The 123,676-nt window shown below is 38.4% G+C and overlaps 1 protein-coding gene across 5 annotated transcripts; it reads left to right on the top strand.

Moving 5' to 3' along the window:
- The first annotated feature begins 7,635 nt into the window (after nt 1-7,635).
- On the top strand, nt 7,636-108,384 carry Dbp21E2 (putative ATP-dependent RNA helicase Dbp21E2). Of its 5 annotated transcripts, none has more exons than XM_067154047.2 (13): nt 7,636-7,705; nt 7,946-8,019; nt 8,920-9,024; nt 22,614-22,760; nt 35,521-35,631; nt 55,200-55,397; nt 67,385-67,535; nt 74,395-74,501; nt 74,594-74,707; nt 77,964-78,121; nt 89,727-89,910; nt 92,744-92,896; nt 108,134-108,383. In XM_067154047.2, exons 2-13 carry the CDS (start codon nt 7,969-7,971, stop codon nt 108,230-108,232), a joined length of 1,578 nt encoding a protein of 525 aa, XP_067010148.2. In that variant the 5' UTR covers nt 7,636-7,705; nt 7,946-7,968; the 3' UTR covers nt 108,233-108,383. The 5 variants fall into 5 exon arrangements, with proteins under 5 accessions (XP_067010148.2, XP_067010151.2, XP_067010150.2 ...); XM_067154050.2 differs by having other exon boundaries at nt 7,659-7,705; nt 8,906-9,024; XM_067154049.2 differs by having other exon boundaries at nt 7,664-7,701; nt 108,134-108,384.
- The last annotated feature ends 15,292 nt before the right edge of the window (nt 108,385-123,676 follow it).

Genomic DNA, 123,676 nt, shown 5'->3' with positions numbered 1-123,676 from the left:
TTGAAGCCTCTTAAATTCCTATATTTGAACCCCAGGATTTTTGTTGCTTTGTGCCTTGCTTCTTCACACTGTACAGTACCGGTAAATTCCATTTTAAACTGCCACAGATAGTTATTCCAAATAGTTTTAAAATAGTGCGCTGACTGCCGAATGATAATGTTCACTAGTTTATAAATGTTCATGGGATTTCTGTACCTACTCATTCTCATCTATTTACACTTATTTACACCACATCAACAGATTGTCCATATCCTTTGTAGAGCAAGCGTGTCTTCCTTATTTTTTATATACCTGTATGCACAGTGCCGTTGGAATATTGGGCCATTGATAATGAGACACAACCTAGGAGATAGAGCACATTGACAGTGAAGAGTAGAGGTCTGATCATAGAACCTTGTATTACTCCAGAATTTACTGAAACAGTTGGTGATCAAGCACCTCCGTACACCACACACTGGATCCAACCATACAGGAAAGGGGCCCAATAAATTGCCTCCTAAGTTGAGCTGCTGTATTTTCAACAAGTCATTTGTTACCCCTTCTCTCTCATATTCACATTTCTTGAAACGTTTGCTTCCAGTTTCATGTTATCCTTGGTGCATTGAAAATAATGTCAATAAGATTAAAAGAAATGTTAAATGTAAATCACTTTCTTGTGGGATAAATTAGAAACCTATAGGAAGTGTGATGAAAGTACTGTTGTTAATCACAAACAAGTGACTGATTATCAAAAAATAAGCTTCCTCGAAAGAAACCATAATTTGATTTCATCGATTACAAATGTTAAAAACATTTAAGCTCTTCAGGCTTTTTCAATTGTGAAATTATCAGCATTTTGCCCCAGTGTAGCAGTGGGCTCATCAGTTGGATTGCTACACCTTCCCAAGATGCTGGCGGCTAGTGCGCCGTTGAGACACCACTGCAAGCCTCCTATGTAGGACAATGCAGTGACGGTGCATAAGAGGCTTGCAGTGGTGTCTCAACGGCGCACTAGTCGCCAGCGTCCTGGAAAGGTGTAGCAATCCAACTGATGAGCCCATTGCTACACTGGGGCAAAACGCTGGTAATTTCACAATTGAAAAAGCCTAAAGAGCTTAAATGTTTTTAAGTCACTGATTCATTAGACATCGTTAGCATTAAGAACAATAATAAATCGTGATTCAGTCATTACAACTGTGTCATTTGGATGATGCAGCAGAGGCAAATAAAATGAGGGCAACATGAGGATTTGGATAAGATAGCTTCATCAGCCCCGGATCTCAACAATAGTTGGTATATATGTTAAACTGTATGTACAGTTGGTTCTCTTCTGCTTAGTACATGCCTAACATGCGATCTCTTGAAGAGTGTTTTTTCTGGAATTTAACTGTATGAAGACCTGGCTGAAGTAAGAGGCACCTTGAGGATGTTGGGGAAGTTAATCAGCTACAACAGCATTGTGAGGAGAGGAAAGAACAGGATCACTGAGAAAGGGCAGCTACTAGTCAGATATAATTTACCACACTGCATTAGCTGTCATAATTTAGTGGCACGAATTAAGTGTTGTACGTCAAGGTAAAGTTTGTAAGCACGTGACGTTTACGTGAGTAGTACCGGTACAAAGCCGTAAACTGGTGAATCCCCAGAATTTATCAAATGGTAATACTAATGAAATCACATACTTTGACATTCCTAGTCAGGTCAATCATTGTCAAAACAATAGTTATCCCATATTATAAATCAGTGGCAGTTCTCCTGTGAAGCACTTGAATAAATGTGTTTAAAGGAATTTGTAAGATTATATTTCATGGAATACTAAGAAAGCTATAACTGTTACGCATATCTCTGGAAATATTTTTACTTAAAATTAGAATGAATATTTAAAATTTGGCACAATTCAATGCGCTTCCAGAAGGCATTAAAATTGGTAGCTCCACATTATATTTCGGTAGTATGTTTACAGACTGGTAATTTTCCCCAGTTGTATCCCCCTACCCAATGTCTCACACTCCAGGACACTGCCCTTGAGGCGGTAGAGGTGGGATCCCTCGCTGAGTCCAAGGGAAAATCCAACCCTGGAGGGTAAACAGATTAAGAAAGAAAGAAGTATGTTTACAGTTTAAAAAAAAAAAATGAAATGGCATATGGCTTTTAGTGCCAGAAGTGTCCGAGGACAAGTTCGGTTCTCCAGATGCAGGTCTTTTGATTTGATATCCGTAGGCGACCTGCGCGTCGTGATAAGGACGAAATGATGATGAAGACTCATATACCCAGCCCCCGTGCCAGCAAAATTAACCAATTATGTTTAAAATTCCCGATCATGCCGGGAATCGAACCCGGGACCCCTGTGACCAAAGGCCAGCATGCTTTGGAACTGGACGTGTTTACGGTGTAGGATTTGAATGCACGCTCTCTTGCTCAAAAGTATGAGGTAGCAAATACAGTAGAGACAACACGCGACACTGAGCAAGACATCAAGGGACAGCTATTGGAGCTCCCTCTAGCGAGTAGACCTGAAAACTACTGATTCTGTCATAAGAGCACGTGTATTTTTGTGTGAAATTTTGGTGTTATTTATGCGTTTTCAGTGAGTTGACATAATTAAATAGTAGCGTGTGTCATTCCTTGATATCTCCTCTTAACATGAGGGGAAAGGTATGTGCTGTGTTTGGCTGTAGTTACTATGAAGTAGAGAAGAATGCGCGGTCGTTCTTCAGGTCCCCTCGTGACAAGAAAATGTAAGTAATATTGTGTTTGCATATATATTCTTCCAGTGACAGAGATCTTTATAGTACTTCATAATCTTCTGACCTGCTCGACCCATATTTTAACTGGCTTAAAATGTAATACGCATATTTTATTGTATAGTGCAGCAATTAACCTTCGATACCGATGTGTTGTTGTAGGTGTGATCTGTGGGTTTTGAAATATCACATAAGTGATTTGGATAAGGTGTACAAGAAAGAAGGGACATTACGCTTATATAAGAATTATAAGATCTGTTCAGATCATTTCCAGGCCAGCGACTTTAAAAATCCTCGACTATACAGCCAAGGGTATGTTACATTTTTACTCTAATTGTACGTAAATATTCCCCAAAGCATCACTATCGACAACATTGTCATACTTTTCTTTCTTTTATCCCTCTTCTCAGATTAAAGCCGGGATTTTATAGATTTTCTTTCTGTTAGTAGGCTTCATGTTAATTGGAAAACTGTCCAGCTATTAAATGTTAATTCATTGCATCATATGTGTAAGGAATGTGCTGATATTTTTATTGACAAGTGCCTTAATGTGATGATATAATATTTGTAAATGAGAAAAAAGACAAATCCAACCGTAAGAGTTCAGGCAGGAATGCTAAAGCTAGAAAAGTAATGCATAAATGAAAGATCAAGCCATTTCACAGCAGTCCATTTCACATCTTCTTTATTTATCTAATTTCAGTCTTTGAATAATAACCTTTTAAATAATTCTTCATTCATTTATCCAGAATTGCTTTAGCAACTTCGAAGTTAATATCTCAATAACACTTTCTTTCTAGACGTAATTTATTTATACATTTCCATTGATATTTGAATTTAGCGCGGTTTTTTCAGGTCAAGTCACTAGGAACGCCACCGTCGAATTGTCTCCCATTGTAGCAAGGCTAAATCCGTAAGTGTCGCGTAGTGGTGGGCAAAACTCTCGTTCGAGATATTCGAGACTGACGTCACCACTCTCGATGCATCTTCGAGGTCTACGTAGGGATGGGCATAACTCTCGAATGAGTTACTCGAGCCTGACGTCATTATCTCGATGCATCTCGAGGCACGCTCCAATTGGACCTCAGCCAGGACGAATATGGTAGAAACAGAAATGATTAGCAAACATTGAACTCGAGCTATTAGTATGGCTCAGTTGGCTAAATAACATCGTTGGGTATTATCCTCCGCTACGTTTTGTGGTGGTTCGAATCTTCTCTTCAATTTTTTTTTTATTTTGCAATCGGAGTTTCGGCTACCAAACACACGCCTGTTCGTGCAGAAACAACCAAATCGCTAATAGAAGTAATTGTAACGTTACTGAACATACAAAATAACCAATATATAATAAAATCTCTTCCACTTGAGCACATGCAATATACACCAATCATAATGTAAACAAACCTGATTACCTCGTGGCCATGTCATCAGATCAGTTAGCTTTGTATCTGTATTGCACTGAAAATAGTACTCATAATAATGTTATTTGTTTTACGTCCGTCCTAAATGCTAGTTCTTGACAGATGCCGGGGTGTGGGAATTATGTCCCGCAGGAGTTCTTTAACGTGCCGGAAGCCAACGACATGGAATTGTTACCTTTAAAACAGTACACTGACAGAAAATATTGAACACACTGTGATAAAAGTGTACGTGTTTCTATAGAGGGTTATTCCATTACTGTGTTTTGTGTTGTGCGTTTTGGTTATTACATATTACAGGCTTTGTTACTCTGGGTTTTGTGTTGTACGTTTTGGTTATTGAATATTGCAGGCCTTTTCTCTGTTGTGAAGATATTTCCACAGAAATAAGGTTGTTTGTGGTAATAAATCCGAAAAAATCATGATTTAATTACCGGTTCTACTCTATAACGAGCCACCGGAGACTACGGGTACCTTCTACCAATATACACAGAAGGTTTCCCTCAACAGTTTCCGAAAGTTTGTCGACGGAATTCGGCTTCATCCTGTGTATGTGCCTTCAGGTTGGATAATATTGTGGCTGGTCTTGAATGATCCTTTTCATGGAAACGATCAATTTGTTACCATACTTATATAAAAATATCGATAGTCCAGAATGAGACTTAACCCGAGAACGAGTCCCTTTTCAGATACATGCACACATACACCAGTATCTTTATGCCATTACCGGTATATTTTCCGTTCTGTTAAAATTATTACACAACTCGATGCGTCGTAAAAGAAATTGTTTCAATAAAATGTTAAAAATATGTCACACTCTTCATTACTATTTATTTCACAAACCCAGTCCCCGAACCATAGGAACTAATCAATGAAGAATAAAATGTTTTACCTAGCCGAGAATTGAACCAGGAAGTACTTGGACCAAGCGCCAGCACGCTAACCATTTCGCCGTGGAAACGGACAGTGCGTAAGTAAAATACAGGAAGTACAGGTATTAAGTTGACTGCGAGTTGATTAAAAAGAACTGGGCGTATCGTCATTAATTGTTATAATGATGCTATTTGCTTTACGTCCCACTAACTACTTATTAAGATTTTCGGAGACGTCGTTAGTTGATCAGCAGGCGTAGTATAGCGAGGAATAACATGCGCATGATGTCCCGATTCAAACTTCGAGATAGGATTACCGGTACTAGTCATGGACTGCATCACTTGCTCGAAATGCATCGAGAGCTCTCGATACGTTTCCCAGCACTGCCTCGAGACAAAGAGCTCATGCGCCTGACGTCACTATACAGCATCGAGACAGCATCATGAGGCACGTACTGTATCGCTTGCTCAGAATGCATCGGGAGCTTTGCATCACGCGACCCATCACTAGTGTCGCGTATTGTCTCTACAAGGCCTTGAAATGCACTCGTGGAAACGGGTTGCTTCCTAGTTCACCATTCAGCCGCTAGGATCGCGGTCTTGCTCCCTTGTATTCGCATGGCCGTATATGTCAATAAGTAAAGTATATCCTAAATAAAAAGAACTGAATGTTTTTGCGAGTATTGACAGTACTTTATTTATAGAGCGGTGCTGCATTGGCTTGGATATGTCACTGAAGTTTCAAAACTTTTCTTCTGAGGGGCTTCTTATCAAGTTTCAAAACTTTCTCTCTTCTACTTGAGTGGCTCAAAGTAATGTTGTCTAACAGAGGTCTCTGAAATTTTCATAGTAGAAAAAGAGGTGGTTTGTCGCCTTTACACTTTCCACCCTTAATTTCACTGTTGAACATGTCTTTCGAAAAAATAAACGTACACCTTTTAGTAGGTAACTCTCTTCGGGACAAGTACTGCGTAGCGGAAGTGACAAATTCCGTCGCTCACTGCAGAAGTGCCACAGACGATTTTCGGTATCTGAGGGCTCCTCGATCTTGAAAACGAATAAGACACAATGTTGGACTTTGAGTAGCTGGAGAAATATGTTCTAAACAGCCTTTACAGTCTGTTTTTTCTTTTGCCACACGAACCATAATGTCATTGTATTCCGCTTGGCGTCTTAGGTAGCTGAAGAAGAGCTCGATGTCATAGCTCGTTAGGTTCCTCATCAATGCATAATGTAAATGTATACTTATGAAGTATTTTATGCAGGCCACAGTGGACTGGGTAGTCAAGATCTATGCCTGATACATTTCTCTCATGATTCTATTTTACTTTCTCTGAATGCATTTTAAGTTTCTTAATACCGTATATGACAGGAAATCATTAATTAACCAACTGAGGAGTTCATCTTCAGTACTAAAAAAGATGCTTTTATTTTTTTTTTTGCTAGTGACTTTACATCGCACCGACACAAGTAGGTATTATGGCGACGATAGGATAGGAAAGGCCTAGGAGTTGTAAGGAAGCGGCCGAAGGTACAGCCCCAGCATTTGCCTGGTGTCAAAATGGGAAACCACGGAAAACCATCTTCAGGGCTGCCAACAGTGGGATTCGAACCCACTATCACTCGGATACAAGCTCACAGCCGTGCGCCCCTAACCGTACGACCAACTCGCCCGGTTAAAAGATGCTCGTTTGTTCTCGTTCCTGAATATGTCCCATGTGAGGTGTTGCAGACGTTATGCGCATTAAACAATATTTAATAAAATGCTCCATAAAACAAATGGCTTATTTTAAACTGTATTTTATGCTCTCGGGACAAAACCACCTCCATACTTTACAAAACCGGTGATTGTTTCAGCGTAAAATACAATATTTTTAGCTCTTGCTACATTCATTTTCGTGAAATTTGTTGGGCAAATTATTTTCCTCGTTGGTTTCCTAATTTAAGATTTCTGAGTTTGAAGATGCCTCTCAAATGATTGCCGGTCACGGAGCATAGTTTAAAAAAAGCCCAGTGACAAATTTTGGGATCGCCCGATTCTTATGGCGTAACTCGGATCAAAACTTAGGAACAGAGGCCTACTTCGATCAGCTTGAAGTCGTATCTCATGCGTAATACTTCCTCTGTATAATGTTTCGAACATTGAACATTCACTGAAAACTTGTGAAACGAAATTCCACTACCTTTAATTTCTCGTGAATAAACCATGACTGGAACTGCGAATGCTTAACATCAGACAAATACATAATACATTTACAACCAACTCAGTTAATGACCACGTTTAAAGGTGCGAGCCTGGTAAGACAGGGGGGCAAGATAGCGATCCTAGCGGCCCGGCATTGAACTTCAGTGTAACCACTTCTATAGCGTTTTACGGGCTCTATTTCCAGGCCTAGGTTGTTAAAGGCAACCAACATAAGAATATATATTCCTTTGTCCCTAATACAATTTAAGATGGAAATATATTTTGTGGAGTTTTATACAGTAATAGTAAAAAGTCAAATTATTATAAAACTGACCTAACATTTACGTGGTTAATGGGACACTTAACCTCATAAGATCTTAAATAATATTAGCGTATGAAAAGTCACAGTCGTTTGCGGATGTTGGTAAAGCACAATTTATATCAAAATGACGATCGATAAATATGGATCATGCTTCGTAGTTCTGTGGTCGTGAATTGAGAATGTGGGTATGTGTAAATATTGAATTACAGTTGCCTAATTTTGTGAGTGTTATTGTTATATGTTTGTTTTATGGACATACGATGAAGGATTTAGATTGATTTAGATCTCACTGGTTATCTGTTCGCACTTCAAAGTGTAGTCACCGGTACCGGTAATTTGTATTGAGGTTATGTCGTTTGTGTTTTCTTTTTATTCAAGAAATCTGCATATAAATATATGACGACTTGTAATTTTCTAAATTTCAGTGTTGAAGTGAATTAACGAGAACATGCGACTTGTATGGCAACGCAAGTGGCACGAATTAAGTGTTGTACACAAGGTAAAGTTTGTACCTGCATGGCATTTATGTGAGTAGTACAAAGCTGTAAACCGGCGACTCCCCAAAATTATGTTTACCGTAACTAGCCATGGTATCGGTACCACAAAAGTAACCCCAGAGAACAATCTCATATACTATGAGCAAATATTAATTTGTGTTAAACTTGATTATTTAAAAAAAATCATTATATAGTTTCTTTCTAACATATTGGATGTGATAATATTCATCCTAAATTTTCATATTTGTAGATCTTTAAATGTTTTGTCTATCTGTTAGCTTGTGTTGAGTACATATGGTGCATGCCAAAGAAGTATTAACTATAGAGCAGAAATGGTTAGCTGAACACCAGTGGGTCCTGAACTCATAGCCTTCAGTTTTTCCATTCAGTGCTCTACTGATTGAGTTATAGTAGCTTTGCCATTTCTGCTCTGTTGGGTTGGATCTTAGCTACCACTGCCAGCACAACGGTAGGTGTGCTTGTTGCCCTCTGTATGACTATTCTGATTGGAACATTTAGCTTTCATGGCCATATTTTACTTCAAATAGGTTTTTGGCTATTTGATCGCGTTGAGTAATATAGTTCTTGCAAAAGAGTTGTTAAGTACAGAGGAAAAATTACCAACTGCGCTGGCAGATTTCACATCCAATGTTACACCTTTTGAACTTAATATCCAAGTTATAGACTAAGGCATTTATTGGTTAAGGTGAAGCAGAATAAGTATTTATTCTGTGGAGCACTGTCAAATACCAGTATAGGCCCTAATTATTCTGGAACTTTTTTAAAATTAATTGTTATTCATCAATGCCAGTTAATTTTTATTGATAAATTCCCTGTATTATTGTTATTATTGTTAATGTTGTTGTTATTTGTATCCTTATCAATTAGGTACTCCTCTCTAGGTTACAGTACAAGAATATGCCTTCAGAACAGCAGGAAATGGCTTTTCCACTAAAGCAAAAGCAAAAAAGCAGCCATCTCATGAAGAAAAAGCACCACATGATAAGGTATTGTCATCATTTATAGAAATACCCCAAGTGAGTAGAGTTGAAGTTCCCTGTTCTTCAAAATAAATATTTTAACTGGTCATTATCCTCCTCAAGTCTGTCAGGTAATAACTCTGAATTTATTTATATTCTGGTTAAATACTCTTCGTAGACTCTACATATGTTCTTATCTTGAAAAATTTACAATTTCATTCTTCTTATTCTATCTTCCAGGCTACTTTCAGCTATTTTTCCCTTCCTCTCTGTAGTTGAGTTGCTCTAGCTGCATTGTTTCCAGATATGTGAGAAAAATATTGTGTTATTACCTACCGGTAATATCATATAATTTATTCTTACCTGTATATATTATTTGTAATCCACTATGGTATTTTGAAACACATTGTAACTTCCAGAAAGGCACAAGATGATGGTAGAATATTCTGTACATTATAATCTATGTATTAGGAACTCTAAAATTTTTGAGAAGGTATTTTTTTGTAATGTAGCTTTCTAGAAGCCTGGCCAGGCACATATATAAGGAAGACAAGTTATTGGTTAGTAGAGTTATGGTGAAGCAAGAATATACTTGTGACCTCGTTACATGCAGAGGTTGCAGTCTCCATATTGAAGTGACAGGCAGTTGTTTTAAAATGGCAGCTTTGTTGATGTTCTCAGAGTGAAGTGTTTTGTTTGAGATACTGTGATTAAGGTTATTTGTGTGTTAATCTGTAAATAGATGTGAATAAATAACTGTACCAACTGACAGCATTTCATGAGCATCTTTGTGGATACGTTAGCCCATGTTGCCTTACAGAGTTCGAGCCAGTGACATTCGCTCTCCACAGAGACGTCTGGTTATGTCCCATTGGGAGATGAAGTGGCAGGCCACCCCTCTCCCACATAAGCTGAGAGCAATAAAAGGAACTTCCGTTTGGGCTTCTCGGAGAGAAGCAGTGGTATTATGTTGCCTTCGGATTGACCACGGCATAGTAACGCACTCCTACCTACTGAAGGATGAACACACACACACCCCCGCTGTGTACTTGCGGCGGTCATCTAACTGTGGTACATATCCTTACCAAGTGCATGAACCTGTCCGTAGGCTAAACTTCCGAGTGCCATTTCCCTCATCCTGCAGGATGACCAGGAGTCAGCAGACCTCGGCATGCATTTTATGAGGGATAGTGGCCTTTTTTATCATGTGTAATAATGTCCATTGAATTAGTGTATTTTTTTAAACTATGCTTTTATCCCATTGACTAATTTAGTTCGTGTTTGCGTATTTTAATATGTTATTTGAACTTCTAACTTGAATGATATATATCTCTGTACTTCAAGGCAGTGCCTTATTCCATTCGAACCTATACTTTCTATAATTTTATTAGAATATAAGGCATTGCAAAATAGTTGCAAAATGGTTCATACTGGACAGTTGACAACACCACAACCATCTCCAGGTCCTCTCCTTAGCTGCTGTGATACAGTACATGTATGGATTGATATAAAGCACACCTGACTTTGGCTTCTTATCTATTCATTTCTGGCCTTCTGACCCCAACTTGGCAGGTTCGATCCTGGCTCAGTCCGGTGGTATTTGAAGGTGCTCAAATACGTCAGCCTCGTGTTGGTAGATTTACTGGCACGTAAAAGAACTCCTGGGGGACTAAATTCCGGCACCTCAGCGTCTCCGAAAACCGTAAAAGAGTAGTTAGTGGGACGTAAAACAAATAACATTATTATTATTATTATTATTATTATTATTATTATTATTATTCATTTCTGACACTGAATAACTAAGTATAATCATAGGTAGTATGAATGAATAATTAATAATTTAAAAAAATATTCTCTGAAATCTGTACAATGTCCCAGGACCATTTCATTCAATGTTTCTAACTAAAGCCATTGATGGTCCCGCCAGTGTATACCAATCATGCAGTACTTCTGTGATGACCATGACTTATTCAAGAGTACTTTCGTGGATAGTTTTCCTTACCTTGGAAGTGTAATCTCCAGTGATAATTTGACCAGAAAGGAAATTACAAACAGAGTGCAAAAGAAATCAGAATTCTACCAACAAGTAAGAACAATTTTATGGGATGACATGGTTCCAAAACTGGCCTAACTGATGATGTTTAACAGCTATTTCATACCAACATTGACCTACGGGATTGAAGCGTGCACCCTCACAGAAAGAGATTCATCAAGACTGCAAGCATCAGAGATGAAATTTCTTAGATCCACCATGCAGAAGACCAAGATGAACAAGTTAAGAAATAAGGAGGTGAGGAAAGAAACCAGAATAAAGATATTGCTATTAGACCGAATCGTTACATCCAGACTGTGGTGGTATAGGCATGTAATGAGGATGGATCCTACAAGCACAGCCAGAATAAATTAGGAAAGACAGGTGGAGGAGAAAAGACCTGGAGGAAGACCTAAAACCCGATGGATAGACATGATCAAGGTTGATCAAGTTACCAGAGGATGGACAGTGGATGATGTTCTCCATGACAAGTTGTATATAGACAGGAAGAAGTGGAAGAGGCTCATTAACAGTACCCGGGAAACTGGAACTGTACAATGATAATGATGATCGTATCATCATCATCATCTTAGAACCCCTCCAGTTTGCCAAGGAGGGTGGTATTGAACAAGTCTTTGCCATCGTTTTTTGTCCAGAAATGCCTAGCTTCTCTTACCACTGACTCCTAATTCCCTCCTCTTCTCTCCGCATCCTCTCCCCCTCCTGTGGTTGGGGGGCACAGACGAAGAATACACCCATGATATCCCCTGCCTGCCATAAGGGGGCGACGTAGGCGCAGAATTAGATTGAGGCTTTGGTACCATGAATCGTATCCCTGTGGGTGGGAGGGGGCTGAATACATTCACAGGTAATCCCTTCCTGCTGCAGAAGGCAACTGAAAGTGTCATGTGGTCATCGGTTCCCTCTTTTTTCCCTTTGTTTTTGTAATGAGGGTTGGCTGTAGACCGAATCAAGATTTGATATGCATGCTGCTTTGGGAGGGACCTCGTACATGTGCGACTATGGTTAAAAGCCCAGACTGTAACCCCAGCCTGTTGAGTAGGAGCGCCATGTACTCAGCAGTACTATCCACTTGACAATCCAGGTCCCCGCACAGCCAAATGCCAGAAGAATGTTTTATAATTTTTTTAAAACTATAGTTATCACTCTGCATATGCTATGGGATACGTACTGGTGCGGGTAATTTTTAGGAAGGGAGTCCTATTACTCATTGCCTCAGTCAGCCCATATTAGGCATCGTGCAACATCGGACCTCAGGCAGTACCTGCTACGGCCAGTTGGGCATTGCCTTGGCTGCTTGGTTCGACTTCAGAGGCCCCTGCTCAGAGTGGGTGGCATTCAGGGAGGATTTTTCGGTCATGGCTGGAAATAAATGTTCTAAGCCTGCCTAGGTTGGTCCTTCACCCAAGTCTTTAACATTTGATTCTTTCAGGAGGACAATGCCCTGGGAACAAGCACAACATAAAAGTATGTGATCCAGCTTCCCTTCATTCCTGCTGGCTACCAGAACTGATGGGCAAGATTTCAAGCTTGTTATAAATACATTATTTTTAGGTGGCAGATTGAAGATGTGTACGACAAACTCCAGGATCTAAAGAAAAGACGCAATGGTTGTTTGCTCCTCAAGACTCACACTGCACCTGAAGCTGATCGGTTGCTCAAGTGCGACCACTTTGGTGAAATCCCCATCAAAGTGGAAGAGCACAAATCCTTTAATCTGGTTCATGGAATCATCTTTCACCGCGACCTCATCTTAAACACTGATGGTGAGTTGATTGAAGATATAAAGAACCATGGCTTGACAGACGTCTGGCGTATTATGCGCAAAGTCAGTGGTGAAGACATTTTCACCGGTGTCTTCATAGTCTCTTTCAAGTTGTCAGTGCTACCAGAGAAAGTCAAGGTAACAACCTATAGTTGCGATGTGAGGCCATACATCCCGTCTCCCGTGCGGTGCTATTAACATCAAAGGTTCATACACATGGTATCTCATTGTTTGAATTGGTCTGTATGTGGTACATGTGGGAGAGAAGCTCACAGCGCGGAAGAGTGCACACTTCCGAACAGGTGTACTGTCTGCCCTGGTATTCATTCTCCTGGAGATAGAAACTGTCCAGTCTATCTCAGCAAGAAGATCAAAGAGATTAAGACACTGGATGGTCTTTCGTACCAGGAAGTGCACTGTCAGTTTAATTCTTTGAATGCACCTGCCAAGACACTAGATTCCAGTGTAATAGCACAGAATCTAGCAAGTTTGTCATTTATTCAAGCAACACCTGTGAAGATCACTGTGCTTAAGGAGGCAGTTGCTCCTGTGAGCAGCGCAGCAAAGAGTAAAAGTTCGAAGGAGGGTTCATCCCAGCCTTTGACCACAAATAATTCTGTGCCAGCTAAGAAACCTAAGCTGGCACATCAGGGTAAGAAGACAAAGTCCTCTTACCCTCAAGAAGTCAGCAAAAGCCATGCCCAAGCAGACAAAGGCGGCATCGTTGATTGGGACTGGAAATTTGCCTCCCAGCCTGTCTAAACAAGAAACAAAGGCGGAGAAGGAGGACATCCTTACCAGGCGTTCTCCCACCCCTCCTGCAAATGGGGACACATGCCCTGCATTCAGAGGGTGTGTGTCAGCATCAGCAGATACTCCTGCTGGAAAATCTGCACGCTTCCCTTGCAGAAAAAGGTCGAAGAAGTTCAAGGTATACATCACCTGGTGATAAGGTTAATGTTATTGTTTTAGCCAACTTATAATGCTTTAGTTCAGGGATGGCGAACCTTTTGAAACTAGTGTGCCATTTTAAGTCTGGTTTATTATTCTTACATGTTGACTGTGCCATTTGTTTTAAATTAAGGGATGTCTGCAACCTACAACCCAAACCCCCTCCCTGAGACTTCGTTTCCAAATTCCCGATTATGTCTCATAATATGTTATTTATTTATTTATTTATTTATTTATTTATTTATTTATTTATTTATTATACATATATCTTGTAAATACATTTGATTGCATGGCTGTACCTCAATTATGGACACAACGGTTTCCTTCCCACTCATAAGCCTATCCCATCGTCGCCACAAGTCCTATCTGTGTCGGTGCGACGTAAAACAAATTGTAAAAAAAAAAAATAGATATAAAAATCAAAAGTACTAATATTCAGAATGGACTTCAATTCCTCCATTAGCTTCATTATCTTCCCATGTTGTAGTTTGTACGCTCAACAATTAAAGTAATTCCTCCCTCATCACATTTCTATAAGGAAATCTTAAAAAAAAAGAAACAGCTATCCTTGTTTGTAAGGTCCCATTCATTCTTTCATCAAAACATACTGCATACATGTGGGAGTTATCCAAATTAGCTTTCAACTGCTCTCTTCTTCACTCATTTTTATTATTCTGTCCTTGACAGCAGTTCAGTTGGCTGCCATTCCTTTAATTCTGTTTGTTAGGGAAGTTTTCAAATAACGTGTCGGACGTCAATAAGAAACTTTCTTTCAACAACTCACCGTCATGCATGCTGTACTATGCAGCCTCACTGATATTATTCCTAGGGTGGAAATATGATACACAAGAACTGGTTTGTTTTGTGTAATGTTCGATATTTTGTGAAACGAACTCTCTTCTTTCTTCATTTGAAATGGAACAAATATCTGAATGACCAGTCTTGAAATTGCGCTTTACATTAAATGTGGGGGATAGAATTGTTTCCGAACACAGGCAACACATCTTTTTACCAGTCCGAATTGCCTGGCCACAGTTCTTGAAAAATACGGTCATCACCACCTTTGTTAAGTTTCTGTTCTTTTCGGCACCGAAAACGACACTATCTCGCTTGACTTTCGGAGCTATCAATGTAGCAGTGTTGTCATATTGCACGTCCGAATGGAACTAGTATTTAGATTTTCGATATTTATTTCTTACAAGTGAAACACTATAAGATATGTATTGTCTGTAGTACAAGATGTATATATAAAATATTATTATGTTCATGTGGTGTGCCACCGAAATCGTGTCACTAGGTGACACGCGTGGCATAGGTTCGCCATCCCTGCTTTAGTTCATACAAATACTGTTCCATTAAATATAAAACTTGATTGAACTTGTTTCTTTACAGTTGTTAAGATTATTTTTAGAAAGTAACTATGGTGCTCTTCCTTCTGGTACTTCAACACAATAATTTTCACATCTTTATAATTATAATTACTTCATCTGGTTACACAAGAACGGCAAAATTTGAAAATATATTACAAATATATACAGTGAGTTTCTCTCATCAGCTGGTCGGCAGGCACACCCAGCTTATCTGCCTCTTGTTTTACTCATTACTCCTCGCTCCACGGCATAGCAACAAGGACAGCACTTTGCTCACTTTATCCGGACATGATATGTGATAACAATTAAAATTAAGAATTAAGAAAATTAGTAATTACGGATTAAGAAAATAAGCTTTTACCTCATGACAGGAGATGTTGGAAATGTTCTCCTCCTGTATCCACACAGTTCTGGCATCATCTTAGGAAACTCCGATTCAAACGCTTAAGTTCATCTTCCATAATTGAGGCTATTTCTCTCCGGTTATATTCTTTCCCCATAAATAAAAGTCACAAACAATTAAATCTGGGGACCATGACGGCCTCAAGTTCGTACTAATAACATGGTCTTCAGAAATTTCTTCAGTTAAGTTACCTTGTATGGTTTCATTTTGACATTTTTGTAGCCCACCATGCTGAGCTCTTCAAAACCCTGGCTTCTTGCCAAGTCGTCTTAGGGATTTTGTGGGTATATGTTCTAATCTTTCCGCGATTTCATTTGATTTTCCCTCATTAAGTACACGTATTTTAACACCGCTTCATATCGAGTAAAGAACCTGTTCCTCTCAATTTGTTTACGAGTTTCTGCATGGCCTCTCCAGGTGGAGGGCATACACCTGGAAATTGTGTTACAAATCACCTAAAGACTCGGTTTTCACACAATTTCTCATACATAAATACTCTTTCCTGTACCGTGTACATATGTGGAGGCATTATGAGAATTATACCTCGAAGTAACACTTCACAACTCGAGCACAGTGGGAGCGACAGATCAACACTTAATACACATTCTAAGCATGGGCCTGAACTGCGACATGTGGGCATTCCTGTGCTGTTGCTGCGCTGTGTAACAGGAAGTGATGAATCAGTGGAAGGCAGATAAGCTGGGCGTGGCTGCCGGCCAACCGATGAGAAAAACTCAGTGTATATATAGAAAATAATAGCAACACTTTCAGTTATATTTTTCTACTCATTTGCAGTTTATAATCTGAAAACAAAATTATTTTAAAGAAAAATTTGAATGAACTTTGTTTTCTCTGCTCCAATTATGCTGTTTTTTTGGTTTAAATAGAAACTGTGGTACTCCTCCAAGTATTTCACCATATCTTGCAGATCTTTCTTTTTTTCCTTCGTAATTGGCAGGTCATCTGGATACAAAGGAACAAGGTTAAAAATTTAAAGTGTCTCACCAGTTACGACATGTCTTGGTGTCACGACCGAATAATATTGGAATGGTGTTATTATATTGTGCTATTTTCTTACATATACACCACTAGGCTCGTATTCAGTAAATTTTATGCACATCTCCTCTGTGATTTTCAGTTCTTTATTCTTCATGATGCCCCCCTGGTCAATGGTTCAGAACTTTTAGTCATTCCTGTCCATCTCTACAATTTCAATGTACCGAGCTCGATAGCTGCAGTCGCTTAAGTGCGGCCAGTATCCAGTATTCGGGAGATAGTAGGTTCGAACCCCACTGTCGGCAGCCCTGAAAATGGTTTTCTGTGGTTTCCCATTTTCACACCTTAAAAAAGGCCACGGCTGCTTCCTTCCCACTCCTAGCCCTTCCCTGTCCCATCGTTGCCATAAGACCTATCTGTGTCGGTGCGACATAAAGCAACTATTTAACATTAAGAATTTCATTCTTCAGGTTCCGTATTGAATCAAGATTCACAATAGAGAAATGGGAAAGTTAATATCCACCTTTTCAATACAATATATTACGTGAAGGTTTACATTTTAAAATATCACGTTTATTTACATTTGGTACCGGTTTCGACAATGTTTGATGTCATCATCAGCCAGGACAACTATACAAAGATATATTACATTAATCGTGACTCCTACAGTAATATTACATTGATAGTATTGAATATAAACATGAGTATAATTAAAAAGTATATACATATATAAGCTGACAGTCAGTGCGATAAAAGATTGTTTTTATAAGGTGTACGCCTTTAGTTAAAAAAGGAGAAAGTAATGAAAGTGAAGTATAATAATCAGCTTTTAGTGACATATTTGTCTGTTGAACAGTAGGGTTATGTTTATGAAGGCTGTGTAGCCATGTTTAATATTATAAAAGAAGTAAACACATGCTTAGTTATGAATGTTTCTACATAAAAGTATGTACAGTAAAATCTAGAAAGTATTCGAATATGGCTTGAGCTTGGACTTAATAGATTGGATGTCACAGCACGTTGATGTTGGCATATAAGGATGTCCGTTGGTAGATTCTATGTATAAGTTTTTGTACTCTAATTTTGTATGTTTATATCATATTAGTGGGTAGAGCATTTTGGATTAAGTGCAGTTCTATTGTGATGGTATTGAAGAGATTCTTTTGCTCTGAGTTGCGAGTACATAGGTTGTTCAAGAAAGATCTTGAACCAAGATGGAACCTATAAGAAAATATAATCCGCGAATTTAGAATTACGTAAGCCAGGAATGTATATTATTAATAAAAGAATAGAAGACTCACTTCGGATGCCAAGCCAGTATTAGATGTGTCAGTTAGTCCGTTGGTTCTTTTATTAATAATATACATTCCTGGCTTACGTAATTCTAAATTCGTGGATTATATTTTCTTATAGGTTCCGTCTTGGTTCAAGATCTTTCTCGAACAACCTATGTACTTGCAACTCAAAGCAAAAGAATCTCTTCAATACCATCACAATAGAACTGCACTTAATCCAAAATGCTCTATCCACTAATATGATATAAACATACAAAATTAGAGTACAAAAACTTATACATAGAATCTACCAACGGACATCCTTATATGCCAACATCAACGTGCTGTGACATCCAATCTATTAAGTCCAAGCTCAAGCCATATTCGAATACTTTCTAGATTTTACTGTACATACTTTTATGTAGAAACATTCATAACTGAGCATGTGTTTACTTCTTTTATAATGTTAAACATGGCTACACAGCCTTCATAAACATAACCCTACTGTTCAACAGACAAATATGTTACTAAAAGCTGATTATTATACTTCACTTTCATTACTTTCTCCTTTTTTAACTAAAGGCGTACACCTTATAAAAACAATCTTTTATCGCACTGACTGTCAGCTTATATATGTATATACTTTTTAATTATACTCATGTTTATATTCAATACTATCAATGTAATATTACTGTAGGAGTCACGATTAATGTAATATATCTTTGTGTAGTTGTCCTGGCTGATGATGACATCAAATATTGTCGAAACCGGTACCAAATGTAAATAAACGTGATATTTTAAAATGTAAACCTTCACGTAATATATTGTATTGAAAAGGTGGATATTAACTTTCCCATTTCTCTATTATGATAAAGCAACTAGCAAAAAAAACCAATTTCAATGTTTTTTGAAATAAAAGATTCTCCTATCAGATACTTTCATTCCGAAGGAACGTGGACTGTATTTAAAAAATTGTTTTTCAATCAGTGCGAAGTCTCTGTTGCATATGTTCCAAACAGAGAATTTTTTATGAACTTCATCCAAAAAGTCCTGAGATAACAAGTTTTTTGAAGAGTGCAAGATTTAGCCAGTTATTATTTTGCCCTACACATCGATCAGACCACACAATTTTTCAGCTCTGCAAACTGTTAGGTTGAAAGTTTTCAGTGATATGTTTTAATAAATATGATGCCATTTGTGTCGATCCTCTCTTCCCAATTGTTTCATTCCAGAGATTGAAACTTTATTTTGTCCCATGTCATGTATAGCAAAATTGTAGGAAGACAGTGTTGGTAGTACATGGATGGATGGGCGAGTACAGGACAGAACAGAACTTGTTGCAGATCAACACAAAGCACAGTTAAATTTTCATTCCTGTTGGTAATTTCACCATCGTTGTGCTTGACTTTATATGCTTGATTGGCTTTGAAATATTATAGTCTGTATTTTCTTCTGTTCTTCTTCTTTTTGAGCAGCTTGAAGTTTGTTAAATAATAAGTCACAGTAACGTGTTTCTCCGAATCCAAGACAACCCTGAATGCAAGACAACCTCCATTTTTTTCCTTCAGAAAAATTAAATCAGGCTTAAAAGCTGCTTTGGAAAATCATATGAATGCCTTTCTTGTACAGTACGCCTTTCTAGACTATCTTTGTCTTCACAACATTGCCGAACATTGGCTTTAATTATGCTGTACTTTTTTTTTGCGGCTTCACAATTCTTCTTTACTTCCTTGGGTTTAATAACCATTATTTTAAAATTGGCATCATAATATCAAAGAGAACCCATTGAAAATTTGCCAGCAATACCTGTTCCACGTGTCTCTATAGTACGACGATCCATCAGGAAAATATTCCTGCTGTCTATAAAACTGTTAGGTACTTTTACTTAGCATCAGGTACAACTGGCTGCCGCTACACGCTCATCTCGCTTGCCGGGTTCGGCCGACTTCAGTGGCTAGCGATGTATAGGCCTAATAACGGTGCGGCGTTGAAGGTCAACAAACAAGTTTATTGCACTGTGGTATGGCCATTCCGCCCTTGCGTTTTTCGCGCGCGTACCTCACAATTTCATCTTCGGCTTCTTTAAAGTGTCCTTGTGCAGGGCTCTGAATGCATTTTTTAAGCTATCTTTGTCTTCACGCTAACGCCAAATATTGGCTTTAGTTAGGCCTATGCCGTATTTTCTTGCGGCTGCACAATCATACTTCATTTCCGCATGTTTAATAACCATTAACTTAAAATTGGCATCATAATATCGACGAGAACCCATTGAAAATTTGGTGGCAATACCTGTTCCACATATCTTTACAATGTAACGATCTATCACAAAAATATTCCTGTTGTCTATAAAACTTAATTTTACTAAGCGTCAGCATTATAACTCTGCCATTGAGTAGCCATGGCTTTTCTGAGAATTCGAGGGCTCACATGTTTTGATGCCATTCTGCAGATTTGAGAAATGTTTTTGTAGAGGCTGATAGAATATTATTCTCTCTTCACTATTTCCCAAGATCGAATGATATTACACAGAGGCACTGTACAACCGGTTGCCACGGCTAGCGATTTATAATAAAGAGGCGGACGTTGAATGTCAACACGTTTTGTATACGCGTGCACGGGGGGAGGGGGGTGAAAAGAAGCAGCGTGGTTACTGTGGCAGCTGCTAGTGGTGTTCTTTACTGTTAGCTTGCAAATGCAAGACATCCCTTGATTTTTCACATGAGATTCTGAGAAAAAGAAATGTCGTCTTGGATTCAGAAAAAAAAAACGGTATTTACACGTATCACTTCGTTGAGAGCCTATTTTCAGATTAAAAGGTTGGTTGATAGTACATAAGGCTTACTTCAGACTCAGGGTGCTTTGATTTAAAGGCTCTGTGAATTTTATCTAAGGTTAAATCAGGTGACAGGAACTGTTTCCCAGTTTTATGTCGAGAATAATGGTTGGGCTGCCTAGGGAAGCTGTTTATATGTTCTGTAACTGGATTTATGATTTCATCTTTAATAGAGTGAGGACGATTGAATTTGAAATGCTTGCCCCTCTGATCTTTAGGGACACTGACCGAAACTTTCATATTTCTCTGGAGTGTCTGGATACGTCCATTTGAAATTGAAAATGTGTGCATAAGGGTAGTTTTACAAACTTGCAGATAGCCCAATCTGTAACGAAATATGGCCTTTTGCATGTAATAAACTTCATGGTTGGTCTTTATTGAGTGCCTAACGACCATCATTTTAATAAGTGCCAACACCAGATATCTTACAAACATTTCATACTCTTTCTGTACGCTGACCATTCAGCCAACAAGTTGGACGTTAGGCAAATGATCTACACAGTGTTACATTGGGACAGGAATCAGGATCAGCCTAAATATAACATTCTTCTGTCCTGGCAACAAAGTATTAATGTATACAGGGTGTTTCTAAATTCCCATTGCAGAATTTGAGGGCTTGCAGTGGGGACCAAGACGGTTAAATTTATCATAGGAACTTGTGTCTGGAAACGTACCGCCTTCCCGCTATCCGCAAAAAACCACCACAGCACTCTTATGCCAGTAGATGACGTTAATGTTATTATGTGCAACAAAATTATGATCTCGCCTCGTTGAATGCGAGGTATTTTTTTTAAAAACAACCAAGCATACAAAATTTTATCTCACCTGAATCATATTTATACCATAGAAACACCTACTACAGAGCATCCAAGATCAACGTTTGTTAAGATGTCATTCCTCAAACTCAGCGGAAGGCATTCTCTCTCGTGCTTATATGTCCAACCCTTGTCCCGTTTCTCTACGGGGTCGGGTATGAAGTGAGATGAATCTTTGTACGGAGTTTTTACAATTGGATGCCCTTCCTGACTTCAACCTCATCAGATGAGTTAATGAGATGAAATGAATGACGTAATATGTGATAGTAGAAAGCGAGAGGGTGAAACTTGGTGCCAGCATGTTGCCTACTCCTGTCAAATAGTACCAAGGGGTCTGCTCAAGACTTTATGTCTCTGTCGGAAAGTCATCATCAACAGCATCATATGCCTTCACTACATATGAGCACCGCGAAGAGGTTTGGAATTTAATCCAGGCTTTTGGCACGCAATGTAGTTATTAGCAATTGTATACCGCTACCTCCCCTACCTGCCGGCCAACATTCTGATGGTAACATTTTCGTAACAATAATCTTTTATGTAGGATGTTAGTTTGTTATGTCACCTATTCAATACATGAGAATTTTTAATAATTTAGGAATTTATCTTTATTTCCATATGAGATATGTTTCACCCTTCATTGAAGGCATCATCATTCATAGTACTACCTCAAGGCATAAATCAGGTACCTGATTTGTAATTCAATTGTAAATACTAAGATATAATATTAACATATTACAGTAGGGATAGTCAATGAGAAAAACAATGTTCATTGATGATATAGATACCAATATATCAGCCGTTGGCTGTAAATTACCAGTTGTGAAGGATAACAACGTCAAAATGTTAGGGTATGACCCACATTTATCACTTGCAACACTAATCTTTTGTCAGAGGTCACCCAGAACAAGTCAAGTTGCTTTTCTTTGGATTAAAGTACTCTCTCCTTTTCTCTTCTGTCAGTACAACCATTTTTCTTTATGTTTGGCCTCTTTCTGAATTTGCATACAAGAAATACTTACTTCTCCTTCCCTTAACTTTCTTTTGTTCCAGACTGTAGTATTTAATTTGCTCATCACCATTTAAGATTAATTATCCGTTATTTCTAGTTTATTGTTTAATATACAAAATATCTTAATATGTTGTTGTATTGTTTTAGGTTCAAATTATAAGCTGTAAGAGAAAAGATTTCAACCACTATATGGGCCAGACCTACAGCAAATTTGATATTATCCCTTTAGCTTCAAAAGGATGGCACCATAAGAAATCAAGATTAGATCACTTCACCATTAATGCCTTTAAAGAAGTAAGTTACGTACTAATTTGTTAAAGATTTAAGAAAAATATGTCATAAAATTTCTCAGTTTTATTCTGTCAACCCCCGCCCCCTTTAGCACTTGAGCACATAATATTTGCACATATAAAACAAAGTAATAATGTAATAATCCAAAATAACAAACCTGAAGGAACATACATCAGCCGATGATACACCATGAAAAACATTTTAAATTTCAACAACATACACATGGCTAGAAACAAAGATACGCAGGATTACCAACAGGACAACTAGAGAAAGGATATAGGAAGCAGGCCGGGAAACCCTACAGAGGATGTGATCTGACGTGACGTAGGGAAAAAGACGTGAGAGCGTTTACCCTTCATTCAAGTTTACTAATAATTAAGAAAATTTAACAAATGAATATTACAGCAATTAAAAGTATAACATTAACCCCTCAGCGCTGACCTCTATATGTGGTATAGACCCTCTTTTCTTCCGTAGCCGCCGACCTCTATACGTCGTATAGACCCATACATGGTTTCACATTTATGACTATAGTGCGAAGAGTTTTGTAGTTATTGATATGCAAATTGTTTTGTTTCTAAGAAGACATTTTCAGGTTTATCAGTGTTGTAAATAAGAATTGAAAATCGTTATAATGTAGTTGTTTTTGCAAGGTTAATTATTTGTCAAGTAAGTCTGAGCACTAATCTCTGCTTTTTTAAAAGTCTGTTTGCTTCATTCTTTCCCACAGAAGAAAATAAAGAAATGATGATCTGAGAAGTTTGTCTTTTCGCGTGATATTCTTTGCTCTATTTGTACATTGGGAGTGCGGTTTATTTATTATATTTGTCTTTATTTCTCAGCTCGTAATATTTTTGTAACTCCCCACGAGCGCTCTGTGTAGGCATCAGCAAGTGCTGCTTTCTGTCATACGATACGAGAGCCAGTTGTTCATGGTATATATCTCGCTTGAAAGACTATGTCTCGACCTTTCATCTGAAATATGTATCGAGGTGGTTTGTTTCGCATACAGTAAGTGTTATTCCCCTCATTCAGTTTCGTCCTGCTGCTTTCGGTCTCGCTGCAGCTTTATCAGTCCGTGTGATGCGCGGCACTCAGCCGTGGTTTGACTGACAGTAACGTGCTTGGAATATTGTATAATTCAGGTGAACGTTTAGTCAGAAGTAGTAGTGACAGTATTAGCAGCACTGATAATGAAATAGATGATGTGGCAGTGGTAAATGATGAGAGTGACGATGAGGAGGAAACAGTACTCGGAAATTTCGTGTAGGAGACTATAGATAGTTATACAGGTCAAAGGGAAGTTTTCAACAGTGAATTATGATTCCTAAATTCTCTAATAATGTTCACACATGTCACAGAGACAAATATTGAGCAATTAGGGGTACCTTATCGGAGCAGCTGGTGAAGGTTTGTTTACAAACTACGCTCGCTCGGGCGGGGAAAGAAATATTCAAGGCCGGCGCGCATCAGATAATACAGTTCCAAGGTTGCAGAAAATACATTTTATCAGGAAATTAGCACCCAAGAGCGAGAAATCCAAACCTCAGAGACGTATCGTGTGTTAAAAAGCACGACGAAAAGAAGACATCAGTGTACTGCTGCCAGGAGTGTGACTTGGGTCCCTGTCTCGAAGAGTGCTTCGAACTCTATCATACGGAACTAAATTACTAAGGAAATGTGAAACAATTATGTAATTATCTGCACGTACTTAGTTCTGTCATAAGGAATTCCAAATTTTGTGAATATCGGGCTACTCTTATACTTGTAGTAACGTTGTTAGTGAATCAATGTATTTCAGTCGCGCGTAGTTGAAATCTCATCCGGCCGCGGGGTAGGAAGCTCTTTAAATGGCTGCGACGCTGAGGGGTTAACCAGAAAACAAGATGAAATGAAACACAAGATTTCTGTCCATGGTTCTTCAGAAAATCAAGATTGCTATAAAATGTTTTAACTACTTTTAAGGAAGGTAAGCATAGCATGACAATGAATTTCTCAAGGGAAATTTAGCAGGGAATATAAACATAATTACAACCATCTTACAAGGCAAATAGAAAAAGAGTTTACAAATTATTACCAATAGTTTACAAAGAAAATAGCAACGGAATTTGAAACAGAGTAGCAGAGGCCTTTAGAGTAGCTGTCCTCTCGTAATACACATCAGCGAGAGACGCATCACTCCACAGGCTTACCCTAAATTTATGCAGCACTACGGGAGGCAACCCGAATGAAAAAATTAAATTTTACTTTACACAAAAGGTTAATAAAAAGGAATTGCCTCCAAAACAAAGTATATGCCTAGCTGACGAGCTAAGGCATTACAAAACAAAACGGTGAAAACCAGGGTCTAAGGTAAACTCCAAAACAAATGAATTTACATATTAATTTAACATTCAAGAAAAGAAAACATGCCTACCCTGAGGTAACCGGAGCCACTGAGCGGACCACCTAGAAGGCGCATCCGACCGTGAAGACGTACGAAAACCAAAGACGCGGACCAGAGCCCTGTTACAACCGAGTAGCCAAAGGCCGGAAATTGAGAAACACTCAAACAGCCAATCAGGGAAGCTACCTACAATTCGACCCGAAATTTTCACCAATAAAAATGACCGTTATTCCAGCCGATGAAAATACCTTACCTAATATGGTTATGTGGGAAACATATTCTAGAGGTTTCGATTGCGAAACTCAACAATTTCTTGATCGAAGCCTCCACGTGGCAAATACAGGATGATACAAAAGATGGGTTAAAACAAGCATACTACTGGAGATCTCTAATACCAGAATACAGTTTCTTCCAACACTCATAATGATTAAATAAATATTAACTGTCTCTCCTGTGAGTCCTGAAAATTTTTATTAACATTTTAAAATAAAACAAACATTCCATCAACTTCTTCACAAATGTCTTAATTCTTGCGATGGCGATTTTACCACAAATTTACATAAATACAGAACCAAACAAAAAAACAAATATTTAATTGAATTCTTCAAAAATGTCAGAGTGTTCCTTAGTTTTTTCAATGGCTATTTCACGACAAATTTTTTGCATAATGACAAGAATTAAATTATTCCATCCACGTTATGAACTTCTCACCACCGGCGACATATTCAGGTAGTGAAACTTCAGTTATTCTTAGAGAGAACTTAGTATCAGTAACCACCATATAATTTTAAATGTTGAACAAAAATATTTTATTTTAGGTACTTGTAAAAATAATTTGCAAATATTATTAGGGAAAGAATCACACTTGGAACTCACAAAACAAAGAAAGATACTGCAAAAATAATATGGAGGGTTAAACTCCAATACAATATATATATATATATGAGGGTAATCCCAAAAAAAAAAGTCTCCTATATTTTTATAAATACAGAACTCTGTTCGTGTGGCTGTTGGTCACAATATTGTAAAGAGTGTTTCCCACGCTTGCATATCAACCTGCGCACGCCGCGCTGAGGCACTCAGTATTGGCTCGGCAGCCGTTGAGAATAGAGCTCCCGTTGGATGTTACCGCCAAGTGCGAAGTGCGGGCAGTTATTCGGTTTTTGGACGCAAAAGATACTGAATACTAAACCGATTGAGAAATCCATTGCCAATTGCCGGAAGTGTATGGTGAGTCGTGCATGGATGTCAAAAATGTTCGTAAATGGTGTGGAGAGTTTGCAGCCGGTCGGTCTGAAATTCACGATGAACAAAGGAGCAGGAGACTGTCAGTTTCTAGAGACTGTCGTGAAGGTTGAGCAAATCATGCGTGAAGATCGGCGTATCACTCTGAATGATCTCTGCACTTTGGTTCTTGAGGTTTCCCGAAGCGCCTCTCACAGAATTTTAACGGGCAAGTTGAAATACCAGAAGGTGTGCGCAAGATGGCTGCCACGCATGCTGACTGAAGACCACATGCGGCAATGAGTTGATTCTTCCCGCACATTTCTTTTTAACGCTTTGCAGCCGAACAGGACAACAATTTGGACTCAATTGTCATGGATGACGAAACCTGGGTGTTCCACTTTACCCCTGAGACCAAGCAACAATCACGCCAGTGGCGGCATCCCTCTTTGCCAAAGCTGGGGAAATTCAAGTAAACACAGTCTGCCAGTAAAGTCATGACAGCTGTGTTTTGGGATCGAAAAGGGGTATTGTTGGTCGACTTTATGCCCGCTGGGACCACAATTAACGCGGACAGGTACTGTGAGACCCTGAAAAAACTCAGACAGGCAATTCAGAACCAGAGAAGAGGAATGTTGAGCAAGGGCGTAAACATTCTCCATGACAACGCTCGCCTGCACGTCGCCCGGCAACCGTTGCTCTCCTGCAACAGTTTCAGTGGAACATCATCACCCACCCACCCTATAGTCCCGACTTGGCGCCCAGTGACTAGCACTTGTTCCCTAAGTTGAAAGAATATTTGGCTGGAAAGCGATTCAGCACCGACGACAAGGTGAAAGATAATACCAATATGAATGGTCCGTTATTGGACATTATAAATTTTCCAGCTAACACATTCCTGGTTGCCAACGTTTCGCCCTCATGTGCTAGGTTGGGCTCATCAGTTGGTACCTAGCACACCTACCAAGACGCTGGCTAGTGCATACTGTGGAGGCCACTGCGTAGGCTACTGGGAGCCACCGGCAGTGCCAATGCACTATGAGAGACTTTGTCTCTTTACCAAAAATTGATGCCTGCTTGGCTATCAGATGATATAGATGTTAATTCCCATAGGGAATCTGAAATATTTGTCCCTAATGAGTAAATTTTTAATACCAATATAAATGGTCCGTTATTGGACATTATAAATTTTCCAGCCAACTCATTCCTGGTTGCCAGCGTTTCGCCCTCATGTGCTAGGTTGGGCTCATCAGTTCGTACCTAGCACACCTACCACAGTATAGCAGGCATCAATTTTTGGTAAATAGACAAAGTCTCTCATAGTGCATTGACACTGCCGGTGGCTCCAAGCAGCCTACACAGTGGCCTCCACGGTATGCACTAGCCAGCGTCTTGGAGGTGTGCTAGGTACCAACTGATGAGCCCAACCTAGCACATGAGGGCGAAACGCTGGCAACCAGGAATGAGTTAGCTGGAAAATTTATAATGTCCAATAACAGACCATTTATATTGGTATTATAAATTTACTCATTCGGGACAAATATTTCAGATTCCCTATGGGAATCAACATCTATATCAAGGTGAAAGATGACGTTCACAACTTCCTGAACAGCATGGCGGCGAGCTGGTATGACATGGGCATACAAAAACTCTCACAGCATCTACAAAAATGCATCAACCGAAATGGTGATCATGTAGAAAAATAGCTCAATGTTCAAGCTGTAAAATAATATAAACCATTATAGAAATAAATAGGTCTATGTATTTATTAAAAAAATAGGAGACCGTATTTTTGGGATTACCTTTGTATAATAATAAAAACAAATAGGCAAGAAAACAAACTTAGGAGATTACTACAAAATATTTAGCAATCAACTATAAAGATATAATCCTCTAACAGTAATGTTAAAAAATAGAAATAATAAGATGCCTCATAGCAATAGAAAAAATACAGCCATTTTAGCAGAAGCATTTAACAAATTACTAAATTGTGAAGATTCCCCAGAACTTCTTCAAATAAACACAGAAACCCCAATTAAAACACCAGCAAGAAATATAAACCCATCCACAATCCATAACATCTACAAAGCTTTAAAAGAGTTCAAAAACTACAATGCAAGTGGAGAAGATCAAATATTTGTGGAACTTCTGAAATATGTAGCAGAAACAACGAAAATATCATTACATCAATGCATAGTGAATATGTGGAACAATGATGAACATTGGACTACAGCTGCAATACATCCATTACACAAAAAAAGGAGAAAAATAAAATCCAGACAACTATAGAGGAATTTCCCTTTTGAATTGCACATATAAAGTCATGTCTAGAATTCAATACAATCATAAACATCAACTGGAACTGGGAGAATACCAAGTAGAATTTTGGCCCTGGAGAAGCTGCCCGGAACAGATAAACACCTTAAAATTAGTAGTAGATATCTACAAAAGAAGGCCTTTGAAGACTTCAGGAAAGCTTATGATTGTATCCACAGATTGTCAATGATGAAGATACTAAGGAATTCTGGACTGCATCCCAAATTAATAAAAATTATAAAACTAACCCTAACAAACACCAAATCCAAAGTAAAATTCAGAGGAGAAATACCTGAGCCATTTATGATTAAGACAGGGAGATGGTTTATTGTCATTACTTTTCAACTGTGCTTTAGAATACATGATGAAGGAATGGTACTAGGAAAATCCTAAGAACATAAAAATTGGAACCAAGAAAGATCATATAAACTTAAATTGCTTGAGATTCGCAGACGACTTAGCGTTACTAGCTAATAACATTCAAGAAGCCAGAAATCAAATAAGTCTACAAAATATAGCACAAAAAATAGGACTCCATATATCATTCCAAAAGACTAAGATAATGGTAGCTGATTCAATAGTTAGAATCCACATAACAGTAAATAACAGGAGAGTAAATATAGTGAAATAATTTAAATACCTAGGAGAAATTATTACATACAACTTGGATGAGAAACCTGCATGGGAGGAAAGAACTAATAAAATGATAAAAGCTCAAAAATTAACATGGTTTAAATACAATAAAAAATGTCTATTGGTCAAAATAGATTTAAAACCTTACAAGGCGGTGGTTCAACCAGAGGTGACACTCGGAAGTGCAACTCTTTTTAAAGACACTCAGAGAAACAGAATCGACAAAATCTTAAAAGTAGAGAGAAAACTAGCGAGAACATGCATACGGTACATTAAAAAAAATATCAAAAAGATGGACAATGGCAGATAGTGTCAAATGAAGTGGTGTACAGAATTGAGCCCATCACAGATACTATACAGAAGAAGAGGATCTCTATTTTTGGTCAAATTCATGAGGACACCAGAAACCAGATTACCAAGAAAAATTATAGAGAAACTCTGGAACCTGAAGCAACAAGTAAGATGGATTAAGGAAATTAAAGAGGATGTGGAGGAACTAAAAATAACTCTGGACAATTTGCAAAACTAAACAGAAAATTTAAAGAAACCAAAAAACATAAAAATAAGATTTAAACCAAAAACAAACAAATGGCGTACAATGAAAAGGGTATTTACCGATGAGGAATGACAGAAAGGATCAGAACGAATGAAAAGCTACTGGGCAATTGTGAAAGATAACTTATCGAAGAAGATAAGCAGAAAATGATTGGCTGAAGTGGTCCAATGAGGCCATAAAAGAAGTAGGAAAGAAAAATGATGTTATATTTATCCCGGTTGTTTTTTTAGTTTGGCTACATTCACAGTGAAACTGAAATTACAATTTGCATCTTAACCAATATTATGGTAGGAATTTCTCTGTGACTGTTGCTAGTTTCTCTTCAAAATACACGTTTCAAATTCCTGTCTAACATGAGAGATCTCAAGTAATGATTGTAAAATTCAAAATAAATATGTAAAATTGCAAGTGTGCTTGCTTGCTTTTTCACTGACCAGAAAATCAATGGATCTGTTAGAGCAACATTGGATGTCTTGTACAGATTATGAATCCAGGCAAAACTATGCCAGTGATACATTAAATAGGTATAGATGTGCTGTAAATTATTTGGTACATTTTATATTGTCTGAAGTGTTCTTTATCTTGCCTGACATCTACAGGCTGGATTGTTTAAAGTCTGCTGTACTTTAATATACTAGCATTTTTCTGTCCCTTTCCTTGTTGATGTGATATAGTAGTGTATGCTTATATGTGGTGTGGGTACCCTTAGCAACATTAACCAAGTAGCTAGGATATTTTGGATTTGATTCGAGATGTCCTGAGGTGTATATGTAATTTATTTATTTTTCACTTCTTTGAAAGGGAACTCTCTTAATTATTCTTTAGCCGTGCAATCATGGCTCCCCCTTCATTAAAATTCCTAGGATGATAATTTCTCAAATGCTTTTAATTGTTTCTTCTACTTTTCTTGCAATTACTTGGGACCGGTACTTCATATGGATTTGGCCTAGTTTTACGACCAGATGCCTTTCCTAGTGCCAATCCTATGTGGAGGAATGTATTCACTATTGCATGTTTCTTCAGTGGTTTATACTGTGATGTTGTGCATTAAGACAACCCCAACCCAGCGGGTAATCCTACCTGCAACCCTCTGAACTGAAGGCCACTATGCTGCCCATTCAACCTAAGAGCCAGCTAGACCTTTTAATTGTTACCAAGGAATTTTTATTATTTAACCATTTTCTGATAGTTTTCCTGGAGTAATAATAATAATAATCATCATCATCATCGTCACCTCACTTAAAAGGAAGGAAATGAAACTGCACATGCTGAAGGGTCATGTGGCTGTATTGCAATTATTACGTCTGGTCAAACAGATGACAGAATTGTCAGTACAGACATACTGCTGGTCCCGTGTCAGTAGAATACCCTGTGGCTTCCCACCCGATGTGTCTCCCCACAACATTGGCAGGATGTATCCTCTTCCTTCAGTGCTACCATACTTGCACCCGACAGTCACCCATGGTTATACAGAATCAAGATTCATTACTGAACATGATACAATGCCAATGGTCATCAGGCCTTGCCTCCTAGGTATAGTGTCATTCTAAATGCAACTCTCTCTTCTCTGATGTCAACATGAGCCTATGCATGGTGTGGTGAACCTGGTTGTCCAGCTGATGCCAGACATTGAGGCATGCTGCAAAGTGACTCAGGGTGCTGTAGAGAGCTCCCAACAGTGGGATTTGAACCCACTATCTCCCGAATGCAAGCTGACAGCTACGCGACCAAAACCATGCAGCCACTAGTTTGATATAATTGAATCGTGCAGTCGAGTAAGGAACTAAGTCAGATTTTGCTACTTTTCAGGAGAGCAAAAAAACTGATTTTCTTCCCATTATTTTATATAATATTTAGATCAGTGATAGATATGTAACGGAGGTAACAGGAAAATGTTCAAGAAAAATTTATAAATTTTATGACTGTTTGAACTTTTTTGACTTAGTTCCCTTCTCCAATAATACCGAAAAAAATTTGGAGTTTGGGAATAAATCTCTCATACAAACTACACCAACCTTTGTTATATATTAAACATAGCATAATGCAATACATAAGCACTGTTTACAGTTTATCCAACAGAAAAAAACAGGGAAAACAAATACAAATGACCTTGAAGCGCCAAATAACTACAGTATTACAACCGAGACTACTAACCTAAGGCTGCGAAATAATGTCCAAATAAAATGCCAAAGCATCCTCATTCGCAACATATTTCAACAGTTTACGCAAGTCCTTCATCTTCTCAGCTTTTATTGGAACCCACCCTCTGGATATGCTGCCATTGGTTGCAAGGAAAATGTGCAAAAGTTACCTTTCCCAAGATGAAACGTATGTTTCACAATGCTGTTTATGAAGGGAAGTGCTACAATAACTCCTGATTTCTCTGCCCTATATCTGTATTCTTTAAACGAAGAAGGAGAAAATGCAATCTTTCCAGCACGAGGAGTATTCTTTGTCAATGTTTCAGCTGATACAGTCACTTTTTTAAAAAACTCAGGCCACTACTTGTCAAAATTAAATACTGCACTTGAGTCTACTAACTTAACTGTAACATTTGCTTTGCTGTTTACAATAATTGCCATATACTCTTCGATAGTATAAACTCTGTCTATTTTTTAATGTTTTTCTTAAATACCCCAAAGTCCCTGTCGCATGGTAGGAATGAATGACCCCTCTTGGGAAAGTACTGTCTAATCTCCTTAAATCGATTTGAAGCTGCCAGGCCTAGCATTAGTCTTATGACCGTATGGTTCTTATTTTGGCCTGGAGAACCATCAGAGAAAATGTGTAACTGGTCAACATTTTCTGACACAAATTCGTCTATATAATCTTTCAGGAAAGAAGCAAATTCATTCGCACCCTTCTTTCCTTGGCCTTCATGATACATATACACAACACACTTGTCCGTTGCAAGATCATGAATACAAAACACATTCACTCACAACTGTCTCATGTAAAACACTTCTTGCACCGGTATGTGTGGCAGGGGCAGATTTTGCATAAAGTCAAAGGCAAAGCCTATCACTTTGTCATTTGTTCTGCACAGTGTTGCAACTTCTTTCAAAGACCTGTAGAATTTCCTGCTTCTTCTTTTATGAACATCACATTCAGCCTGAGCTGCACGCTTTGCTGATTCACAAATATGTGGACTCCTAAGTTTAGCTGTGAACTCCTCACACTTGCTGCAGACATCGATCTGTGGTCGTCCGAATCGGTAGTTATAATTCTCAACAAAATAAGTCCTGTAGAAGCTGTACTTTACTCCACACTCCGGGTATTTTGTGACAAACATGTTGTGCATTTCTTTAATAGTTAAGCGGGCATCTAAGTAATGCACTTCTTTCCCTCCGTAATGAGTCCGTTTCAGAGGGAATGATTGAATATGATCGGATATCAGTTTAGTGACATCTTCCGGTATCTTTCTGGTATTTGGATTTGGTTCCTCTCTTGTCCCTGGGAATTTCTCCATGAAGAAGAAGCATTGTGATACGGAATACTCTTTTCTGAGTGACGGCATGCATGCTCATAAAAGCTGAACGACATACCTTCTTTCTATTGTTGCCATCCATAACAAAGTAAGTGAAACTTGCTGCTCGCTGCTTTGAATTTTCATTCCTCGGTCTTCTGGTCTTAATTTCATTCTTCTCGATGAGGCGCTGCAAGTGTAAATCTTGTGCATCCTTACTGGGAAGTTGAAGAAACTTGGAAAGAATGGGTGTGAGCCTCTTCGTTGATAATCTCAAAGCACTTCTTTCTGCATCTAGAAGAATAACATATTATTAATACTAAGTATAAATCTGTACCATACGCATTGTTATCTAAAACAAGAGTAGAAAGTTCGGTTGCATGTTAGAATATTATTTACTAAACAATCCCTAGTAATACTTCTCAAGCTCCTTACTTACCTGCAGTCAGAACCGGTTTCTTTGCCTTCCACAACTCTCCCACGTTTATTCACATATGCCAGTCCTCTGAGTCTTGCGTGTTTCAGAACACTATGTTTATGGCCCTGAGGCTGTGCCTTCCTTTTCGGAGTCATATTCTCAAACGTAATACAAAGATCACTTTGTCATACACCGAGATACAAACTGAAATACTGTACACTATAACCCACCATGTACCGTACGATTTCTGTTTCCCTCCAGTATGTTGTCCTTTGTGTTGTACCAACGCCGTAAATTGAAATATCCCCTGTTATACCTACATCGCATGCAACGTGCGGCAAAGAATGGAACTAAGTCATGAATAGCAAGTGGTGAAGAAACGCACTAAGTCATCGACTTAGTGCGTTTCTTCACAATATGCCTGATGTCCATCCACTGTTTCTCCCACAAGGAGAAGGCTGACTTATTTCTTTCCTTTACCAAACGATAGGGCTTGGTTATGTGAGGTAAATGAGGCAATAAAATGAAAATGGCCGATTTTGACTTAGTTCCTTACTCGACTGCACGATTCAATTATTCTCTTCTTATTATGACCACATAGGATCACGTTAGTCAGTCCATCCTTCAGGTCTCTTTGAAGGGATTGTTCGGGCTTTGCGGTCCTCCCAGTACTTCTTCAGACGCTCCGATCTTCATACCCTTTCCTCGGTTGAAAATATGCGTGTTATTGGTTTGTTTCATGTAAGGATAAAGTGGAGGTTTATATTCTTGAGTTTTGTGTTCAACTTTATCTTATTTGTGGTGACTTCTGTTGTAAGGCCTATTTCCTTCAGATCCTCTGTTACTTCTCTGATCCATTTACATCCTGTTGTGGTATTTTTTGAGATGAGATTGTGTTGTAAAAAAACCCATGGCGCAACAGCCCCGAAGGGTCATGGCGTACCAAGCGACCGCCGCTCAGCCCGAAGGCCTGCAGATGACGAGGTGTCGTGTGGTCAGCACGATAGATCCCCTCGGCCATTATTCTTGGCTTTCTAGACGGTGAGATTGTGTTGTACTTATTATTATTATTATTATTATTATTATTATTATTATTATTATTATTATTATTATTATTATTATTATTCTCTTCATATAAAAGGAACAACTTCATCTCTCCCAATCCTCTCTAAAGGATTGTGAAGTGTTTCCACTTCTTTGCTTTTTTGATGCATTTTGCATATTACCATTTGTTAACTATAGCATTCAGATAAGACACGTACAATGAACCAGAGGAGTCATGATCACTGTAATAACTTGTCTCTCTGCCAGTTGGTTAGTTGATCAGCCACATTGATTTCCCCTCCAACTACATCTTTTGCACATCAGAGGGAATGCTCAGACAGACTTGGGAACATTTCACACATGCGAGGTGCTGTGCTGCACTGTGTTCACACTTCATACTGTGCAGCATTTGATCAGCCGTAGTATTTCATTTTCATTTTTCTCGTCTGATTAGAGTTAGGAAGGGATGGTTGTCTGATTGTACTTGCTCATAAAACACAACTCACCACCTCCACTACAACCATCACCAAAATATATATGTTGTTTGATAAGATATGTAATAATACAAAGCTCATAAATGTGATTTCCACCTTGAAAATTTTGCACCCATTGACAAGAATTAGAAACCCTACAAGTTTGGTGAGGAACCGCTGATTATGTCATTCAACTTACCATTTTTTGTTTTTGCTTTTTAGTTATGATTTTGTTTGTTATTTTCAGGCTCCTGCCCTGACGAAAACCAGTGGTGAATCTTTTGCAACCCTTGGAATTCATCAAGATTTGATCGGTGTTCTTAACAAGCAGGGGATTACTGAACCAACGACTGTTCAGGTATTTGCTTAATATAAAAGAATAGAGTGGTGTTTCAAACTCTGTTCATGAATATCTTGTTCTTTATGTCATCATCCAGTGTCCTACCCCGTTTTACAATATCAGTCTTGAACATAAATCAGACTAGCAGGTTCTATGTCTTCCAACCAGGAACTCTGAAAAGTGGTGGCAAAAGGGGCTCTGGTTAAGACACAGCAGGTCGTTATGCTACTTAGGTTCCAGAATGGGTAAAAAAAAAAAGTAAATAAATGCAATGTAAAGTTTAATCTTATACCAGTTGTATAGTATCATTTGAAATAATTCCACATACTGTGTATCAGTTGACTATATTTGTAAGTAGTACAGGAGATATTATAAGTAGAATTTTGTAAACAATATAAATTTATTAAGGATGAGCTGTGTGTTTAATAGAAAAAATTGTTAGTGTAAATTGTATAATATTGTATTATAGGAAAATTTTCTTCTGTTGTTAATTTAATATTTAGTGCTTGACAATAATGTATTTTAGTGTACCATTTGCCACCGAGGTAGACACCTCATTTGCAAATAAAGAGATTTTGATTTGATTTGATTTACCTGTTAACTATTTTCCCAAGTATACTGGGCTGTTCTTATAGGCTCCATACTCATCACACGTCTGAACGCATATGTCTTGGATGTGCTGACTATGTCTGGTAAAGATGTCTTAATCCTAGCATCATGCCTCACCTCCTCATTTCTTATCTTGTCCATCCTAGTCTTTCAGATACTGGACCTCAGGAACTTCATCTCTGATGTCTGCATTCTTGACAAGTACTCTCATCATGAAGATGCATATTTTGATACCACAGCTCAAGATCAGTATAAAGTAGTTGTTGAATGAATATTTAGGGCCGATTGCAGAAACGATGACTAATTTTAAGCCTTAGACATCGTGTACCTAAACAACGTCTAAATCGTTCACAATCTTCCAATGCATAAACAATGTTCAGTCCAAGGCCCCACACCGCTGGCTGCGCAGAAGCATGTGACTGGGGAAGACATCTCCATGCGCGTACCGCCATGTTGCGGGCGCTCCTCAGCTTGACGAGTAAATCGTAGTAATAATAATAATGTTATTTGTTTTACGTCTCACTAACTACTTTTTAAGGTCTTCGGAGACGCCGAGGTGCCGGAATTTAGTCCCGCAGGAGTTCTTTTACGTGCCAGTAAATCTACCGACAAGGGGCTGTCGTATTTGAGCACCTTCAAATACCACCGGACTGAGCCAGGATCGAACCTGCCAAGTTGGGGTTAGAAGGCCAGCGCCTTAACCGTCTGAGCCACTCAGCCCGGCACGAGGAAATCGTATGGAATTCATTCTTTAACTTACATTTCGCACACAGGAAAACATTCGCCTTATAAAATTAATGACAGCCTACACCGACTACCGTGTAAACACGCAATAAATATACATAATAATAATATCAAGACTGTGGTAATATTAAAATATACTTCTGTATAAGAACTGAACAATCTACAAAAATCCTTTGGATAGCCTATGGGTGGCGCACCTAAAAAAAAAAAAAGAAAGAAACCTTTAGCAGACTGAATAAGAAGACTGAAAAATACACAACTACAAAAATACACGAGCGGTACCTTGAAAATGATCATGTCGCTAACTTTAATATAAGGGTCATGTTTATAACTGATGTGTTTGGACATTGTACGTATGGCAAGAAGGCCAGACTCAAAGGACGAGAATCACGTGGTAATCTGTCCCTTCAGAAACCTGGGATCAACAATTATTTAGCTTTATTCGAAATATGAAGACATGTTCAAAAAAGCGGTCTACAACTTAAGTATGATTACATATCGTGAGATAAAAATTACCTATCTCCAAGCAGACTGGAGAAATAAATTACATATTTACAAACTCCTGTACCGATAACAATAATCTTAAAAAAAAAAAAAAAAAAAAAAAAAACCCCAAACCTGTGAAATAAAATCTTTCTGTGAAAGGTACATAGCTTATGATTCCTCTCAGATAAGTCATTACAGCAAATTTTACTCAATCATCTGAACAGATTGTTTAAAAAGTACATGACTGCAGAAATCTTTCTAAAACAATTAGATGCATGTTTTTTCATTTTCTGAATATGAAATGCCGGTTCTGCAGTGTAGGGGTAGCGTGTCTACTTCTTACCCGGAGGCTCCGAGTTCAATCCCTGGCCAGGTCAGAGATTTGTACCTGGATCTGAGTGCTGGTTCGAGGTCCACTCAGCATACGTGATTACAATTGTGGAGCTATCTGACGGTGACATAACGGCCGAGAGGATTCGCCGTGCTGAGCACATGACACCTCGTAATCTGCAGGCCTTCAAGATGAGCAGCGGTCGCTTGGTAGGCCATGGTCTTTCGGGCCTGTTGTGCCATGGGGTTGGGTTTGGTTTGGTTTGGGTATGAAATAACGTAATTGGATGAGTAGAAGTTAAATGATAATGTTTGTGTGATTTGGATTTAGGTAAATGCTGCCTGACATTCATCACACTGGTGCTAGTCTTCTATTGTGTATTTCTTAAAATGAAATTAATGTCTAGAGTTACTTTGAGTTTCTCTGCGTGGTTTAGGCTTAAGTTTTATTTTTTTTACAATTTGTTTTACGTCGCACCGGCACAGATAGGTCTTATGGCGACGATGAGATCGGAAAGGCCTAGGAATGGGAAGGAAGACCCCGTAGCCTTAATTAAAAGTACAGTCCCAGCATTTGCCTGGTGTGAAAAATGGGAAACCACCGAAAACCATCTTCAGGGCTGCCGGCAGTGGGGTTCGAACCCACTATATCCCGGATGCAAGCTTACAGCTGCGCGGTCCTAACCGCACGGTCAACTCGCCCGGTTAAGCTGAAGTAAGAATGTTATCATTTAAGATGTAAAACCCTCCTCATAATATTATCTTCTTAAATATTACTGCTTTTACAAACTCATTCTGAATTAACATTACCTGAGCACATAAAAATTGAAAGTGCGTTCTAATTTTTCTGTAATATGAGCACCATGATTTACACCAGAAAGAAAATAAAATGAAATTGAAAGTAAAGCACTTGCAAACAAAAAAGGTTAATATCATAGTGAAAAGTTAATTTGATTAGCGTTTTCTAATGCAGACTAGGATTAACAAAATTGTAATGAGCTTTGTTTAGACTTTATATTGTCAGATTTTTCTGGAATAGCGTATTAACAATTGTATTCTTTTATTATAAAGCAAGTGGGAACAATTGGAGAAATTAAGACATACGATAGTAATAAATCATTTTTCAGATAATTTAAAGCAATACCTTACCCTAATATTAGAAGGTTTTATCAAGTTGTATCAATCACATCTTACGGATTCTAGGCCCAGGTTTATCAAATTTGTAATACCGCTACACAGTTTGGATGAAAAATATGTAGTCTTTTTCAGAACAGCTTTTTAGTTCTAAACAATTATCCCCGATGAATTGGAAAAAGGCAAACAAGAAAAAGAAGCCTAAATATTCTAAATTTCATGTCCATGCGTTCTCTGACTCAACCACCCTATAACCTGTTTAGTTCTCGATTATGATAAATGGAAGTTATTTTTTAACAGTTCAATTTCTTCTCATATGTGAAAGGAAATACCAGATCCCTTCTGATAGCAGTCTGTACAAATGAAGGCTGCATACGAATTCACCCTTGTGAATATCTTTCCATTCCACAGGTAAGGCCTAATATTGCCGATCAATTTAACTAACTTAATGTATTAGCTCCCACATTCCTTGAAAATATTTGACAATATATTATCACTCAGTCACATATAATACCAAACCAGATCCACTAACAGGCATGACTCATATCGAAAACATGCAAGGGTCTGTAAACATTACCACGTGCTAGCCGTGCATTCGATGCTGAAGCGCCCGCAACATGGCGATGCGCGAAAGTGTTCAATATTCTGCTTAGCATCAACGCGCTCTGTGAGTCTAGATAAGTAATATTAACGTCTTTGGTTCAGTCGATGTTTAACTAGACATCCCTTAAAGTTTCAATTTTGGTTTGAAAATGGAGACAGAAGTATCTTTCATACAACTCTTTGCTTGTTGCAACCAATGAAATTCGTCGGTGCATGCGTCGAACGCCAGTCAGCTGTTTGTCTTCCTACACATTACTCAAATATGGCTCCCTTGCCCACAGAGTATCGCTTTCGGTGGAAATTAAATCTCATAATATTATTGACACTAAAGTGACACGCCACCGTACGGGGAAGTGTAGCTTTCATTATAGCGTTGTTACTGTGAGTGTAATCTACTCATAAATATGGTAGCTTCGACGAAGGGAAGATGAAGTAATAGTTGTGTAACCAAGTGTGTTGTAGATGTAGCTTGCATTCTGGAGATCGTAGGTTCGAAACACATCATCGGCAGCCGTGAAGATTGTTTTGCGTAGTTTCCTTATTTTTATACCAGGCAAATACTAAGGCTGTTATTATGGCCACGGCTCTTTTTTCCCCAGTCCTCTTTAAACGATAATCACCATCACTTGCCTTTTCCTATCTGATAGTTGCCGAAAACTTATACGATTATATAAAAATCCCATATAACCTATTTTTTAGTTTTCACTATTATGTGTGTTTACTTGGCAGTAAATATTAGTGAATCCCTCCCGGTTGATGTATGTGACAGCCCTCAGACGATCGGGACACGTAATTCTGATATGTATGTAGTCGAAGTGACCTATAATTCCATGGAAATTACCCCATGTACATAATAAAATATATCGGTTGCCAAGAATTGTATTCAAGTTGACAGTTACCGGACTGTCACTTTGTCGGTCTCAAGAAACAAGTCTCTCGTAAAGCGAAACCTTATTTTATGATTATCTCCCCGTACATGTCAAACGAATTGCTGCGAATTAGCAGCGGGCGGCCCACAGAGAGGCCGTCGGACTAACCTTTCTTCCCGGAATCGTCTCAACGTGATAAAACAAATTACATATTTCATGGTACATAACCTCTGATTGTGATTCATTCCTCTCATTTGAGGTTAAACAGTGCTCTCGGCAGTGTTTAAACATGACCGGTTGAACATCGGTTTTAGACAGTGTCTAAGTGATAAATATCGTCTCTGCAATGCGGCAGCCATGCTTAGGCATTGTTTAACCATAGACATCGTCTAAATACCGTTTCTGCAATCGGCCCTTAATTCTCATAACCAAATTGTACTGGAAATAAACTTTCATCGTATTAGGTCGTGTTAAGTACATGTAGTACATATTGAAGAGACGTTGAGTACAGAACAAATATGGCCAACCGGACACCAGTGAGATCAGAACACATAACATAACATTTCGCATCAGTTGCTCTATCCAACTGAGCTATGGTGGCCTACGTCATATGTGTTCTGCTGGAGCAGCCGATGTGAAACTGGGTGGCTGTGAATTTGGGTCCCACTGGTGTCCAGTTGGCCATGGCCATCTCTAAATTATGTACTACACATGACCTAATACGTTGAATGTTTATTACAAGTAGCTGTTGAACATTGCTAATTTTACTTTCTTTGGAACTGCATCATCCCAAAGAAAGGGCCTCACTTGTTGGTGATCTCAATTTACAAATACAGTCTGTAATCACGTAATTTTCCTCCTTGTGTAATTTTTCCACCCTTAATTTTGAAAAGAAAATTTGGGAAAAATTCACATAATTTTCCTACCATAATTATGTAAAAGTTTTCTATCATCAACATATTTTTTGCAAAATGTACAATCATGAAAACATTTAAGTTCTGGCTAGACAGTCTTTTTAAACATAATATTTGTCCGTAGAATAACACAAGAAATATGCACATAGTGGTGTGCAGTATGCCATGGCTAGGTTCTGCAGAAGTTAGGGCACAAATAAAGCTGTCCTCAAGATCCCAGCACAGACTAATGTATCCCGGTCCATAACCTCCTGGTAAAGGACGCAACTTTTAGTGGTTACACCTACGTTAAGTAAAGTTATGTTTGATCAACATGGTCGATCCCTAGTTATTCAACATATCCATGCCTTGTTTTTATTTACGTAAGTAAGTATTGGTTAGCATTGGGTAAGGAAAACAGGAGTTACAACACACAGTTTAAATTAACAGTGATCACGTTCGCAAAAACTAATGGTAATTGTGCTGCAACACATGAGTTTTATGTACACTACCTGTGTAAATGAAAAGAACAGTTGTATTGTGCCAAGCAGACTGCCTAATCATTTCAGGGACCAAAATCAGGCTAGTATGCAGAAATTGATCAAGAACTGTTAATAGGCAGGTTCAATGCTGGCTCAGTCCAGTGGTATTTGATGATGCTCAAATACGTCAACCTCATGTCAGTAGATGTACTGTAACAATCGGGGGGGTTGAGGTGCCCACTAAAATATGACAAAACGTGGTGATTGAAATTGGGCGTCGAAACATATAACATAATGCACAATAAATTACTCATACGACGGCATCCTAGCAATCCTATCATCAACATAATAAATATGTACATCTTAATATTATCGAATATGAATTATTTCTATAATAGGATGTCATCAATCAACTTAATTACACACGTAGGGTAGGCATATAACCATTTAAATATCGTATCACAGCTTAGCTCCGGTGAAACATAAGGTCCATATCTCATAAGTAGAGCCCGGATTTCCATGCAAATACATGTTTTTCAGTAAGCTAGCTACACTTCTCAAACTGCAAATATTCGTTTTACGACTTAACAATTCCAAATAACCGTCCTTTTTCCGTGCATGTTTGCATGTTTTGGCCATTTTAGGAGAAAATTCATCCAAAATGCATATTTGGAAGATTTTTGATTTAATAACGAATATTTGGACGTTTAATATTGCATAATACGACTTTTATTCTGACTTTGATGCATATAAATTGTTAACATGCATGATAGTGCCATTTCTGAATGTTAGTGTGCAGAATTTGGGACAATTTTTCCACGTTATAGGCTATAGTATGTCTATTACTGAGAGACGGAAAGAATGTATTCCTGGCATCCTATGTGACAATCAAAGTTAGTAGCCTACATACGGTACAAGTCCTATAATCCAATTAACCGAACACTTTCTTATGTGTTGCTTGAGTAAATAATGACGTATTTTGGAAGTCCCCACGTCGATATGTAATTCTTAGGAATAAGGTGTCCCAGTTTTACAGTTGTACATTGCTATAAATTGAACCGTAAATTGTGCATTAATCATTGATGGCTCATTTTTCGTCTGTTATTAGACGAACAAAAGAAAACTTGTATCGCACTTCTGTGGCGCCGCGTTACTGGGATAGCAACTTACAAACTCTGGTTTTTCATTGAACCCTCTACCGTTGTTATCCTGGAATGTCCTACCCGGATCTCTACCTCGTCACATGTCTTTGTTATCGCAGCAGGCAGTCGTTACCAGTTATTGAGGGCATTCAAATGTGTCTGCAATCATCGCATGGAGAAGTAGCTTCCGCAGCTAGAGATAAGTTGAACAAATTAATTAGTTCAAATCCTGATTTCGAATTCGTCAAGCTTATAGAAGACGTATTGTGGTGAAAATGCAAAAGATGTACAATTTGACCTCATTTTGTCCAAATGTCTTCATTGAAGTATGCATCTATCACTTCCTGTGATGTAAAAAGATCATTTTCTGTGCTTAAGAATGTGTTGACAGATAAACGGTTGGGCTTAAATCAAGACAATTTGGAGAAATTAGGGTAGTTTCTGTACAATGTTTCAAAAGGAACTGAATTTTGATGGTGCATATTTTCCAGTTTATTGTGCATGTTTTGCCGTATGATAGTGCATGAATGCAAGCATTTTTTGAGATTTGATAGTGCTTGGAAATCTGGGCTCTACTCTTAAGGGTAGGTTCTCTCGACAGACATCGCCACTAAATATTAAAATAATACCTGAGACAGGTGTCTTGTGCAATGGTAAAGATTTAATCATAAGTGAAGGGATATGAAAGGATTTCCTACCTACAAATGATAAAATTAAATACGGGATGGCTGGTTTATTTACATATTCTTTCATTGTTGTAGAGGTGCAACATTACATCGTTGAGAAAGAGGTTGGCTCTAATAGCGGCATTAATCTTTAACGATGGCATACATTAAATATGATAACAACATGGCCGTGAAATACAATTGAATTTACAAAATTATCCTAACGTTAGTCCATATGAAAGTTTAAATAAATCTTCACATTAAATTAATGAAACATGACAATCTTAAATTGAATATTTAAAATCTTATAAGAAAGACTTGAAATGCCATCAGAAATCATGGCGTAAATTATTATAAATGTACAATTTGAAACATAATATAAGGGTTGTATGATTTATATGACAGCGAGTTATTATGCCTTCGCCCACGGTTCTAAAGAAAAATCCTCACGTCAGATAGTACTCACCTTCAGATTGTTCGGTAAAACAAAGATAAATAACAATTACATTAATGACAGCAACATACAGACATTCGTTAAAATATGAAAGAGATTTTTCCCTTATATCAAATCACGCAATTCACTGAAATGTAGATATCGTGAAATTGAAAGAATTCATTTTGAAGATATGATATGCAAGTAACATCATCTCAAAATAAGAACAGAATTGAGCACCAACAAGCAAATAGAAATACAATAACGTGGCATCAGCTCATCCTAGAATGGACAAAATACATTCCCAAATATATCTCAGTTGCATAGCCACATAGGATCGATGTTTCTGGATCACTCCCACACGAATGGCTGTAAGAAAATTAACATGCATATGTACAATCTACAATAATGCGCTGGTCACAGAATCTGGTCAGGTTCCTGTAGAATAATAATAATAATAATCGTATGGCCTCAGCTACCATGTGCAGACATTTCGATTTGACGCCATCTGGCTGTCTGCTCGTCAATTTCGACGTTCCGTTTTACTCTAGGTCCGCTAGATGGCAGACAGAGTAAACCGGATCTCTCTTGGGCGTCTATGGCTGAGATTTAATTAATTTTGTTGGGTAAATACCAAATGTATCACCAGAGATCTTTTACATGCCGACATCGTACGACATGGAGTGTCGAATGGACTTTTTTCCGCCCTTCAAAAATCCAACTACCTATGCCAGGTTTGAACCCGCTATCTTGGGATTCGGAGGCCGACACTCTACCACGGATCCACAGAGGCAGCTAGGTTCCTGTAGAAATGTACCTAGAATAAATAATGAGAGCAGAACTAAACATGCGGCTTCTAATACTTATTTGATTCATATCGAAGATCGCTATGTCCATCGTCTTCATTCTAATTTACTACACTGAACGACCTATACATTCTTATGTGTGAAGATCCTACATTCAACAAATTCCTCACAATCTTCATAATAAATACTGTGCCGTTTCACAGTTCTTTATGCGAGCTGGTGGGAACAAATATGGAGTCCCGGAGATTAAGATGTTAATGTGAATGCATTTAACGTCAATACGGATGGAAATGTGGTTATTTTCGTCGGTTGGTTACGGAAAGAACCCTGTCTAGAAGGCGCAGGAAAAGAATGACAAATGGACATTATTTAAACCTATTATTATAAAAAAAAAATTCTCTCATCATTCATTACAGAATCAGACCTTGAAGCAGCAAGAAGCCATCGAACTAGATTGAAAGAATCTACTTATCTGAAGCAAGCAGCGTAATTTAGAAGAAAATATAATTCGCGGCTATACGCATAACATCTATTATCAAGATCTAATCGCTGCGCGAAATTTAAAATACAATAAAAAGGAGATTACCCAGATTATAATAGAGATACGTCACGAATTGACGCAGAGCATATATAAATTTATAGGATACCGCTCAATAGTAAAAAGCATACATACTGATCAGCTGTCGAGTGCACTTGCACTAACAAAAACATAGAGGAGCGAACTTCGTTTTCCAAACAGAATAAACACTTAGCAATTATCCTAGCTGATTTGAAGCTGTCATATTGAACTAAACTGTACCATAACAGAACCTACACAATTTAAGCTTCCCAAGAGATATATTAACTGAAGAATGACTGCAATGAATCACATATTTTGTTGTTGCTCTGTTCCATACATACGAGACTCCACTATGAACCTGTAAAGAAGCAAGGCAACGCTACTTGGACCTTGATGAGGCGATACGATGTTGATCAGCCCAGATGACCAGTAATCAGCTGTGAGGAGCTACGATGAACCCGATCACCCGTGAAAGAACCAGATGACGAGATCATAATCTCAGATGACTGGAGATGAAAAGACATCGAGACCACCTTAAGACAAGCTAAGTCCATTATCTGAGTCGTTTTCGTAAGTAAGAGAACATTACCTTTTTATAATTAAATGTTGATATGTGTACTTCTGTGCGAAGACGGTGCGTAGACAAACGTCTAGGTGAGGTTGTAGGAAGTAGGTACTCATCTATGTGTAACGTCAGATCCATTAGTATTTAAAGATAAAAATTTCATTGTTCCGTATTGAAAGTATTAACGTTAAAAATTAAATAATTGAAAAAGAGGTTCAACCTATTCAATACATAAAAGAAAGGAATGTAGTGATTACATTCTTATTTAATAGTGATTAGAAATGGGACCGGTTTCGAACCTAGTCCAGGTCATCGTCAGCCGTTCAAAACATAAAAAACAAGAAAAACAATGCATATGAAAAAGAATAAGTGAACTCTGGATCGGTATAAGATGAAATATAAATTGATGATGGGGGTAGAAATTGTGAGTCACTTAAAATAAAACAGTACGTAATATTATGAAAGGTAGTACGGCACACGCAATGATAAGTAAAGTCACTCAATGTTTATGAATAGTGGAGAACAGTCAAATGGGTCAGTTTTTACACTCTGTCAGGTACAAAGTCACAACACTATCGAACAACATATGAAGATCCATAAATATTTTGAAGTCGCAGACGAATAGATTTATAGAAGCAAACTGCCAACTCTCGGTGATCAGCGCGGCACATCCAAGGTCGTGCGCTGTGGTCTCGAACGCCAAAGTAGATTGGAGAATATCCTGAAGGTCCAGTATTTGCCTCGGTTGCGGGAAGTTAAGTACGTATATATAGAAATATACAACGCAATTCAGTATAATTGAATGAGTAATTGTGCTCCTGCAGAGTTCTTGGAAAACAGTTGACTTGAAAAAACAACTTCAATATCAGGTACTCTGAACATGTCAACGCCATTAAATACAACAGATTCTCTGCCATAGGACAGCACATACAAGACTCAAAGCATAGTTTCACCAGTATTGAAAATGACATTAAAATACTTAAGATCATTAACAAAGGCCCCCTCTTAAACATAACTGAAAATTGCTTTATCCACCTTGACCAGTACTTCAACCCTAATTTCAATTTAAACGACATTTCTGAAAAACCCAACATCCCTCTCGACTTCCTAATTCTTCTTCTCAAAAATTCCAAATTCCAAAACCCCAATTCTATTTTCCATGCCTTACAAAGTTCCCACCCACATTTTCTACCTCCAACAACCCACCCTCCTAACCCACCCTAAACTACCCCTCTTTCATTTCCCTATCTTATCCTTCTTCAACACTATTTATCTTCAATTTCCTTTATTCTTCTCTTATTTCACTATCACTCTTCCTCTACCGGTATTAATTTATTCTACCTTTTCTATTTAAAAAAAAAACCCACTACCTTCATTTCGGTTCTCCTCATTCAAATTTTAACTCTTGTCTTGCGCCAACTTCGACTACTTCAATCATGAACTAAATTTTTTCAATTTAAAAAATAGCGCACTGTGCATATATGTTTTCATTTGTTTTCCGATATTGCGCTTTTTATTACATTTTTTTTCTCTTTACAATTGTTTTTACAAGTCAACTGTTTTCCAAGAACTCAGCAGGAGCACAATTACTCATTCAATTATACTGAATTGCGTTGTATATTTCTATATATACGTACTTAACTTCCCGCAACCGAGGCAAATACTGGACCTTCAGGATATTCTCCAATCTACTTTGGCGTTCGAGACCACAGCGCATGACCTTGGATGTGCCGCGCTGATCACCTAGAGCTGGCAGTTTGCTTCTATAAATCTATTCGTCTGCGACTTCAAAATATTTATGGATCTTCATATGTTGTTCGATAGTGTTGTGACTTTGTACCTGACAGAGTGTAAAAACTGACCCATTTGACTGTTCTCCACTATTCATAAACATTGAGTGACTTTACTTATCATTGCATGTGCCGTACTACCTTTCATAATATTACGTTCTGTTTTATTTTAAGTGACTCACAATTTCTACCCCCATCATCAATTTATATTTCATCTTATACCGATCCAGAGTTCACTTATTCTTTTTCATATGCATTGTTTATCTTGTTTTTTATGTTTTGAACGGCTGACGATGACCTGGACTAGGTTCGAAACCGGTCCCATTTCTAATCACTATTAAATAAGAATGTAATCACTACATTCCTTTCTTTTATGTATTGAATAGGTTGAACCTCTTTTTCAATTATTTAAGATCCATTAGTAGGCGAGGTCACCAAGTGATATTCCGATCGTAATGTTTCCAATGATGTGAGAGTAAATGATTAGTGTTATTATTATTATCAGCGAAGAGTAAAGTGTGAAGTTGGTATTAATACGAGTGTTTACTAATATAATTAAGGTCACATGGTACGAGATAGTATATAGGAAGTGTTTATGAAGGAATAAGGCATTGTACTGCTCAGAGTTATAATGTTAAATTTGACACTATGACGGTAGGAAGTAAAGTGATATTTTAAGAATGTCGTGGCACATTTTGCGTACAGTTTAGTGAATTGATATGCATATAATATAGTGAGAGGTTTATTATACGTGAAGTAAGAGTGATAATTGACATATTATAGAAATGGTATAAGGATGATAGTGACTTATGATGGTCATATTTATTTATTTTTCTTCGAGTGAATAGTCATAGTTGTCACAGGTGAGATGAAGTGATTTTCAAGTGATGTTTTCTGAGATTGTCATTGAATCTTTGCCAATTCCAAACGGTAGTTCTTAATCTTATGCAGAATCACGTAGTTTAGGATACGATCTAGACGCTGATGGGCAGCGCTATTATCCATGTTGAGATCATCGGAATAATCATGCAGGTAGACATGGTTGTACTTAGGCCTTCACTGAATTATTTCGGATAATTTTGACAACTCTCACAGTTTATAACCTCATTTCGGATAATATTCAAGCTACTAGACAGATCACTGGTGACATATATATTCACACAAGGATTTTTAGTCGAAGATAGTGTCTTCCAACCAACTAGATTTTCCACTGGTAGTATGTTTGATAATAACTTAGTAGGATATGTGTGATGACGTTTCTTACAACCAGATACGCACTTAAATTATTATTTATCCCTGAATTAAGGTCATATTATCTTAAGTCTATAATTTAAATCTTACGATAACATTATTTTGAGGGTGATTACGACTTCTAGTGGACATAGCTTAACTTACGGTGAATAACATAAGGAAATATGAGTGACTAAGAGGCAATTAAGCATATGAGAGTGTACTAGTCAATCCAGGTCATGAGAAGTATTGTGATGATTTTCATTGAGAATTTTAACCTGTATGGATACAAACATTTAGTGTAACTTAAATAACATGTATCATTTTAATGAGTAGGGAGTAGGTATTAATGAACTGAATTTCACATTTATTCGAAGAATAACTGATATCAAGGCAACATAGACTCCAATCCTTATCTGAATACTTACTTGACGATTCCAAATGCGTTCTTTATTTTTCTCAAGAAAGTTTAATCGGAGACATTGTAAATAGTAACTGATATAATTCTTTATTTCTTATTTTAATGGATGCATCCAACACTTTTAAAGTTATTGATTTTAATGTTCATTTCTTGTCAATACCATTCACTCGAATGTTTTAATTTCATTTATATTAATTTAATTCAATATTACCAAACTTATTAGGTGAATTGCATATGAATGAAACCGTTAATTTTATAAATAATTCCCTAATGTTGTACAATACTTTGCTCCTAATATTCTACGGTTTTGAGGGACCAAAGGACTTATAAAATGGAATGATGGAGCCCTAGAATGCGTTTATATTACGGTAACTTCGTAGGTTCAACCATTCTTACCTTTGATATAACGAGGTCCCGACACTGTACTGTGAATTAATGATTCAGTAGAGGTCAGATGGCATGACTTTCTGGAACATTGGTGATGAACACAGACTTTAAGAATAATACAGAGTTATTTACTTCAAGAAATATTCATTCGATTGAATTTACGATGAATTTTCCTTTATTGTCTGACTTAATAATTTAATAAATGTGGGATATTAGAACCTCATTACTCTTTCTATGTCTTCCTAGAAAAAGTGTTAGATGTAAGACCGTACTATCTTAAGTCTACAACGATTTCTCTAATGACTAATATAGATATGGTATCTAACTGGTAACGGGTAAGAGACGTCTTCCAACGTTGGTTAGAATCTGCCATTAACTGACCAGAGCGTTTTTCTCTTACGGAACTCATAACCCATAGATCTTAGGCATCGAATCAATGTTGTACTTAAAGCTAGTCTGGATCTCTTGCGTCCATGCCTGGACGCGGGAACGGCGCAATACGTAGACTCATAATAAACACACGGCTTCACAATGACATGTAGTTCACAAAACTCATAGCTAACACTGTCTTCGCCACTCCTGTAATAAAATTACCACACAATTCTATCATAATCCAGCTACACTACTACACTGAAATAAAATTTCTGTTCTACAGCAGTACAGGTACAATCAAGTAATTCTCCAATAAATATTATCTCGAAGATCCTTATAATATTGACCACTGTAACACCATTAAAATTCATATATGTTGATGAATGACTTCCAGAAATTCAATACTGCGAATTAAGGTACAATTAAATTAATGAAATCACATGGCTTTAAGTTATTAAGTGAAGATTTACATCCCTGGAGATTCTGTTTTGCTCAATGACACGATATCACTTTCATATTTCCAAACCTTCTATATGTTCTGTTCATTATCACAAAAATATATATTCAGCAAATCATGACCTAAAAAAAGAGCACTAACTACAAAGTAATGAAGTAAGGACTTATCTTTTGATGAACCAGCCACCACTGGGGTCTGGTGATGTGTTATAATCCATCCTCTCATTGTCCTGGTGCCTCACATGTTCACTCCATCTTGATGTTGTACACGCAGATTAAGAAAACATTCATATTCACTGCGCACTGCAAGATAACATTACACGTTATCTTGTGAGCCAAACATGTGCAAATTAATTCTTGATTAATATAAGACACACGCGGTCGAAAATTAATTCAGATGTAATATTTGAAGAATCACAGTTAAATAAATTTCTTAATATTAAAATTCAACAATCCGACTGTACGACAGTCGCAACCCGTTCTGTCATATACGCAACGATATGTACTAGGAACACGGCGGTTAAGAATGTAAATATTAAGGCTTATTGTTCATGTCTGATCTCCTTCAACAAATTATTAAACAAATTAATTTAAAACACCACGTAAGAATTCATCGATATGGTCATGAAGTGGACAGCTTCCAATCTGATCTCCTTCACGTCCAAAACAAAAGTTAGAATTAGCAATGATAGGCAGTGTCTTCTTGCTGTGTTTGTACTACTTCGGTCAGGTCGTATCTTGAATTCTGAGTTTCCATAAGCATTTTCTGAAGTATCGATGCAGTGACGTAATAAATTGTGATATAAATTAAGAGATATTATTCCATCTTCCCAAGTTCTGTTATCAATTACTTCATTTTATGAAAATTGTCATGTTGACATCCTGACATGTTGTTGTTACGTCGCATTCAAAGACTGTTATTACTATAAATTGTGTTCTCCCTGACTCAAAGATTATTTATTCAAAATCCATATGAGGAAAATGTCACAGTACTGGCAATAAAAAAACTCCTGTGGGATAAAATTCTGGCATCTCAGCATCCCTGAAAACCATCAAAAGTATTTGGTGTGAACAATAACATTATTATTATTATTATTATTATTATTATTATTATATATATATATATATATATATATTGCGAATGAGCCCATTAGGACTACGCAAAGTACTTAGAGACAGGCATTTGCCTTTCTTTGTGCCCACACTTCCTTCATTCGTTTGCTGTGTGCTTCTTTTCTCTCTTGAGACCATGTTGTTCCGGTCTTCTTCTTTGGTTTTTCTTCTTGGTCAACTTGCCACTTATGAACTTTGGTTCTGAAGATAACCCGGCTTTGGATGTCTTCAGATGTAATTCCTGCCAGTTTGAGATCTGTTTTAATTTCGCCAATCCATTTTATTGTGTCCGTTTTAGCTTTACTTCGGTTTTCATAAAATTCAACTATTTGCTTGGTAAGTCTATCTGGGTTCATCCTTTTTATATGTCCAAAAAATGTTAATCTGCGTTTTCTGATGTCGCTGTGAATGTTAGAAAATTGTTTGATTTCCTGTTTCCCTCTAAGGCGGTACTGTTCATCTACGAGTTTTGGGCCTAAAATTTTTCTAATGATCTTGCGTTCCTTTTTCTGAATATTTTCTAGATCAGTTTTCCTGTTCAAAATTAGTGTCTCTGATCCATAGAGGCATTCTGGTTTTATAACTGTATTATAGTGTCTTAGTTTAGCATGCTTGGAGAGACACTTTTTGTTATAGATATTTTGGGTGAGTCTATACGCAGTTCCCATTTTTTGGCATCTAACTTCATTGGCTTTTGTTTCCATTCCATTCTCCTGAATTATTTCACCGAGATATTTGAATTGCTGGACCCGTTTTATTTTGCCATATTTTGTCTCCATGAATTTAGGGGCTTCTTTGCTGCAGGTCATGTATTCAGTTTTTTCAAACGATATTTGGAGGCCGACTTTTTCCGCTGTTTCTTTCAGGAGTTCGATCTGGTTTATGGCTGTTGAAACGTCACGAGTTAAGATTGCCAGATCGTCCGCAAATGCCAGGCAGTCTACTGCTAATTTGCCCCTACCAAGAGTGATTGGTTGGTCAATCTTGAGGGCAGACTTCTGTTTGCGCCATTCCTGTATTACCTTTTCAAGGACGCAGTTGAAGAGTAGTGGAGAGAGCCCATCTCCCTGTCTTACTCCTGTTTTGATCGGAAAAGGGTCTGAGATTTCCCCCATGAATTTAACCTTAGATTTTGTGTCTGTCAATGTCTCTTTTACAATTGCGAGTGTTTTCCGGTCTAGACCCTGTTCTTTTAATATCTGAAACAGTGATTGACGATCAACTGAATCATAGGCCTTTTTGAAATCAACAAAAGTACAAACTACATTTTTGCTACAAATTCTCTGATGCCTTAGGATTAACTTTAGGTTCAAAATTTGCTCTGGACATGAACGGCCTGGTCTGAAACCTGCTTGATATTCTCCAATTTTTGGTTCTAGTTGCTGTTGGGCTCTATCGAGAAGGCACTGAGATAAAATTTTGTAGGCAACAGATACCAATGAGATTCCTCTGTAGTTATTTACATCTGTTCTGTCTCCTTTCTTATGTAAAGGATGAATTAGTGCACTTTTCCAATCTTCTGGAATTTGTTCTGTTTCCCAAATCTCTTGGATGATACCGGTGAATTCTTTTATAGTATTTGGGCCTGCTGATTTGAGAATTTCTGCTATGATCCCATCCTCACCTGCAGCTTTATTCATTTTAAGTCGTTTTATCTGTCTGGTAATTTCTTCTTCATCTGGTGGTACTGAATTTGGGTTTGTGAAGTCAGGTGAACAATATAGTGGAAGCGGAAAGTGTTTTTTTAAGACTTTATTTGTAAAGTATGATATATTTTATTTGTAATGACCTAACCTGTACTGTGTAATATTTGTAACATATGTATTTGTAAATAGTAGATTTCTATTCTGTACTTACTGGAAGTATCTAGAAAATTGTTGAACAGGGTGTGTGCCTTTGTGGGTTATGTTTTCTAGAAGGAATTTTCTAACTATTCTGGAAATGGAAGATTCGCGAACGTGTGTATTCGAGAATGTTAGTTAAAGTTCGCGACGAGAGTAGGAATTGTGATTGGTGAACCTAGGTAGGATGGGATGGGCGGACTCGTGCTTTCTGATTGGCTACTCCAAGGCCAGAGTTTTCCTATATACTGTATAGTGAGCGAGGCTGCGTTTGCATGAATTCGGTCTTGTCTTGGCCTGATCTGCCTTTAGTCTGTGTTGGTCTGCGTCGTGTGCTGCGCCTCGCTTCCGGGATGGGGCACTCTCGGGTAAGCACTCTTACTTTCCGGTTAAAATTTCCGTAATGTTCGGTTGCTATTTCGTATAGGAGTCTGCCCTAGCCTAACCTAGATTCGTCAAATTAATTATTTACGACGCCTTAGCTTTTCTCCTGGGGTTCCCAGTTTGTTTTTGAGGCATTCCCATTTCTTATTTCACTAAATATGTAGATTGTAATTTAATACATTTACCTTGGGGTTTGCCTCTGGTAGTTCAGTGTCACTTGATGTACGAGTTTAGGAGAATACGTTCACTTCACTGTAAATTGTAATTGCGTTTAACCTACTAACTTGCATTGTACTACTGGATTTGTAACTAGTTGTATAGTTGGTTTGAAGTTTGAAACTCGTAGTGAAGCCCATTATCAAAGAACTTCTAAGATATATGTATCACGGAGCTTATAATTCGTAAGTCGTAATTTGGTGGATTTTGTTCGGAATGTATTTGTAAAATTTCACTTGTAAATAATATTTTTCAAATTTAAGGATCACGGCGATTCATTTCGGAATCTGCAATCTAAGCCATGTCCATACCCTTGGTAGGTCCTGCCTGTTTCCACTTTCCTGGTTTATTATCCACTAGTTGGCCCTACTGATATTTCGTATTATGTTTTTGTTGGCTGAGATCCGTGTAGGCCAGCTGATGTTTCTCTGAGTGTACAGTGTTTTCTGATAGTGTGTAGTTGCTCTTACTTCCCTCCTTTATTGTGCTTATCACATGTTTTGTGTAACCACCGTAGTAAAGGTAACAATTATTATTATTAATACAGTGTATGTAACAGGATTAATAAATAATGACCAGTTTGGTATGAAATATTACAGTTAAAAGTGCCAGAAATACGGGGAAAAAAAGCATTATAGGAATCATGCAGTTTAAAGTTTTGTAAATTCATGAAAAGGAACATTTCCCTTCGTATGAGGACATCTATATGCCAGCGATTGCCGAAAAACCATACTGCAAAAGTTGTGGAATTTCATTGGTATTGTAGATTCATAATTAAATTTGCATAATTTTCCCTCCGCCCTTTCTTGAGGTTAAGAATTGCTAAAAGAAGTCAGGGAAATCATGTGAGTAAATACGGTAGATTGAGTATAATATTTCGAAATCCACCCAGTTTCTGGAAGCAGCAAATGCAACTGTGAAGTAAGTCATTCAGTTCATACACAGAGACTTACTATGGCACAGGTGTAATAGTCTGTTATGAAAATGTTTGTCTCTATTTACAATTAGAAGGGGGGGAAAAAATAGAACTTACCATTTTTCCTTCTTTCTTTTCAGGAATCTGCTATTCCGTCAATCCTGTCAGGCAGGAACACCTTAATTGCTGCAGAGACAGGGTCTGGTAAGACACTTGCTTACCTCCTTCCTTTGATGCAACAGATTCTTTTATGGAAACAAAGCATGAAGGATAATAATTTCAATACTCCACTGGGTCTCATTATATCTCCTGGACGGGAGTTGTCACAACAGATAGCGGTAAGACTTAGTGCCCCTTCTCTCAATTCTGTAGATCAGATATTGTACACTAATGTTCTCAGGATTATCCCAGTCTAGAATGTTGATGAACCATTAATGATAAAAATAAAAACAATAACACTAAATCCACTGTACAAGAATAAAAATGTGCCTGGGCACATTTCAAGATTGAACATAGTTATAGACTATACATACAACATCAAGATTTTAATCGAATGTGTTGTGATTATTGGGATTTGATTATTTGGACTCGGAAGACGGCGATAAATTATGTATGTAAAGGATTTATTCTTTTGTTTGTTTTGGTTTTCCTCAGTATGTGAATTTTGGAATTGTTTAATTTGTTTGAAGTCGATATGATTTTGAAATTATTTGATTGTCATGGTAATTCTGGTGCATCCTGTACCACACGCGCCACATCGGCGTGGGAGATTTCCGGTTTCGTAAAGTTGCACAAATTTCGTAATTTTTCTAGAGGCTTCCTAAATGTTCCTTGTCAGCACTATTTTTTCTGCGCTCCTATTGGAGAAAATAAAAGGAAATGTGATTGGTAGGTGAAGGAAATCATCGTACGCTCATTGGCCGTGGTAATATTTCATAATTTCCGGGGAGAAGCGTTGTCGCTGGAGCCTTGCTCTGCGAGGGCGTCTTTTCTGTTTGACCACTGAAGGGAACGGTCACCTTCCAAGGTACGGGTCTTCTTGGCCCCGCCATCCGGTAAGCACTGATTAATATTTTTTAACTTTTCTGGTATTCTGTTTCAAATGTAGTGTTTCATTTTATTTATCTTGCCGGAGCGTACCCGTGTTTCCTTCTGCTTCCAAATGTTATAATTATGACTTAGCCGTTTCGGTAAGTCGCTTCACTTTGTTAAGAGATAGTTCCCGTTTGTTGTTTTGTAAATTAATTGTTATACGCCTTTCGAAGTAATCCTTATCAGTAATATTTTTCTCGGGACTATCTCATTCATTCCGCTTCATCGTGGATTATTCATCTTTAGGTCGGGTACCCTTTCTCAGAAGTGTTTTTGAGGGGGCTACCCACCGAAGATGCTCTGCTCCATGATTACACGTAAATTATTTTTCCTTTTTAGATGTATCTCTTCACTTTAGTATAACGTTACCTTCCTTTATTTATTTCGAACTGTTTTGGGTTTTTAAAGGTAACGCCACGACAGTGGAACGTCATGTGTGATGTTCCGGTGTAAAATAAATTTAATTACTAAATGCTACCCTCATGTAAATTGTAATGGTTGTTGAAATTATGCCGTCATTATTTTAATTGTATCTTGGTTATTGCTTTATATATGAAATCGAATCTAACTTGTTAAGTAAAGTTTAGGATTACATTGACTTCGCTTCTTCAGTGTTACCAATACCTTCCACCGCCTGGATATGGTTCCCAGCCGTTTCCCGGTTATCCTTTCTTAATAGTCATGTTGGTTAAACTGTTTGTTTATTTCCTGTAATTAATGTGCTTGCAAATTTAATTTCGTACATGTTGACGTGCCTAGTGTACAGTACTTTTGGTGAAAGCATTACGGTAGCAAACATTTTCTCTTCATTAAACCTATTAATTGTAACCTTACCCTTTGGAGAGGTTGCAGTATGGTAGCAGAGCGTGGTTTGGGTTGCTGAAGAAGCAAAGTTGACGGTAATTCGGTGGTTATAACCTAAAATTTAATTCAAGTATTATCTCGTAGTTTCCTTTTTTTATCAACATGTCTCGTGCTATCCCAGGTCCGTTCCATTTGAGGAAGGAGGAATTAGCTTACGAACTTCGTATTCGTAAGTTGAATTCGACAGGAAAGGTTAAGGATGACACGAGCTTGTTGAAACAATCGCTAAATGAACCTGTTTTCGTCCCAGGGTTATCAACAGATGAAGTGTGCGCATCTTTGTCGATTGTTAGAGATAAAATTGTAGAATATAAAGCCATTATTATGTCATTTTGTTCTTCTAAACCGTCCGATGCACAGTTAGCACGTGCGAAAGGCCAAGTGCAGCATTACGTGGACAGGATTCGCGATCTGTTGGCGCATAATTTATCTGAAGATGAGCGATGTGAGTGCGAATCGTTGTTATTGCAGTTTTGTGATATTTCTGATAAAATTGTTGGATTGCTGGAAGGTAATTCTTTGCCTAGCTCAAGTTCAGTAGTTAATGTACCCGTCACTTGTAATGATGTTTCCCTGCAATCTTTTCCTGCTGTAGTTACCAGTGCTTCTCTGCCCGTGAATAATTATAGTGGTGCTTCTTGTACGCAAGTTACTATGTCAACTGTTCCTATGGGAACTGTTAATTCTACCGTGTCTTTATCTCATCCTCCGGTTGCGACCCAAGTTGTTTCTCTTCCTATTGTACAAAGATATCCCCATGTCCAAGTGTCACCTGTAATAAATTCTTCTGGGGTGTCACAGATGTGTGAAAATGTGTCGCAAATGCGAATATCTGTGCCGGTTTCTATGCAATCTAACCTCAGTCCTAACCTCACTTTTAGTACTCCTACCCTATCCCAGGAGCGTTCAAATCAAGATTTCTTTACTACTGTATTGCCTTCTTGTAACCAATCCAGTGCTGTTCAGGTACCTACTACTCCTGCTGCTTCTCAAATTTTTTCAAACTTACCTCACCCATTAACTGCTATATTTAAGGGTGTATCTAAGTTCACCGCTAATTCGATTGATGAAGTCATAGTATTTCTACGTTTTTTGGTTGAATTTAAAGATCAGAGTATAGTGTATTCCTTAAGTCGTGACAATTTCTTCCAAGTCTTATATCCACATGTATCTGGAGCTCTTTCTGAGCATGTCATAAGAGCCATTTCAGAAAAGTGGACAGTTGACCAATTTCATGCACATGTGCTTGAGTTTTTTATTCCTTCCCGTGCTTTGTCTTCTTTGGTTCAGAAGCATTATTTTCGAGTACAGTATTTGAATGAAACATTGTCGGAATACATCCAGGACATTAAGTTCAATGCTCGGATCTTCATGCTAAACTATTCTGAGTCTCAAATGGTTGCTAGCATTATTGAGGGTCTTGCACCAAATTACCGGTCGTATCTTGCTCTGTCACCTCGACCCGCTACATTTGCTCAGTTGGAAGCTATTACTGTTTCTGCTGAAGGCATTAGGTATGCCGACCAGTTACGAGTCGCCTTAGCTCCTCCTCCTATGAGCATGTCTTCTCAGGTCACTAGTACCGTTTCTACTTCTTCCAAGCCACGTAATTCACGTGCATGTTATAGTTGTGGTTCTACGGATCACTTCCAGCGGAATTGTCCTAAGATTGGGCCCTTAGGCAATTCAAAACCTGTCATGGGTGGTCAACTTCAAAATTTCCAAAGGAACTGTCCTAAGATTGAGCCCTTAGGCAATTCAATTCCGAATGAGAATAGAGTTTCTCCCTCCACTAGTTCTTGCAGATATTGTGGGTCAAATAGACACTTCTCAAGACAGTGTCCTCGCAATTCTTCCGGCTCTGGGCGTTCTGGTAATAGTAATCCCAGATGACTAGCCGCCGATCCTGGTGCCAAAACTTATAGTGTACCTTCATGTTTCGTCTGTTATCGCTGTCAATTAGTTGATGATTTACCCGACCCTGTAGTCGATTATAAGCTTCAGTCTGACCCTAGTGTCAATTTTCCAAAATCTTGTGGTATTTCTGCTATTCCTCCATGTAAATTACCTTACATTTGCCTAGAAGTGAACAATGAACCAGTTTGTGCTCTAGTTGATTCTGGAAGTAGCCTCACCTTGATGAGTGAAAATTTGTATAACTCTGTGAAATCTGTTTGTAAGTTCCCTGATTTAACACCTGTGTCTTTAACCTGCCATACGGCTAATTCTAATTCCTTGAATTTGATTGGAAGTCTGAATCTCAAAATTAGGATACGTAATTTCACATGGAAAATGCCCGTGGTAGTGGTGAAAGATTTATCTTGTCCTTTCATTCTCGGTGCAAATTTTATTGCCAAAACTGGTATGGTTTTGGATCTTCAATATAATAAGTTCCAGTTTAAGTTTTCTATGAGGATCTTTACATTGTGTAACCGTTCTCCTATCCTTCCTTATCATGTCAGTGCTGTGTCTGAGGACACAAGTGAACCAAAAGCTTTCGACTTTGATCATTTGCCTGATGATCAGGCCAACCAGCTTAGGAATCTTTGCGATAAATTTCCTGATGTGTTCACTGACAAGTTAGGTGTGACCAATGTTTTGGAGTATAAAATTGAAGTAACTGACAATGTACCTGTTCGTTCTCCTCCGTACCGGTTGTCGCCTCCTAAGATGAAAGCCCTTAAGGCTATCATCGACCAAATGCTTGCTGATGGTGTAATACGTCCTTCTAAATCTGCGTACTCTACTCCCATATTTCTAGTCCCTAAACCACAGGGTGGTTTTCGGCCTGTAATAGACTATCGAATGTTGAATAAGCGAGTTGTGCTTCAATCTGTTCCACTTCCTGACTTGCACTCTTGTTTCTCTTGGTTTGCTAATGCCAAAATTTTTACCACTTTTGATCTGAATCAGGCGTACTATCAGATACCTCTTGCTGAGGAATCCAAGCATCTCACAGCTTTTGCTACTGACTGGAACCTCTATGAATTTGAGCGCGTGCCGTTCGGACTGGCAACGGGAGCTGCTGTTTTGACCCGGCTGCTGGATAACGTGTTGTCAGACATTAAATTCAAATTCGTTTATAATTATCTTGATGATTTGGTAATTTTTAGCGAAACTTTTGAAGAACACCTTGCTCATATTAATGAAGTCCTTGAAAGGCTACGTAAAGCAGGACTAACCCTTAAGGCTAGCAAAGTGACTTTCGCACAGCCTCAGATGTCCTTCCTAGGGCATATCGTGTCCGAGAAAGGCGTTTCGGTTGACCAATCTCGTACTGCAGCTATCCAAAATTTTCCTACTCCTAAAGATGTCAAAGCTGTCGCTAGGTTCGTTGGTATGGTCAATTTCTTCCGTAAATTTATCCCTAATTTCGCTGGAAGAGCAGCCCCATTAAATGCCTTGAGGAGAAAAGATGCTAAATTTGAGTGGGGTGATGCCCAACTTGAAGCTTTCTATGATCTGAAATCTGCTTTATGTAATGCTCCTGTGCTGGCGATGCCAGATTTTTCTAAACGTTTCATTCTCCAAACCGACGCCTCATCTACAGGTATATCTGGTGTTCTCCTTCAGGAATTTGAAGAGGGACGTCGTCCTATCTCTTATGCTTCACGTAGTCTAAATCCTGCTGAACGCAACTATTCTATATATGAGTTGGAAGCCTTAGCTGTTGTTTTCTCCTTGGAGAAATTTAGAATGTATCTTGAACATCTACCTTTTGATCTTGAAACAGACAATCAGGCATTGAGTTGGGTACTGGCCAAGCCAAGAAGAACTGGTCGCCTTGCGTGTTGGGCAGTACGCATCTCAGCTTTTCAATTTGAAGCTCGTCACATTCGTGGAACTCAAAATGTCATTGCCGACACTCTTAGTAGAATGTTCTACCCTGGCAGTTCTGATCCTCAATTAGAATCCGCTGATCCCTCTCCTGAACAAGTTTCGGCCTTTGTTAATGTGGTTTTGACCAATTCCCCTGTCCTTTTCAAAGATATTTCTAAACATCAGGAAGACGATCCTGAATTGAAGGGTATTATTGACAGGATTAAATCTGGTGAACAGGTCAAACCGTATGCCCTCAAAAATGGTGTTTTATGTTGTCCTGCTCGTGGGCGCAGAGACCTCAAAATTGTTGTACCTTCTAATCTAGTCCCTGCTCTTTTCAAATATTTCCATGAATCCCCTGTTGGCGGACACCTTGGTGTATTTAAAACCAGGGAGAAAATTCGTAAGCATTTTATTTGGAAATCCATGGATGGTGAAATTCGCACTATGGTTAAATCTTGCAAAACCTGTAACATCAGTAAACCCGCTCCTAATACCCGCCTTGGTCTGTTGTCATCTGAGCAAGCTTCTCGCCCAATGGAGAGACTATTTATCGACTACATTGGACCATTCCCGCGTTCACGGACCGGCCATCGTTTCATACTTGTGTGTGTTGATGCGTTCTCGCGTTTTACATGGCTGTTCCCTACTCGCATGGCTAATGCTAGTACTACTATTTCTTGCTTAAAACAGATCTTTGCTTCATTTGGACCCTGTCAATTTTTGGTGAGTGATAATGCTAGAGCTTTTACATCTGTGCAATTCCGTAATTTCTGTTTTGATCTATCTATCTCTCATGTGACTACCACACCTTATTATCCCAGGCCTAATTATGCTGAAAGAGTTAATCGGAACCTAAGATCTGCTCTTATTGCATACCATTCTTCTGACCACTCAAAGTGGGATTCTTCACTTAATTGGCTATCATTTGCTTTCAATACTGCTATTCATGAAAGTCACAAGCAAACTCCTGCTTCATTGATGCTAGCGTTCACCCCTAATTCTCCACTTTCTAATCTGTGGTCCATTAACGATCTCCTGCCTGATGTCGCTAATCCAGAAACGATCCGTACTGCTTGGCATCGTGCGCGTAAAAATTTGAAGGTTTATTACGCTAAAGTTCAACGTAACTATAATCACGGGCGAAGACCGCACAATCTGTCTGTGGGTGACCAGGTCTATGTAAAGACTCATCCCATTAGTAGTGCTGCGGACCATGTAATAAGCAAGTTATCCCCCAGATTTCGAGGTCCCTGCACAATTTTGAAATTTTTAACCCCTGTATCATTGTTAGTCAGTGATCCTGAAAGAAAGAGGATCAGCCGTGTGCATTTATCTCAGATAAAAATTCCCTAGTTATGAGATAATACTTTAGAAACTATTTTGTTTTGGGGTAGTGATAAGGAATTAGTTGTAAGCAAATTTTTAATTAGTGCGCACAATTTTTCGGGTTTTATAGTTTATTATTTAGTTAAGTCTCTTTAGTTGTAATGGAAAGGTCATTTATGATCACATTAGATATAATTTAGTATGTATTGTGGGGTAGAATTAAGATCTTCGTAACTAGGGATTATTGTCAAATTGTGGAATCAGGGTAAACTCCGGTAGAGTTTTTGAGTGTCTTTAAACTATTTCTTAAATTTCATCTTAAGTTATCCATAGTGCTTGCCGGAATGGGGGGGCTAAGATAGTCCCAAACCTGTGGGGGAACCTCCCAAATGAAGGTCGAGGAGACACCGGTTGGGTGCCTCCAAGCTCTTGTCCACCAGGGTGGCTTTAGCTTCATATTCCCTGTCTGCTGCGGGTAAATTTCTGTTGCAGTGGCCGGAGGGGGATACCATCCCCATTTCTGCTGTCGTGCCTAGTGGAGAGGTACATTATGTCTTGGGCCCTGCCGTTCTGCACTGCATTCCAGTGACCTGAGGCACAGATGACAATTACTGTTCTTGCCTGACAACTTGACGTCCCTAATCCAAGAGGGAACCGTCTGCATGGTGGTGACCATCATCCCATGCCAAGATTCTGAATAATTACCAGACATACTCTGACGTGGCCATTAGTGGCACGTGATATCACCTATACTTGGACATGTCAATTTACAGCGCTGTAACCAGATGTGCCAATGACGCCAGTCGTGCTAGGCTGTGCGCAGTCACCCAGTTTGAACTGTAATGTTGAGGCTGAAGACAATGGCCGCGTCGTCAGTCACATCAACAGCAAGAACTCGTGGTGCTACAGTGTAAATAAAACAGAAAAACCAAGAACTCGATTCAAAAGATGTCTCTTATTTGTGTTAAATTTTTTTTTTTCAGTGAACGTTTCATTTTTTTTTTTAAAGAAAATAATTTCAGTGTGGTGTTTTATGAACATTCTTATATGTCCTTTGTTTTCAGTGACACTTTTCCTTTGTTTTTCAGCGTTTTATTTTTAAGGTGTTTTGTTATTTTCTAAACTATGCTGTAACTGAACTGCTAAAATTGTGATCAAAATTTTTATTTTTGGAGCGGTGCTCCAAATTAAAGGGGGGGAGTATGTTGTGATTATTGGGATTTGATTATTTGGACTCGGAAGACGGCGATAAATTATGTATGTAAAGGATTTATTCTTTTGTTTGTTTTGGTTTTCCTCAGTATGTGAATTTTGGAATTGTTTAATTTGTTTGAAGTCGATATGATTTTGAAATTATTTGATTGTCATGGTAATTCTGGTGCATCCTGTACCACACGCGCCACATCGGCGTGGGAGATTTCCGGTTTCGTAAAGTTGCACAAATTTCGTAATTTTTCTAGAGGCTTCCTAAATGTTCCTTGTCAGCACTATTTTTTCTGCGCTCCTATTGGAGAAAATAAAAGGAAATGTGATTGGTAGGTGAAGGAAATCATCGTACGCTCATTGGCCGTGGTAATATTTCATAATTTCCGGGGAGAAGCGTTGTCGCTGGAGCCTTGCTCTGCGAGGGCGTCTTTTCTGTTTGACCACTGAAGGGAACGGTCACCTTCCAAGGTACGGGTCTTCTTGGCCCCGCCATCCGGTAAGCACTGATTAATATTTTTTAACTTTTCTGGTATTCTGTTTCAAATGTAGTGTTTCATTTTATTTATCTTGCCGGAGCGTACCCGTGTTTCCTTCTGCTTCCAAATGTTATAATTATGACTTAGCCGTTTCGGTAAGTCGCTTCACTTTGTTAAGAGATAGTTCCCGTTTGTTGTTTTGTAAATTAATTGTTATACGCCTTTCGAAGTAATCCTTATCAGTAATATTTTTCTCGGGACTATCTCATTCATTCCGCTTCATCGTGGATTATTCATCTTTAGGTCGGGTACCCTTTCTCAGAAGTGTTTTTGAGGGGGGCTACCCACCGAAGATGCTCTGCTCCATGATTACACGTAAATTATTTTTCCTTTTTAGATGTATCTCTTCACTTTAGTATAACGTTACCTTCCTTTATTTATTTCGAACTGTTTTGGGTTTTTAAAGGTAACGCCACGACAGTGGAACGTCATGTGTGATGTTCCGGTGTAAAATAAATTTAATTACTAAATGCTACCCTCATGTAAATTGTAATGGTTGTTGAAATTATGCCGTCATTATTTTAATTGTATCTTGGTTATTGCTTTATATATGAAATCGAATCTAACTTGTTAAGTAAAGTTTAGGATTACATTGACTTCGCTTCTTCAGTGTTACCAATACCTTCCACCGCCTGGATATGGTTCCCAGCCGTTTCCCGGTTATCCTTTCTTAATAGTCATGTTGGTTAAACTGTTTGTTTATTTCCTGTAATTAATGTGCTTGCAAATTTAATTTCGTACATGTTGACGTGCCTAGTGTACAGTACTTTTGGTGAAAGCATTACGGTAGCAAACATTTTCTCTTCATTAAACCTATTAATTGTAACCTTACCCTTTGGAGAGGTTGCAGAATGTATATCATTTTTGACTCAGTGTGTTTAACCTTTGAAAGATTTCAGGTTCCTACTTTACTTTTAATTCAACATTTTAAGTTGTATTTAAGATTGATATGTCTCTCTCTTAGATTCTATCTTGTAAAAACTGCTGAATATGATCGTATAATCGATCAAAACTAGTCCAAACAGTTTTCCTTTAATGAATTAATGAAAATCCTATCAATGCATTGATTGGGTGGAAAATAAAAACCTTTCTTAATCTATATATATATAAAATAACATGTCCTGACTGACTGATTCATCACCGCCGAGCCAAAACTACTGGACATAAATGAAATTTTGGGGATACATTTATAGTAGGGTGTAAGTGCTCACTAAGGGAGGATTTTTGGATATTCGGTCGCTAAGGGGGTGAGACAGGGGGGGGGGGGTGAATTTTTAAAATGAGGATATCTCAAAAACTTTCAAGTTTACAGGCGTAAAAATTGATATTTGGAATCTCCTTTGAAAATAAAGAAACACTTATTTTTGTGTTCTTGGTTAATCCGATGAATAGGGGGTGAACAGAAGTGACAAACGGGGTGAATTTTTAAAAAGACTATATATTATCTGCAAATTATCTCAGACACGTAACATATTACAGATTTGAAAACTGGTATTTGTTATTTCCTGTAAAAGTAAACAAGCATAAATATTTATTTCGGGAAATCCACTTAAGGGGAACTGAAAAAGGGGGTGAATTTTTTAAATTATCATATCTACAGTATATCTCATTAACTTAACATGTTGCAGATGTGAAAATTGGTATTTGGAATCTCAATTAAAAATAAGGAAACATGTATTCTTTGGTTTTTTGAAAAAAAAAAAACCTTAACGGGGCGCTGAAAGAATTGAAAAATTAGTTGAATTATTTCTATGATAATGTATGTGTATATACCAAAAAATCTAAAGATGTTACAAAAATGAAAACTAGTATTTGGGATCTCCTTTAAAAATAAATAAACACTCCTTTGTGGGGGGGAATCAACTTGGGAGGGGGATGAAAACGGAGATGAATTCCTTTTACGAGGATACATATATCTCAAAAACTGAAGATATTACAGTCATGATAATTAGTATTTGGAAGCTCTTTTAAAGAAATGGGTACTGTTTGTTTTTAGAAAATTCACTTGAGTGTCGAATGTGAAAGGAAGTAAAAAAATTTAATTCTTTTTCTTTTTCTCAAAACTGAAAGTTACAGACGTGGAAATTGGTATTTGGAATCTCCTTTAAAAATAAAGAAACAAGCCTTTCTTGGGTGGGAGGAAACCAACTTAACGGGCGGAGGTGGAGTGAAAAAGGAGTTGAATTCTTTTCATGAGGATACTTACATCTCAAAAACTGAAGATGTTACAGACATGAAAATTTGTGTTTGGAATTTTCCTTCAAAATAAAGAAACACGTAATCTTTTGTGTGTGGAAAATCCACTTAAGGGATGAATTAATTGAAAAACTAGTTCAATTTTTTGTATGAGAATACTTATATCTCAAAAACTAAAGATGTTACAATCGTGAAAATTAGTATTATGAATCTCCTTTAAAAACAAACACGCATTTTAGAGGGAAATCAACTTGGGGTGGTGGCGGTGAAAAAGGTGTTTATTTCCTTTTTATGAGGATACATGTACTGGTATCTCAAAACTGAAGATGTTACAGTCGTGATAATTGGCTCCTTTATAAATAAACAATTATTTTTGGTTTTCGGGAAATTCACTTAAGGGGGGAGGGTGAAAGGAGAAACTTAGATCTCAAAAACTTAAGGACACATGAAAATTTGTATTTGGGATCTCCTTTAAAAATAAAGAACCACGCACTTAACGGGCTGGGGTGAAAAAAGGGTTGAATTATTTTTAAGAGGATACTTATATCTCAAAAATTGAAGATGTTACAGGCATGAACATTTGTATTTGGAATCTTCTTTCAAAGTCAAAAAACACGTGTTCTTTTGTCTTTGGAAAATCCACTTAAGGGGGGTGAAAGAATTGAAAAATTTGTTGAATTCTTTGTATGAGGACGTGAGAACTGGTATTTGGAATCTTCTTTAAAAAGAAAGAAACACACACGAAATCCACGCGAGCGAAGCCGCGGGTAATTGCTAGTAAGAAATAAAGTATGTCCAACTGTGTTTAATTTTTTTTAGATATTTAAATCTACCTCAGTTTCAATACAAGATATATGGATTCTGTACTTATGATATGTAATAAAAACCGTGGGATATTTTTCTGAAAATGACTTTGAGTGAAGTTGAACCTTAAGTTACTGAATTTGAGTAATTTGTGGTAAAAAATGCATCTCAGACTTATCATAATGAAATATATCAGCCTCAGAATGGAAGGGAAAAGTCCGAGGAAACAGTGGATAGAGACAGTGAAATTGGAGGAGGAGGAGGAAAAGGGATCCACATAGGAAGATGTCCAAGAACAAACATGTATGAAAACAGGAAATAGTGGTGAGTGAGCACTTGTATACCACACGCAGGAAACGGGAGTCGGAGAATGATGATGAACTAGCAAACTATATTAACTTATGCGTATGTAGTTAATTTCTTATCTTAAATATGTCAGGTTTGTCTTGTTGATTTGTCTTATTTGTATATTTCAGACTGTAGCAAGCTCTTTCTCAAAAGAGTTACCATTTAACACTCAGTTTCTCACTGGTGGTCATACAAAAAGGAAAATATTAAATCCGACTTTTGATGATGTTGATCTCCTGATTGGAACACTCGGTGCACTTAGCAAATTGACAACAACTGGTAAGTAGGCCATAAAATTTTGCAGCTTCTATATATGAATTGAAATTAATTGAAGGATAGTGAATCATATTTTGTATAGTTAAAATATGCTTTTACCTCATATAATAAGAATTTTTTTCACTGCTAGGATTGCTAGACTCTAAATCCAGTAACTCAGTTCTGCTCTAATACAACATAGCATCATCATCATCATCATCATCATCTAGGATTTTGGAATGCCAAGATTATTTTTTCGCTCTGTTCTCTTTGTCTTCTTCCTCTTAGCATTTATCTCGCTTAATTGCAGGGTCTGCTGCCCTTCTCGCAACTGAAGAACCATTTCTCTGTAGATTTTTTTTCGCCCTGTTTTCTTTGTAATTGATCTGAATCACTTAAAATCCATAGTAGAACATACTACATAATACTGAGCTTGTACTTTTAACGGTTTCGTCGGCAGATGCTGTGTTCGTATGATCACGCTAGGCAGACGTGTTAGCATTTTAGTCTGTATAGCACTTCTTTAATATTTATAGAGTTTACTTATTGGTAGAGCCTCCGTAACTCAAGCGACAGGTTTTTCTTCGGGTACAGGGGTTTTCCCTGTAATCTTTCATTCCAGCAACACACTCCAATATCATTTCATTTCATCTGTCAGTTATTAATCATTGCCCCAGAGGAGTGCGACAGGCTTCGGTAGCCGGCACATTTGCTATTCTCACTGCTAGATGGGGCTTTATTCCATTCCTGGCCCGGTCGAATGACTGGAAACAGGCCGTGTTGATAAATTAGAAGAAAACACACTAAAACAAATTGAAGATGATAATTTATGAAAAATATACACTAGGGACACTAATTCATCCTCCTTCTTCTCCTTTCTCCTTATCTAGCTGCTGTCTAGTTGCGGCATTTATGGTATTTCTTCACCTTCCTCTCTCCTTCCACCATTCCTCTTCCGTCATTTTGCCCCAATTCAGGTTTCTTCTTCTTTCACCCTTCTTTATTGAATCAATCCACCTTGTTTTAGGTCTCCCTCTCACTCTCTTTCCCTCAAATTTCATCTCCATCAGTTTTGGTATTCTTTTTTCCTCTCTCCTCTTTACATGTCCAAACCATCTCCTTTCTCACATCTTAGAGTCTCAATCTGTCTTTCCTGTCAAACTTCTTAGGTATTTAATTTCACTGCCTTGAATTCTACTCCCCTCCCTACTTGTCAATTGTCCAGATCTCAGCCAAGCATAACACACTTATCTCTTTACATTTCCGTGGTACTTATTCCAGACAAGGTTTCTTTCATTCTGGTACAATGCATTGCCCTGTTTCACCCTCTTGCTAATCTCCATATCTAGCCTTGTATTCTGCATTAATTCACTCCCCAGGTATTTGAAACTATTAACAATTTCAAGGCTTTGGCCACCAATTTTTACAGTCCCTTCTCTTTGTCTTTCTTCTCTTGATATCTCTATGGTCATGTTTTTCTCTGCACTGAGTTCCATACTGTACTTTTCAGTTTTCTTGTTCAGTGCATCGAGTTGGTCTTTTACTTTGCTGTCCATTCCCCAGACCACAATATTGTCTGCAAATAATAATAATAATAATAATAATAACAACAACTTCATCTCCCTATTCTCATATGCTTCCTTTGTTTCTCTTACAATTCATCCATAACTATTAAAAACGAAAGAGGTGACAGCTCAATCTCCTGTCTTAGTCCAGTTTCATTTCTAAACTATTCCATCTTTCCAGCCAGAGTCTGTACACTGCTGATGCAGTTGTTGTACATTGCTTCTGTAATTTCTACGCTTTGAGTACCCAGTCTCTTTTTAATCATGGTTTCCCAAACTTTCTCCCTGGGAACACTATTGTATGCCTTTGTTTGAGCTATGAATGCCATGAGTCATGACCAGATCCTTCCCATATTCCCAGTTCTTTTCCATTAATTGCCTCATGCTGAAGATTGGATCCACTGTAGATCTCCCACTCCTAAAGCCACTCTCTTCCTCTTGCAACTCCCCTTCTACCTTTCTTATTATTCTCTCTTATATCCTTTCCAGTATTTTTGCTACTTGTGATAAGAATGTGATTCCTGTATAGTAATCACACACTTTTTTGTCCCCCTTCTTAAAGACTGGTTTTGTTATTTCCTTTCTCCAGTCTTCTGGCATACATTTCTGTTTCCATATGCACTTTGTAGTCATTGTAGTCCAACAGGCCAAGCAGCCTTTATCATTTCCACACTAATTCATCCCTCCCTGGTGCATTCCTCATTTTCATTTTATGGACTGCTAATTCCACCTCTAACATTGTTGTATCATCTTATACTGTTGAGTCATCCCCCCGTATTACTACCATCTCCTCTGCACAATTTCTCACATTCAGCAGTTTATCAAAATACTCCTTCCATCTTCTCTTTTATTTCTTCTGGATGTGTTATCAACTCTCCACCTTCCTTTTTCATCAGCTTTGTATAAACTCTTTCTTTCCTATTGCTTCGTATAATTCCATACAACATTTTTTTACTGCCAGCTCCATCCATTTCCATCTTTTGTGTACATTCTTCCAACTTTCCTTCTCTTACCAGTTCCTTACATTTCCTTTTATTATTATTCTTTTGCTTTCTTTATATCTTTATTGCATTCTTACCATGCTTTCTTCTTTTCTTTCACTGCTTCTCTCACTTTCTCATTCAACCCTGGACTAAAGACACTAATTATACTATATAATTAATACACTAAATGTCACAAGATTTTTTTACATACTGATTGTTGTAATCTGTTACACACTTTTAAGTGATCTAATTCACAGAAATGACTTGATAGAAATAATTATTCAAGAATTGTTTACCTTATACAGTATGAAATAGAACAAAGCACGGAACACAAAGACCAACATTGCACACTTTATACATTCAGTGCAAACTGTGCTGGAGCATTCCTTTCCAGCACAGCATCGTCAATTGCAGGGTGCTTTGGGGTGATCAGTCTCGTCAAGGCATATAACGTCACACACTACCCTCCTGGTTGCTGCATTTTGCCATGATGGGGCAGCCTCTTTCTATTGGCATTATTTGATATTTCTGTAGATATGTTTGCACAATATGATGACTAAAATTCTAGATGTGACAAGTCACATCCAGACCACTTTAGAAGGAACCATGAATTATGAACTGGGATGTCCAGGAGCCATGTAAACAGCGACTACCCCCATTTCTTTTCATGTATACCTACTCTTTAGTTCGACACAGACTGGTCCATCCTGTTTGTTCCACCCATTCCACCACTTTAAGCTTCAAACACAGCCAGTCGCTTGACTTGTAGGTACTTTCCTTGCCCCACCTGGGATTATCATGTCACCATAGGAACTGGTTCAGTACTATGGAATATTGATTTTATGGTGACCTTGGAGTCGTCAACCCAGCGAACAATACTTTTGCTGACCAAGTTCTTTTCCATGTTATATGTCCCTCGAGCCTGTCTCAGTTCATTTGAAGGCGTCTTAGGGAGTTCTGTTCTCAGGAACTGTCCTTGTAGCACCATATCTGCAAAATTTTAGATGAGCCAAAAGTGCCATTCTGGATAAAAGATTATCAAAACAATCGAAAGGGAAAGTGTGACAATTATCATTTAGCTGATCAAGCATCAGTACCCTTCAAGTAGCACAGTTCCCAAATCGTTGCTCATGCTCAGTATTAACATGAGGATTCTTTCCTTGGTAAATATGAAAATGTATGAAATAGCCTAAGGAAGTATTCAATCACTTTATTTTATATCCAAAGCCGATGGGCTTTCCATGGATAAATTGCTTGCAGCTGTGCCTACAATAATATTCTACCACACATTCATCAAAATTTAAATCCTGTCCCTGTTAAAAGAAATATAGGACTATTTTGTTGTACAAAAGATAAGTCATAGAGGGAGACAAGCTGTCTGCTCTCACCATTCCTGTTTAATGTCTTTGCTGAGAAAATCATTAATGAATCTTTAACAAAAACCAAGCTTGGGATAAAAATAGGAAAGAGAATAATGCAGACCGTCAAATTTGCCAATGATCAAGCTATAGTTGCAGGTAGTCCAACAACTTTATCCAAAATGTTGCTAAAGCTGAATGAGAAAGCTAAGCAATTTGGTATGAAAATGAATACTGTAAAACGAAAATCGTGATGTTTAGTAGGAACCCACGTCCATTGCACGTGATGATGAGTGGTGAGCCTGTACAACAAGTAGCACAGTTCAAATACCTTGGCCAGATCGTATCAGAAAACCTTCAGTGTCACAATGAAATAAAAACACGAATAGCAATAGTAAAGCAAGCCATCAGAGATGAACAGTCCCTCCTGTGTCAGAAAACAACGTCCCTCATCTTAGGTAAAAGAATAATGAAATCTTATGCTTGATCTGTTGAGCTGTATTGTGCCGAGACCTGGATGTCAACGAAGAGTGATATTATGTTGTTGGCGTCGGCTACAACAAATAAGTTGGACGGAGAAGAAGACTGGCACTGAGGTATTGAACATTGTCCAAGTAAAAAGACAGCTGTTGTCAGATTAGGAAGAGACAACTTTCTTGGATGGGACATAGGCTTCGACATAGGAATGTGTTGATGGAAATTTTGGAAGGTAAATCACCAGGGAAATGTCCTCGTGGAAGACCAAGAAAGACATTCATGATGACATTTCTTGGAACTCAGGACGCAGGAGCTATACAGACACAAAACGCACCGCATAGGATCGACTGAGTTGGAGAAGACTCATCACAGGGCCAAACCAGTCATTAGACTGAATTACTCAAAGAAGAAGAAGAAGCAGAATAAATGATCTTAAATTAACCAACTTTTTATGTTTTCAATAAAAATTCCTGTATTAAAGTAATCGTAACAGATAGCATAACCGCTGGCGTAGCGGGGGGAGAGGTGATACTCCCACGTGGCACATCCCAGGTGGCGGATAGGGAGGTCATAACCGGCTTGCCGGCGGACTTGAACAAAATAAAATAGCTCTCGCAGACCAAACACACAACCCCTGTGGGTGGGGGATGCAGACGAAGAATACGCCCATGATATCCCATGCCTGTCGTACGAAGCGACTAAAAGGGCCAGCCAAGGGATGATCGAATTAGAACCATGAGACTACTTGTAATTAGTACCACACGCTTACACGTAGTACCACCATATTAAGTACAGTAGGTTTGTCATTAGTAGCGACGGTGTGTGAATCAGGGTGGGTGTTCCAGTACCTGTGATTAGTACCACTATATGAGCGACACCATGGGTCTGCCTTGCCTCCCATGGGAACACCATGGGATAGTATGAGTCCCTGTGATTAGTACACCTATGTGAGGAACACCATAGGTTTGCGTTGCCTGTAAATGGTGCCGCAGTGTGAGAAACACCATAGTTCTGCGTTACATGTGCGCGTAACATTACCTGTGAGTAGTACCATAATGTGTGGAATACCGCGAGTGTACGCTACTTTTGATTAGTACCACAACATGACAAATACCATGGTCTACTTTCCTAGCGATAAGTACCATTATGAGGGGCCGATGACCTGGATTTTGGACTCGTTTAGACTACATGCACTGGGTGAGTTGGCCGTGCGGTTAGGGGCGCGCAGCTGTGAGCTCGCATCCGGGAGATAGTGGGTTCGAACCCCACTGTCGGCAGCCCTGAAAATGGTTTTCCGTGGTTTCCCATTTTCATGCCAGGCAAATGCCGGGGCTGTATCTTAATTAAGGCCATGGCCACTTCCTTCCCATTCCTAGGCCTTTCCTGTCCTATCGTCGCCATAAGACCTACCTGTGTAGGTGCGACGTAAAGCAAATAGCAAAAAAAAAAAAAGTAGACTACATGCATCATCGATTCAGTATTGTGCTTTAGAAGCAGTCCCTTGATCAGTAATACTATTGTTTAACGCTAGTTTCTGGGAATGTGGGGCATTGTGGGTCGGATCCACTGATTGTATTAAATTCATATCCATCCATTTATTCGTTGTCATCAACGTTTCGAATTCTGGTCAGTGGATGAATTTTTTACTTTTTGTTGTTACATTTTGTTCTCATTTCGTACCATTAGGGGCCGATGACCTAGATGTTAGGCCCCTTTAAAAACAAGCATCATCATCATCATCATTAGATAGCATAACCTCCAGCATCTTACATACATGAATATATGTCCCGAGTGAATAGCTAACACAAGCGCATTGCAGTGTTTTAGGTACCAATAGGAGTAATATTTGCAATTACATGTTCACACTGCATCGTAATGTGCTCACACATAGTTTCCACTAGTTTCCTTAACTGGTCTTCATAGTCAGCAATCAATTCCAGGGCTATACAAAGCACTGCTAGCGATCTAAAGAAAAGAGCGAAGGCCATGATAATATGGACACACTAGGTGTTAAAACGTTTTAAGATATCTCAGTCTCTCTGTGCCAGTACATTCTTTGGAATCTATAACTGAGATTGTTCATTCTGTCGAAAACCAATTCAGGATAAAATAAATTTAGAAAATACCTAGAAAAGAAAACAGAAATAACAGTTCATACGTGAAAACGATACCATTAAATCTTTTTCAGTTAAAACCTCTTATTTAATGTGTTTTTTTTTTGTTTTTTTTCAGTATTTTCTAAATTTATTTTATCCTGAATTGGTTTTTGACAGACTGAAGAACCTCACAGTTAGATTAAGTGAGTTGAAACAGAAGAGAAACGGCTTTCACAGAAACAAATTCTTTGTTATCGTTAAAGTTTTCTACTTGAGCATTTACGTAATATGTCATCAGTATCCACTTCCAGAATCTTTTAGTACTGAGGTGTAAAATACAAGAGTATAGTGTTAAATATGTTGGATGTCCATGCTTTGGAGTAACTTGACTCACTGTGTTGTAGGTGTGTACAGGATGAATCAGGTGCGGCATGTTATCCTAGATGAAGCTGACACACTTTTGGATGATAGTTTCAGTGAACATCTTCAACATTTTCTTCGTCGTTTTCTTGTAAGTACTATACCATACTGAATTTCATTTTCCATGCACTTGTATTAATATTTTTAATTTTTAACTGTTATTCTGTGTTCTTTAAATTTCAGTTTCAGTTTAATACATCTCCAGAAGGAACTGATGTGTATGAAGGTGTTCAGCTGACATTAGCAAGTGCCACCATGCCCACCAGTTTACCTGATGCTTTGGGTGATATTATAGCGGTTAGTTGATTACATGTGTTTTATTTTCAAATACTGTCAACTCCTAATATTGTTCCTCTCCATACACCATCCCCCCTAGTTGTTGTTGTTGTTGTTGTTGTTTTATTTAGCATATGGCATTATAAACATTATCAGCATACATCATCATTATCATCATCATCGTTGACCATCTCCACTTGCCCGGGTGTCCATGAACCACTGTTCTCTCATAATCTTCTCCTCTCTCCTTGACATCTTTCTTCATCAGATCAGTCCATTTTCCTCTGGGTCTGCTCACTGGTCTTTTTCCTTTTACTTCTCTTTCATATTCTCTTCTTGCAGTCCTGCTTGCACTCTTCCTTCTTACATGGCCTAAAAACTTTAGTCTTGCTTTCTGTATCCTCTTTAGTAGGGAGTCTCCTATTCCCATCTCCTCTCTGACTTTTTCATTCCTGAACTTGTCCTTCCTGGTCTACTGTATCATTGTGCGTAGGAACTTCATTTCTGCAGCTTGGAGTTTTGAGTTGTCTTGTCTTGTCCCGTTAACGTGGTAGTTTCCAAGCTATACGTGAAGGTGGGTGTACAATATGATTTATATAATGTCATCTTAGCTTATAAATTGTAGAGCCTGTGCTTGTGCGGTTATGGTCGCGTAGCTGTGAGCTTGCATTCGGGAGACAGTGGATTCAAACCCCCCTGTCGGCAGCCCTGAAGGTGGTTTTCCATGGTTTCCCATTTTCACACCAAATGCTGGGGTTGTACGTTAATCAAGGTCACAGTTGATTCTTTCCCACTCCTAGCTGTTTCCTGTCCCAACGTCGCCGTAAGATCTTTCTGTGCTGGTGTGGCGTAAAGAAAATTGTTTTTTAAAAAAAAATCTTAATCCTGTATCCACAAATATTGATATTAGTGCAGTATTGTAAACATTGGTCTGGACACTGAGTCATGGTTGTCAAAGTCCCTCTCAATGAGACAACAAAAGGCTTCACTAGACTTCTGAGATGATACAGTACTTCAGCATCTGTGTTATCATTTGTCTATAGTAGGATGCCAAAGTGCAGAAAGTGTTCACTATTGTTCAGGGTCTTGCCAGTGACCATCTGAAAAGTTCAACTTTTATATCAACACAAAACAAGATTACCTTGTTCACCATTTCATCTGACTACCTAAATCATTGCAATCAACTGCTTCATTTGATCTCTGCCAAATGAATTTCTCAAATTGTTTTCACATTCATGTTATATAACCTGGAAGATCATATTTCTATAGATCATACTAAACATCATCTTTAGTTCTCTCCTGTCTCCATCTAGCTCTTCCTTATTATCAAGAACATTATCATTATTAGTATCAGAACCAGCATAAGTCTACAATAACTAGGGCCCTCTTCCATAACAGTTATAATTTTACGGGTAACAGGAAATTGTCAGACAGGTTTACATATTTACATATTTTGTAGATTATTATGACAATTTTACAAATGTGTGTTTTATAAACCTTTTGAGCTGACAGGTAAGAAGCTGAAAAAATTGTCTGTTATGAAACAGACATATATCTGATATGTCATTATTTGTTGACATATTTACAAATTTGTAGAACTGTCCTTGCAAACGTGACCGTTTCTCCTTTATATGTAGCATGTAATGTGTATATAACTTGGGAGTTTATTGTTGTGAATGTTTTGTTATTTAAATTCTCTTGCAGATAATGAACTCTAGTTACAGTAGTAGCAGCAGTAGTGAGTGTAATGAAGAAATTGAAATGAGACCACGCCAGGGTTTTTAGGTAACAGATTGTAACCTAACTTTCAATTTCAGTGACTTTGTATTCAAAGAGAAATATTGTATTAGCAAAACATCAACTGAATACATTATACATTTGCAGTCACAAACATGAAGAAAGTATTCACTCACATCTCTAGAGCGAATTCTGCGTGCACTGCATTGCCTGTTTAATACCATAATCTTATCAAAATGACTTGCCATTTTGCCTGAGTGAGTAGGAAAATAATTAAGGTTATATTTACTGTTTATTTTTTATGTATAAATAGTCGATCATTGTGCATCGTATTCAATTATTGATATCGCTTTCCAGAGCCATCTAATGCAGTAAATACAGTACAGTAAACTTCAGGTTTGACTTTAAATTGTAGCAGTTATGAAACAAATTCCTTGACTTTGACAAGTTACAGTATTTTGCCTGTCACGTAAGGGAAACTTGTAACATTTATGAAACAGAAAATTGTCATGGCATATTGTCAAATTTGTCAGATCTGATATAATTGTTGAATTTGTTGCACCTGTCAAGTTTAATGAAACAGGGCCCCGACATATATTCACCAAAAACCTTCATTTTCTTCAAAATCAATGTTGAGCTCTCCTGCTTTGCCTTACTCTTTTTGATATGGTCCACTTCAGATTCACAATCTGCACAGAAAAGTTTCAATGTCATTCATCATTTTTATTTTATAGCATCGTATTCCCCCTCTAAATATATCAGCCAGTGATTTTTGCGTAGGAATTTTTATTCTGTTATAGCCAACAAAGGATGTTTTTAACTGCAGTACACTCATTGTATGTAATACATTCTAATTTCTGTTGTTGTGGCAGGTTACCCAGAGTTCATAAAATGTTTTACTGAGGATTAAATTTGTGAAACTACTGGGCCTATTTATAGTTATTTACAAGTTCACTCGCATTTTTGATTTTCGTCACTCACTCTGCTGATCACACAGCACAACTGCACATTGAACTCTGCTCTCTGACATGCAATCTTATTCCAGAACAGTTCACTTCACAGCTTTCTGCTCGCCTGATAATCAGAGACAGTCTTGATTCACTACATTACTGGCTGACACAAGGACCCACGACCGTGTTGTAACTCACTTGTGATTGATGCAAGATTGATTGTCATTTGCTGACTCTGTTCTTTATATAGGCCTGTAGGTGATTCTCTTACCTTCTTCAAAGGGGCATCAACAATATTGATGGTGGTATTGTTTTGGTTGCTGCTGCGCCGTCATTGTCACCTCTCGTCAGCATTGTAGACTTCTGCCGACCTCCTGCACTCCCAACTTTCATTATCACAGTATGGTTGAAGAAGAAACAAGAAATTGAAGCCGTTAGCATTATTAACATCATCAAACAAAGTACTGTATAATTTTGCCACATAAAAGTGACAGGAACTCATACCTGACTTCCATTTCCATGAATCTCATGTATTACAGGAAATTTCCATGTCATAGTAACAATTATTATATTTTCTTATTATGGTCCAGCCAGAATCATTGAAGAAGGTGACAAGTGGTCATCTACACCATGTTCTTCCTCACGTGCCCCAGAAATTTGTTCGCCTGGGTCGTTCACAAAAACCAGCTGAACTGCTTAAATTAGTGAAAGCAGATGTGAACAGAAAGGCACCAGTTATTATTTTCAGGTAAGATTTTTGTTAGTTTTGTTTTATATCTTGGATGAACTCCTTAAACACGTTTTAGGGTTCCCTCCATTTTCTCTGTGATACATTACAGGTTGTTAAACCTTTTGCCATTCTGTAAGCCTCTGATGACCAAACTAAGTACTTCAAAGTTCCTTTAGGTGTCACTACCACTGCAACTTCTGCTATACCCTTCACCCCAGTAAGTCATTTTTGACTAATTCAGAATATACACTGACTGACAGAGCAAATGCAACACCAAGAAGGAGTGGTCAGAACTTTATGCCAATTGCAGGGTAGACTGACGTCACTGAGGTATGCTCATGATGTGAAATGCGCCGCTGTGCTGCGCACATAGCGAACGATAAATGGGACACGGCGTTGGCGAATGGCCCACTTCGTACCGTGATTTCTCAGCCGACAGTCATTGTAGAACGTGTTGTCGTGTGCCACAGGACACGTGTATAGCTAAGAATGCCAGGCCGCCGTCAATGGAGGCATTTCCAGCAGACAGACGACTTTACGAGGGGTATGGTGATCGGGCTGAGAAGGGCAGGTTGGTCGCTTCGTCAAATCGCAGCCGATACCCATAGGGATGTGTCTACGGTGCAGCGCCTGTGGCGAAGATGGTTGGCGCAGGGACATGTGGCACGTGCGAGGGGTCCAGGCGCAGCCCGAGTGACGTCAGCACGCGAGGATCGGCGCATCCGCCGCCAAGCGGTGGCAGCCCCGCACGCCACATCAACCGCCATTCTTCAGCATGTGCAAGACACCCTGGCTGTTCCAATATCGACCAGAACAATTTCCCGTCGATTGGTTGAAGGAGGCCTGCACTCCCGTCGTCCGCTCAGAAGACTACCATTGACTCCACAGCATAGACGTGCACGCCAGGCATGGTGCCGGGCTAGAGCGACTTGGATGAGGGAATGGCGGAACGTCGTGTTCTCCGATGAGTCACGCTTCTGTTCTGTCAGTGATAGTCACCGCAGACGAGTGTGGCGTCGGCGTGGAGAAAGGTCAAATCCGGCAGTAACTGTGGAGCGCCCTACCGCTAGACAACGCGGCATCATGGTTTGGGGCGCTATTGCGTATGATTCCACGTCACCTCTAGTGTGTATTCAAGGCACGTTAAATGCCCACCGCTACGTGCAGCATGTGCTGCGGCCGGTGGCACTCCCGTACCTTCAGGGGCTGCCCAATGCTCTGTTTCAGCAGGATAATGCCCGCCCACACACTGCTCGCATCTCCCAACAGGCTCTACGAGGTGTACAGATGCTTCCGTGGCCAGCGTACTCTCCGGATCTCTCACCAATCGAACACGTGTGGGATCTCATTGGACGCCGTTTGCAAACTCTGCCCCAGCCTCGTACGGACGACCAACTGTGGCAAATGGTTGACAGAGAATGGAGAACCATCCCTCAGGACACCATCCGCACTCTTATTGATTCTGTACCTCGACGTGTTTCTGCGTGCATCGCCGCTCGCGGTGGTCCTACATCCTACTGAGTCGATGCCGTGCGCATTGTGTAACCTGCATATCGGTTTGAAATAAACATCAATTATTCGTCCGTGCCGTCTCTGTTTTTTCCCCAACTTTCATCCCTTTCGAACCACTCCTTCTTGGTGTTGCATTTGCTCTGTCAGTCAGTGTATTATCAGATATGTCCCTGTTTTATGTAAACTGCTGTTAGTGTACTAGCTCCTTCTATGGATCAGTGGTGGAGTGTCAGCCTCTGGATCCCCCTAATTATGGGTTCAAACCTTGCAGAAGTAGTAAGATCTTTTTAATGGTGGGGAAGAAGGTCCATTTTGCACTCCATGCTATAGAATAATGGCATTGAAAAGATCTCTGGTGAGACATTTAGTGTTTACCTATAAAATTAATGTAATTAAATGTCGTTAATTATTAATTATAGGTTGCTCAATATAATTTTGGTTTTTGTACCATATGGTAAGAGCTAAAAGGAACTTTGGAATTAAAATGCAAGCAGCTTAAATCACGTCAAATCCAAAAGTGTGTTTGCAGGAGTTGAGACTATAGTTTTTTATTATTATTATTATTATTATTATTATTATTATTATTATTATTATTATGTAAAATTAATGTAAAACTCCAGTAATTAATAGCCGGCTCCATGGTGTAAGGGTAGCGTGCCTGCCTTTTACCCAGAGGCCCCAGGTTCAATTCCCAGCCAGGTCAGGAATTTTTACCTGCATCTGAGGGCTGGTTCGAGGTCCACTCTGCCTACGTGATCACAATTGAGGAGTAATCTGACGGTGAGATGGCGGCCCCGGTGTAGAGAGCCAAAAATAACGGCCGAGAGGATCCGTCGTGCTGACCACACGACACGTTGTAATCTGCAGGCCTTCGGGCTGAGCAGCGGTTGCTTGGTAGGCCATGGCCCCTCGGGGCTGTTGCGCCGTGGAGTTTGGGTTTCCAGTAATTAATTCAGAATCTGTAATCAGATTTACTCTTTTTCTATATGAATTACTTTTAATATAATAGCTATCTTCAACTTTAGACTTCATTCTAGGTAGTTTTTCAGGTCGCCCATGGGCGTCATCTTGAAAGACCAGCACCAGGCCTCTCCAGAACCACACACTATTAATATCATAGTTGGGATCATTTACTGGCAAGGTTGTCGTGGTTACTGGTTGAGATTTAGATAATCGTATACTACGTGGTCGAGAATCCTGCTACGATAATGAAGTAGACCATACAGTCAGCGACTCAACTCCGAGTGTTGAGCGACGGTAAATAACTCGACTCCCTGTGGGGACCAACGGCTTCGGGCGGATGAGTCTCTCTAGGTGGCGTGATGGTCCCCAGGGTGGAGGAAATGCCACCTGAGCCCATAAAACAGCGTCTGTTCTCCATGTTAGGAGCAGCTGCCTCCTGTTGCTGGACAGCAACAGTGTAGGTGAATGTCTAAGGTGGATGAACACCCAAGTGTCAACGGCAAGGACATTATGACTGCGCAGGAGAGGGCAGTGGTAAACCACTCGTGTATTATTAACAAGAAAATTCTATGGGAAGTCTCTCAGTTGTTTCAAGTATGGTACACAATGGTAAGACCCCCAGGCCATTAAGTACCGAATATGCTGCTGGGGAAGGGCAACGGTCCCTTACAAGTAATCTCGGTTTGAATTACGTGAATGGGGTAAATCCTTCTGGAAGCCCACTTGCCGATGTTGTCCCTGATGAAAGGAAGGATCTGCGCTGTATGACAACCCATCATATCGCAACATGGAATGTTAGAGGAATGAGTAAAGGGAAACTTGATATTGTTAAGAATGAAATTATCAGATTGACCATTGATCTACTTGGTATTAGCGAGTTGCATTGGACAAGAAATGGCTTCTTCAAGTCAGATGACTTTACAATTTATTATTCTGGAAATGATAACAAAAGCAGAATGGTGTAGCTTTCATTGTGAACAAGAAAATTGCAGCAACTGTGGAAAGTTACACAGTAGTCAGTGACCGTATTTTAGCCATCCGTTTACGAGGGAAACCACTCAAGATCACTATTTTACAAGTCTATGCTCCAACGTCAATGGCATCAGAGGATGAAATTGAATCCTTCTATTCTATATTAGAAGAAAATCTACATCAGATGCCTAAAAATAATATATTTTATATCATGGGTGACCTCAGTGCAAAAATAGGGGCACAAAAAAGACCTCAGCATCACACTGGTGGCTTTGGTCTAGGGGAGCGTAATGATGCTGGTGACCGACTGTTCCAATTCTGCATGGAAAATCAGTTTAGAATCATGAACACTTGGTACAAACAACCTAAAAACGTCAGCTGTATACCTGGACATCCCCTGATGGTGTATGTCACAACCAGATTGATTACATTTTATGTAGCCAACGATGGAGTAGCTCCATCCATTCTGTGAAAACCTTTCCTGGTGCAGACTGTGGCTCAGATCATCAACTACTTGCAGCCAAAATTAGAGTTAAATTTTACATAATTAAGAAGCTTGCTCCTCCAAAAAAGTATGATGTCTCTAAGGTCCAAACTTAATACTCCATTGAGCTTAAGAACAAATCTGAATTGCTTGAGACTGATGACAAGCATCTTGATGAGCTGTGGCAAGAAATAGAGTCCATCATTACTTCAGCAGCACAAGAAAACGTATTGTAGAAGAAACCAGAGAAGCATCACAAATGGCTCTCTGCACATAACAAACAGATCGCAGATCAAATGAGATCAGCCAAGACTGATGGTAATAGAGATCTCGTTAGACAGCTCAATGCGGATTTTCAACAAGCTGCAAGGAAATACACTGGAGACAGCAGTGCCACCAATTAGAAGAGTACTCCAAGAAGGGTCACACCCGGAACCTTTTCATGCAGGTAAAGAAAGTTCAAACTTCTTTTAGTGCTCGTAGAGGAGCAATAAGATACAAGGATAGGAAGATCTTGACTGCACAACAAAGTATTAAGAACTGATGGCGTGAGTATACTCAACAGCTATATTCCCACAATGATAAAGCTGTTCCACCATGTAGCATTGAACCATATGAATTAGAACCAGATATCCTGCAGGAAGAAGTGGAATGAGCACTGAAACAGTTACCAGATAATTAAGTTCCTGTTTATGATTGTATCCCAGCTGAACTGCTAAAGCCTGTCCATTTGACAGCTATCACTGCTTTGTGCCAGAAGATATGGCAAACTACCACCTGGCCAAGAGGATGGAAAAGATCCTTTACCCCATTGCCTAAGAAAGGAGATATCAGTGACTGCTCTAATTATCGCACTGTAGCTTTGATTCCACACGCTAGCAAAGTTCTTCTAAAAATCATACAGAAACGTCTTGCACCCATCCTTGAAACTCAGTTACCTGATGTTCAAGCTGGTTTCCATCAAGATCGTGGCACCCCTATCATATTGCTAATCTGCGGTGGATCATAGAGAAAGCGCATGAATACCAGAAAACAGTCTACATGGGTTTTATTGACTACGGAAAAGCCTTTGACTGTGTTGAGCATGACAGACTATGGGAAGCCATGATGGACTTGGGGGTACCGTTACATCTGACTCAGTTGATACGTTCACTGTATACAGAACAAGAGGCAGCAGTTCGCTCACCATATGGTGACACTGAATCATTTAAAATTGAAAAGGGTATCCGTCAAGGCTGCATTCTTTCACAATTCCTTTTCAATCTGTGTGCAGAAATAATTATGCGGAAGTTAAAAATAGAGAAACTCGACATTGGTGTGAAGATTGGAGGAAGAATTATAAACAATTTGAGATGTGCTGATGATACAACCTTGCTGGCAGAAACAGAAGAAGATCTAAAGCTTTTAATTTCCTGCCTCAATGATAAAGTGAAAAAATGGGCCTCTATCTCAGTATTAAAAAGACCAAAGTTATGACTGTGGATGACTGTGGTACAGTTTGTCTAAAGCTAAATGGGGGAGAGATAGAGAGTGTGGGGGATTTCATCTAAAAAGACCAAAGTTATGATTGGATGACTGTGGTACAGTTTGTCTAAAGCTAAATGGGGAAGAGATAGAGAGTGTGGGGGATTTCATCTTCTTAAGAGCCAAAATCAGTCAAAGTGCAGATTGCGGTCCTATATCAAAAGACGAATTTCGCTTGGACGTATTGCTATGATGACTATGTCCCTGATCTGAAAGAGCAGAGATATAAGTTTGACTACCAAGTACAGATTAGTTAATGCGATTATATTCCCACTGTTCACGTATGGATGTGATAGCTGGATGCTGAAACAGGCAGACAAAAGGAAGATCGACGCTTTTGAGCTCTGATGTTGGCGAAGAATCTTACGGATACCATGGACTGCAAAAATCACCAATAAGGCAGTTTCAGAGCACATCAAGCCCCGTATGTCTTTGGTTGGTAAGATTTTGAAGCTGAGATTAGCATACTTTGGCCATGTTATGCGATCAGATGCATTAAAAAAAGCAAACGTGCTAGGAATGATCAGCGGTACAAGAAGACCAGGTCGCCAGAGGACTCATTGGTTAGGCACCATTTAAACCGACTCAACCCTCATCCTGGAGCAACTAAAGGAGGCAGTGTGGAATAGGACAACTTGGAGAGTGCTAATTCATAGAATCGCCGATGGTCGGAACTGAACGGATGACATCATCATCATGTGGTCGAGATGGTTGTGGTGTTTTTGGATCCTACCCGAGTGCCTGCTGTGTTAACTATGGGGCAGATAATACACAAATTGGAAATATCATTTAAGGAACGAGCTTCTGGGCATTAAAATACCAGGTTGAAGGGTTGATGTAGAACCTTTGCTTCTGCCTGGTATGAAAATAAATGAGAAACATGGGCTGCTGACACTTAGGTTTGAACCCATATCCGGAATATAAGTTTACTGCTACATGGCTGTACCATTCAGCAAATTTGCTTAGTGTACTAATTTCAATTTTGTTTTTGTACGATCTGTAGAACTAGAACTGATGTTCAACAAACTCGGCAAGTTAACCAAGGATGCTTGTTCTTCCTCAAGACCTGATTCTTTTTGGTTATGATCACTATAACTATTCTAATTAAAAGTAACCTCTGAACCTCTCTCCTGCCTCTTCTACCCTGCATCAAGAAGTCCCAGCATTTTGGGTTTTGGTGATATAATTAACCCAACTATGAATGTTCATAGGGCTTCACTACTCAGTTTATGTTTCAGATCTTTGCAGATATTTAAGACATTTAACATTTTATCTTAGTGAAGTAAAGATATATGTATCTGCTCAAATTTTGATGAGTGATGTTTCATTGTGTTTTACAGTGACAAGCAAAAAAAAAATGCAATAATTCAGATTTTGAAAAGGAAGTGAATTTACTTTATTGAAATCAGCGACTGTTTTGTGTGTATTGTTATCTTTATACTTGTCATTAACTCGCTACTAATGAGATATCCAGAGCAATTTTCTTTGGGAGAAATGAGAGTTTATAACAAATTATTCACAGGGATGAAACTTGCTAAATTTGCCCTTGTTTGCATCAAAATTTAACATTGTTTATGGACAGTTCATTTTTATTTCCTTTCACTCAGATACAACTTTAAAGTTTTCACCCTGTCAAAACAATAATTATAAAAATGTATAACACTAAAACATACCTATAAAAAGAAATTGTCACTGTCGGCAGCCCTGAAAATGGTTTTCCGTGGTTTCCCATTTCATTTTCACACCAGGCAAATGCTGGGGCTGTATCTTAATTAAGGCCACGGCTGCTTCCTTCCCACTCCTAACCCTTTCCTGTCCCATCGTCGCCATAAGGCCTATCTGTGCCGGTGTGACGTAAAGCAACTAGCAAAAAAAAAAAAAAAAATTGTGATATTAATAAGGAAGGAAATGGAAAAAATACAGGTGTTTTAGTGTTATACATGTTGCAATTAGTGTTTGACAAACTGAAAAGCTTTAAAATTGTTTAACTGATTCAAGACTGAAAAAATGGGGCTCCTTCTTAACAAATTTCTCTCAAATGTTGCAGTTACTGTTGCACTGCATTATTTTTTCAATTTGCTTTATGTTGCACCGACACAGATAGGTCTTATGGCAACGATGGGATAGAAAAGGCCTAGGAATTGGAAGGAAGCAACTGTGGCCTTAATTAAGGTACTGCCCCAGCATTTGCCTGGTGTGAAAATGGGAAACCACAGAAAACCACTGCCAACAGTGGGGTTCGAACCCACTTTCTCCTGGATGCAAGCTCACAGCTGCACGCTCCTAACCGCACGGCCAACTCGCCCGGTACACTGCGTTTCTACACCATCGCATACACTTTCAGAAATATGTATTACGACCTCTGGCATGAATCACAGTTTCAAGCTATTGAGGCGTTCTCCTGATCAGAGCCACAATATCCTCTTAATAAATCAGCTACTATTCTTCTTGAAGGACTTTCCTAAGCTCCTGCATAGTTTCTGGACTATGGCGATGCACTTTTCATCCCAAAATGTCCCATAGATGATCAAGTGAATTCAGATCTGGACATGTTCAAGGCTTTTGCATCAGTTACTTCATCGAGGTGCTGAAGGACATATCTTGCCACATGAGGGCGCACATTGTCATCCATTAGCAGGAAATCTCCACCGATGAGTGGTGCATAAGGAAGAACATGTTCTTCCAGGATTTGTTCAATGTAGCGATGGGCCAAATGTGACCCACCTTCCACAAAGTCGAGCTCTGTTTTTGGCAGCCAAGGAGGATGAATGCCCAAACCATTACAGAACCGCTGTTCGTGAAGGAAAGTTGTATGGAGAAAACTTTTCTCTTCATCTCCTCCACACCCTTTCTCTTCCATCTGGGGATCTGAGGCTAATTAGAGATTAATCCATGAAGAGAGCTTCTTCCCAATGTTCATCAACCTAGTCCCCATGATTTGTTGCAAAACGTGACCGTTGATGTTGATGTTGCATCAGATCTGGGCCCGTAGCAAGCCCTCTGGAGTAGAGCTCAGCATCACGTAATCTCCTCCTCTCTGTCCACTCACTGATATTCACACCTTGTACCTGTTCAGGCTGTCTTCTGGCTTGAACCATAGTACTATGCCTGTCAAGCAGAATTTGAAGGTGCAAGAACTGGTAATCCCTTGCAGAAGTTGACCCTCTCTACCAGATCCTGGCCAGTGAGAGTATGAGCCCAGTTTCTGATACCTTTGCACAGTACATAAAATTGTTGATAGAGCACATTGTAACAACTCAGCCACATAACGCATGCTCTGTCCATCCTCTACCAAAGCTACTGCCTTACCAGCATCCTCTTGAGCTCACCGGTATCTTTCCCATTCTTGCTGTGTAGAAGGTTAGAGAAATTCCTCCCTCACACATCGAGGAGATAAGGATTAGGCTATGGAAACAAAGATTTGCATTCATAGGTATTAATTTTCAGCTGCATAACACAATAACTTTTGGATGTTCAATTGCTGGCTATTATTGCTTATTGTTGAGTTCAATTCTTCTGGCAATCTTTGAGAACATTTTCTAAGATTCAGTACATACCAAAACGTTTCTCTCTCTTTTCTCAAATATCTTGAGATGTTGCATTTTATTGCTCGTCAGTGTATTTGTTTTGTTGTGGTAGAATGTAGTATACTACTTTTAAATATGAAATTGTGTTTAAGAGTAGACCTATGGTTTTGAAACCTCCATGTATACTGTACTTGTTTCTCAGTAGATATTTTTACTCTGAAGTTTTTAACATTCTGCAGTGTGTTAAATATACTTAATTACAAGGGTTTTTTCCTAAACATAAGTTTACCAGAACTCTATCATCTCATTTCATAACACAAGAAAATTGGAATATACTAGACCTTTGAAGCTCTTGACTTTTCAAGTTTTTAGAAATAGATATTATGTACTAAAACATTAACGGGACACTATAGTGAAATTTCTAACTTCTATATTTTTCAATGAATTTTCCCCATATTTTTTCTGAGGTGTAAGTCCTCAGATATAGTAATGCAACCAACTTTCAATATTGTATCTATACAACTTTTTGAGTAGGATTTTTTTTCTTTCCTTTTACCAGCATCGTTAAAAAAGTCCCTTGCATCACAACATTTTTCCATTTGGCACCAAATTTTGCACAAATATGCTGTATAGTTATGCCAACAAACTTCAGTATCACAGTTTGTTGTTTGAGAAATATATTGGCCTGTGGAATTTTTTAAAATGTAATGTTTAATTTTTCTAAAAAAAATGTGTACACACAAAATTGGGTAGATCACAAAAAAAATTGAATCACCTTAAACAGCAAAATGCACACTGACATTTATGCACCAACTATCTAGCTACTACTGTGTAAAATTTCACCTGTATCAGACAAAAATTATTTTTGTGAAAGAAATCATGAAGATTTTGCTAAGCCATAAAATGCAAAATAAAAATCTATGCAACTTCACTCACTTTAGAACTGTCCAGCACAATAAGTATGCCCTTCAGACTTCTTTCTTCTCTCCTCCAGTGATATTTTCATCACCTTATTCTTTTTCTGTAGGTCTTTGCTTTCAGCTGAGCTCCTTTTCCTGCTTTTCTGTAAGCGGCTTTGGTCTCGCTGGTGACTGATGTCCACAGCTGAAGTTGGTACTGGCTTCCCTATGATGGACTGAATGGACTTCAATTGTTCTAACACAGCCCATAGTGAACTCACTTACAGCACTCACAATACCAAGCTGAAGTTTATTCCTAGTAAGAAATACTTCTTTTGGACATTTGGACATTCATTCCAAAGAACACTGTGAAGGCTCTCATTTGGATTTTGTCTCTTCCCTTTTATGTACCTTTGTAGCAATGCATCTGATGCAAGTCTCAGATATGTTGGCATTATTTTTAAAGCTACATCATACAGAATACCACATCTGCTACTCAATGCTTAGATTACATTTGAAATCCAAATGAGAGAGACAAGAAAGGGAAAGCAGCAACTGGAGGGGCGTGTCCGGTAGAGCATGGGACAGTTAAATGCTAGCGCAGCACCATTTAAATGAGGTGCTGTAGGTTTTAAAATGGCAGCATTTAGAAAAAAAGCAATTTTCGAAAGAAAATACATCAGGGTATTTTTTAGAGTTCTAAACCCAATTTTCATATTTTCCTCGAAATTCATTAAATTTGACTATAGTGTCCCCTTAAACTTTAATGCAAAGCTGTGAAAGGTTTAGAAATTCCATAATGCTTACAATAGCTTCCAAATTGGGGTCATCACCTTGGTGTTGTCATCTTTACAAAGTTATTCCTTTGTCTTTGTTTCTGTTGCTAGCTGCCTGCCTTTCAGAAACCAGGAATTGACATATGGTATGGGTTGAAAAATATGCAGAGGACCCCCAGCCACCTTAATGAATATTAGTGTCCTGACGGTCTAAAAAGAAATGCAATTTACGTAAAGCAAATTGCATTTATAGACAAGCTGTTTTTGTTGATGTGGCATTCAGGTTCACCTGGGGAAAGCCATGCTCACATTCAGCAGTAGAAATGTAAATGCTGTTGATAGTGTTATTAACTGCAATTGTTGCAACAGGCAATTTCTTCTCTGTCAGGATTTTGGAAAGCATATAACACTCTCCCATTCTAGAATTCTTCTCCTCTTGCACAAACCCCACTTTTGTCTATTCTAGAATTTTCTGTTCTGCAAGTAGAATGTGATTATCCATTCATTGTTTCAAGCAGTCATAACATTGTGTTGGATTCAGAGAACAATTCACATTTGTTATTGGCTTGACACTTTCTTCTCCAGAGTCATTCTTCTAAAGTTAAGATTTTCAGCTGCTTATACAGCTTCACGATAAAAATGCTTGTCTCATCATTGACTTTCCTGTCTTCAAACAGCCAAATCTGCTATGAGCTTTGTAGAGTGTAATATCCCTTGCTTGTATACCGTTCGAAAGTCCTAAAATTTTCATGGAACACATTCTAGACCGTTCTGGCTGAAGAAAAGCTCTGTTTATTTGTCTACATATCTTAACTGAAATATGCATAAAAGCAGATTACTAGAAATCAGAAACTATATCTCCAGTTTATAGTCTATTCTGTTCTTTCCACTAAGCATTACTGCATTGTATTACTTAATTTACTTGATTATTTTTTATGTATTTTATGTTTCTTAATATCTTTATAGTAATAAAACAGCAACATGCGATTGGGTATCAATGTTTCTGAATGAGAATGGAGTAAAATGTATCAATTTAAATGGAGATATGTCTGTGGAACTTCGAGCTGGCAAGTTCAGTCAGTTTCAGTCTGGAGTTGTGGGTGTCATCTCATGCACTGATGTTGGTTCGAGAGGTCTTGACACTGTAAGGGTAAGTGATAAGGGAATTCTGACACTCTTACCTATTAGTATTTATTTACACCTTCTTGTAATTATGTGAGTTAATTAAAAGTAATTGTATATCTTCAGCTATTTTGTGCAGGCATTTTGATTTGCCTATATGCCAGTTTCAACATTCTGTTTCATTCTACCATAAGGCAAAACTTTCTTTTAAAACTTCATGCTAATCTATTAACTTTTAAGAGACCACTTTTTAACACTGACTTAGTGAGCACTATGGGTTTTTTAGATTGCTAGGATCCATTTTTTTTTTTTTTTTTTTGCAGTAGTCGACATTGATATAGAACAATATAATTATTAAATTAATGTACCAATAGTATAATATGTAATATTCTAAATTAATTAATTAGGGACTAGTTTCGGCCAGATCTGGCCATCTTCAACCTTAATGTAAAACATCTAATAACTAAACAAATGTATATGCACACAATTGACAAGTTCAATAGTTATTCAAAATCAGGAGTATACAGGATCATTTGCAACAGTTGTAATTCTTCTTACGTCGGACAGACCGGGAGAAATTTTAATATAAGGTACTCGGAACACGTCAATGCCCTAAAATACAATAAATTTTCAGCTGTAGGACAGCATATGCATGACTATAATCACAAATTCACAGACATAAAACAAGATATGGAAATTCTCAAAATCATCAACAAAGGACCCCTCCTTAACATTACCGAAAGCTGCTTCATACATTTAGATCAATATTTCAACCCAAATCATAACCTTAATGAAATTTCAGAAAAGCCAAATATCCTTTTTGACTTTCTAATTCCCATTTTCAGTAACATCAAACCAACAAGACATAATTCAGTTTTTCATAATATTCACAGCAGCCATCCTTTTTCCCACATCCTTCAGCCCCGCCTTAATTCCTCCTTCCCCCACCCCACCCCCTTCCCATCCCCCCTCTCCTTCAGGACCTTCCCCCTCCCCTCTCCTTCCTTTTCATTTGAATCTCACAACAGTTAATCTGAAGCACACACAACAATAGGCCACACACCTCAAGCTGTATTGAGATATAGGTCTCATATAACCTATGCCATCAAACTAACACATTCTCTCATTCAATTCATTAATTAAATTTTATCCAATTTATTCAGGTTAACTTTGTGGGCACTGCAATGAATTGCAAAATTTTATACCAGACACAATGTATCTGTGTTAACCACATCTTCATGTGGCATCCTGACACTGTCCAACAACATTCAGCATGATTTAACAAGCACCACGAGAGCATCTCATTTTATTACCTTGATTGAAGATTGAAACAGCATCTAACAGTTCTCCGTCAGCTAATGGTTATTTACAGCGGTGTCCAATGGCTTGCATACGATTAACACCCAACACCACTCAAATAGTTTTGGTGATGAACTACGGGATCAACTTTTACCAGTCCCATTTACTATTGAATTATTAATGATTAGATGTTCTGTGTATATAAATTAATACTTGAAATATTCTCAACGATGAGCATACTCAAGAAGTTAGAACCTAGTTTATTTTCAAATTTAATCATAATTTCATCCCAGTTTTTTTAACGTCAATTTGTATATATTTTTTCATTTGTTTTATGTCAATTGTGTGCATGTTCATTTGTTCAATTATTAGATGTTTTACATTAAGGCTGAAGATGGCCAGACCTGGCAGAAACTAATCCCTAATTAATTAATGTAATTTAGAATATTACATATTATACTATTGAAAGGTGGATCATTGCTACATTAATTTAATAATTACTGTATATTGTACTTACAATTCAATACGGATCAGAACCATGAAGTTTGTAACCTATGATTGAGAACAGTCTGAAAAAGATGTAATTTCTAATTTTATGTCGGCCATTTCATCATCAGCAAGGGTAGCAAGGTTTTTTTTTTTTCATTTTGGTACAACACGTTCTCGACGTAAATTGAGGACAGAGAAAGCTTTCGGGCTGGTGTTTCTAAGGAAACATTTAAATATCAAGAACAAATAATTTGATTTTGTCCAGCAGTTTTCCTGTGATATCATAGCAAACTGGCAGATAGACAAAAATTGAACTGCACTTTTTTTTACTTTTGTATTCTTCAACTGAGATTACAATATATAAAAATGCTGTCCACATAATAAGGACTGGTGACCTAGATGTTAGGCCCCTTAAACAGCAATCATCATCGTACACATAATAAAATGAATATATTTGCTCTTCATATCAGATGATATAGACTGAGCTCTCTTCTTATTATTGTTGTCCATTTGGAAGTAAACTATTTTAGTGTGTTTCTTAACACGTGAGTGTAACAAGTTTAAAAATATGGTACATATTTTAATCTGCACTTGGAGATTGTTAACTGTAAAAATTGGGATTTTTTGATGGCACAGACAATGTGATACTCTCACATCCTTGTCATCTGGTTGGAGAGTAACAGAATTCATAGCTGAAGGTCTATATGTGAGGGAATAAATTACACATTTATTATGCATTTATGATACCACCATCCATCTTCCCTAGGAACCTTATACCACATCATTTTCTATTTTGAAATGTTCAGCTTCTATCCTGTTTAGAACACTGCTTGGGTTAGATTTGATATTTGGACAAAGAACCTGAAAAAAAAAAAGGAATAATATAGTGAATTCAAAATAATGTAGTTTTCACCTGAAAGCCTAATTATTCCTTGTACAAAAAAAAAACACACACATACACACACCCCTAGGTAAGCATTCTCCCAATATGATTTAGGAGTTCTCTTGTCGGTGATATAATTTGTACTCTTATGACAAAATAGGAAAATCAGATCTTTAAAAATTCTTTCCAGGCTGAACATGTTATAAATTATGACTTCCCCATCCATATGGCAGACTACATTCACAGGTGTGGACGTACAGGTCGTGTAGGCAGCTCTCCACATTGCCGTATCACTAACTTTGTTTCTGGTAGACAAGAAATTCAACTTGTGCAGAATATAGAAGTAAGTATTTTCTAATTTATTGTTACAATTAAAAGTATAAGCCCAGTCTTAGGGAACTCTTACTCTCTGACAACTTGCATACTCCCAGCCTTTTTTTCCTGCCTATTTCCCCTTCCATTATAGAAGAAGTCAGGAAGATCCTTAGGCGCCTACGCTGCTGCCTCTCTTCTTTCTCTGATCTGAAAAGTACAGTCTAATGCGAATTAATCAGAACGCAGCAATAACATGTGCTTTTTAATACAACTTTTTTACTATGTGTCGAGACACAAATTATAGCACTTAGAAACACTATAACATACCTGAAAAAGACACACTTAATGAACAATGAATGACATGTTTCGTTCTCTATGAACATAATAAATATTTATTGCACATAGGTATGCATACTTACTTTAAAATACCGGGACACCCTCTCTCCATAGGTTGCAAATATGGAGGGCCTAAGCCCAGAGTATGGGAGAAGACCCCTAAGGCATCAGTCGTGGAGAAGGTGGGCTTTGGTACGGCATTGGTGGCAGAAGAGGGAAACTTGTAGCATGCATATTCCAGAGGAACGGCTACAGAAGAGTTCTGTACTCCAGTGGAGCGGCCTAGAATAACACATGTGATAAATATAATTCTTGATCCGTATTGATGATATTTGATTGGAATAATAAGTTAATTTATTAATTTCACTACCTAATCAATACAATAAGTCTTGTCTTAGTTGATTTACTTTGGCATGTTAACTAAAATGGTACATGTTTCGCTTTGTATTTAGGCATCATCAGCCATTATCTTAAGCTTAAAATAGAATCAGGCACCTGATTTACATATACATGAAATAAAACAAATTTTTTAAAAACCTTGGAGAGACTTGAACTAAAATTAACATATCGTAAAAGACTTGTAATGAAGTTGGTTTTAAGGATATTACAGTGAGTGAGGAAATATACAATTGGTGAATGTAGTAGTGATATTGACATTAGAAGGCTTCTGTTATAATTAAAATGAACAAAGCATCTCGGACATATTCTGAGTCGTGGCCCTCCTTGTGCTCAGGCGGCTAGGACTATACAATTCACCGGTGGTCCATAACCCGTTAGAGGAGAGATCCTCACTTGGACTATGTGCAAGTAGGGCAGCATCCTGCTTCATGAATTTACCGAGCTCAGAATACTTTAAGCAAGCCTCGGACCTATGGGAGTAATGGAGTCCCACTCCCATTTGACAGGCGAGGGACTCCTTGGAAACAACTTGGCGAACGAAATGGAATTCGATGGGGAGCTATCAATTTTAATGGGGCTTATGGAAGAAAGAAGGTAGAACTGGCTGAGTCAGCAAAGAGGATGCATCTGGATGTGCTAGGAGTAAGTGATATTCGGGTAAGGGGAGATAAGGAGGAAGAGATAGGAGATTATAAAGTGTACTTGACGGGTGTTAGAAAGGGAAGGGCAGAGTCTGGGGTAGGGCTCTTTATCAGGAATACCATTGCACGCAACATAGTTTCGGTTAGGCACGTAAATGAGCGAATGATGTGGGTAGATTTGTCAGTGGGAGGAATTAGGACAAGAATTGTGTCTGTGTATTCACCATGTGAGGGTGCAGATGAGGATGAAGTTGACAAGTTTTATGAAGCATTGAGTGACATTGTGGTCAGGGTCAACAGCAAGGATAGAATAGTGCTAATGGGCGATTTCAATGCGAGAGTTGGGAATAGAACTGAAGGATACGAAAGGGTGATTGGTAAATGTGGGGAAGATATGGAAACTAATGGGAATGGGAAGCGTTTGCTGGACTTCTGTGCTAGTGTGGGTTTAGCTGTTACGAATACATTCTTCAAGCATAAGGCTATTCACCGCTACACATGGGAGGCTAGGGGTACCAGATCCATAATAGACTATATCTTAACAGACTTTGAATTCAGGAAATCTTTTAGGAATGTACGAGTTTTTCGGGGATTTTTCGATGATACAGACCACTATCTGATCTGTAGTGAACTAAGTATCTCTAGGCCTAGGGTAGAGAAAGTGAAATCTGTCTGCAAACGAATAAGGGTAGAAAATCTCCAGGACGAGGAAATTAGACAGAAGTACATGGATATGATTAGTGAGAAGTTTCAAACAGTAGACAGTAAGCAGGTTCAGGATATAGAAAGTGAATGGGTGGCATACAGGGATGCTGTAATAGAAACAGCAAGGGAATGCCTAGGAACAACTGTGTGTAAAGATGGGAAAAGGCGAACATCTTGGTGGAATGATGAAGTGAGAGCAGCCTGTAAACGTAAAAAGAAGGCTTATCAGAAATGGCTCCAAACAAGGGCCGAGGCAGACAGGGATTTGTACGTAGATGAAAGAAACAGAGCGAAACAAATAGTTGTTGAATCCAAAAAGAAGTCATGGGAAGATTTTGGTAATAACCTGGAAAGGCTAGGTCAAGCAGCAGGGAAACCTTTCTGGACAGTAATAAAGAATCTTAGGAAGGGAGGGAAAAACGAAATGAACAGTGTTTTGAGTAATTCAGGTGAACTCATAATAGATCCCAGGGAATCACTGGAGAGGTGGAGGGAATATTTTGAACATCTTCTCAATGTAAAAGGAAATCATCATGGTGGTGTTGCAAACAGCCAAGCTCATGGGGAGGAGGAAAATGATGTTGGTGAAATTATGCTTGAGGAAGTGGAAAGGATAGTAAATAAACTCCATTGTCATAAGGCAGCAGGAATAGATGAAATTAGACCTGAAATGGTGAAGTATAGTGGGAAGGCAGGGATGAAATGGCTTCATAGAGTAGTAAAATTAGCGTGGAGTGTTGGTAAGGTACCTTCAGATTGGACAAAAGCAGTAATTGCACCTATCTATAAGCAAGGGAACAGGAAGGATTGCAATAACTATCGAGGTATCACATTGATTAGTATACCAGGCAAAGTATTCACTGGCATCTTGGAAGGGAGGGTGCGATCAGTCGTTGAGAGGAAGTTGGATGAAAACTAGTGTGGTTTCAGACCACAGAGAGGCTGTCAGGATCAGACTTTCAGTATGCGCCAGGTAATTGAAAAATGCTACGAGAGGAATAGGCAGTTGTGTTTATGTTTCATAGATCTAGAGAAAGCATATGACAGGGTACCGAGGGAAAAGATGTTCGCTATACTGGGGGACTATGGAATTAAAGGTAGATTATTAAAATCAATCAAAGGCATTTATGTTGACAACTGGGCTTCAGTGAGAAATGATGGTAGAATGAGTTCTTGGTTCAGGGTACTTACAGGAGTTAGACAAGGCTGTAATCTTTCACCTTTGCTGTTTGTAGTTTACATGGATCATATGCTGGAAGGTATAAAATGGCAGGGAGAGATTCAATTAGGTGGAAATGTAGTAAGCAGTTTGGCCTATACTGACGACTTGGTCTTAATGGCAGATTGTGCCAAAAGCCTGCAGTCTAACATCTTGGAACTTGAAAATAGGTGCAATGAGTATGGTATGAAAATTAGCCTCTCGAAGACTAAATTGATGTCAGTAGGTAAGAAATTCAACAGAATTGAATGTCAGATTGGTGATACAAAGCTAGAACAGGTCGATAATTTCAAGTATTTAGGTTGTGTTTTTCCCCAGGATGGTAATATAGTAAGCAAGATTGAATCAAGGTGTAGTAAAGCTAATGCAGTGAGCTCGCAGTTGCGATCAGCAGTATTCTGTAAGAAGGAAGTCAGCTCCCAGACGAAACTATCCTTACATCGGTCTGTTTTCAGACCAACTTTGCTTTACGGGAGCGAAAGCTGGGTGGACTCAGGATATCTTATTCATAAGTTAGAAGTAACAGACATGAAAGTAGCAAGAATGATTGCTGGTACAAACAGGTGGGAACAATGGCACGAGGGAACTCGGAATGAGGAGATAAAGGCTAATTTAGGAATGAACTTGATGGATGAAGCTGTACGCATAAACCGGCTTCGGTGGTGGGGTCATGTGAGGCGAATGGAGGAGGATAGGTTACCTAGGAGAATAATGGACTCTGTTATGGAGCGTAAGAGAAGTAGAGGGAGACCAAGACGACGATGGTTAGACTCTGTTTCTAATGATTTAAAGATAAGAGGTATAGAACTAAATGAGGCCACAACACTAGTTGCAAATCGAGGATGGTGGCGACGTTTAGTAAATTCTCAGAGGCTTGCAGACTGAACGCTGAAAGGCATAACAGTCTATAATGATAATGTATATATGTATGTATGAACAAAGCAACAGTCTGTTATGAACAAGTGATAGGATTGCTAAAAAATTATGTTGGCCGACCAGCGGTTACAACGAAAATGATGATAAAAATCGTATTTAATAAAAAATAATGTAGAATAAAATAATGATGAAAGATGGTCAAGTGACCAGCAATTATTTGTTTACAAGAGAAAAGAGTTGAAAATCAATGGCATATGGTGATGTGGTTCACTTTGATCAAAAAATATGAAGTTGTAGTTGAAGGTTGAAGAACAATGTTTAAATTGGACATTTATGGACCATCTCAATTTGATGCAATGCTACAATGTTGTTAAGAATGTGGGTTGATTGACATTTTAGTCATAATGGAAGTAAGACAGTTGAATCTGTGAAAGGAAACCATTCTACATTACCATTCTAGATAATGGCTGATGATGCCTAAAAACAAGGCGAAACATGTACCATTTTAGTTAACATGCCAAAGTAAATCAACTAAGACAAGACTTATTGTATTGATTAGGTGGTGAAATTAATAAATTAACTTATTTTATTATTCCAATCTTGAATAACACCTCGTAATAGGTATAAAATGCCTTTGGGAGTGGCGACCCCATTGTATTAATAGCCTATACATGATGTGGTACTAGTAAATCAGATTCGGAAAAGGTTAAAACATCCCCCGCAGGTGACGTGCAGTTCTCAGAGTACTGGGGAAACTGTGAGAAATGGGTGATCCGTGACCAACATTAAGGTAGGAATAGTAAATCTTATGTCCCTGACAGGAAAGGCAGAGGAAGTAGTAATGGAGAAGGAGAATGTGGAAATGATGGGGCTGAGTGAAGTGAAATGGAAAGGTAATGGAATGAAGAAATTGAGGAAAGGATACACAGTAAACTGGAGTGTTGGCCAAGAGGCAATAAACGGAGTGGGACTAATCATTTCGAACCAATTGGAGGAGTATGTTTTAAGTGGTAGAATGTATGAGTGACAGAATAACGAAAATTAGACTAAAGATGAAGAATGAAGTGATGGGCTTCATACAAGTGTATGCGCCACAGATGGGAAACAGGGAAGAAGATATTGAAGGATTCTTGGAGAAAGTAGAAAAAGAAATTTCAGGTGTGGAAGTGGTTATTAGGGAAGATCTGAATGCATAGGTCAGAAACGAGAAACAAGGAAAGGAAGAAATCATTGGACCACACGGATATGGGAAAAAGAATCATGAAGGAGAGGAACTAGTGGATTTCTATGAAAGGAATGGACTGATAGTGGGGAATATATGGTTTTGAAAGAAAAACAGCAGGAAAATTACGAGATATGGGTGGGGTGACAGAAGAACAAAATCAGTAATTGATTACTTTTTGGTGGAAAGGACAAATTGCAGGAAGTTGATGGATGTGACAGCTTTACCAGGAGAAGCATTTGATGGGGACCATAGAGTTATGGTGGCAAAATTACGGTTGGGAAAATGGAAAAAATAAAAGAGATAGAAAGTAAAATAAAAGTATGGAAATTGAAAGACAAAAATGTACAGGAAGATTTGCAGGAGAGATTGAAGCAACAAATCCTAGTTACTGAAATGGAAAATGTAGAAGAGGAGTGGGCCATTTTTGAAAAGACATTTGTTAGTACAGCAGAGAGTGCTTGTAGCAGGAGATCTACAAGAGTGAAAGAAAAGGAGACACCATGGTGGAATGAGGAAGTGAGGAAAGTGGTGAAAGAAAAGAAGACAGCCTGGCAAGAATGGAATTGAGATCAAACAGAAGAAAGCAAATGGAGATGTAAGAAGGTGTTAGGAGACGACAAGAAGAAGAGTTGGGAAGAATTTACACAAAAAAATGTAAGTGGCAGTAAAAGGATGCTGTATGGACTAAGAAGTAAGAGGACAGAAAGAGTTATCATAAAGCTAGTGAAAAAGGAAGATGGGGAATTGTTAATGCACCCAGAAGAGATAAAGAGAAGATGGAAGGAGTATTTTGATAAGCTATTGAATGTGAACAACTGTACAGGGGAGATAGAAGCAATACAGAGTGAGTACTCAACAACAGAGGATAATATAACGATGCTGGAGGTGGAGTTAGCGGTACAAAAGATGGAGATGGGAAAAGCAACAGGGATGGATGAAATCAGTGTGGAAATGCTACAGGCTGCTGGACCTGTCGCTATGCAATGGTTGTACCGACTACTAAAGTGTATGTGGAAACACAAATGTGTACCAGAAGACTGGAAAAAACGGATAATAATATCAGTGTTTAAAAAAGGGAACAAGAAAGTTTGTGGTAACTATAGAGCAAACACACTTATATCGCAGGTAGTTAAAATACTGGAAATAATATTAGAAAGAAGAATGTGAAGGAAGTTTGAAGAAGAGTTGCAAGAGGAGCAATTATGGCTTCAGGAGTGGAGGATCTACAGTGGACCCAATCTTTAGCATGAGACAGCTGATGGAAAAGAACTGGGAATATAAAGGATCTGGTCATGACTTCCATAGATATAGAAAAGGCATGTGATAGTATCCCCAGAGAGGAGGTTTGGGAAACCATGGTTAAAAAGAGACTTGGAAGAGAAATGGTGCAAGCAATGTACAACAACTGTGTTAGCAGGGTATTGACCCCATCTGGAAAGACAGAATGGTTTAGGAATAAGACTGGATTAAGACAAGGGAGTGTTCTGTCACCTCTTTTGTTTACTATGGGCATGGACAAAATTGTAAAGGAAACAAAGGAAACCTATGGAGATAAAGAGATGAAGATACTGCTATGTGCAGATGATGTTGTGATCTGCAGAAAGAACAGCAAAGAAGTGCAACAAGAATAAGATATATTGAACAAAAAAATTGAGAGAAGAATGGCATGAAAATCAGTACAGATAAAAGCAAAGCTATGGTGATGTCAAGAGGGAAAGGGCACTGAAAATTGGAAGTCAGAGTCTGGAAATTGTGGACAGCTTTAAATAATACCTAGGAAGTGAATTAATGCAAAATGCTAGGGTGGACATGGAGATTAGCAGGAGGGTACAGCAGGGCAATGCATTCTACCAAAGTGTAAGGAAACTTGTTTGGAGCAAAGAAGTACCAAGGAAAAGTAAAGAGATAATGTACAAAATGTTCTATGTACCTATACTGACTTATGCAGCTGAGACTTGGACTTTGACTAGCAGGCAAGAGAGTAGAATTCAAGCCAGTGAGGTGAAATTCCTAAGAAGTATGATAGGAAAGACAAAGTGAGAAATAAAGATGTTAGGAAGGAAGTTGGGATACAAAAGCTGAGTGAGAGAATTGAAAAGAATAAACTAAGGTGGTTTGGACATGGAAAGAGGATGGAGGGGAATAGAATTCCAAGACATGCTGGAGACAAAGTGTGAGGGCAAGAGCGCAAGAGAAAGACCTAAAACAAGGTGGATTGAATCAGTGAAGAGTGGCATAAGAAGATGAAATTTAGACTGGAACAATATCGTGAAGAGGAATGGTGGAAGGAAAGAGAGATAAAGAAGTGCCATAGTCTTGAATCACAATGTGCTTAATAAATTAAATAAATTAAGCACATTGTGATTCAAGAGTATTTTATTTTAATTGGTTGTTCTTTTAAATCCACTTTATATCACAAGTGAGCAAACCGGTATGCATATCTTTTTATCAGTTTGTAGCATAAGACTCGCAAGTCTGGGACTTGTAGAAAATATGAACTTGGAGACAGTATATTTTTAGCACAGTTTCATGATGTTAATATGGTTTTAAATTGTGATCATTTTGACATTGATAAACATTATATAATTGTCAATTTTTCTACAAATTTCTATCAGCTGATGATGACGCAGACGGGCGTCGAAACTAGTGCTGTTTGAAATATGTGTTGTAATTAAATCTACGCAAAAATTTCTATGTATTGAATAAGGTGGACCCAAATTATAATATAAGTTGTAATGTTGAGTTAGATCGTAACGGGAGACGAAACATGGGTTTCGCATATCATGCCCGAATCGAAGCAACAGAGCATGGAATGGAGACACACACACGCGCGTTCATCTGTAAAGGTGAAGGCCAAACAGACTCTGTCCCAGCGCAAGATCAGGTTATCGGAGCAAGCGGCAAGTTTCTACGAAGAGGGTATTCAAAACTTATTTGAAGGTATGATAAGTTTTTAAACAAACTTGGCAGCTATGTTGAAAAATAGAGTAAAGTATGTAGAATCTGAAAATAAATGTGGTGTTTGAAAAATGTCTTTCGTTGTGTAGTTGTTTTCAAATGGCCCATACTTAAAAAACACGCCTTGTAGAAATACCAATGAATAATATAAATTCCCATTAGGTTAATCTGGGAGGAAAACAAATATTCTGCTACCGTACGTCCTTTACAGGAACATTCATGTATTTCTGTTAATTCTTTATTTTTATACTACGAAGTGATTTATTACAAAAGTTAGTTTTCATAGTATGACCGGTATAGATTTTTAATAAGAATTTCAAAAGCTACAGTTTGTTCAGAAATTCAGGCATTGTAACTTTGTAATTAGTTTCCCTTTCCAGTATCCACACTTTGGAGGAAGTATTATATACACTGGAAGAGGATGACAAAGACATAAGGGATATGTTCACTGAGCCACTGGATGTGCCTGTACATTCTGATGAGTATTCTGCATGGGAGGATAAAGGGAGTTTCATTGACCCTCTTACAGGACGGCAGTTGCGGCATGCACTAACCAAAATAGTTGTCAGCCATGAACATAATTAACAGTGCAGTGTTCCCATTGAAGATTTCTTGCCAAGTAAATGGCCTTAAAAAAAAAATTCCTCGAGTCCTCTCAACATGGACTCAGGATGATCTCTAGACAGAATCCTTGCCATTTTCTGATCTAGACTACTCTTCACTTCAGGATAAGTCAGTCGCTGAGATATTTGATTGCTTCTTTGACAAGGAATGAATTCCCATGAACGGAACAGTAGGTCACTTGTTGAAATTAACTCCACAGAACAGATCTGTGTAATGTATGGAAACAGTCTTCAGCTTGTATCCTCGTAGCAGTAAAGTAAATTCATCCCAATGTTGTAAATAATAGTCTACAAATAATATACTTTGTTTTAAAATTTTATGTACCTGTATTTTTCTGTAAATACATTTTCAAGTTATTTTGTCATTCAGATAATAAAAGATCACACGGGGTCTCATTCAGTAATTGTGTAACTTAAGTGTATTACCAAACTTCACAAAATTTACCCTTATGAGAGACCTGCAGGACCATATGATACTAGATTATTATTAATAACTCATAGAGCCACTTTATAAGAAAATAGCTTTTTGACTTCCATGCAGTGATTTTCCTCAGATTTAATAAAATGCACCCGTCAAGAGAAAACTAAGAACTCCATCCTTCCTGGGGGCGACAGTCCTGAGATAAACAGATATTTACCCAACGCATGGATTTTCACGAAACTTTGTGGGAATTTTACCTACATAAAAGTAGAGATATCACGAACATTTCTTTCATATACAATTAATAGATTTTCCAAAATATTTTTTTTGAATTTTCTTTGAAATTTTAAATCCATTTTTTCATGAAATTTAATTAACATGTTATTGGAAATTTGTAATTAGGTAAATAATACTTCTTTAAAAAGCACTACTTATCTATTTTTCTGTACCTAATTTATATAAGGAGATATATCGTACTAAAGTTTGTGTAGTTTTTATGTTTTAATATATTGGACTTAAAAATCCCTACTACTTGAAAAAATTCTGCAATCAAAAATTCCATACGCAGGTTTCCTAATATAGCTGTGATACATATACCATACAAATTTTGTTGTTGCATTTGACAGAATATTATGGGAGAAAAATGGGATTTAAATTTAAAATTACAATTGGTGGAAATTAAAGCAAAGTTCAAGTGACGTTTTCTTCCTGATTCATTACCTAAAAGTCACCAGAACCATATGTTTTCTTGTCTCTTCTTTTTCTCCTCCTCCTTCTTCTTCTTCTTCTTCTTCTTCTGCTTCTTCTTCTTCTCCAGAGAACAGAAAATGATTCACCTGCATTTTGTTTTTCACAATGCAACTTTGCCTGAGTCAAAGTTATGGGGATTGTAGTTTCTATCATGTCATGATTGTTGGCTATAGGTGCAGGACTTACATGGCTAGAAGTTGATGCGACACTTTCCTGATGAGAACAATCTGATTTTGATAACATTTCATGACCCTGATTTCTTCAATGGAGACTTCTGTTTGGTAATAAGTGATCCCTATCTCTTTCCTATCAAAAGTTCAGCAATTCGTCGCTTAGCTAAGGCTGATTTATGTTTACGCATGTTGTTTATTCTCTTGGATACAAGCTATCAATTATTACAGCACACTATCTTTCAATGATAATAGTATCTTGATACACTACTACAAGAGGTTACTTGCGCGCGTACTTCACAAAAGTAAACAGACTGTCTACCACCACAGAACTCACAAAAATGATTAAACATACAAGAATAACAAAACTTATAGTTGTTGGCACTATATTAGTCCATAACAGGCTTTATAAATTCATTCAGAAATATGGTAGATCCTACAGCTGGATTCTGTATAAATATATCGGGAGAGGAGGGGGGGAGGTGCTGTTGGCCCATCCCTTGGATGTGTAATTGCAAAGAACAGGCATATTTGATTGAATGGAAACATGACAATGACATCATTACCTAACAAAACAGTTCAGCAGATCCCATGCCAATTTCTGCTGTGTGCAGACTGGCAAACAAAGCATTATTAAAGTGATAAATTGTTTGAATTCAGCGGAATAACTTTGTGACAAGAAAGAAGAAACTCAATCCTTTCAATTTCACTCATTGAAATAAATTGGCTAAAATGACCAAAATATCAATTTTTATCTCTGGAGTTTGCCTTAAGTGGCTGAAGTCTACATGTCATGGCATGTATTAGAAAATAGATGCAATTATGGACGATAAAAATCACATTAATGAATTAAGAGAGTACTGTGTGATTTTATTTTTAATTATAAAATAATAACCGTCATAACAGTCCTGAGTGGCTTGTCGCTGCCTAAATTCATAGAATTTAGTACAGATAAGTATCAAGAAACCCACATTCTATATGTTCACAAAAAGCATAACACAGAGCACAAATTTGCAGTTAAATACAGTCTCCATTCAGCATTTAAAGAACATGACTATGACAACTCCCTCCATTTCACAGACATCAACACATATTTTAAAATTGTACACATCAAAAATAAAAGCAAATCATTGAACGTAGAGGAGGATAGATATAAACATTTTTTTAATGGAAAAAAAGAAAAAAGCCAATCAAACCACACACATCTAAAAAATTCCCCCCGCCTTGCACATTAAAACTAATTCAAGGGTAAAACAATATTTCACTATATGTTTCATCAGTTGTTAATGAATCCCATCGGAGATTACTCTGATGCAAAGTACATCTAGAATGTGGGTTATGTTATACCTCACCATCATAAGTAATGAAACTCATTGCTGAGCGTCGTGACCCCATTTGACTTCACACAATATTGTGGATTAAGCGGCGCCAACTTTGACGATGTTCAGCTTCTCTTAAAGCCTGCTGAAGAGTCAGACCGGTGTTACGCAGAACTTGATCAATCCACCTACTAGATGTCCTTCCTCATGGTCTTCTGCCGAAAAATTTTGCCTTCCACGATACATTTCTCCAGATTTTCATTATCACGTCTTACAATATCTCCGAAGAATTGGACGATTCTCTTTATGACGCGAGAGGAGAGACGTTCGGAGATATTCAGTTCTTGAATAATAGATGCATTAGTTCTTCTTTCTGTCCAAGGTACACGGTGCATCCTTCTCCAATACCACATCTGAAAGGCGTCGATACAGTACTTATCTCTTGCCTTGAGGGTCCAGGTCTCGAAACCATAAAGGAAGACAGAGAACACAAGAGAATCAACTAGTCTAATCTTTGTACTGTTTGTAATTGCTCTGCTCTGCCATATTTTTGTGAGTTTGCTCATGGCAATGTGCCCTAAGGTGCTACGTCTCCTAATCTCTTTGTAAGAACTTCCAGTATCACAGATGGTCGACCCAAGGTATATAAAGTCATTTACCATTTCCAGTTCCCTTAATCGACCTGTCAGCTGGATCTGTGCCGCTCTGTCAATTATCATTAGTTTGGACTTGCTCAGGTTGATCTCTAGCCCATATTCTAAACTTGCATCTTTTACCCTTGCTAGTAATTCTGCAAGTTCATCTTCACTGCTGGCAAGGAGAGTGGTGTCATCAGCAAAGCGCAGGTTACTGATATACTTAAGTGTAATAAATTCTATGATTTTAGAAAGTGACCTGCCACTTAGAACTGTTATGTATGTTATAATTTTGCCCAGATTACCAAGAAAAATTATAGAGAAACTCTGGGATCTGAAGCAACAAGTAGGATGGATTAAGGAAATTAGAGAGGATATGGAAGAACTAGAAATAACTCGGGGCAATTTGCTAAACAAAACAAGAAATTTAAAGAAACTGAAATACATAAAGATCAGATTTAAACAAAAAATAGACAAACACACAATAAAAGGATATTTACAGATGAGGAATGACAGAACAAATGAAAAGTTACTGGGCAATTCGGAAAGAAAACTTATCAAAGGTGACCAGAAAATTATTTGCTGAAGTGGTCCAGTTAGGTCGTAAAAGAAGCAGAAGAAGAAGTAGAAGAAAACATTAATCTCTTACATACCTGTAATCCTTTTTAATAGTTAATATGTCACTGTTTTAAAGTTGCATGACATGATGTGGCATAGATTCCAAATGCTTAGAGTACATATATTTTATGTTCATCATCACAGTACCACACTCCAGTTAGAGACACTACAATGCATATTTTGACAAAGAATATGTCTGTAGTTTTGGAACTGTACTTGGGCCAATGAACATTACAAAATCTTGAATGTTTTAAAATCAACATAATTTCTAGACAGCACATGCGATAACAGTGTTCATTATCTCATATAGAGGATGGACCCATGTTCCCAGCAGCAAGGGTCTGATCTGTGTATGAAGACATCGGGCGATGCAATAGCACAGTCATTTTGAGGTATTAATACCTCAAAATGACCATGCCGCTCAGCTAACAATAAGTATAGCTCTGGACTCTGCCATGTTAGCACCTCGTGTGAGGTGTCGTATGATTTATCTCGATGAGTTATACAAATGCATGGTGTAAAAAATCAAATAGTGAACATTTGAGTAAATTATGGTGCGAAGAAGAATAAAAATGTATTATTTGAATAATGTTGTGAGATGGGAAAATAAATGGCTTCAAAATTAGTGAAGACATATTAAAAAGGATAGAGCAGCTTGTCAGAATTCCAAAAATTCCAAAATCACCAATGCCGGGCATCAAAAGACTTCCTATCCTTTCGCTTTGTCCGCAGAGGCGTTAATCTTGTCACTCCATTTTCCCATACCACATCTTACCAGTCAGATTACTACAGCCGCTCCTCATGATTCCGGAATGAGTTACCGCCTAAAATAAGCCTTGCCTCTAACACAGTTCAGAGTACATGTAAAAAAGATGTGTTAAATCTCTTTGTGTACATGAACGGGAGTGAAATTGAGTGTGTTATTGAGTGAATAAATTACTGTATGAATGTAAATATGTGAATAATGCAATTACGGTATTGTAAATATTACCTCAGTGGGTCTGTGAAGCATCTAATGTACACGGGGCTTGCTCTTTTTCACTAGACCAACCATATTGCCCTTTTTCACTAGACCAACCATAAAGTCTCTATGATTTGTGTTAAATAAATAATTATTATAATAATTATTTGACCACCAGAGTTTGCACGATTCTGGTGGCATGAACACAGGTGATAATGACGTGGATCTCTTAACATACATGCATGAGTTCTCATATCACAGACCAATTGTACATGGACTTTGTCTTTAAAAATATTTGTTTAGAGTTAGGATATAACAATTCAGCAATGAAATTTCAAAACCATACTGATTAGAGATACTTTATTTCGACAATACCAGTTACACTGTACGTATTCTGTCAAACCTTCCAGCTGTGACCCTGACACAGCCCCATTTTTTTTTTATTTTTTTATTTTAGCAGTCAGGTTTTGTGACTCTCCTTTTGCAAATAGTAAGATTAATGTCAGGGAAATTTTCTGACTACTCTGACACTCTGAGATTGATAATTATCATTGAAGAGTCTTTTTCAGTTTCCTTGAAGGAGCTAAGTCTTGTTGAAAAGATTGTTTCCTTCTGAAAACCTGTTCTGCAGCTCACAGAGCTCTTATTTCCAGTATTTTAATGTACTTGTCCCTTTTCTTCATACTGGCACTAGGAGTCCCAGACCTTCATGCATGAAACAACCGCAAAACATCATCTTCTTGGGCTATTTTATGGTCTGTGGCAGCGATGCCCATTTCACAACCGAAGTCCACAACAGTGAGCCTGGAGTTTAATTTGCTTCTTCTTAGAAGAAAGCAGTCATCATTTGGCTGAGTTATCTTCGTCCTGCCACAGCTTCCCTTTTTCTTGGGTGAAATTGAGCAAGTCTGCATGTGCCAATTAATCATTTCATTTACCTTGCCTATACTGACACAAAATTTAGTAGCTCCCCCTCTTTGTTTTGTAGAAGTATTCTTCAGTAATGTTACAACCACACTATGCTTCCTGGGAGTCATATCCATTCTAAACAGATATTATGAATATCGCAAGGTAACCTCAAAATTCCTAATAACACATGCAGTTAAATGCACTTTTAATCAAAGATAATTGTATCACAAAGCATTTACTATCCATACAACAAACAAATGATGCATAGAAAGCACAGGATCTAAGAATAAGCAATGTGTAGCACACTCTTGGCAGTGATTGGGAAAATTATAAAAAGAAAGTTGCTCTGATTAATTTGCACAGAACTGTAGTTTGGGGACAAGCAAGCAGAGAGCAACAAGCTCTTTCTAATGGTTCCTTTCCTGTTTTACTTTTGTTTATTGGTCATTCTCTTTACTGTATGATAATGAATATATCTCTTTCTCTTGTTTTGTTTCCAGCTTGCTGTTCGGAAGATGGACTCATTACCAAATGTAAATGCTAATATCACAAAAATCATCAGATACAGGATCCTTAAGGGAATGCAAGAAGCTGGGTGATCAGCCCATTTTTTCTAAACTATTCCAATATAAAACTAGATCTGTTAATTTTATTTATAATATTTTGTATTGTTTAATACAGTCAAAGTGTTTTTTATCTATTTCTTTTTTTCTTTGAATGATTATGTTCTTCATCAACTTAGAAAGTCAACCACCAAAGAGGAGTTTTGAAAATGAAACAAAACTAATCAGAGTAATGTGTCTAATGTAAGTAATTATTATTTTATTTGTGAGAGTGATGCCCTTCTTAATGGTGGTCTGACATGGATCATTCGCAAAGTAAAGTGCCTAACAGATATTTAAAAATAGAATGTTTAGCTGTAAACAGTATTTATTGAACTAACTTGAGCTGTATTGGTAGTTATTATACATGTGTATGAGTCTTGCAGGCACTTTGCAAATGTTCCTTCCTATTGTAACATCTCCCTCTGGCCAGGCTGATGATGGCAATCGTGATTTTTTTTTTTTTTTTGCTTTACGTCGCACCGACACAGGTAGGTCTTATGGCGACGATGGGATAGGAAAGGCCTAGGAATTGGAAGTAAGCGGCCATGGCCTTAATTAAGGTACAGCCCCAGCATTTGCCTGGTGTGAAAATGGGAAACCACGGAAAACCATCTTCAGGGCTGCCGACAGTGGGGCTCGAACCCACTATCTCCCGGTTACTGAATACTGGCCGCACTTAAGCGACTGCAGCTATCGAGCTCGGTAATCATGATTTTAAGGAGATGTAATACAGTATAACTATCCCCTGTTAACTCCAATCATATGAGAGCGAGAAAGAGTTCTGACCCTTCAAAGAATGGGGGTACGGGGAAATGAAAGGCTGGAAAACGAATGATTCTCTAGGTTTGGAAAAGTAATACCATCAGGGTCAAAAAAGGACAAGAATTGTCCAAGAAAGGTCAGATGGGAGCCTGCCACAAGTGCAATCAATAATAATTATTATAATAATTACTGTACAGTATACTCCCTGCCATATAAGCATACTCTAATACAACCTTACTCTTTCTCCCCTGGTAATACTGAAGGTAGTGATTTATAGTTATTTTCTAACTGTTTGGTTCGATTTAGTGTCGCCAACCATACAATTTAAGGACCCTACTTGCTTATACAACGCCTTATAGTTACTATTAATCCTGCACGTTGGCACAATACAGTCATGGTTTTTCTCGTGACTTGCGAGATTTACATATTGCCACTGCCGTATTGTCAAAATCGCTAGTGTTACATTTGCGAGTATAAGTAAAGTATATTTTCTTTTTCTGTAGGATTATAAATCGGTTTGGGTAATACCACTTAAGTAGAATTGTGGCATTTTTGAATAATGCATTTAATAACGTAGTTGGTGTTAAATGACAAACGCAGCATTTTAATAATACGGCCTTATTTTGTCCGATTTCTATGTATACAATGCAATTAGAATGTATAAGAAGCAAGAAAAATCTGCAACAACTCCTCCGAAAAGGAAGCAATATTACGTCCTCCATAAAGATCAGTTCACTTGAAATGGAAGGAAATTTTTTGTTATGAAACTAACTTAAGTCCATGTTATATATATTTTGCTTGTGTTTATTATTACAGTGTAGTTTCACGTAAGTCTGACAAGTAATAGCAAATTTCAAGAAGGGAGCTGAATTGTTTACATCAGACAAACACCGAAGATTGGAGTTATAGTAATGCGTATGTCAAGATAAAGGTAGAAATATCATCATCATCGTTGACCAAATCCAGTTTCCCAGGTGTGGTATATGATCCCCTTCCATGTTCTTCGGTCCATGAACCATTCTTCTTTCACAATCTGCTCCCAACCCTGTCCTCTCTCCTCTACATCCTTCTTCACTAAATCTGTCCATTTTTCTTTAGGTCTGCCCACTGGTCTCTTTCCCCTTATTTCTCTTTCATACTCCTTTCTTGCAGACCTATTGGCACTCATTCTTTTCACATGACCAGACCACTTCAGTCTTGCCTTTTGGATCTTCTGGAGTAAGGAGTCGTCTAGTCCTACGTCTTCTCTGACTTTTTCATTCCTGATTTTATCCTTACTGGTCTTCTGGATCATTGTGCATAGGAACTTCATTTCTGTTGCCTGGAGGTTCGAGCTGTCCTTTCTTGTTAATATAGCGGTTTCCAGGTTGTATGTGAGGATAGGGGTGTAGTATGATTTATACAGTGTCATCTGGTTTTGAGTGGTACTTGTTTATCGCATAGTAAGTGTCTTACTTGGAGGTAAAAATGTATTTGACCGTTTACCTCATATTTAGCTAAGTTATCTTTGGACATTATACTACCGAAGTGCTTAAATTCTGTGATACTGTCCAGCTTAGTGCCATTTAGCATGATTTCTGGCTGATTGTCACCCTTCTGTACCTTCAACACCACCGTTTTAGCCTTGTTGATGTTTAATCCAATCTCTCAAACTCCTGACTCCACCCCTGCAGTCTCTCTTCCACATCTTTCTCTGAGTTACCCCAAATTACTACATCATCTACAAATGCAAATACTTTTTAAGTCTTCTTGCCCCTTTTCTTTTAGTGCCTTTAATGTGGTATTTATAAATAATAGGGGCAACAAAGCACTACCTTGTTGTACTCCCCCTTTTGTCTCAAACCAGTCTGACAGTCCAGAACCGACTTATACACAGCTTCTGGTTTTCTCATAGGGATGTAGCGACCCCATCACCCAGTGGGCAGTCACTGCAATCAGCCTCTCGAGTATTGGCGGGTAAACCATAGACTTAACTGTCATGAGGAAATGTGTGTCAGGCACCGACCATCTAGTGCATAACAAAGTATCGACTCTAAGATCCATGGTAGGCCTAGCAAGCCAGTAGTAGCATCTTCAAATTGCTTTCAACAATCAAAATAGCGTCTGATGGAGATCAAAGATAGAAATATATAACATTAAGTTAAGTGAGGGTGTGAATTTCCTTAATTCCACATTGAGCTTGAAAACGAACTTAATTATGAATATCTTGATTGATCATTTACTTAGGCAAGGGAACCTCCATTATTATACGGTACTGACATTGAGGTTAGCTTGTGATTTCAGTATGTAACTAGTCAAGTTGGCAGCAATGATAAGCTATTAAAAAAAGGAGAAGATTGAGGCGATATTTGCTTTTTAGTGTATAGCCTTTCGTGCCAAGTACTATAGTACCAGACTCATCTAGGGTTGCTACATCACATTTCCAATTTGAGATATCTTTGAGGATCTGACTTGGATATGTAGAATAATTTAGTATAGAGGTGAACCATATCTCTGCACTCCATGATGGTCCAGTCGGTCCTTTTCATTTGCAGTTGGTGACAAATCTAGGGATCTTATATCAAGTGAGCAACTCAGTATTGTGGAACCCATTCATGACTCTGAAAAGGAGACCTTGCTAATATGTCCCCACCGCCCCGATTTGATCCATTTCATTGTACATGCAGGCCATGATGAAAACTTTCATTTATTCAGATTGCAAGGAAAAACTCCCATCTAATTCCAAGAAAATGGAATTTGAAGCTTTCTGCTTCACAAGCTCGTGATCCACAGATCAAATACCACCCTGGTTCGTGTATCAATCAATCCTCTAGTCACAAACACAACTCTTACAATGATGTATGCCGCAGTATAAACTACAAGCAGCAAATACAACGTATATCGGTGAAGATCTATAAAAATAATTTTGAGGATCCTTTGGTCACAATCCTTTACCCAAATTTGTAATCATCAATTGAAACTGTACCTATGTAGTTGTTGAAACAATCAGTATTTAACAGTAATAGTAAGGTACTCATATTTTCAATGCATAAATCACTAATACGATTTCTCACAGAGAAGCAGATGGCAATGCACACGTTAATCAACCAGTATTGTCAAATATGTATTACTCTGCTTATCTTTAATGTGGTTGTTGTGCATAAAACATGCAAACTGTTCGTTTAAAAAAAAAAAAAAAAACATGAAAACTCTGCGGAGTCAAGATTTGATCCATGGATCATGAGTTTGTGAAGCGGAGAGGTTACTCGCTCTGCACATTTGTTGTGGTAATGTTCTTGTGAAGCTCTCTCAAAATATTAAAAGTTCCATTTTCTCGAAATAGGGCTGAAGTTGCGTCTTATAATTTGAACCAATGAAAATTCTCACCTGGCCTCCATGTACGTTGAAAACAGTTCAGATTGGTAGGGACACAATGGCAAGGTCTCCTTGCAAAATGTGTTTAGGCTAGGCTGAAGGCTCAGTAGAGCACTGGTTTAAGAGCCGGTGTGGTGGGCTTGATCCCAGCTCAGTCCAGTAGTATTTGTTGAGGCTCAAATTCCAACCTTGTGCTAGAAGATTTACTTGCATGTAAGAGAACTCCTACTGGACAAAATTTCCGGCAAATGACGCCTATAAAAGGGGAAAAAAACAGTAATAGTTAATGGGTTATAAAGCCATTAATGTTTTCGTTCATTTTTATTTTCTTATTGTGTATGAGCAGGCATTATCCTGTTTATATGATCCCTGGATGTTGTGACATGACGACAGAAGATATGATCGACATATTCTAATGCTTTTGTATCTCATTAGTAGAGCCCAGATTTTCATGCAAATGCATGTTTTTAAATAAGCTGGTTACACTTCTCTAATTTTGAAAAATATTTGTTTTATGGCTTAACGATTCCAAATAACCGTTCTTTTTCCCTGTACGTTTGCATGTATTGGCCTTTTTAGGAGAAAATTCATGCATAATGCATATTTTGAAGATTTTGGATTTAATAACGAATATTTGGACGTTTAATATTGCATAATATGACTTTTCTCTAGACTTTGGCTAATGTATAATGTTAACTTGCATGATAGTGCCTTTTATGATTGTTGGTGTACAGAATTTAGGACCATTTTTTCACTTTATACAGTATGTCTATTACCGAGAGACAGAGAAAATGTATTCCTGGCATCGTATGTTACAACCAAAGTTAGTACACACGGTAGAGGTCCTATAAACCAATCAACCAAGCAGTTTCTTATCTGTTGCTTCAGTAAACATTGACGTCAGCTGAAGTCCCCATGTCGATCTCTGTAATTTTTAGGAATAACGTGTCCTAGTTATACTTTTGCTATGAATTGAACCTTAAATTGTGCATTACTCATTGATGGCTCATTTCTTTGTCTATGTTAGACAGTTTACAAACCTCGGTTTTGCACTGAACCTTCTTCTGTTGTTATCCTGGAATTGTCCGGTTCGATGGCTAAATGGTTAGCGTACTGGCCCTTGGTCACAGGGGTCCTGGGTTTGATTTCCGGCAGGGTCGGGAATTTAAACCATCATTGGTTAATTTCTCTGGCACGGGGGCTGGGTGTATGTGCCGTCTTCGTCATCATTTCATCGTCATCACGACGCGCAGGTCGCCTACAGGTGTCAGATCAAAAGACCTGCACCTGGTGAGCCGAACATGTCCTCGAACACTCCCAGCACTAAAAACCATATGCCATTTCATTTCATCCTGGAATATCCTAACCAGAACTCTCACTCGCCACATGCTTTTGTAATCGCAGCAGGCAATCATTAGCAGTTATTGAGGCCATTCAAAAATATCAGCAACCATCGCATGCAGAAGTAGCTGCGGCAGCTAGAGATAGGTCTAACAAAGTGATCCGTTCAAATCCTGACTTTGAATTTGTCAAACTTATGTAAAATGCATTGTGGTGAAAATGCAAAAGACATAAATACAATTTTGCCTCACTTTATCCAAAATGTCTTCATTTAAGTATGCACCTCTCATTTCTTGTGATCATTTTCTGTGTTGAAGAATACGCTGACATATAAACAGATGAGCTTCAATCGAGACAGTTTGGAGAAATACGGTAGTTGCTGTACAATGTAACAAATGAACTGAATTTTGATAGTGCATATTTTTCAGTTTATTATGCATGTTTTGCTATATGATAGTGCATGAATGCATGCATATTTTGAGATTTGATAGTGCATGGAAATCTGGGCTCTACTCATTAGAAATAATCTTTAATAACCTCCCACATGTCCGACTCGTTGACTGAATGGTCAGCGTACTGGCCTTCGGTTCAGAGGGTCCCGGGTTCGATTCCCGGCCGGGTCGGGGATTTTATCCTTCATTGGTTAATTCCAATGGCTCGGGGGCTGGCTGTTTGTGCCGTCCCCAACATACCTGCAACTCACACTCCACACATAACACTATCCTCCACCACAATAACACGCAGTTACCTACATATGGCACATGCTGCCCACCCTCATCGGAGGGTCTGCCTTACAAGGGCTGCACTCGGCTAGAAATAGCCACATGAAATTAAATTTTAAAATCTCCCACATGAGAATGCCAGAGGTAATGCATATTTGTTGTATGTTCTCACCTTCAAATCCCCACAATACAAACATGTGGTTAAAGTGTAGTAGAAATCACAGCTGAACTTGATGCTTTACCATAATGCACAGGTATACAGTATATATCTTTTTCAAGTGAAGGCACTAATTAGTATGTTAAGTCTTAAATTCAGAGGCTGGCTGGATCCTCAAATAGTACAACTACACACATGAAAACCACAAGAACCAATGGCAGCTGTATAGTGAAGGTACAAGACACGAAGAGGAGTTACGTAGTTTGTCACTGCTTTCCTGACTGGGCCAGAAAGCAGTATTGCTCTAGGTGCTGCATGACCAGCCTTATGAGTAGAACCTTACATAAGAGGCACTGGCATTCTTTGAATGTCATCATTCAGCAGCTCCCACCCCCTGTAGGTGCAGGATGCAGAGAAAGAATATACCCATGGTATCCCCTGCTGTCGTAAGAGGCGGCTAAAAGGGGCGACCAAAGTATGATGACATTAGAACCATGAGATTACTTGTGATTAGTACCATTACATGCAGAACACTACGGGTCAACATTACTTGCAACTAGTACCACCTTGCGAGGAAAACCATGGGTCTACGTTACATAGGAACAAGTACCATTATGTGAGGAACACTATGGGTCTAGGCATTGCTCGTAATAAGTATCATTGTGTACATTCCACCGGTTGGTTCCACTTTGTTCAGAATGGGTCTGTGTTACCTATCAGTAGAGCCACTTTATAAGAATCACCATGGGTTTTACTTTGCCTACCACTGTGTGACAATCACCACAGGTAACCATTATATGCGGAACACCGTGGGTTTGTGTTGCCTGTGGTTGTTACCATAATGCAGGGCGCCTCAGGGTGCACGCGCCTGGTATATGCACTGTGCACGGTGCAAAAGACGACTTTGCTTGGTTGACCAGAGTGCAGACCCCCACTCCTTGATTTGGAGCAATAGCGCTGTCTCTTTCCCCACGCCCGTCTCGCTCGCTCCCCCTGTCTCCCTCTTCCTCACTTGCTCCATAGGCGCTCCAAATCCAAGCTGAGTTAAGCCGAGTTTAGCCGAGTAGCCCCGAGCTGAAGCATTGGTCCGAGCCGAGCGGGACCGATGCACTGTGCATAGGAACTCTGCACCGCTGTTTGCACATGTGCAATTTTGGGCATTTGAGAGTCCCTGCCATAATGTGTCATACACCGTGACCTTCATTGCCTATGATTAGTACCATTAGGTAAGGAATACCACCGCCCGTGTTTAGTCCCACTATGAGAGGAGCACCACGGATCTGCGTGAGTAGTACCCTTATATGCGAAACATTATGGGTTGTGTTACCTGTGAGTGGTGCCATTGTGTGTGACTTACCATGGGTCTGCATTACCTGTGATTAGTACCAATATAGGAGGAACACCATGGTTCTGCTTTACCAGTGATTAGCATCATTATGAGGGGCTGGTGACCTGGATTTTGGACCCCTTTAGGTAAGTATCATCCCAGTAATTAAGGCATTGTGAGTTGGATCCATTGATTGTTTTTGTTTCACGATCATGTTTTTGTCATTTGTTTTAGATTCTACTCTTCAAAACGTAAAGTTTTAATTTTCATTTTGTACACCTCGTACCATTAGGGACCGATGACCTCGCTGTCAGGCCCCTTTAAACAACAAGCACCATCATCATCAGCGGTAGCTAACCTATTGTCACAGCCATAAATGAAACTGAGATTTCAGTGGAAGCTGTATTTTGCTCTGACCTGTGCCAAGAGACAGATGCAATAATTCTGTAGCCATCAAGAAAGAGAAACTGGCAAAAAGGCATTGATGACATTGCATTAATAGGAGTTGATATAGTGGGCAATATGAATTCAGTAGTGCCTCTCAGTTGCCTGTGAAACTATGTGCCCTTATATATTCAGCAGAAATATGAGGAATCCTACATTGCTACACACCTGATCCAGAAACACTGTTTGAAACAAAAAGTGTTTTTCCATTATTGTTCATGGGAACTGTTATACAGCTTAAACTCTCCCCGACATTTTATCAGGGTTAAGTACTGAATAGTTTGATTCTTTGATTGATGAAATTGAATTGCCTACTACTATTCAATGACAGCAAGAAGTGTTTGAAAATGTGGAGAAAGTTGGGGTTTTTTTTTTCTTCCTGCTCTTTCTTTTGCTGATCTGTAATTTTATTTATTGTATTGTTTTTCCTGTCCATGTTCCTTTCCATTACTTTCTTTAATTTACTATGATCTGAAATAGTTCATACTTGCATGAAGAAAATCTGACCTATTCCCAGAGTTGACAATAGTTTTTTTGTCTTCTATTAGGTTTCCATACTTACCAAACTAATACTTGACTGCACCCAGCCCCTACTGCTTCTCTCTGTGACTGGCTTGAAGTACCGTATATCCAGAGAAACCAAAATAAGTCACTGAACAATGTTATGCTCTGGAGTTACATGAAGAGTGGGTCAGAAATAGTTATGTAAAATGTCTTCAAAATAAATCACAAGGTCAAGCCACCAATTCAATACAGCATATGATAGGACAATTTTCAACCGTAACTGGGCCTCCTTCAGTTGAATAACAACAGATTTGGAAGCTAAAATAAATATTAAATCAGACATAATAATAATTCAAAACCAACATGTAGATATTAATCAACAAGTCTTAATACAAAATCCTATTATGACTTAATCAAAGTACGTATTAAATAACAGGCCAATGACGTCATGAAGTTCATCACATGTAATCAGAAATAGCTTCCATCAACAATTTGCTATGATTGGCAGGGACAAAACTCTGAGGTTGTTGAATACTTCAAATATTTGGGAAATGAAATAATGCAAGATGCAAGGTTGGATAAGGAGATTGGCAGAAGGGTACAAGCAGGAAATATGTTCTACCAGAATGTAAGGAACTTGGTGTGGAACTGAGAAGTTCCTATGAAATGTAAAGAGATAATGTACAAGATGTACTATACCCCTATATTAACATATGCATCATAGATTTTGACGTCAAGAGCAAGAAATGAGAGTAAAATTCAGGCTAGTGAGATGAAGTTCCTGAGGAGTATGGTAGGGAAGACAAGGAGAGACAGAGTAAGAAATGTTGAGCTCAGAAAAGAGATAGGGGTAGAAGTAGAAAAAAGTGATAGAATGGAGAAGAATAAATTGAGGTGGTTTGGACATGTTTTGAGAATGCAGGAGGAAAGGACACCAAAACGGGTGTTGGTGGCTAAGATAGAAGGAAAGAAGACAAGAGGGAAGGCTAGAGCAAGATGGATGGACTCTGTCAAGAACAATGTAAGAAAAAGACAACTGGAATACAATTACTGAAGAGGAGTGATGGAAGAAGAGGCAACGGTGGAGAAGTGCCGTCAACTGGCAGGAGCTTCAACAAGAGAAAATGGAAAAAAGAATGATGTAGTAAATAGGGAGTGATGGACTAGCCCAATATAATGTGTTGGAGACTCGACCGTGTAGAGCAACGCACGTGATCTCAGTAAGAGGAAGGCACAACACGATAACATAGCGTGAATAAGCAGGGAATTAATGAAATGCTGTAGAAAAACATTTTAAATTTGTGAAAAGAAAAATTCAAGTAACGCTCTCTGATTTGCGAGACTTTACTGTACTCCTATTTCCACTGAATTCAACTGTTCTCTCAGAGTTCATTCTTTCACTCGCTCGCCTGCACCTTGGTTAACAAGCAATATAAAAGCAACAATGGCTCGCCGTGACGCAATGTTCCACTGATACAAGGAAACAAATAATGAACTAGATTTCGAACAGTATCATCTTTTACGTAACAGAATAAAGCAATTATTTCGCAATAGCAAATTTAATCACATTAAAAATGTAACAAGGAATTTAAATGCATAGCTATGGGTGTTGGAAAATGCAAAGAGCCACATATGCCAACTATATCTCTTGATACACTTAATTCTCACTTCGTAACTAACCCAATAAAGGAATCTCAACCTCAAAATCATATCAATCTAAATAAGAGAATCCGTGACCGTACAGAAAACGAAAATAATTTCTCTTTTCACTCTGTCAGCGTAAATGATGTACAGCGTATTTTGAATTCAGTTAAGTCACAAGCTAAAGGAGCAGATAACATCCCAATAGGCTTTATAAAAAACATCATTGGCGCGGTCCTACCAATTATTACCCACAATGTAAACCACTGTCTCACCACAGGGACGTTTTCAACTGCATGGAAGGATGCTCTAGTAACCCCAATATTAAAGCATACCGGTACCACAGCAAATGCACCATCTGATTACCGGCCTATTTCGATTCTTCCCCCTCTCTCGAAAGTTCTTGAATGAGTTGTACACGAGCAGCTAGTAGAATTCTTAACCAGACATTCTCTTTTTGACCCATTGCAATCTGGTTTCAGAAAGGGACACAGTACTACGACTGCACTTCTTTGGGTAACAGATGACATAAGACTAGCAATGGATAAACGGCAGGTGACAATACTGACACTCCTTGACTTCAGTAGTGCGTTCGACACGGTAAATATAGACATACTATTATCCAAGCAACGCTCTCTGCATATCGGCCCAATAGCCCTTAATTTTTTTAAGTCGTACCTTACAAATCGTCACCAGTGCGTAGCGGTAAACAATCAAAGATCCCAATGGGCTGTAAAATCATCCGATGTTCCTCTAGGGTCTGTTCTAGGGCCCTTACTGTTTGTCTTGCATATTAATGACATATCTTCCACACTTCAGTATTGCAACTACCACTTATATGCTGACGATATGCAGATATGCAAACACACCACTACAAACAATTTACATGAAACAGTTCTGCATATTAATTCGGATATTGAAAGGCCTATGGTAAAAACAACCACTTACTCCTAAATCCTCGTAAAACACAAAGTATTATCATAGGAAACTCTAAATTATTACATGTAATAAGCAATATCAATCCTCCTCCAATCATAATCAATGACATTGCTGTACCGTACCTTAAAAATGTAACTAATCTTGGAATCTCCATCAGTGAGAATCTGACCTGGAATAAACACGTAACAAATGTATGTAGAAAGGTTCATGCAGCTCTGTATCCCCTGAAACGTCACAAGAATTATTTTCCTCAAAAACTTAAATTAAAACTAATCCAAGCACTACTATTCCCAATTTTAGACTACTGTGATACGGTACTAGTCAATCTAAATGCTGAACAAGCTTTGAGACTTCAGCGAGCACAAAACTCATGCATACGATATGCCTTCCAACTGTGACATAATGCTCATGTTACACCATATTTCGAAACATTGGAATGGCTACGCATAAATAAACGATGGAATTTTCACCTAATGACACTTGTTTACCAAGTGCTCTCGATGAACACTCCTACTTACCTCTCTTCTAATTTTCGTTTCCTTTCCTCATTCCATGAAATTAGTACCCGTTCTGGTTCCCTACTTGAAATTCCACTAAGTCAAATTCCTACAATCATTCCTTTTTAGTTACCGCATCGAGACTCTGGAATACACTTCCAATGGACATTCGGCACCTTACTTCCTCTCATAAATTTAAATCTGCCTGCAGAAAGTTTTTTCTGGGAACATAAAACTGAGTTGTGTGTCATTGTGTGTATGTTGTGTTAATGGTATTATTATTATTATTATTATTATTATTATTATTATTATTATTATTATTATTATTATTATTATTATGAGTATTGTCACATTAATTGCTGTACTGATATCTAGGCCTAACTTAGTCTTAGAATTATCTGTCCGTAGTATTATTTCTTTCTAGAATTTCTATGTCCTTTTATGTTTACATTTTAAAATTTTGTTTATAGTGGTTAAGTGTAAGAGGTGGGCCGTGAGCCCTAACTTCGCCACAAATGTAAGTCAGGAATAAATAAATAATGAAATCTGGAACCACGGAAAACCATCTTCAGGGCTGCCGACAGTAGGGTTCGAACCCACTGTCTCCCGAATGCAAGCTCGCAGCTGCACGCGCCTACCCGCACGGCCAACTCGCTCAAATGGACTCCTGTTATATCCGTTAGCAGCTACAACGGTCGTTAAACTATATTATCATCAAATTGTTAGGCTTTTCGTAAGATCGTGACAGGTGTTATTCCTCTCTCATAATGTGCGACAGTTGTTCTGTGCAGTGAAAGTTGTGTACCCATTAGTGAGAGAATCAGTACGGGTATTCTAAATGGACAATGCTTGTACCCACGCAGAATTCCGTAACCTACTCGCATTGCTCCATTTAACTAGAAAGTACGTAGGCACGCAAGTGGTATCGCCTAACAACACGGGTATTTCGTGCAAGAAACGCGATGGTTTCTTGGAAATTACCCACTGCTCTATTACTGACCTGTTACAATTACAAACCGCGGACGAATTTAAGACTATAGACTTTTAGTAAAATGCAGGATATAATAATTATAAACGCAGATTGGGTCTTCCTGGTCGTTTTTCGAGTTACTTGGGGTCGGTATACGTGTGCATTAAGCCCAGTTTTACGGCAGGATGTCTTTCCTGACACACGCACCACCACCACCACATCCGTGCCAAAGGAATTAGCCTCACATGGTTAAAATCCCCGGGACCTGACAGGAAATCGAAACTGGGGCACTCTGAACAAAAGGCCACTTCGTTGGCCATCCAGCCAAGAAGCCGACAAAATTTTTCATTTGATATAAAGAATAGTATATTACCTGTTAGTACTTCTTCATTTAGAGGCCGCCGTGCTCGGTTCACCGGGAAGAACTTGGATTAGATTCCCCGTCGTGATGTTGAAAAAATTAAATTTAGAAAATAGATTTCCACTTCTGAAGAGGCTCAAGGGGCTCATGTTTTGAGAACGTTTTATTTATTTCTTAATCTGTTTACCCGCCGGGGTTGGTTTTTCTCTTGGACTCGGCGAAGGATCCCACCTCTACCGCATCAAGGGCAGTGTCCTGGAGTGCGAGACATAGGGTCGAGGATGGAACTGGGGAGGAGGACCAGTAACTCGCGCAGGCGGCCTCACCTGCTGTGCTGAACAAGGGCCTGAGTGGGGGATGGGAAGATTGGAAGGGATAGACAAGCAAGAGGGGAGGAAGCGGCCGTAGCCTTAAGTTAGGTATCATCCCGGCATTTCCCTGGAGAAGAATTGGGAAACCAAGAAAACCACTTCCAGGATGGCTGAGGTGGGAATCGAACCCATCTATACTCAGTTGACCTCCGGAGGCTGAATTGACCCCGTTCTAGCCCTCGTACCACTTTTCAAATTTCGTGGCAGAGCCGGGAATCGAACCCGGGCCTCCGGGGGTGGCAGCTAATCACACTAACCACTACACCACAGAGGCGGACACGTTTTATTTACTACGTTAATTATACATGTTGATTGTGACTTTTCTTGTCAATTTCATTAATCACTTTCATTTGTCAATGTGGGTTAACATTATAAGATACAATGCCCAGTTCCGTGGCAAAATGGTTAGCGTGCTGGCGTTTGATTCAATGGGTTACGGGTTCCATTCTCGGGCGGATCGGGGATTTTTACCTTCATTGGTTAATTCCGATGATTTGGGGGCTGGGTGTGTAAGCCGTCTTCAGCATTAGAGTTGATCATAGGTAGGGCCCCATTCTCAGAGACAGGCAGGTCGCTTATCAGGCGTCTCCGGAGGCCAGAAGCCATTATATTGTAAGATATAGTGTACATATGCAAAAAGAGATGAAAAAAGTTAGGGACGCTGACCACCATCGGCGCTACTGATACTCGCACGCTAACCGCCAACAGGTCTGCAGGCTGTTAAATTTAGAGGGCGATTTCCTCATTGAATAGAGCCAATGGCGCAAACCCTCGGACGCGCATCTGTTCATTTTAGATTAACCTCCCAAATTTCAGACGAAATTGATGACCCTTAGTTGTGCCCTCCCACTGTACGACACGAGTGCTACATGTGGCGATTAGTGATTATCATCGTTGGCTATCTCTCCGACAACACGACTGGAGAAAGTATAAAATTGCAATCAATGTGTCACCTGCCTAATATTCGCCGTATCTCAGGTAAGCGTACTATGGATTGGGAAGGATATCACTACGATTTCATTGCACGCCATTCCATTTCTCTGTTCTATCATGTTCGATTTGGAAATGCTTTCGGCGAACTTTAGCCATAACATTAAGCAATGCGCGGAAATTGTAGTACTGATAAACGTGCTCAGTTTATCTCTTGGTTAGGTCGGCTTACGCCAAATGTTGTAGATAGGGATATCGCCTGCAAAAAATAACGTCTGTCGTAATACCATTCCTGACAATAGTTACTGCCATTTGTTACTAGCTTCGGCGTATTTTCTACCATCCCAGTTCCATTGAAAAACGTCATGTCTACTTTGATTTGGAATTGCTTTGATCGGGTTAAATTGTTATCTAGCTAGAGTTGTTTAACAGATTGTGATAACCTATTGCGGTGGGAGAGGAGCAGAATATTATACTACAGTCCTCAAACATGTTTACAAGTATGTACCGTAGACCAATGTCTGAGACACATAGGAAGTTAAACCCAGATCAGGTCCCATATTTGCCCGAGAGAAGACATTTGTCGTGTCGGTCAGTTTAACTACAGTTGGAAGGTCTGTGGTGTATAGACAGTACATGTGCGACTGATGTGAATACGGCAAGAATACCCACTTCTGTACTCACCCCACTCCAACAGTAATATTGTTGCAAGAAGGGTGGCGACAAGTGGATGTCGTCGCTTGGGTTGGACTGAGACAGTGTTGTATCTCCAGAGTTTGGAAATAGTTCAGTGATGCGCAAACGGTTGCTGATCGACAACGGCTGGAACGCCCACAAAAAGCAACTCGCAGAAAGGATCGGTATTTGTCACTTTCAGCACGCCGTAGGCCCACTGATACTGCCACCTTGTTTCGTCGTGATCTTCGGAGAGCCATCTGAGTATGTCAGATCAGACATTGTCGAATCGGATGCACGACGGAGGTTTGTGCCAAAAGCTCATTTTAAACCACACCGCAGGACTGCTCGTGTGAGTTGGGTAACAAAACCCATTGCCCATAGGAACAATAGAAGCGTCCGCTCTTTTCTGATGAAATTACCATAACTTTGCACCCATACAG

Source organism: Anabrus simplex, chromosome 9 (assembly GCF_040414725.1).
Source record: "Anabrus simplex isolate iqAnaSimp1 chromosome 9, ASM4041472v1, whole genome shotgun sequence".
Taxonomy (NCBI): Eukaryota; Metazoa; Arthropoda; class Insecta; order Orthoptera; family Tettigoniidae; genus Anabrus; species Anabrus simplex.
Note: the sequence above shows the minus strand (reverse complement) of the source record. Positions and strands in the feature narration are given on the sequence as shown.

Coding starts and splice junctions, on each gene's coding strand:
- Dbp21E2 (XM_067154049.2), top strand. CDS start 7,969: ATGCGACTTGTATGGCAACGCAAGTGGCACGAATTAAGTGTTGTACAC. Junction 9,025..22,613: donor AAAAAGCACCACATGATAAG/GTATTGTCATCA, acceptor GTATTGTTTTAG/GTTCAAATTATAAGCTGTAA. Junction 22,761..35,520: donor CCATTAATGCCTTTAAAGAA/GTAAGTTACGTA, acceptor TGTTATTTTCAG/GCTCCTGCCCTGACGAAAAC.